Raw genomic sequence first — 144179 nt, forward strand, 5'->3', positions numbered from 1 at the left:
ACATCCACCCTTAGAGTCTACTAATCGAAGTGGGAAATCTTCCGAAACTGGTGCAAGTCAGTATCCGTATCCTCGACCAGTACCTCTGTAACTCAAATAGCTGACTTCCTCATATCTGAGGAAAGAGCGATCTCTTTCAGCTCCCACTTTCAAGGGTTACAGAAGCATGTTGGCATCAGTCTTCCGTCACAGAGGCTTAGATCTTTTTAACAATAAAGATCTACAGGACCTCCTTAAGTCTTTTGAGACCATGAAGGAGCGTCGTTTGGTTACACCTGGTTGGAATTTAGACGTGGTTATAAGATTCCTTATGTTAGACAGGTTCGAACCACTTCAATCAGCCTCCCTGAAAGATCTCACCTTTAAGACTCTTTTCCTGATATGCTTAACCACAGCTAAAAGAGTCAGTGAGATTCATGCCTTCAGCAAGAACATCGGATTTTCATCCGAAACGGCTACATGTTCTACATCTTGGTTTTCTAGCCAAACACGAGCTGCCTTCTCGGCCTTGACCAATATCGTTCGATATTCCAAACTTATCGTATGGTTGGAAATGAACTAGAAAGAGTATTATGTCCTGTAAGAGCTCTTAAGTTCTATTTTAAAAACCTTTACGAGGCCCGTCTGAAGCTTTATGGTGTTCAGTTAAGAATTCATCTTTGCCTATGTCAGAGAATTCTTTATCTTATTATTTTCAGACTGTTAATACGAGAAGCTCATTCCCTTCTGAATGAGGAAGACCAAGCTTGGCTGAAGGTAAGGACACACGAAGTTAGAGCTGTCACAACTTCCGTGACCTTTAAACAAAATAGATCTCTGCAAAATATATTCGACGCAACCTTTTGGAAAAGCTAATCAGTGTTCGCGTCTTTTATCTTAAGAATGTCCAGTCTCTTTACGAGAACTGCTACACTCTGGGACCATTCGTAGCAACGAGTGCAGTAGTGGTGGGGGCTCCACCACTACAATTCCCTAATTCCAGAACCTTGTTAATCTTTCTCTTGAAATATTTTTAGGTTGTCCGGAAGGCTAAGAAGCCTTCCGCATCCTGGTTGATTTGGCGGGTGGTCAAATTCTTTCTTGAGAAGCGCCTAGATTAGAGGTTGTGATGAGGTCCTTTAGTATGGGTTGCACCCCTTCATACTTCAGCACCTAGGAGTCGCTCAGCATCCTAAGAGGATCGCTAGGCTCAGTAAGGAAGACGTACTTAAAAAGGCAGAGTAATGGTTCAAGTCGACTTCCTTACCAGGTACTTATTTATTTTATGTTTGTTATTTTGAATAACTGCTAAAATGAGATACGGGATACTTAGCTTCTAATGTTAACATGTATGCTGGTCTCCACCCACCACCCTGGGTGTGAATCAGCTACATGATCATCGGGTAAGATTAATATTGAAAAATGTTATTTTCCTTAGTAAAATAAATTTTTTAATATACTTACCCGATGATCATGAATTTAAGGACCCTCCCTTCCTCCCCATAGAGAACCAGTGGACCGAGGAGAAAATTGAGTTCTTGTTGACAAGAAGTACTTGAGTACCTGCTCACAGATGGCGCTGTTGTGTACACCCCCACCTGTATAGCGATCGCTGGCGTATCCCGACCTTAGATTTCTGTCGGGCAACAGAGTTGACAGCTACATGATCATCGGGTAAGTATATTCAAAAATTTATTTTACTAAGGAAAATAACATTTCTCTAGTAAATACTAATGGTGAGATATTCGTGTAGCCAGTTATTTTGTTTACTCAAATTTGTTAAATAGGATGTATAGAGGTGTTTAGACTCGGAAAATGTTCTTCAGTTCTAGTGCAATGTATTTGTGTGTATAATGTACTGTGAAAAATAGCTGTCAATTGGATGGTATCATTATATAGTTATTTTTCCTTATCTCAGATATATGGACAGTAATATAATAGGAGACTAGTCCCTTTTGTACCCTAACTGCACTAATTTTTCATCCTTTTACTATACCTCCATTCCCACTTCCTTTCTTCCATCTTGCTTTCCAGCCTCTTACAGATTTTATTTCATATTGCAATGTGGAATTTCCCCTCAGTTGCACCTGGGTACTGAATGCCCTACCCAACCCCAGTGCCTGGCCATGTGACCAGAATTCATAAGTCCAATCCAAATACTGTATTATAGTGTACTGCTTTTTGATTTCTTTTTTCTCATGATGTGCTGTATCCTGAGTTTTACCAGAAATTCTTTTTATCCATATTTGCTACTTGGACTGAAAATAATTGTAAGTATTCCGGAAATTTTGAGTATTTCAGTCACAAATTGCATTTATTGTTGTCATTTATTTTTTAATATTTTATCTTTAACAATTTAAAAAAATCTTATACATATTACTTTGTGACAATTTCTTTAGTACCAATAGTTTCAGAAATTAAGGTGAGCTTATTCAATTGATTTTTGTCAATTTGTATAATCAATTAATTCTTCGGTGACTTGAAATTGATAGAGGTAACATGCTACACATGAATCCTAAATAAAATGTGAGCTTTAATTACAAGAAAAATGTTTAGGTGCTAATTTGTTGTGAATTATTTTAAAAGTAAAGAATTTTAATTAGGAATATTGAGTCATATTGTTTTTTAAAAAAATTTTTATGCTTAATTCTTGTATTTTTATTCATAGTGATTATAAGGTACAGTAGCTAAGGGGGCTGTATATACTTTTTGAGTTTGCAGTAAGAAATTATAATTTTTCATGGGTATTATTTCACACGAGTTATACCACATGTGAATATCATCACTGTAATTTTACAACTTGTGTATTTCTTCTGCAGGGATATTGCATGGTCCTTTGTTTAGTTGAATGTCCAGACATTATCAAATATTGTTGTTGATGACTTTTATATGTAATTAAATTGTTGTTAGGCTAGTTAGAACTCTTTTGTGGGTAGAAGGTTTTACATGTTTATTTTCATAAAAATATGAAATAGTTTATTGAATCATATTCAGTTTTAATGATTTTTTTTTATCAATTTATCAAAATAAAGGTTTTAAATTGTAATTCACTTTTATCAATGACTGAACAATATGCATGCCTTGTTACCTGCCTGTCTATTTGTTGTGTTAAGGTTAGTATTTCTAATCACATAATGTTTTTAGAAAGATTGTTGTTTGTGTGAAAAACATTTCATCTTATGAACTGTATGTTGGTTGGCCTTTACTTTGTAAAAAGATACCTTAAGGTTTTGTTTATTTTTATTTCACAACATATTACTGAACTTAATACAACAAATGTTTATGGCAGATTCCTGGTGGAGGCACAGTGGCCAAGGTTGAAGTTTGGAGGTCCTGTGGTGTTCAGATTTGATATTGGTACCATGAAAAGGTGTCAGATGAGAAGCTTTGGTTTGTCCCATAGTTTCAATTTTTTTGTGTGTTACAAGATTGCATAAGCAGTTTTGCTCTCAGGATTTTCTAGTTTTGATCACATCTTGAGTAGAGAGAATTGCAGTGTATTATGAAGATTTCACTACTTAATATTGTTTTGTATTGTTATCTTTTTTAGAACTTATAATTTTCCTTACCCTTTGATTTTCAATGTTTTGAAAATCTGTCGGTATGATGTGCAATTCTCTCTTGTTTCTTGACTGGTTCACTTGTTTGGTTACTTTGGTTTTTTTCAACATTAACACATTTTATTATTGTATGAATTGAGAGTATCTAGTATCATTCAGCTGTTTTGTGTTGCTTTACTCCATTACTGGTCCTTTACCACTTTCTTGATTCCAACCTTTACTTACATTTTAAGATACTGGATTCTATGAATGTTCCTTTGTTGTTCAAGTAGAATAGTTAGCGTTCTTTCTCCTATTTTCAATTTTGTATCCTATTTAAGACTAACATTGAAAATATATTCAAGTAGGTGTATGTGGTTAGATCAGTAACTTACACTGTACATACAATAGTAGGGTGAACATGTAATATTAGTTCAGAGGCTTGACAAAAATACTTATATTTGTATAGTAACTTGATTGATGTATCATCTTTAGGGAAGATGATTTCTTATTCATGTTTTTAAATAGCTTGCACTATTTTAAGCCGAGTACAGTGTTATTTCTTATCAGCGGCTTAGAGCATTTTTTTTTTCAAGCCTACTCTATAATCTTCAGATTTAAAAACAGTCCCCTTCTCACTGTAATTCTTTGATTATGCAAAAGGAGATAATGTTTGTTTGCACACAAATACGATCAGTCATCAGAAGTGCAGCTGCATCTTGCCCTTTTTGCAGGAATCTTTCTTTGGAAAGAGTTTTAGCATTAAAGTTCAGTGGCTCTCCAAGTGTGTAATCTATAAACATTTTCTTACAGAAACGTAGTTTGCTTTTTGAGATTAATAGTCTTTAGATGGTTTAGTAGTTGCCATAGAATTGGTCAAATATAAGTTAGCTTGTTTTATAAATGGGTAAATTTTAATTCAAGGATTAAAGTTTTCTTTTTGAAAACATGGTATTGGTTGAATTTAATATAAGTGTGTTAGGAAAGCAATTTGGTAAACCAAGTTATTAGTAGCACAATCTTGAGAATCAAGTTACGACAAATTATTTTGAGATGGTTTGTTACCAAAGCACTAAGGTAAGATGTAAGCATTAGGGTCTTAAATAGATTTGCCATTTTAGGGGTACAGTGGCCTTTCTCTTTCCTTCACTGGCCCACCTCCATCAGTGTGTGGTAATCGACAATTTGAAAGAGCACGTGTTCCATGGTGGGGGTGAATAGTTATTTTGATCCTCATCTCATGTTCACATATATGCCCACCCTCCTCCACATTGACTAGTGATGTAAAAAGGCTGTGCACTAGTTTCGACTTTGAGATTGAAAGGTAAAGGATTGGATGTTCTACACAGGCTAAAGTTATTGCCAATAGCTGCTAGATTTTCACAATACTAGACGAGAGGCCTAAGCCTATTGACGGAGAGAAAATGGGAATTTAGTTTAAACGGGTAAATGTCTATATAAGCGAGCTTTCAGAGATAGACAAGGAAATATCAGGCGAGTATGAAGATTACATTTTATTCAAATTAATTTTTTACTCTTAAGGGTTTATTTATGTTAACTTTGTCAGAGTGCTTTGCTTACCATCTCTTGTTTTAGTGCTCTCTCCATCACTTTTGGTCCTTGAACTGGAAAGCGTTAGAGTTCATCAGAATTCTTCTCTTTTGTAATTTTCCCGGAGCATCTTTACAACATAGAAGTGACGCCAGTTTTCTTCCCCACTTTTAGATGAAACTCGAGAATCTGTCATTCCTATCTTTTGAGAAGGACTGTTAGCAGGTTTTCAGTGGCTGGTGACCTGTGGTCTGTACTTGCTAAAGCTCATAGTACTAATTTATCAGTGATTTGAAAGGATAGGAAGGTTCTTGGTGATTGGTCTGACCCTGCTCTTGTGCTTCTACTGTATGCCCTCATTTTGCTGTCATCAATAAACATTATGCACCGAAGGCATTGCTTAAAAATCTTTATAGCGTCTTTATATCTCCGTTGCTATACTACTTTCGTTCTGTTCAACCTCATAACTTACTTTCTAATGTATGTGGAGGGATTTTCCCCAGTTACACATGGACGGTGTATGGTTTCCCTGGTCTTAGTGTTGGGCCTAAAGAGTTGCATCAGAGTAGAGCCCTTTTCCTTTGTCCTGCACCCTTCTTGGCTGTTGAAAGCTCAACTTGTATTCAAGTCTGATTAACGTAAGAAAGTTATACAACCTGACACCAGTCAGATCTAAATCCAATGATATATTCTCTTCATTCTTTATGTAACAAGGTGGAGAGGACTGATGTAGAGTACTCTTCTTCTGCATATGGTGATAATGGTGCCTATTTCATGTTTTCCAAAAAGGAAAAGATTATTTTCTCAGAACTTTCCTCTAGGTAATTTTGACACTGAACTAAACTCGGCCACATCTGTATTCCATGCCACGATGAACTCTCCCCTGCTCATTTTCATGATCAGCATTCAACATTTATAGGTGTTAAAATATCCTTTCAGCCTGTATACCTTAGGGAAGTGGCGCAGGTTTACAACCTCACTTGATCCTCAAACTTTGGAACAGTTCTAGTCAATTCTTTGACTTTATTTCCACCATGGAGTGAATCTTCATTATAAAAGCAATAAAGCTGTTTATATTCTTGTAGAAAGAAGTTATGAATTTCAAAGTAATTTGTGTTTTTTATAGATTTAAAAATGTGCGACAAGTGGTTTTACCTCATATCCTACGACAACCACCTCCCAAACTGTATTACCAAAGAAAAATCTTAAAAGTTAGTGTAAGGCAGAAGGGTAATGCCTGCCACTCTCCTACCTGTCACTATTTCACTTTTTTTTATATCAATTTTGAAAGTGACATGTCAAATTTTACTTTTTCTAATCTTGCAAACTTATGGGAGGGCTAACTTTGTCATCATTGTTTCAATTTGTGTACATTTTAAACGTTACACAGTGAACTTGTGGTTGCCTTCTCATTTATGTACAAAGCAATATTTTCATTTCCAGTTTATTATTGTTTTACTTATTTCTCTGATAATTACCACTGCTTTTCATTTGAAGCAAGTTGGTCTTTTTGAGTCTGATACCTGTTCTTTTAGTTAGTTTTCATGTCTTAACTTTTGTTGAGATTCAAGGAGTAATTTTTTTATTTTCGTGATTTTTTCTGATTTATCAAATACTTCATCTCAACCTTTGTCTTTAAAATTTTATTTAACTTTAGAGAAATTTAGCAATAGATTTTAGGAATAAACACTTTCTATTTTTGTTAAGAAATAACATACATTGACCTATGTTCATGTATGTGCACAATTATCAGAGTAGTTTTCTACTTAGCCTGATTGTTTGTTGATTGCAGTATTGGGAATGTTTCCTGAAGTTGCTGTAGGTAGGCAAAAGACGTACCGTATTGGTGGCAGTTCAGAATCTGCATATCTATATGAATAAATATTGTATGAAGTTAGTTACAGTTTTTTATTAGTTGAATCTGACTTAATGAGGGTATTTTTGTCCTTGTTCCAAATGTCATTGCTATAATAAGATTTTTAAAGTTTTTGATGGTTATTTAAGGAATCTTATTTATTAGTACTTGTATTTCAGTTTCCACAATCAGTGTAAAATAATTCTGTTGCTGAAAATATTTCTTTATTTTATTTCCAGGCAACGGACTGTTAGTGGTTCATCACCTGTTCAGAACTTCATATTTCCGGGAGTGGCAGCATCTCCACCGAAATTCATGTCCTTAGAAGAAGTGATGAAAGCAGCTAAGGGAGTCAGCAACATGGTTTTAGCACATGAAATAGCTGTTGACAAGAACTTCAAACTTGAAAAGTTTGATCCTCCAGATGATAGCATTGAGAAACAAGTAAGTTATATGTTCTATTTACTAGAAAGGGTATAGCTTTTCTCTTATCATCATCTGATATACACAGTAATATTTGTATTAATAAATTGTAGAAAATGTGAAAGTTGCTGTAAAAAGTAAGGGAAAAGATAGAATAGATGGACTATGCCACTGCTTGATGTACAGTAAATGTCATTCCAGTCATTCACTACTTGTTAGCTTTGGAGGTGCCAGTCAAGATAAATCACAGCAGTAGTTATTGATTTTCATTGTGATACAATACTAGGTGTTCTGTACTAATTAATAAATTTACTTTTACTATTTTGACATAGGTTCGAGATGTCATGCATGCAGCATTTTGGGATCAGCTGACTGAACAGTTAGCTGAGGAGCCACCATGTTATGACCAAGCTTTTGTACTTCTTCAAGAAGTTCGTGATAATTTAATAGAAATAACATTACCTCACCACACTAAACTGCGACAGGAAATTACGGACAGTCTTGATATAGATCTTATAAAGCAACAAACAGAACATGGTGTTCTTAACTTTAGTCAGTAAGTTTATTTTTATTTTGTTTGTTGTAATTGCACTTCAACATACACTGGCACTTCATTTTTACAACCATAATGCTCTGTACATTTGGTAAATGTGGATTGTTGCAATATATTGTATTCAATATTATTTTTAAATTTCAGCTAATATTAGCATTGGTTATTACATATCTATATACAGTATTCATATTTATTTCAATGAAACTTCCATGGAGTAAATTTGGTGTTCACTATTGTGGTGAATAACTCGGCCACTTTAAAAAAAATTGTAAAGATCCATACAATATGCTTTTTCCCACCAATGGATGCCTTGGGGGATGGTTTGTTATTGTAGAGTTTGTTCCCTCATCAGCTGCCACAATTTTGTTTCCTCACTTCCCTGTAGTTCATTTAAGTTCCCACCCACCATTCCACTCAGAGGGATTGTAACTTATCCTTACAATATATAAACTGTACCTAAAACAGGTGAATGAGGGCTCAAAATGGCAGTCAGGTGGAGGAATCTATTGCTCACAATAATAAACCATTCTCCTCTGTATGTATTGGGAGGAAAGAGGGTGGTATATGCATCTTTACAGAGTTATATTATTGTTTTTAGTGTGTGGTTTTTTTTTTATGTGCCCAAGCTGCTCATAGAGACTGTGACTAGCGAATAAACGTTTGGTAAGTGCTAAAATTAACAATCTTGTTTTAAAAACCAAGGGATTTTTTTTTTTTATAGAACAAAAATCTTGGAACATATATTGTACAATATTTTGATTTTTCAGGTATTCTCAGTATGTGCTTTCAATTATGTCTCGTCTATGTGCACCAGTCAGAGATGAGACCATTCAAAACTTGATGAGGGAAACGGAAGTAGTACCTTTGTTTCGCGGGGTAATGGAAGTGCTGGATCTCATGCGTCTTGACATGGCAAACTTCACCATTCAACAAATCCGACCACACATTATTGCTCAGGTAAGGTTTACAGAATGTTTTAAAAGAAATCTGATGTGGTTTTAGAAGTAGATAATTTAAACATTTTAATAGAAATAGCACTTATAAGGAATCTGATGTGGTTTTAGAAGTAGATAATTTAAACATTTTAATAGAAATTGCGCTTATACTGTAGTGACCGTCGGATTTTACTGTATGCAAAATACATATAGTTTGTTTCAACGAACAGATTCAGTTGATGTTTCTATGCATAGCTTTAAATACTACTATCATGGAAATAGCTAGGGATTAAAATCACATCACAGTCTGGCGATTGATTGATTGTATTACAGTATGTTTCAAACCTTGACAATATACGACTTAAGTGAAAAAAATATACCAATGCTAAATTACGTTACGCACACTTTACAAATAGTTAAAACCTAAGAATACATCCAGTACTGAGATTATGCTGTAAATTATTCCTCTAGTATGGTTTGGCTTAACCACAAACAATGTCTTCATGAAATTAATGCTGAACTTGGAGCCAGTATGACTAACATGAAAAGAAGTCTTAAGTTATTTTCTGAAGAAGAAACCAAAGTACTGCACATACATTCATGAAGATGAAGGTATTTTGCATGATGACCAGCTTATTTTTAAGGTCTGCATAATTTTTACCAGGTACTGTACAGCAACTGGAACTCTTGACAGTTTCTGATATTAAAAAATATATAAGTACAGTAGGGTCCCGAATTATGCGAGAATTTGGTCGATCAATGACCTCGTATAAATGGAAAATCGTATATTTCGAAACACACAACAAACAGAAATAATTCCATTGGGGCCATGGCAACCAGCAACTTCCCTATTCAAGCCTGTTTACTTCCCATTTCCAATACTTTCGATGTACTATACTATATTTTTTTATAATATGAAATTGTTCTTGTGGATAAGTCAAACATTTAATATACTTTAAAGTTCTAATAACTTGAAAAAGGTTAAAATTACAACCAGGATGGGTGTAAACACCGTATATTTCCCGTTATAACACGACCCAAAATACAGACAAATTTTAATAATTGTCATATCTATTATATAAAACAGCTGGTGAATAGAAAACCATCACTCTATAGACTAGCTTTTGTTGAATCATTGAAAATTCAGAATTATCAAAATAAAGTCGCTTTTATATCATGCGTTTCCTAAACACGCCAAAAAGCACAATAAAAAACGACAACCAATGTTTTGTTTACGTTTATCTGTGATCATAACGAAGAAACAGACGCATTTACACATCTGTGTATAGGTTAGTTTTTGCATCGACAGCAATCTTACCAAGTATTGATTATATGTTGATTTTGTTATTACCAATGTTCTACTTAATTTTTCTTAGAACTTCCAAATAAATTAAATGAATGCCATTTATATAATGTTTTTCTTTATGACGCCGCCTGAAACGGAAACCTTCCATTCGTTTACTGTACGCTCCATCTTCGATCATAATAAACAAACGAAGGCATTAAACACGCATGATCAAAGTGATAAATAATGATATTAAAAGCTTTTTTTAAATATGTTATTACAAATATTATTTACCGTATCTATATAAATTCCTACATACGTAGCAAAGCAGGAAAACTTTTTTTTTTCTTTTTGCGTGTAATCAACAATAACAAACTGCCGCTAATGACAGAATGATAATTTACGATAATTCTAAACTGTTACGAAAGATAATTGTCCATTTCATATCCAAAATACTTTTCCTAACTTCAGTTATAAGTCAACTTGTACCCACCTCAATTATGGAACCATCAGAAAAAAAGTAAAGGAAGAAAGTACTAGGCCGGGTTTTAAAGTCATCGAACAATAAGTTACCGCTATAACGTTCAATGTGACAGAGATAGTGCAAGTTTGGAGAAAGTAAGGAAAATTTAATCATGATGGATTTTTAATATAATTAATACTTTGTGAAGCCACAAAGATTTCATTTGTTAGAGAGATAGAGGTAAAAAATGAGAGGTAGCGAAAGGTAGCCTAGAAAGAGAGAGAGAGAGTTTTAATAGTACTAAACAAAAATATGATAGATTAAAACACATTGGTGCTTATGTAATATTAACTAACTGTATAGATGGTTTGAATAAGTTAAGAAATGGTATAAGAAATACTTTGTTACTGTATTCGTACGCTCCCAAGAGCGGCAACTAGACATCAGCTGATCTGATCACAGCCAGAAGTGAAACAAAAAGAAGTCGGCAATACTCTATTTTTAAAACACTCCCGAAATTAAAAAACAAATGCACATGTTTTCTTATAGCGCAATTAACTATTTAATGAGTAGGCCTACCAGTTTTCTAGAATGAAATGATGTTTCCTAAAAAAAATGTGGTTTGCTGATGAAATCGGATACCGTATTTTAAGCTATGATTGAAATGGTATACACGGTATAATTTTTTCGTTTCGTATTTAATAGACACTTTAAGAAACCCGATTTTGGTTTCTTCATCTATTTGTAAGTATTGTATAACACGAGAGAGAGAGAGAATCAGCTGTTGTAATCGAATGCCGTGTTTTTGTTTTGTGTACCTCCTGAAGCGAGGAATTGACTGCCACAACTAACAATAGTCATGTTAATCTCATTCTTAAACTCAGGTTGCCATATGTGAACTAAGGTTTTATTTCTTACACAGAGAGAGAGAGAGAGAGAGAGAGAGAGAGAGGGGGGGGATTTTTGGCATAAAATATCTCTCTCTCTCTCTCTCTCTCTCTCTCGAGAGAGAGAGAGAGAGAGAGAGAGAGAGAGAGATTTTTATAATTATACCGTGTACTCTACAAAACCAATCTTTGCAAATCGAATGTATACTGTTTAAAATATGACAAAATATTGCCGACTCGTTACTGAAGTTTAGGCTAGTCACTGCCGATAAACGAACCCAGTCTACTCGTGAAAACCTTGAACGCCCGAAGGGAAAAATAAAGCTTTAATATATACTGTACTAAACAAAAATAATGCTTTAATATACCATCATTAACACTACCATTAACATTATCGAAAGGTTGGAGAAAGATAAAGATTGCTGAGAACGTAACCACAATTTTGTTTACAGTTTGCAAGATGGACTCGCAAAGTTAACAGTTGATTTCATTGTTGATGTGGAATTTTATCCTTAAATATGCTATTTATTATGAAATTATGTTAATAAGATGTAATGTTAATATTGTTTTGTAACATTAATTATAAATCACCGTATTTACAATAGATTTGATACATTTTGTAGTGCTTGACTAGCAGACTTTGAACAGCTTCGCAGATACAGAAAATTTATTTTTGAAAAATAGAGGTCGCATAAAAGGGGATTCGTATAATTCGAACACGCATAATTCGGGACCGTACTGTAATTGATTGATGTATAATATGCTTTGTAATTGTTTAATTTGGAACTGTCTTAGAGCAAATAAAAACATTGTAAAGAGTTGGACAGTGGAAATTTATAGGTATGGAATATGGAAATTAAGTAAGTTTTCATTTTGGGTAGTAGACTTCTAATATTATGGTAAGCCATAAGTATGTAAGAAATGCTCAGGTAACACTGGTTGGTAGGCTCTCAGTAGCAATGATGATTATGAAAAATGCAGTAGCTACTTCTGAAAATGCTTGAAAATAATGTGGGTTTTAGTCTAGGATTAGGATTTTGAGAAATCCTTGTCCTCATGTATTTTCTTAGCACCTTTTAAAAGCACAAATGAACTAGATCTTTGCCATGGTTTTGAGTTTTGGTAAAGTCCTATTTTTTTTCCATTTCACTTTGTGCAAAAAGGCTACAAGTGTTGCTTACATAATATAATTAGTGGTTAGTTGTAAAATACTGCCTTTATTTTAAAAATTTTATGTAGTAAAGCATTAACCTACTCCTTGGTTAAAAGGAGAATATGGTCACAGCAAAATTGTTTATCAAGTAGTCTAGAAAGGTCTCGTTCATTAGCAGACAACTCAAATCCTAAAGGAGTCCAGTTTAAGGGAATGTTTGTATTGATATTTTTTTTTTTTTTTTTCATTTTGTACATCATGAAATTTTTACTTTTATTTTTACTTTTCAGAGTGTAACCTATGAAAAGAAAAAGTTTGCAGAGTTTCTGAAAACCCAGAATGATGGGTTAGAATTAACACGTGAATGGCTTGTGAGCCATGTCAAGCCCGAAGATATAGCTGTTGCAGATGATTTGTCTATGAGAAATGTAGTTAGTCTTGTTATCAACAGAGCATATTTGGAGCTCCTTTCATGGCCAGATGAAAGAGTACTTCCAGAGGTAAGGTTTATATTTTTTCTCTATAAAATTGGTCCTTTTTATTAAATATGAATTGAGTAAACACTTGAAAGAAAATGTATTGGTTCCTTTGATTGAGGGAGGATTAGAAGACGAAGGGAATCAAAAGCCATCTTTGACTATGGAGTGTACATATCTGATGAAATTGGAGAAACCTTCTGCCTACAGAGTTTTGTTGGGAAGGGCCCTCTTTAGTTGCACAAAATTTTTTTGTCTTATTTTCAAGTTATTACCCAGATCACCCTAGTACCCATGAGATAAAGTGTGATTTCTGTTTATTTGTACCTTACATTTATAAACTTCCTCGAAAATAGTGACTAAAGGTAAAATAAGCTGTACAATGTGTGAATTTACAAAATTCAAGTTTCAAGTAGAGTGCAATCCCCAGAGTCTGAGTTTGATTAGCTATCTCTCTCTGAATGTCCTCCAGCTCACCGAGGTCACATACTATTTTTTAACCTGATATTTTAGGTAATTTCAATATTAAATTTGTTTTTATTTGACACTCGCCATATTGGGAAGTATTCCCCAGTATCACTTGAATGGTGCTTTGTTGTTAATTCTAAATGTTCTTTCCATCATTTCTTGGTCCCATGTTGGATTAATTTTCATTTATGTTCTTTGGTTTACCCTCAAAACCTTTTTTAATTCAGCAGCCCTCCAGTTTCCAGTTATCTCTTGAGCATGTTACTCGTCAGTCTTTTTAAACTGAAGCGCACATAATAATTATGAATCATTAAAAATTATCAAAAGGTTTGTCGCTGTAATCATTTTTTTATATATTCTACTATGATTAATGAAACTAATTTCTTTGATTTTAGACAGTTGTTTTGGATGGCAGCAGATTACTTGAACTTAGGGACCGCCTGAGTCAAGTTTGTGTACTAGGAGCTGTTTTGCTGGTGACGTTTTCATCTGTTGGACCAATTGTAACTCAGCCTGAGGCCTTCAAGTTGAAATTGAAAAGAAACCTATGCATTATTCTTGATCCAGCCTTATCAGAAAAGTAAGTCCATTACAAGTTTTTTTTAGTAGTGTCATTTACATTTCACTTATGAGAAGGAAATTACAACACGTTACATTTTTCTACTCAACATACGGGCTTAGTTCCACTATTGCACCTCAACTGATACAATGTAGGCATTACCGAGTGTCTTTGCAGCATCCTTTATCCTTTAACTACACCTTTTTTTTTTTTTAGCCTTCAACTTTACCCATTCCTGCTTCCTTCTGTTTTGCCATTCAAATTCTCAATTTCTAATTAATGGTGTCTCCAGCCCATAGCTAAGCCATATAACCAAATTCATGAATCTAAACAGACTGAGGAAGTGTACAAAGCATTAAATTCAAGAACTTTTTCCATATTAGTAAATAACTTGATCCTAGCAAAGAGCGTAGGTTCAAGTTTTATACTAGGAACCTACCAATTATACAATGTAGCTCCTCTTGTATTTTCTAATCTTAGTTTAAGATTAGAATATCAGTATGTGCTAACATTCATCATTATCAAGCTTCTCTTTATTGAGAGCTGATTTGTAATTGGGGAATTTATAGTTTATCATTACTGTACTCCAAAATGAAATAGGTGGACCCTTGGCCTTGAAGGAAAAAGTGCTTTATGCCTGGTGATACAGACAGTGATGTCTGTATACATTATCATTATTATAAGCTAAGCTTCAAATATAAACCATATGGAGGTTAAACTTGTATAACTCATATATCCTACAAAACAGAATAACACATGGTCATATATCACACACAGTGCACACTCAAGAAATGTTACTAAAAAAAACTCCCTCTCCCCTCCCTAATACTAGCCCATCCTTTCTTCAGTCAACCAACAAAGTCTTTGGGATTCTAGCTTCTATTTCTGATTGTGTAATAGCTAGTCTTTTTTTTTTTATGCTACAATAGTGTGATCGCACCACTCTCTCTAGCCAATGGTGACGTTCCTTACCTGAGGCATTACTCAAACCCCCCGACACCCCCAGCATAGAGACGTAGGGATCCTAACATCTCACTCCACAACCAACCGAAATACTTGTGATTCTAGTCGTTATTCACGGTTACATAAGGTCTAGTTTAATATATTTCTATGTTGGCATACGTGTTCTTCAATTCTCCGCCTCCGACTCCCACCCATAACGCAAGCGAAACGTTTTACCAGCAAGTTGTTAACACCCGATGAGATTTTTTTTTTTTTTTTTTTCTCAACTATCATCATCTTCATGTTATATATATTTCCTATCAGTATTGTTCATTGTTTTCAAGAATAAAAGTTAGACTACTGTCATTATTTCCAATTATTGCCATTCTTCCAAGTCCGTGAAATAACCAAAACAAGAATGATCCAGTTCAGTGACAGTCACATGCAAGGTGGAATGACAGACAAACAAAGAAACCTTTTATTTAATGAAGTAAATTCATATCTCTCTCTCTCTCTCTCTCTCTCTCTCTCTCTCTCTCTCTCTCTCTCTCTCTCTCTCTCTCTCTCTCTCTCTCTCTCTCAGGTGACATTTTTTGTTTGAAGTCAGGCCTTCACTGAAACTTTATGCATTTTCAAAAATTATGTTCATTGCAATTTACAAATTTTTTGTGGGTTACAGAGAAACAATGGACGTCATGGACAACATTGCTGAACAGGTTGTCAAAGAAGTAGATGACCATCTTAAAGAGAACGAAAAAACCACCTCTTCCTGTGGCAGCCAGAAATGCATTAAAAGTTCAGGTCCTGGAAATTAAAAATATGGACCATCGTATCAGATCTCTCATTAGTAAGTATCATGGTACAGTAGTTTTCTCTAATAATGAAACTATTTCTTAACTGTGTTAATCAATAGTTATAACAGTTTTGGACTATTGTAGTAGAAGTATATTTGGCAGGCTTATAACCTTGCTGCTTTGTTTCTTTGGCAAAAGTTTTATTCAACTGTCCGAATTGCTATACCGGTAATTTTTTACAGGTAAGCGGGCAATGGAGTTCGTGAGCCTTATCATGAATTCTACAACTGCTCGTCCCGTTCAAATGCCACCTGGTCTTTCAGCTTTACAAGAGGAGTTAGCACATATCTGTGGAACTCTGATTAGATTGGTGACACATAATCGTTCTGTATTTGGAGAGTATTATGCTGACATCATATCAAATCACATAAAACGATCAAAAGAAGTCAGTAAAGAAGACAGCAGTGATAAAAGTGAAGCTAGTGCAAGTGTTTAGTACTGTACTATACAAGTAAGACGTGAAATCCTGTGAATGGTTTGGCTTGTCGTGATAGTTTTGAGGTGTATCAAGAGGTTGTCAATTTAGAAGTTAAACTTGTTTATTGGCAAAAGGGTATTTTGAACAGTGAAAAATTTTTTATAGGAATTTTTTTCTCTATGTTGAATTGTAAAATAGGATGTGTAAGAATGCATTATTATCAGATTTAAAATGTAGTAAGACATTTTTCTATTGGAATTTTAGACCCCCAAAATAACATTTGTATTGATTTAAAAGGCCTTCACATTCATGACACATGGGATCACCCCATTGTAGTAGCATTGATCATAATGGTCAGGTTATACAAAAAAGCAGAATCTCTGTTATAAGTAGGATATACAAGTGTCAAAAACTTGCGTTTTTGTTGCGAATAAGAAAAATAGGGTACAAATTTTAGTGATCAGTTTATTTCTACAAGAATTGTTATAAGAATAAACTTTTGTAAGTGTTAACATTTTATCTTAAAAGATAGGGTATGCAGGTAAAATTGGGAGTCAAGTGTTTAAATCCTTCAATGTGTATTGTAGTGTATATATATACATATACAGTACGTGTGTATGTATACAGTATCTTTTTTATACTTGGTTTTGTTTCCTAAATCCCCTCAAAAAACCTTTGTCCCAAGTCTTTATTCTATCTAAATTGTGTAAACTGAGGAATGCTTATCTGATAAGTTCTTTTAAGCTGTAAAATCATTCCAGTTTTACATTAATTAATGGAATATATTTTTCCACGGAAGTAAAGTTTTAGTCTGTTGGTTAGAGCTTACTAGGATTGTGATTGTGGAAGCTCTGTGTGGTGTACCAGTGTATTAGATATAAAACTCTTGAATAGTATTTTTATATGTAATTTTCAAGTGCTTCTGACAGTGCTTTTAAAATTTTTTTGGCTAGCTGTGCAATATTTTTGAACAGTCAAGGCAGCTTGATTTATAAGGTAGCACGAACTAAAGAAAAAGCACGATACTAATCTGTCTTTCATTTACAGTAATTGCCACATGTAAATAAGATAATTGTAATTGTATGTTTTAATACCAGATTTTGAAATGTGCATCTTCAATTACATGTGATGCAATCATATGTATATGGGTATTCTCTTTAGTTTCATGAACTATCAAATGTTCAAGCTTTGAAATACTTGAAAATTATCATTTCAAATGTCAGTGAGTCGCATCAAGATCTTGAGATAAATCATGGTTTTTTTTTATTCATGGCAATAGTTTAAAACCATTTTTAATAAAGACCATTCTTAATGTATATTATACTGTATTGTCGATTCTTTACTAATATGCTGTTTAAAAAAATAGTACATTTTGGGTAAGAAAAGCATTAATGCAAATATAAAGTTATAGGAAGAAAATTGAAGTTCATGAATGGTTAATATTATAGCCAAAATAAAACAATATTTTATTGCATTTGTTCAACAGTAAATTTGCATTTAAAGAAATATTTTACAACTGCCTCTCCTTAATGTGATCTGCATAGCATTAGAAAAACCGAGCTAGTTCATTTCTGAGTTTGTGTGGTTCATTTTTTAAAAATTGTTTTTCAAAAACAGTAATGTACTTCTTCACTAAAATATCTTACATTAATTCTTTAATCCCCTTCAAAGAATTGACTTGTGATTTTAAAAATAGATTTACATCCTAGAGTAATACTTATAGAGTGGCCAAAAAGGAGAGAAATGAACTAAATTTTTTTTCTATGAAAAATGGGATTTTTGGTGGAGACAATTTATTTTAATTTCTCCATATCCATCGAGGCAAGAATTAAATTCTGAGGAATATTAGAGGTTAATTAATACTTTTGAGTTTCTCGGCTGGATGAGTTTTTGTGGTTCTAAATACTGTTAGCAAATGCGCTTCAAATGCATAACTATAAAATCCAATCTCTATGAGGTTTCTCTTAATTTTTTGTATATAAACATGTCAGTTAGTGTGAGGTTTTATTACATTTTGTTATAGTTTTGTTTTGTATCTTGTAATTGTATTTTTAATTATGCTACTAGGCTTCCTGGTTCAAAAGCTTAATTTAAATGGCATTGTTAGTTTTATTACTAACGTAGGATAACCTGGCAGTGAATAACTTAAATGTAAAATCAACAGCATAATATAGCTGTAATGATTGAAATACCAAAAAAATATTGTAACCAAAAAAATATTGTAATACAATTTATCATCACTAGTAATATACTGTAGAAAAACTTGTACAGAACAATATATATACAGAATATGAAACATAAATAAAGTCATAAAGTGAATATATTTAAATACCTCCATTAAATTTACACAATGAAGATTGGATCGTGTAGTATTAAATGTACTTGAAAAAGTGTTAAGAAAAGGAGTGGCCACAGTATGACAGAAACAAATTGTAAGACTACTGGTGAATAAAAATATGCCATTAGTTTCAGTAACGCTGTATATATGGTTAGTGTCAAGACAAAGGGCCATGAAATTGTAGAAGGAAGTGAAGATAAAGGGCCAGGTAATTGTGGAAAGAAGTACCTGCATTTCATTTCACGTTAATTCTTTTACTTCAGAAGCCTGTAAAAATTCAACCTGAATCATCTCGCTATAGCTTTTTCGTGTGTGTCACGCACGTCTGTTCTAACAAGCTACCTTTCCGGGGCAACCGGGGGCAAGAGGCTGGGACCCACACAGGTATCATCCACCTCTCCTAAAGAAAAGGTGTTGCAGGGAGTCCTATCTCTGTGACTATGGCTGCAGTCTTCGACCCCTTCCTCTGGTGAGAGGTATAGCCGTAGGATAAAGAGGAATAGCGTGCATGATTTTAACCCTTCCTAGCTCTCGCTTTTGGCTCTGCAAGCATAGCAGTCTAGGTCAGTGCAAATGTCAACAACGACACTCTCACAGAGGAAGAAACCACATGGGTTGCTCTGCCAGAAGTCACTACACTAGAGCACACCATCACAGAGGAAGGATAAGGCACACTCACAGGGCCCCACAATCCATCAACAGAAGGGTCTGGGTCTTAGCCATAAAGGTTGGGACAAACTTGAATGTCACCTCCTTCCAGCCCCTTGTGTGAGAAACCTCGTAGGATAGTTTGTGTATATCGCTCACCCTTTTGGCTGAGGCGAGAGCCAGAAGGAACATGGTCTTCAGTGTTAGGTCTCTATCCAGGACATTCTTGAGTGGCTCGAAAGGGGGTCCCTTCAGGAGCTCCAACACCCTGGACAGGTCCCACTCTGGAGGCTTCAGGGACTGTGGGGGACAGGCCTACTGAAAGATCCTGATGAGGATTACCTTGATGCTTCAACCCCTCGAGGGTAAATACTTTGCCTAACACTGCTCGGTATCCCTTCACCGCTGGGATTGAAAGGCCTACATCCAACCTGAGGTGCAGCAGGAAGTCCACCATCTGCGGGATGGATGCTTTGAGGGGCCTGATGTCTTTCTTCTGGTCCCACTTCCCAAACGAGGCCCATTTCACTTGGTAAATGGCTGTCGACGACGCTTTCAGATAGCCCGTCATCTGCGATGCTGCCCTACGGGAGAAGCCATCCCGACACGAGACACTGGATAACCACTCGTGAAGGGAGAGGTTTTCCAGCCCATCGTAAAATCTTTTGAAGTGGGGCTGCCTCAGGAGGTCTTCCCTGAGAGGAAGAGGCCATGGTTCTTCGCTCGCTAGTTCCAGCAGGTTCGGCCACCAGGGTGAGCTTTGCTCGTTTTGCTTCCATCAACCTGTTCAAGACCTGACACAGCAGGATGAAGGGGGGTGAAGGCGTAGGCGTCCAGGCTGTCCCAGGGGTGCTGGAAGGCATCCTCCATGACTGCTGTCGGGTCTGGCACCGGAGAGCAGAACGCAGGGAGCTTGGCGTCAAGTGTTACTGCAAATAGATCTAGGGAGGGGGAGCCCCACATTTTTATCAGGTGACTTGCCATGTCCGAGTGCAGGGACCACTCTGTGCTTAGGATCTGGCCTCTTCTACTTGGGCCATTCGCCACCACATTCCTTTTCCCTGGGATGAACCTCTCTGTCACCTCCGACCCTCTCTCAGAGGCCCATCCCAGGATCTCAGAGATCAGACTGCACAGTGCCCGAGACTTGAGGCCCCCCCCCGTTTCTTAATGTATGCAACCACTGTAGCATTGTTGCACATGAGGGCTACCACCCTCCCTCCCTTGTATTAAACCTTCCAGTGACTGGAGTGCTCTCTGGACCACCCGAAATTCCAGCTCGATATAGAGCCTGCTCCCCATCATTCCTTGGAAGCGTCCTTGAATAAGAGCAGCTCCGGAGGAGGGTCTTGCAGTGAGACGCCTTTCTGGTTGATGCCCTAGTCTGTCCACCACAGGAATGCCTCCCTGTTTGACTGAGATGGGGAGAACCTGTTGGTTGAGCCCTCCTTGTACTTTCCATTGGACTGGCGGATCTTGAGGCTGCCATGCGGTACCAGCTTTTCCAGGGACACTAGGTGTCCCACTAGTCTGCCAATCTACGAAGGGTTTTGCATCGCCCCTCAGGATCAGTGCAGCGACCTCGTCTAAGCGGTCAAGACATTCCTTGGCGGGTAATGCCCTGGCTTCCACAGTGCACATTTCCATCCTCAGGTACACCATTCTCGTTGATGGGGACATCTGAGTTTTCTCCCAATTGAAGAAGACTCCCAGCTCCTCGCAGAATGACAGGAGCTCGTCCCTCTGTTTCATCAAGACTTCCCTTGAAAAGGAAAGAGCAACGAGTCATCCAGGTACTGCAGGAGTCTGATGCCCCTCTTGTGAGCCCACAGGGAGACCAGGGCAAAGACTCTGGTGAAGACCAGCGGTGCTGTAGACAACCCGAAGCAGAGGGTCTGGAACTGGAGGACGTCGTTCCCCCACTTGACTTAGAGGAACTTCCTGCTGGCTGGATGTACCGGGATCTGGAAATAGGCATTCTTCAGGTCTAAGGACAGCTTGTAATCCCTTTCTCTGATGGCTGCCAGGACAGTCCGGGGTGTCTCCATTCTGAAGGGTGTCTTGTATATGAAGGCATGGAGGGAGGAGAGGTCTAACACTGGCTGCCCGTGGCCTTCTCCAATAAGAAGAGGCAACTGAAAAATCCTAGCGTCTCCCCGTCCGCCTTCTGCATAGCCCCCTTTCGCAGCATCTCCTTCACCTCCTCTTCCAGTGCTCTCCTCCGTAGCTGGAAGGGGATATGGAAGCCTTCCCTCGGGACTTGAACCGTCCAAGGGTCGGCCCCGTGTTTTGCCCCATTCCGCCACTTCTGTGAGAGGCAACCCCCAACTCGTGGAATCTGAAGGGATGGGGAGCCTCTCTTCCTATCTCCTCCTGGAGATACGGCCTTGGCGGGGGGGTCTGCAGCTGATGGTGCAGGAGGCGGTGACAGCAGATAAGGCGAGGGTCGTCAGGTTTCCTGGTGGTAGCCCTGTGAAGAACAGCATCTTGGTTAGCCCTGTGCCACTTCTCAAGGGTATCAGTAACTAGGTCCTCTGGGAAGAGGGACTCTCCCGACACTGGAGAGTTCCAGGGAAGACAGGCTTCCCTATTTGGAATCTTCTTGGGGAGCCCGGTCAGGATGGAATTTCTTCTGCACAGGATCCAGTTCACCCACTGGGTGAGGGCCTGGGCAGAGAAGCTGACTGCCTTGCCTCCAGACCGCAACAACTCCCGCAGCTGGTCCCTCTCGATGTCTGTCTTGATGGGGCAGCTGGTGAAAGGCAAGACAGCCCCTGTCCAGATGTCCAACCAGGAGGCTACGTGCGAGACCGACCACGCCACAGCCTCCTGACCGGAGAATGAGAGCCCCCTGATAACAGCTTGTCCTCTGCAACACCTTGGCCAACTCCGCAAGGTTATCCTCCACTGGCAGGTGCCCCGACAAGATGCCCTCCATGGCATAGAGCCACTTATGGCAAACCTTCGGGGTAGGAAGAAGCTTAAGGGAGCTGTGGGCTCCGAGTTCTTTGGGCCCGAAATCACTTCGTAAAGGTTTGCGATGGCCCTAGAGACTGGTCTCGACCAGGGAAGAGAGAGGGGCGGTTTGCCTTCCTGCGGGGTACCCAGGAACATATCCACCTCACTGTCACCTTGCACAGTGGGCAGAGGGGCGGGCATGTGAAGACCAATCTGACTCCTCACCAGGCGCTTGTTTCTACCCAAAGGCAACCTGCTCCTGCAGGCGTGTCTCGAGGAGGATCTACAGCAACTCCTGTGACTGGTCCTGGCCCGATGGCTCTTGAAGAGTGAGACTATCTCTACAGACGGTAGCCTGGACCTATGCCTCTTCCAGCAACAGTCCTCCGTCCTGTCCTGACGAGGAGGAGAGAGGTCTCTCGACCTCTGGGCTGGAATCACTTCGGTAACGGGCCTCCCTACTCTTGACGACAACCCTGGCTGGCAAAGCACAGACCAGAACGACTGAGGAAACCTGAAGGGGATGACAGGGGTGCCCGTTCAGGAGTCTGGCTGCCAGTTTGGGGAACTGGAGAAACACACTTGAAACAACAACGGTGGAGGAGTGGCTACTCTACCCAAGTGGCCCGTCAAGGCAGACGAGGCGGTTGGAGGCCACGTGGTCTAGTGAGGCCGCCCGCCAAGTGGCCTGGGCACCAACATGTCCTGTCGAGGCAGCTGGGAGTCTTGCATGGTCCAGCGTGGCCACCCTCAAGACATCCTGGGCGCCCACATGGCTCGTTGAGGCAGCCAAGGCGGCTGCAAAAGTTAAATGGTCCAGCGCGGCCGCCAGCAAGACGGCCTGGGCATCCACGTGTCCCTTCGAGGCAGACGAGGCGGCTGGTAGGCCCACGAGGGCGAAGGAGAACCTTTAAGGCACAAAAGTTCTCAAACCACATCCAAATTCTAGTGCACAGACGACTTTTAGAAGGCCGAAGGCTGCGAGGTCGAAGTAGTTCCTCCTGTTCCGTTGGGCGAACCAGTGTTAATAGGAGGAACGAAAAGGCTCCTCGCCTATGATGCCCTTCACGAAGACCAAAACCCCTAATTCCCTTCGAAAAAAAAACAGTCTTTCTTGGACTTCCTCCTCTGCTTTTTTTTATACCAAAGTCCATTGCCAGTCATGCCACACAACGCATTCTGGACAGGTGTCCTCATGAACATACACTCGACCCCGACGTGAAGTGCACAACGAGTGAGGATCTATCTCCGTGTGTGAGAGAAAAGCCCCACATCACTTACCTCAAACATCTGGACAATGTTTCCCGTGCTCGGGCTACATGCTGAAAGGAAACCAAGTGACACAATCACAAACACTGAGAAGGAAACGCAGAGCGAAACACAAAGGAAACACTAGTTAGATACAGGGTAAAAAAAAAACGCACAACCTTTCAAGAAGTTGACCAGATTCGTACTGGCAATTACACCCGGCCTTGACCCGGGCTGGGTGGTTGTAGGGATTATGGGTACTGCCAGATGTATATGGTATTGGGGGGAGAACTGGGGAGGCTTAACGGAAAATTCTAGTCGGTAGGGGGCTAACGCCCCAGATCTCCTAAGGAAGTTCCGACTAGGTATATCGCAACGGGATAAATATTGTTTTCCTTTGTCAAAACCCCTTTATTCCATCACATCTGTCATTTCTAAAACTACAATACAGTGGTATCTCTACATACGAATTTAATCCGTTCCACAACCGACTACGGGTGTAGAAAATGTTCGACTTCTTCTTCGTACTAAAACGAACCCACTGGATTACACTCCACGACAGACACTCCGGACACGTGTCCGACGGAGAGCACACACTATCCCTACACGCTGAGAAAGGAGAGCGTCGGGATGGTATCACGCCGCGACCAGAGAACTTACTGAGGATCGAGACCCAAGCTAACACGCGACCTGGCTCGGGGCTAGCCTCAGGGCACGTATCCTTCCGCCTGAGGTAGTCCTCACAGAAAACGGAAGTAGGGTAAACTACACAAAACTCTGGTCGGTTGAGAGGAGATTCCAGGTACCTCCTAAGAAAGTAGTTCGAGGTAAGTCTCCGTGTTGGAACAAAGAATAATTATCAAGAAATAATAAATAAGAAACAGGTTTTTAGCGTCACTTTACCTTAGAAAGTCCAGCGCAGGTGTCAGTCTTGCTACGCAGAGAGGAGACGGACGGGTGGCGAGGAGGTAGAGAGGGTGACTACGATAAACGTACACTACCGTAACTTAATCTAACTTACACTAAGTGAACTTTAACCTAACTTTGCTTATTTATTTTTTTTTATTTTTATATTTTTTTTTTTACATTTTCTTTTTTTCTTTTTGATGATTAATTTTAATCACTTTCACTCTCTACACTTAAAATTGATTGAATTTTTTTATTTTCACTCTGCCGTTTTCTTTGAACCACTTCCTTCCTCTTCATCACGAGTTCGCTTCGTAGTTTTTTTTTAAGAAGCTATCGATAGAAAGTTGCTTGGTACGGCTTTTCAGAATGTTTCGAAAATGAGTTAGACAAACATCATCGAAATGCGCAACTACATGACAAACCTGCAGTTTTTTTGGATGGTATTTGTCGATTTAGTCGACCACGTCTTAATATTTTCCTAACATCTCTTTTATTTGTGCCGAACCTAACACATTTTCTACCTCCTCGATCCCTTCCTCGTCATCACTCGTGCTCAGACATAGCATGGAGTTCCTTGAGCTCCTATGTAGTAAGTTCGTCGTGATGTTCGGCGACGAGTTCCGTGATGTCATCTGCGTCGACCTCCAGACCCATGGACTTGCCAAGGGAGACGATTTCCTCTACGTCTTCTGCTGCACCCACCACGGGATCAGGTTCGGGGTCAAAACCCTCGAAATCTCGGGGAGAAACTGCATCAGGCCACAGCTTCTTCCAGGCAGAATTAAGGGTTCGTCGAGTTAATCCCACCCAAGCCAGATCTATGATCTTCAAGCAGTGCACGATGTTAAAGTGGCTTTTCCAAAATTCACGCAAAGTTAAGTTTGTGCTTTGCGTGACATTAAAGCACTGCTTGAATAGGTGCTTGGTGTAGAGCTTCTTGAAGTTCGAGATGACTTGCTGGTCCATGGGCTGGAGGATAGAGGTGGTATTCGGTGGAAGATACAGCACCTTTATGAACTTGAATTCTTCGAAGATATCATCTTCAAGTCCGGGGGGGGGGGTGAGCAGGTGCATTGTTAAGGCATAGCAGGCACTTGAAAGGCAATTTCTGCTCATGAAGATACTTCTTCACAAAAGGACCAAAAACTTGGTTAACCCATTGGACAAAGAACTGCCTAGTGACCCAGGACTTAGAGTTGGATCGCCAGAAAACATGAAGCTGGTCCTTATCTACATTCTGTGCCTTAAAGGCCCTAGGGTTCTCCGAATGGTAAACCAGTAAGGGCTTGACTTTAAAGTCCCCGCTAGCGTTGGCACATAGGGCAAGAGTCAACCAATCCTTCATTGGCTTATGCCCAGGCAATTTCTTCTCTTCGGCGGTGATGTAAGTTCGACTGGGCATCTTCTTCCAAAACAGCCCGGTTTCATCACAATTGAACACCTGCTGCTCTACGTAGCCGCCTTCCTGCAGGGTCCTTTCAAAGCTCTTCACAAAGTCAGCTGCAGCCTTTGTGTCCGCACTAGCAGCCTCTCCAAGGCGAACAACTGAATGAATCCCGGACCGTTTCTTAAATTTATCAAACCAGCCACGAGATGCCTTGAAATCGTCTGAGGAAGGTTTGGTTGAACTCTCCCCAGCATCAACCCCCGAGCTCGCCTCCTTCGTGTCAGTGAAGATGGCGTGCGCCTTCTCGCAGATGATAGTTTCGGCGATGGTGTAGCCAACAATCTCTCTGTCCTTGATCAAGATTAGCAGAAGTCGTTCCATCTCTTCTATGACAGGGCTACGACGTTTTGAAATGATGGTGATCCCCTTAGAAGGTTTCACTGCTTTAATGGCTTCTTTCTGTTTCAAGATTGTCGAGATCATCGACATATTTCGACTACATTCTTTTGCAAGTTCTCACCTCTGCTTTTCAATAATTTCTTGCTTTACTTCTAAAGAAAGCATTTCCTTCTTCCTTTTCTCACCACTACCACTTGCGAAACTAAGCCTTTTAGGACCCATGGTTTACGTAAAAAACCGTAAAAGGATGTACGTAAAAAATCACGATTATAATACAGTTAATAGCAGAACGCACAGGGCACAACCACACGAAGCCGACGAGAATAGAGGAATGACCCAAGAACGCTAATTGAGGGTCCCCGAGGTCAAAGTGCTGCCTTCTATCGGCAGAAATAAAAAATACATCCGGCGCTATGAGTACCATCTACGCGTACGGGTATTGTTTACTTCGGGTGTCGAAAAAAAATTCGGGTGTAAAGTAGGAACGTGTTCGAATTGTACTTCGCGTGTCGAAAAATTCGGATACAACCGGTACGACGAAAATTGCTTACTTCGTGTGTCGAAATAAAATTCGGGTGTAGAATCGAAAAATTGCTCGAATTTTACTTCGGATGTAGATACGTTCGTGTGTAGAGGTTCCACTGTATACCCAGTCTCGCTATCATCAAACCAAAATTTGTATTTCTCCACATCAGTACTAATTAATGGCTTTTTTCAAAAGTAGAGTTCTTTACAGATTATCTGCTTAACACAATAGACAAACACTATTAGTAAAAGAGAATATTTGAAGTAAATGTCAGAAAGTAATCAACAAACATGTAGCCTAAAGACCTGGAAATTAAACAAATAAGGAAATTTTGTTATTCGAACTATTTTATTTTTTTAATTACAACACTTTAGGAACTGTAATTTATTATCTATTACATACAATTAAATTTAACCATTAAAAACAAACTATTTCAGGTAGCCTGATGAGAAGGAAATGAAGAACAACTAGTAAAAATTGGCAGAGAGCACACATTCATAATTTCAATTCATGATGGTGGGAAGAAAAGACCTTCAAGAAATGCTCAACACATCTAATATCTTTTAATATGTCACATTTTGGCAGCGCCAAATGCTGGGGTCCGGGGGTTACCATTTGGTACTGTGCTATGAGGGGAAAACTGTAGTGGTACTGTGATGTAAAAGATACGTGGATTATTAAGGCAAGATGGAAGACAGGAAGGGGTAAAAGAAAACTAAAAGTGGGGCATAGCTAAGGGCTGAATGGGAGATACAAACACTCGAGTAATGCATACACTACCACAGGAGATGCAATGACCAAGAAATCTTGAAAAATGGCATAGATGAAGACACATCAAGTGGGATTCATGCAAAAAAAAAATAGACAAATGACAGAATAATGGAGAAACCAATTCCATGATCTGCACAAGTGGGAAATGCAGACTATAGCATACTAGTGATTTTGATATGTAGTTTTAATAAAATAAGCCATATCGTGACTCTCGAAGGTCTTGGACATGAATTGTTCTTTAGTGAAGAGAAAAAACGAACAATTTAGGGTGGTGGTTTTTTTTTTTCTTTTCTTTTTACATAGTTTAATGGGGTCAGGGAGTACCATTACAATATTCTCACAGTGCGGACCCAAAGCACAGAGTATCTACAGTATTTAGAAAACAAAGCTAATTTGAAGCAAGGTAAAGTTGAAGAGACTGGATGAAAAGTAGCGATCAGATTGTAGGCCAGAGGATCCCTGTAAAGAATCTATTGTAACATCTAAAGTAAATCTAGCTCCACTTATTTTCAGTTGGTACCCCAACTTTTGATGACCAAAAAACCATTCTGTAAGATTTTTTTTTTTTATTTCTTGCCACAAATTTCTGTCTAATACGAGATCTAAAGTCATGGTTTCATGAAACATGAAGGGTTTTAAAGTTTCACAATAAATCTAAAGTATGATCATCATACTGGGAATGTTACAGTTCACAAAAATGACAAGCGACAAACTTATCAAATAAAATTCTGCACAAAATTAGCACTGACCTAAGAGATGGCTACAAACCAAATTACTGAACTATAAAGTATCTAAGATTATTTATATCTACTCCAAGTCTTCTTAGTATCTTTATAATTTTTCTATTTATGACAAAAAGTGTTCCCTTTCGTCAATAATAGAACTTTTAGTGTACTGTACCCTCTTAAATTATATTAACTGTACACACATCTGAATGATCATGATACAGTTACTTCAGAACAAAAATTATTGGATAACATGCAGAACATTACTTATGACAGTTTGAGCTTTATGCAGTAATAACAATTATAATTATACAATACAGTAGCTACAGAACTAAGAATATCTAAAGTCCTACAAAAGTTTTATGGAAATTGGCCATTTTACTTTCAACAATGCAGTAATTACATTCATCATCCAAATATAATGAAGGTTGAATATCCATAATTATACAATGGAAATTTATCAGCACCAATGAAATACTAAAAACATCTAGACTTGAAATATTCCAAATCTGATTACTGACATAATATTCACATTTACTATCATTTAATAGTAACTAGAAATAAAATGAGAGTTAATAACAAAACTGAAATCTACAACTGCTCAAAATCAAAACTTGGAAGAGAAACTTCAAAATAGACAACATCCAACCAGCACCCAATCTCAATCAACCTAATTCTAACTTCTATATTTGATCCTGGACTGACAAAGAGCCAGCACTTTGGTATATGGTAATAAGAGAGGACAGTCTGATCTTATATATCTAATATAACATCAAGGCCATTTGTAGGACAGGAGCCACAACCCACTAATGCATAAATTCGTAGATTACATGTAGTCTAACATAGATACTTAGAGAGCTGTACATGAATTGACAGCATACCAGCGCGAGAGAGCCAAATCAAGGATAACAGCCTTACAATGCTTTGCATGGCATGGAGTTACCTTGATGGTGTACAGATCGCACGGGACTTGGATGATATACCGTATAGTAAAGAAATTACTTGAAACCAACATAAAAAGAAGCAGGTAGGCAGTTTAACCATGACAACTGCTACTTATGAACAAAGAAGCACAACTAATGGTCTCAAATTACAGAAATTAAGCACACATAAAATAAAGTGATTACAAGTTGGATAATGTTCTTTCCATTTACATATTGATTGAACAAGTGTTACTGAAAAAATTTAGATTAAAATGAAAACATCTCTGATTTACAAGTACTTACCGATATACAAAAAATATATATAGAACTTTGAAAGAAACTGAAGATTGGCGTTTAAAATTAAGACTAGACTTAACATTCTGGAAGGCAGTTTCGTACAAATACTTTTTGTAGAATGTTATATCTAAAAGTATTAATTGTGGGATATATGTTAGTATCTCGCATATTTTTACTTTGGAAACGAGCTTAATAAGTTTTATATGTCAATATATTGGGACCAATTTGTAATGAGCACTAAAAAAATAAATTGTAAAAGGAAAGAAATATTAAACAAGAACATTTTACTAAATGATATTCATACAAATATATTTTTAATAACTCTGTAATACCTTCACTGTCCAATAAAATTACACCCCCTAATTTGGGAAAGTACTGTTTTCTGATGTGACAGTTAAACTGATATGCAAACGACTCTTTCAAAAGGAATCTTTCTGGTGTGATCCTTAAAATATGGAGTTTGTGCTTCTCTGATCAATAACCTTTACTTGTGATATCTAGGTCTAGTGCCTGTACTGAACTCTGACAACTTTATGAGATAAATTCAAGTACACCATTTACAGATATCACCTGACAATTCTTTAGTGCACACATCATAGTTCTCAAAAGAATCTTATTAAGCTTGAGCTTCTTGTAAGAGAAATGTCACTAGCTTCCATCCAAAGGTGAAATGAACCTCAGATTGCCTGTAATCACCCTATGGAAGAAAACATTCAGCAATTTATGGGATGGATCAAACTTTTGCCACACTTGATGTAAACAATGGCAAATTTCAGATCTTAGGTAATCAAACTACAATACCTTACTTACCTTAGATGTAAATGAACAAAGTTATGCTGATGCAAACTCTATATAAGAATAAAACAATGCTAGATTAGAACTTCTCTCCAAGTATCCTCATTTAGGAACACCAACAGATTTATGAAAAAAGCAAGACTAGAAAAAAATATCAGTACTTTCGCTCAAGTAAAGATCATTTGAATTTTAACTGTTGCTACGTAACTGAAGTGAGACGTTGAGTTCTTGGAAAGCCAGACTGAGTTATAGCCCACAGTTCAAGCGCTGCTGTTACAATAACATCAGCCTCTTCTTTACGAATCTGACACATTAAACTTCTTATACCTTCAACACTATATACAGAGGCAATAGAACGTCTAAGGTGCACCAGTAAAGCTACGGTAACAAAAGACAAAATTCTAAAAGCTTTAGCAATGACTTTATCCAATATTTTTTCTATTGCTGACTCGGGAAAAATATCACAAAAAAGACAAAAACAGTGATCAAACAACAAAGAACTTGAAAATAATCCAGCCTTTAACAGATGAAGATGATATACATCATGTTCTTTTCGCAGTACACCAATGGCCTCTTGAACAGCATCTACAATCGAAGCTTGATTTTTCAAAATTAAAGCCCAAAGTGCAGAACATACATGATATATTTCTACTGGATTATCAAAGAAGCTAGATACTTTCCTGGCAATTGAAATAAAGTGCTGATTTTCCTTGGACATGAGTTGCTGTCTTGGATTGTAAAGCAGTTTAGCCTCACTCATCAACCACATTAGAACATGATGTTCAGGGTATGGGGTTTCAGGATGAGTCTTGGTGCCTGTATTGACCTTCCTGGAATCTGCCACAATGTATGTCTCATGACCATTCATGCCATCAATCCCTAAACTAATGTTAGTAAGCCTAAGGGCTTTGAGTGCACACCAAAGTTCTTCAAAGGTATAAGCCTGCTGTTGGGTGACATAATCTTGGGATTCTGCATATCGTGGTGTAATTCCTAACATTAACTTCCATACTAAGTTCTTATATGCAACAGGAACAATAGAACGACGCGCAAAATTGGAAAATTCTTTTCCATTTAAAGGAGTTTCTCTTAACAAGGCCTCAATAGCTCGTTTCTCCTCAACTTCAAGTAATCCGACCTTCCCATAAAATTGGCTCCTGAAATTTTTTTCATCTCCCATCTTCAAGAACCTAAATAAGTTTTAATAAACAAGATATGCAGTAATTAGTGAAGAAAAATCACCAAACTATACTTGGCACCAATCTGGAGTGGAATTATGCCCCAACATTCATTTACAATTCCTGCCTTCCTCTTCTAATGTAATTTCACCTTTTACTTTACTCAAGTCATCAAGCTGACCGCAGAGAACCTTCAATTGTGCCTGGATAGTAGACATGACTTCAAGCTGTTGCTTTTGGACATCAACCAAATCCTTTGAAACTTGGTTCAATTCAGCCCGAAGATTCTTAACGTTACGTAGGAGGTCAGATGGAACCTGTGGAAAAATGGTAACTTTAAAGAAATTTATATTTTTCCTAATGATACAAACCTTGAGCTATTTATTAGGGAATATACTTTCAATAAGCTGAAAGACTAGCCATAAGACTTGTAGTGAGGTGTAACTACCACACCGTAGTTAGCTGGGGGTAGGGGGCAGTACTAGCTAATCCGCTCACACACACACGCCTGCGTTGTCCCCTTACTTTTGATTGCAGGGTATAGATGACGGCAGGCTAGAATTGTATAAAGAGCTTAAGGTTTCTATTGTTAAGAAAAATACAAATGACTTAAAATTTGTCATTTGTTCCGTCACTAAATACAAACCCTTTAGCTCTTTATTAGGGAAGATTCACCCCTAAGGTGGGTGAATGTCCAAATGAACTGGCTGGTTTTTGACACAGCATTTCCTGCCGTGCTATGCACGCCTAAAAAGGAAACCCCGACACCTCACTAAAATCTGTGCAATAGTACACTTTAGAGGCTTGAGCAATGGCTGTGAGTGTGTCATACTACCAATGTGACTCGTCTAAGCAAGTATTTTCAGAAGTCTAAAGATTCTTTGAACCAACCATAGACATTATCCATATTATTATTATTATTACTATCCAAGCTACAACCCTAGTTGGAAAAGCAAGATGCTATAAGCCCAGGGGCTCCAACATGGAAAAATAGCTCAGTGAGGAAAGGAAATTAGGAAATAAATAAATGAAGAGAACAAATTAACAATAAATCATTCTAAAATAAGTAACAACGTCAAAACAGACATGTCATATATAAACTATTAACAACATCAAAAACAAATATGTCATAAATAAACTATAAAAAGACTCATGTCCGCCTGATCAACAAAAAAGCACTTGTTCCAACTTTGAACTTTTGAAGTTCTATTGATTCAACCACCCGATTGGTCACAGCTGGAATAAAACTTCTAGAGTACTGCGTAGTATTGAGCCTCATGATGGAGAAGGCCTGGCTATTAGAATTAACTGCCTGCCTAGTATTACGAACAGGATAGAATTGTCCAGGGAGATCTGAATGTAAAGGATGGTCACAGTTATGAAAAATCTTATGCAACATGCATAATGAACTAATTGAAAGACGGTGCCCGAGATTAATATCTAGATCAGGAATAAGAAATTTAATAGACCGTAGGTTTCTGTCCAACAAATTAAGATGAGAATCAGCAGCTGAAGACCAGACAGGAGAACAATACTCAAAACAAGGTAGAATGAAAGAATTAAAGCACTTCTTCAGAATAGATTGATCACCGAAAATCTTGAAAGACTTTCTCAATAAGCCTATTTTTTGTGTAATTGAAGAAGACACAGACCTTATATGTTTCTCAAAAGTAAATTTACTGTTGAGAATCACACCTAAAATTTTGAAAGAGTCATACATATTTAAAGAAACATTATCAATACTGAGATCCAGATGTTGAGGAGCCACCGTCCTTGACCTACTTACAATCATACTTTGAGTTTTGTTAGGATTCAACTTCATACCCCATAATTTGCACCATGCACTAATTCTAGCTAAATCTCTATTAAGGGATTCACCAACCCTAGATCTACATTCAGGGAATGGAATTGATGCAAAGAGAGTAGCATCATCTGCATATGCAACAAGCTTGTTTTCTAGGCTAATCCACGGGTCATGTGTACAGTGAACCCTCTTTTATCGCGGTAGATAGGTTCCAGACCCGGCCGCGATAGGTGAAAATCCGCGAAGTAGTGACACCATATTTACCTATTTATTTCAACATGTATATTCAGACTTTTAAAACCTTCCCTTGTACGTAGTACTGTTAACAAACTACCCTTTAATGTACAGAACACTTAATGCGTGTACTAACGTACCCTAAACTAAAACAGGCACAAATATTAAAGGCGACTTTATATCATGCGTTTCCTAAACACGCCAAAAAGCACGATAAAAAAATGGCAACCAATGTTTTGTTTACGTTTATCTCTCATTATTATGAAGAAACAAACGCATTTACACATTTGTGTATAGGTTAGTTTTTGCATCGATTATATTGATTATTCAGTACAGTATGTTGATTTGGTTATTACTAATGTTTTACTTAATTTTTCTTAGGACTTCCAAATGAAATGTTTTTCTTTATGACGCCGCCTGAAACGACGGCGTCATAAAGTACGCTCAGTAAACAAACTAAGGAATTTAACGCGCATGATGAAAGTGATAAATAATGATATTACAGTAAAAGCTTTTATAAAATATGTTATTACAAATATTATTTACCGTATCTATATAAAATCATACATACGTAGCAAAGCAGGAAAACAATCTACGAGAGAGAGAGAGAGAGAGAGAGAGAGAGAGAGAGAGAGAGAGAGAGAGTTGTTTTACATACGTAAATGTAAATTTAAAAAAAAAAAAATAGCCCCATTTCATATAAAATAGATTACAAATATTTTACTTTATCATATTACAGTAGTCTGTAAAATACTGTAAAGTTCAGTACAGTATGTTGTTGTTATAGTCTTGGCGATGAAATTCTCACGAAACAAAAACATGCTATTTGATTACAACAGCTGATTCATTCTCTCTCTCTCTCTCTCTCTCTCTCTCTCTCTCTCTCTCTCTCTCTCTCTCTCTCTCTCTCTCTCTCTTCGTGTTATACAATACTTACATTTAGATGAAGAAACTAAAATTAGTTTTCTTAGTGTCAATTAAATACGAAACAAAAAAATTAGGCCGAGTCTACATCCATTTCAATCATAGCTAAAAATACGACATCCGATTTCATCAGCAAACCACTATTTTTGGGGAAATATCATTTTATTCTAGAAAATTGCCACTCTTTAAATAGTTAATTGCACATTAAGAAAGCGTGTTCTTTTTTTTTTAAATTTCAGGTGTGTTTTAAAAATCGAGTATTGTTGACTTCTTTTTGTTTTACTTTTGGCTGTGATTAGATCAGCTGTCATCTAGCTGCCGCTCGAGTGTGTACGAATACACTAACAAAGTATCGTTTATACCATTTCTTAACTTATTCAAACCGTCTACAGTATACAGTTGATATTACATAAGCACCAATGTGTTATAACCTATCAAATTTTTTTGTTTATTACATTTAAACCCCCCTCTATCTCTCTCTCTCTCTACCTCTCTCTCTCTCTCTACCTATCTCTCTCTCTCTCTCTCTCTACCTCTCTCTACCTCTACCTCTCTCTCTCTACCTCTCTCTCTCTACCTCTCTCTCTCTACCTCTACCTCTCTCTCTCTCTGTGGGCTACTTTTCACTACCTCTCATTCCTTACCTCTCTCTATCTCTCTAACAAATGATAACTTTGTTGCTCCTCAAAGTTTCATTTATATTGAAAATCAATCATGATTCAATTTTCCTTACTTTCTCCAATCTCGCACCATCGGTCACATCGCTGTATTTTTTATATTTCCGGAAAATCCGCGATATATGTATATACATGGGTTATGAAAAAAATCCGCGAAGTGGTGAATCCGCGATGGTCGAACCGCGAAGTAGCGAGGGTTCACTGTATATAGTATGAAAAGTAATGGGCCAAGAACACTACCCTGTGGAACACCAGATATCACATTCCTATAATCACTATGGTGCCCATCAACAACAACTCTTTGAGATCTATTACTTAAAAAATCAATAATAATGCTAAGAAATGACCCACCCACTTCCAACTGTTTCAGTTTGAAAAGGGAATGGGAATGCAACAAGTATATACTTCTATATTTCTATACTGCACCAGGTTACACAGAGCAAATGGTTATTACCTGCAAACATTGGAGGCCAGGTTGCAGAGTACCATAGGTGCTGTTCCCCAAGAAAGGGGAAGATTAAAGATAGAAAGAGCCAGTCATTCTTATCATTCACCCCAAACTTAATCCTGGGTAACCTCTGCCCTCCACCGTCTGCTACTTGTCCACCAAGGAGGTTGAGGCATTTAAACCACTTGTGCAGCCACCACAGGACCAATGGAGAATGTTTCCATGTTCCTGTGAGTCATGTCTTGCAGGTAGTGAGCAATGAAAGTCATTTGATACTTCTACACACCTGCTTGAAGGACCTGCACCACAAAGTAGTTCTTCTTGAATGCCCCTAGAGTCGTGAGCTCTAGGTCTCCTTGTCTGCGCAGAAGGATTAAGATTCAGGGCCCGGTCTATGACATTACGAATCCACGCTGAGACAGTGTTCTTGGTGTTCCTTCTCTTGACCATCCCCATGGTGACAAAGAGTGCTCTCACTCGGGGTGAGCCCCACCAGTTTTTTTGAAGTAACACCTCACTGGACAGAGTAGCAGTTGATATGGGTCATCAGTTACATTATGAAGACACTCAATCCAAAAGGGCCCGAATCTAGAATCCGCTACTCCTGGATTTTGAGTCTTGGCAATAAACTCAGGGATGAAGCTCAACATTACCTCTCCCCATCCCCTTGAATGGGAGATGTCGTAGGAAAGATTATGAAATTCACTTACTCTCTTGGCCGAGGCCAAAGCGAGAAGGAAAACCATCTACAGGATCAGGTGAAGATCTGATGCCTGGTGTAATGGACACAAACCACATTCCATGGAGGTGGTCTAACTTTCGACTGAGGACAGGTAAGCTCAAGACATCGTATAAGGAGAGACAATTCCAATGATGAGAAAATATTAACTCCCTTCAACCTAAGGGCAAGTCTCAAGGCTGAACGATAGCCTTTCACTGCCGAAAATTAGTTTTTCCTTCCAAAGGTACTCAAGGAACTCCAGTACTGCTGGAACAGCGGCATCAAGAAGAGAGATACCCCTCCCACGACACCAACCACAGAAGACTGTCCACTTAGCCTGGTATATAGCGGCTGAAGATTTCCGAAGGTATTCGGACATCTTTTCGCAATCTATTGCAAAAAACCTCTCTGTGTGAAATACTAAATAACCTCCAGGCGTGAAAATGAAGGGACTCTGCGGCTTTGTGGCAAATGTTCACGTGTGGTTGTTTGAGTAGATGGTGACGTGGAGGGAGTTCTCTCACAACATCTGTTAGCAGCTGAAGGAGGTCCAGGAACCATTCCATATGATGCCATAGTGGAGCTATGAGGATCACAGCATGTTGGTGGATGATCTTGCCTTATTGAGCCCCCTTCTCATCAGGCAAAATGGGGGAAACGGCGTAGACGTCGACATTGTCCCACAGTTGTTGGAATGCATTTTCCAAGAGAGCCTGGGGATCCGGTACTGGGGAACAGTACAGCGGGAGCTTGTTCAGTACCATTGCAAACAAATCCACCATCGGAAAACCCCACAAAGTCGGGACTTTTTTGGTTACTAGATAATTCAAAGACCACTTGGAGTCTACCATCTGGGTTGCTCTTTTCAGGTTGTTCGCGAGCACATCCTTTTGCCCGGAATGAAGAGAGCTAATAGGGACACCGAGTCATCTTCTGCCCATCTTAGCATCTTCACTGCTAGATGGCAAAGGTGCTTGTTTACATAAGCCCCTACCATGGTGTTGTCACTAATCAACACCACAGAGTGACCTGCTGGGAACTGATGAAACTGTTGCAGGGCTAAAAAGGCTGCCCTTATTTCTAGAAGGTTTATGCGCTGAGATCTTTCAGACTCAGAGCAGAGGGCGGAGGCCAAGTGATACAACAGACGTGACCCCCCAACCTTCTTTTGATGCATCTGAAAAGAGCATCAATTTCGGATGAGGGTGGGAAGGTCAACTCCTCTGCAGAGGTTTTTGTCTGTAATTCACTATATCAGGTCCACCTTCTGCTTGGATCACATGGGGGCCAAAGAATCCAGTGAGTCCTCGTGTTGAACCAAACTGGACTTCAGCCGCCACTGTAGGGATCATATCCACAGCCAGCCATTGCGTACCAGACGTTCCAGGGATGATAGGAGCCCACTGGTGTACCGGGAGAGCGTCTCGTTGTAGAAAGAGACTGACTACCTTCTTCAGCCTCTGGATCCTGTCATCAGATGTGAAGGCTTTCAGCAGGCTGATGTCTATGATCATACCCAGGTATACCAGTCTCTCTGATAGAAGCAGGGAGGGCTTCTTATGATTTATCACAATCCCCAGATTCCGATAAAACTAGAGAAGTCTGTCTCGGTACTGAAGTTGGGTCACCACCAAGTCTGCTAGGATCAGCCATTCTTCCAAGTATCTCAACACACAATTGCCAATCCTGTGGGATCAGGTTGACACTAGGGAAAAAAAAAAAACCTTGTGAAAACCTGAGGTGCTGTCTACAGGCCGAAGCACAGCACCTTAAACTGGTATCGCCGGTTGTCGAAGATGATCCTTAAATACTTCCTTGATGATGGATAGACTGAGATCTGGAAGTATGTATCCTTTAGGTCCAGCTTACACATGAAGTCCTGTGATCTTACTGCCTGTCTGACTGTATCTGCCATCTCCATTCTGAACAGGGTCTGCTGCACAAACTTGTTTGGGAAAGAAAGGTTGATGACAGGTCTCCAGCCTGCCAACACCTTCTTTGCACGAAAGAGTAGACTTTAAAAACCTGGAGAGCGCCCTTCCCGGCCCGTAAGACCAACTCCTTCACGGATCCCTTCGTGTAGGAGCTCGATGGAACTGGACGTTGGGTCAATTGAGGAAGAGATTACGTGAATGGGACGAGATTACGTGAATGGGACAAGATACCCCGACCAAATCACAGAAATGGTCCATGGCTCGGCCCCGTTGTGCCGCACCTCTGCCACCGTCGTTGCAAGCATCCCCCCTAGAAGGAACGGCCTCAACCACTACCTCTTCCTCCTTTGGCATTTCTACTTCCCTTTGGCTATTCTCAGACAGGAAAGGGCTTCTTTGAAGATGACTTGGTAGCACCTGAACTGTTGCTGTTCCTCTGTGGTTTGGATGGTGGAGATTTCCAAGATGGCAAAGCTGTTCCGTATGAACTTGAGGTCATGAGTACTGATTTGTCTTCCTCCAGCGGTCTGCTGCCCTTTTGACGTCTTCTGCATTGAACAGCGATGGTCCCTCCATAGTCGAGTTCTGTAGTCTCGTCACTTCTGTCCCAGGAACTTGCCTGTGGAACCTTTCCATTATCACATCCTGTCGCCTCAGGATCATATGTGCCCACAAGTTGATCACTTGGTGGGCAAGGAAATTGACGGTCATGGTAACCAATAATAGAAGGGTTGACATGAATTTCCTGGTCTGCTCCTATGACCAATACTCTATCTTAATGTGGTGGCCCACAGAACCTAGCCACAAAGTAATCTGCATGGCAAACTTCGCGACCTTCTCCATGTTTATGCCATCGTTGTCTGAGAAGGTGATTGAAGCCCTGCAAGCTTCTAACAAGAGACACCTTTCATCAGTGATTCTATAGCCACGTCCAAAGGCAAGGTTGAAAGTTTCTCCTACATCACTTCATAATACCTCCTCTGTTGGATGAATGGGGAGGTAAGAGCTTCAATTAGTCGCTGGGTCGAAGAGAATTTGAACCTCTGGCGATCTGGGAGAAGGCCTTCTTCCTGTTACCCTTCAACCCCCTAGACCAGGGCAATGCTGCACTGATCTTGGTGGGTCTCTGACTGCCATGCACATGGTCCAGCACGGTATCCTTCCTTTCTGGTGCAACTCTTGAAGAGACGTCAAGGCCATTGATGGTTCTCATGCAGGCCAAAACCTGTCAGAATGCGCAGCTGGTTTCTTTCCTCTCCGCCTCTGAAAATCTTGGACTGGCCAATCTGGGAAGAGCGTTATCCTGTTTGTCGTCGTAATGATCGTCCTCCACCCATGAACTCTTACCCATAACAGCTCGGGGTGGGTCGTAATCATTGCTATGATGGCCAGAGGAGACCCTTTATGTCGTGGGGATCTCTTTCAATGTTGTCGTAGTTGAAGCCGTAGAGCTCGTCACTTTCTCCTGAGCCTGAGTAGCCATGCATGAGGAGTGGTTCTTCAGCAACGTCTTGGAATCTTTACTCTCCCTAGAAGCGGGAAGAAACTCTGCTAGTAAGGAAGGTCTTGCATTCTCCCTGTGCCTGAAAGAGTCAGACATCTCCTTGGGTGTAGGGTCGAATGAGGCTGCTCTGCCACTGTCAATGAGGCGGGATGACTGGTTGAGGCGATCTTGATAGGAGCCAGACAATAACTCTCTCGAACCCCACTTTGTATGGGGGTGAAGGGTATTGCCTGGAGGAGAGATAAGCTGTCTCTGTCTTCTCTTCTTCAACGGCATCACTGGATTCATCTCCAGCCTGAAGAAATCCTGCTGCCACGTCTCTGAACCTCTCGGAGGGTTACGTACCTTTGATCTTATTGGTGAAACCACCATCAGGACTTGAACTGAGCTCCTAAGCCTCAGGTCAGAGGGTGGAGATGAGACCTTCTAGGAACCAGATGTCTCTAGCGGGATCCAAGGGGTGTTGGTTGGCACCACTGCTACTTGGCGTTTACCTGCAGGAGGCTGAGCTGAGCAAATAGCTACCAGACTGACAGTTTTCACTAAGGCATCAAACCAGGGCATGTCCTTTTTGAAGGCCAGGATAGCGGAGGGAGGCTCGCTAGGAGGATCACGAACTTGAGACTGCCTATGAGTAGTCCGTGTTTGAGGCATCAGCCGAGGAGCAATACCGCTTACCTGCTTGTATGTGCACTGGCATACAGTACTATCACATTCTGTCTTGGTAGAGCGGGTAGGAGATCGTAAACGATCTGCCTTGGAGAGTGGAGGTCTTGGAGGTCACTTGTTGAGATTGCAGTCTGCTGCATACCTGTGTGTTGCTGGGTGTCATGAAGGAACTTGCTCGCGGGGAGGAGCACTGCTACGAACCACTGCGTCGCTGCTCGTAGCTGAATGACCACGGTTGATAACCCAATTTTCTGTTTTCTTATATATATCCTTTAGTTCCTCTTGATTTACCATTCTGTCCCACCACTGAAAACTTTTCCTTATATAACTGAACTGACCAATTAGTACTGGATTGGAACTGCATAGATTTTAGAAACGTGAGCTGTAGAGATGTCGCTATCACGAGTGGAAGGGCGATCATGAGCTGATGGAAGATCACGCAGGAGTAGAAGGTCATGTGTTGAACTGACAAGGAGGGCTGGAGTGTCGATACGAGCTGGAGAGGTCACAGGCCGCCTAGACATCTGCTAGAACTCGTTGACGAGCTGGAAAAGGTTGCGCGCTGGAGCTGAATGACAAGCTGGAGCCCATTCGCTAGCTGGAGCCTAGTCATGTGAAGTAAACTGGTTGGTCTGGAAGTCCCTCCTGTTGGCACTGCAAGATGGGGGTGGTGAGCGCTAGTCAATGATGACAAGGTACCTCTAGTCACACACAACACGCTCTCATAAAGGTGAAACTGCAACATTGCTCGTCAAGACTCCCTCTTCTTCTTCTTCTTATTATTATTATTATTATTATTATTATTACTAGCCAAGCTACAACCCTAGTTGGAAAAGCAAGATGCTATAAGCCCAAGGGCTCCAACAGGGAAAAATAGCTCAGTGAGGAAAGGAAATAAGGAAATAAATAAATGATGAGAATAAATTAAAAATATATCATTCTAAAAACAGTAACAGCGTCAAAATAGATATGTCCTATATAAACTATTAACGTCAAAAACAGATATGTCATATATAAACTATAAAAAGACTCATGTCAGCCTGGTCAGCATAAAAACATTTGCTCCAACTTTGAACTTCTGAAGTTCTATTGATTCAACTACCCGCTTAGGAAGATCATTCCACAACTTGGTAAGAGCTGGAATAAAACTTCTAAAATACTGTGTAATATTGATCCTTATGATGGAGAAGGCCTGGCTATTAGAATTAACTGCCTGCCTAGTATTACGAACAGGATAGAATTGTCTAGGGAGATCTGAATGTAAAGGATGGTCACAGTTATGAAAAATCTTATGCAACATGCAAAATGAACTAATTGAACGACGGTGCCAAAGATTAATATCTAGATCAGGAATAAGAAATTTAATACAGGTATACCATAAGTTTCAGTCCAACAAATGAAGATGAGAATCAGCAGCTGAACACCAGACAGGAGAACAATACTCAAAACAAGGTAGAATGAAAGAATTAAAACACTTCTTCAGAATAGATTGATCACTGAAAATCTTGTAAGACTCTCTCAATAAGCCAATTTTTCGTGCAATTGAAGAAGACACAGACCTAATGTGTTTCTCAAAAGTAAATTTGCTGTTGAGAATCACACCTAAAATTTTAAGTCATACAAATTTAAAGAAACATTATCAATCCCGAGATCCGGATGTTGAGGAGCCACCGTCCTTGACCTACTTACAATCATACTTTGAGTTTTTTAGGATTCAACTTCATACCCCATAATTTGCACCATGCACCAATTTTAGGTAAATCTCTATTAAGGGATTCACCAACTCCAGATCTACATTCAGGGGATGGAATTGATGCAGAGTAGCATCATCTGCATATGCAACAAGCTTGTTTTCTAGGCCAAACCACATGGCATGTGTATATAATATGAAATGTAATGGGCCAAGAACACTACCCTGTGGAACATCGGATATCACATTCCTATACTCACTATGGTGCCCATCAACAACAACTCTTTGAGATCTATTACTTAAAAAATCAATAATAATGCTAAGAAACGACCCACCCACTCCCAACTGTTTCAGTTTGAAAACAAGGGTCTCATGACTAACACGTTCAAAGGCAGCACTAAAATCAAGGCCAATCATACGAACTTCCCGACCACAATCAAGGGATTTCTGTACAGCATTGGAGATTGTAAGAAGGGCATCACATGCTCCAAGGCCTTTACTAAAATCAGATTGCAAACTAGGGAATAGATGATTACCTTCAGCAAACCTATTAAGACGTTTTGCCAGAAGACGTTCAAAAACTTTAGATAATATGGGAGTTATGGAAATTGGGCGGTAATCAGAGGGATTTGAGCTACCACAAACACATTTACATAGAGGAGTGACATTGCCAATTCTCCAACAAGTGCTAAAAGCTCCTCCTCTTGCTAACATGCGCAAAATACAGATAACTTTGGAGCTAAGAAATCTGCTGTCTTTATAAAAAAACAAAGGAAAAATACCATTTGGGTCTACACCACCATAAGCATCAAGGTCCATCAACTGAGCTTTAATCTCACGAGATCGAAAAGCTAAACTAGTTAGTTTAGCCTCAGGAAAACAGGAATGAGAAAGTTCAAGTTTTTCATTACTCTGTTTACTGTCAAAAACATCAGCCAAAAGGATTGCCTTTTCCTTTGGACAGTGAGTGACTGAGCCATCTGGTTTAAGTAAAGGAGGAACTGTTGCATCTACACCAAAGAGTGCAGATTTAAGGGTAGACCACCATTTATGTTCCTGAGTTGTACCAGACAGGGTTTCTTTTATGGTTAAATTGTACTCCTTTTCAGTTGAGGCATAAACACTGAGCAAAAGCTCGAAGCTGAGTATAGTTGTTCCACGTTAAATCTGATCTGTTACTCTTCCAAAGATGACAGGCCTCCTGCTTCGCCAAATAAGCACGTCTACAATCATCATTGAACCACGGTTTGTCCTTCACTCGGTACCTTAGCACACGAGAAGGGATACGCCTATCAATTCTGTTGACTAGATTCTCATTCAAAGGGACAACAGGATCTACACTACTATATAATTGTGACCAATTAAAGCACAAAAGATCATGCAAAATCCCATTCCAGTCTGCTTGAGATTTCATATAAATTTTACAAGAATATGATATATCAGGGACAGGCTGCTCAGTCTTCACTACTAATGAAAGTAAGGCATGATCAGATGTCCTGACTGGAGAACCAACCTTACTAGTTATAACGCCAGGGGAGTCAGTGTATACGAGGTCCAAGCAATTACCAGACCTGTGAGTAGCTTCCTTTATGATTTGCTCACAGCCTGATTTAGAGGCAAAGTCTAAAGCTCTTAAGCCATGGCGATCGGTAGGAAAGATAGAACTTAACCACTCCCTATGGTGAGCATTAAAATCACCAACAAAGACAAAAGAAGCCTCTCTATCATCTTCTTGTATCTTAGCCATAATGGTAAGAAGACAATCGCAGATAGACTCATCCATGTCTGGATTCCAGTAGATCGAACACAAATAAAAGTTAAGTGTGAAGAGAGCTCCTTGGAGATCTCAAGGTGGGAACTGGACGATGAACAAGTCGCACTCACTGGAGGCAAGCAACTTCCTCACGATCAGACAAGCCACGCACCGAGGGGCTAAAGAAAAGCATGGTTGAAGCCAGACACCTTCTCGTAGTCACGCACAGCAGAGATAACGCCAGGAAGGACTTAACCCGCTAATCACAAAAGGTGTCCCTCGAAGGAGACAGGAACATACTTTGGACTTTGCCCCACCCCCCATTCCACCAGCTGAGCGAACTTAGATCAAGGGGGAGCTCCATCGTTGGCCTGCTGAGCTGGAACAGCTTCAGGAAATCTACTCTGGGAAGTTGGTGAAGAAGCGAGGGAGACTGCAATGGGCATGGACACTAGAGACTCCTCAGGTAGGAAACTTTTTTAGGAGGATCAAGGTCAAATTCCGAGGAAGCCGGTGTGCGCTTCCTCTCGGCTCCCAACTGCAGCAACTACAACAGACCTTCCTTTGATGGAGGACCAGCAGTACCCAAGGAAGGCCAAAACTGAAAAAAGATCATCAACAGAAAGAGACTCCCCTGCAGAGAAAGGAAGCGCCGCTTCACTTGAGAAGTGGCGGTGTCCTTCAAACCTAAGGGCTGTCCTAGAGTTAAAGGGCCACCGCTCCTGTTTGATCGATCCCTGGGGACCACCGATCGAGAAGGAGCTTCGGGCAGAGATTGAGGAGTGGAAGAAGAAAGTCAAGGTTTCTTTGACTTTGAGGATGACCCTGAAGGAGAAGAATCTCTCTTAGACTTCTTCCACCTCCTACTAAATCTCTCCCACTGGAAAGATGACCACTCCCTATATTCCTGACAGGTGTAGTCCTGAGTACAACGTCGTCCTCGTCAGGTTGGGCACAGTGAATGAGGATCCGTTTTTACTGGGGACATGAAGGTACAGCCCTTGCGCCACATGATCGCGGACAATTACGCATGATGACCTAGAAGAATACCACTCCCGACCTGGAAAGAAAACATACATATACCAAGGCACTTCCCCCAATATTGGGGGGTGGCCGACATCAAACAAATGAAACAGAAAAGGGGACCTCTCCTCTCTACATTCTCCCAGCCTGACAAGGGACTCAACCGAGTTTGGCTGGTACTGGTAGGGGTGCCACAGCCCATCCTCCCCCGTTATCCACCACAGATGAAGCTTCATAACGCTGAATCCCCTACTGCTCCTACCTCCGCGGTCTTCCAAGGCACCGGAGGAAGCAGCAGAGCCTACCGGAACTGCGTAACAATCGCTCGCCATTCATTCCTATTTCTAGCACGCTCTCTTGCCTCTCTCACATCTATCCTCTTATCACCCAGAGCTTGCTTCAATCTATCCATCCACCTAAACCTTGGCCTTCCTCTTGTACTTCTCCCATCAACTCTAGCATACATCACCTTCTTCAGCAGACAGCCATTTTCCATTCTCTCAACATGGCCAAACCACCTCAACACATTCATATCCACTCTAGCTGCTAACTCATTTCTTACACCCGTTCTCACCCTCACTACTTCGTTCCTAACCCTATCTACTCGAGATACACCAGCCATACTCCTTAGACATTTCATCTCAAACACATTCAATTTCTGTCTCTCCGTCACTTTCATTCCCCACAACTCCGATCCAAACATCACAGTTGGTACAATCACTTTCTCATATAGAACTCTCTTTACATTCATGCCCAACCCTCTATTTTTTACTACTCCATTAACTGCCCCCAACAGTTTGTATCCTTCATTCACTCTCTGATGTACATCTGCTTCCACTCCACCATTTACTGCAACAACAGACCCAAAGTACTTAGAACTGATCCACCTCCTCAAGTAACTCTCCATTCAACATGACATTCAACCTCGCACCACCCTCCCTTCTCGTACATCTCATAACCTTACTCTCACCCACATTAACTCTCAACTTCCTTCTCTCACACACCCTTCCAAATTCTGTCACTAATCAGCCAAGCAAACAACAACTGATTTACCTCCCATTCATGGTCATTCTCGTCTACCAGTTTCAATCCTCGTCCAAGCACTCGAGCATTCACCTCTCTCACCATTCCATCAACATACAAGTTAAACAACCACAGCGACATCACACATCCCTGTCTCAGCCCCACTCTCATTGGAAACCAATCGCTCACTTCATTTTCCATCCTAACACATGCTTTACTACCTTTGTAGACAATTTTCACTGCTTGTAACAACCTGGAAAGAAAAAGTAAAAAAAAAACTATTATTCTTATGACCAGTCAGTATAGGCGGTGGAGAGAGACAGCATCCACTCTCAACTGAGCAAAAACCAAGTGACGAGACAACACAAATGGGTGTGTAAGCAGGGTAGTCGGTACTACCCTCTCATCGTCGCCATGTACTCTTATCCGAATATCAGTCTTCAGTTCCAATAGAACGTTGAATAGAGGAGAGGGTCATAATAAGTTAATTATTGTTAGGGGGGTGATCCTTCTTATGGCTTGCAAGACCAATATGTGCCGTGAATAATCGAGGGCATTGATCACACTGAATCGTGAGAGGTGGTTGTGGTTGATTTGCTCTTTCTGCTCATTTCTGTCGTTTAGCTTACAGGTTAACTCTTCAATTCTCTTTAAAGAGGTCCGTGCCCACTTTAACTTTGCTGCTCCACTCATTCCTGTTACTTGCTGAAGCTTCGAAGGTGTTGGGATCTATGTTAGTTTCCTTTAGTTGGTCTTCAAATCGAAGCATAGGGCGGCTTCTAGGGTGACTGCCTGTATTTAACTCACTGAAGAGTATTTTCTTTGGTAGTCTTGTGTCCTCCATGTGCATCACATGGCCAGACCATCTAAAGTGGTGTTTCATGATCATGGCTTCGATGCTGGTGAGGTTGGCCTTTTCAAAGACTGCTGTATTGGACGCACAGTCATTCCATTTGATTTTCATTATTGCTCTCAGTTTTTTCTGGTGGAATTGTTCCAGTTTTTTGAGGTTCCTACTATAAAGGATCCAAGTCTCACATACATATAACAGGGTAGATACTATAATGGCATTATATACCATCACCTTTGTATGGGTGGTTAGGTCTTTGTCCATGAACACCCGGGTGAATAGTCTCCCACATGCAGTGTGGCCAGCTTGTAACCTGTTTTCAATCTCGGAGGAGGTGCTCTGGGTGGATAGGATGCTTCCCAGGTATGGGAAGTGTTCATCGCATTCAATGGTGGTTCTATCCATGGTGATGTTAGTCACTGGTGGATGTTCCCCTGGTCTTTGTTGGGTCAATATCTTAGTTTTGGCCTTGCTAACTGTTAGGCTAAAACATGTGTAGGCAGCGTGGAAATTATCCACTGATTCTTGGAATTCTGCTTGGATGTGGACTACGGCAGCATTGTCATCTGCATACTGTAGTCCCGTCACATTGGTGGTGTTGGTGTTGCGCTGGGATTTGAGTCTGGCCAGTTTGAAAATTCCTCCATCTAATCTGTATTTTATCATAACCCCTGGGTTGTTGTGGAGTACTTCATATAACATGGCAGCTAAGTATAAAGAGAAAAGAGTCGGTGCCAATACACATCCTTGTTTTAGTCCACAAGTGATTGGGAGAGGGCTGACAGGTTGCTTTGGTGAATTACTTTAGCTCTCATCTCATCATGTAGGACTTTGATCATGTCAACAAAAGGCTCAGGGATTCCAAAGCAATTGAGGAAAGACCACATGGGTATTTTTGGTAAGCTGTCATCTGCTTTTTCGAGGTCGTGAAAAATTAGGAGTATGAGATTTTGCTGTTCTTTTGATTTTTCCTGTAGTTGGCGAGCACAGAAAATGCAGAAACCAAACTGGGATTCTGACAGGATTGTTTCTACTACATTTTGTAACCTATTTAGACCTTCCCTGCAATTGATAGCAAAGATATCCCTCTATAATTCCCACATGCTCTTCTAACTACTTCTTGAAGATGGTAAAAAGGAGCGCGTCTTTCCAATCATTGGGGGGGCCTGTTTTTCCTCCTATATTTTTAGTATGAGGGAGTGAAGACGCGTCTTCAGGACTAAATCGCCGTGGGGTAGTTACAACTCGCTAGAAGTCTTATGGCTAATCTTCCAGCTTCACCGAAAGTATATTCCCTAATAAAGAGCGAAAGAGTTCGTATTTAGTGACGGAACAAATATTAAGAAAAAATTATTACTTAGGATTTCATTCTGTCCCTTAATACATAATGTACAAATAAATCAGAAGATCTACAACTGTGAAAATGAAATGACATTTACACGCAAAAATTACATAAATTACAATATTGTGTTTGTTAACAAAGTCAATTTATAAATTAATAAGTAATCATTTCATGAAAGATGAAAAATGATATTTTAATTATAAAATAAATTTTTGAATATACTTACCCGGTGAATATATAATAGCTGAGCCTCCGGCGGCTCGACAGAAAAACACAAAAACTCGCGAGCGATCGCTATGAAGGTTGCGGGTGTGCCCACTAGCGCCAACTATCGGCCAGATACCGCATATACATGTAAACAGACCCAATTCTTCTCATCCCGCTGGGTCTCTATCGGGGAGGAAGGGGGGCCTTTAATTTATATATTCACCGGGTAAGTATATTCAAAAATTTATTTTATAATTAAAATATCATTTTTAAATATTTAACTTAGCCGGTGAATATATAATAGCTGATTCACACCCATGGTGGTGGGTAGAGACCAGAGTTAATTAAGTTTACAGCGTATATGCTTAGAGTTTTTGACAGTTATATCATAACAAAACCCAAATATATATAGGTACCTGGTAAGGAAGTTGACTTAGACGATTACTCTGCCTTATTAGTCTGTCTTCCTCACGAAGCCCAGCGATCCTCTTAGGATGCTGAAAGACTCCCACGAGCTGAAGTATCAAGGGCTGCAACCCATACAACAGGACCTCATCAAACCCCTAATCTGGGCGCTCTCAAGAAATGACATTTGACCACCCGCCAAATCAAAAAAGGATGCGAAAGGCTTCTTAGCCTTCCGTACAACCCAATTAAAAAAAACATTTCAAGAGCAGATTAAAAGGATATTGGAATTAAGGGAATGTAGTGGTAGAACCCTTACCCACTACTGCATTCGCTGTAACGAATGGACCCAGTGTGTAGCAGTCCTCGTAAAGAGTCTGGACATCTTTTAAGTAAAATGACGCGAATACCGACTTGCTTCTCCAAACGGTCGCGTCCAAAATACTTTGCAGAGATTTATTTTGCTTAAAGGCCACGGAAGTTGCTATAGCTCTTACTTCGTGCGTCTTAACCTTAAGCAAGCATCGGTCTTTTTCATTCAAGTGAGAATGAGCCTCTCGTATTAAAAATCTGATAAAATATGATAAAGCATTCTTTGACATAGGCAATGATGGTTTCTTAACTGAGCACCATAATGCCTCAGATCCACCTCGTAAGGACTTAGTACGAGCTAAGTAGAACTTAAGAGCTCTAACTGGACACAGCACTCTTTCAAGTTCGTTGCCTACGATCTCTGACAGGCAAGGTATATCAAAAGACTTAGGCCAAGGACGAGAAGGCAGTTCATTTTTGGCCAGGAAACCAAGTTGAAGTGAACATGTGGCTTTTTCTGTAGAAAAGCCGATGTTCTTACTGAAGGCATGAATTTCACTGACCCTTTTAGCCAAAGCCAAGCACACTAGGAAAAGCGTCTTGAGGGTGAGATCCTTCAGGGAGGCTGAATGTAATGGCTCGAACCTGTCTGACATGAGGAACCTTAGGACCACGTCTAAGTTCCATCCAGGAGTTGCCAAACGACGTTCCTTAGAGGTCTCGAAAGACTTAAGGAGATCTTGGAGATCTTTATTGTTGGAAAGATCTAAGCCTCTATGACGAAAGACCGAAGCCAACATGCTCCTGTAGCCCTTAATCGTGGGAGCTGAGAGGGAGCGAACATTTCTCAGATGTAAAAGAAAATCTCCGATTTGGGCTACAGAGGTACTGGAAGAGGACATAGATGCTGGCTTGCACCAGTCTCGAAAGACTTCCCACTTCGACTGGTATACTCTGATGGTAGCTCTCCTAGCTCTCACAATCGCACTGGCTGCCTCCTTCGAAAAGCCTCGAGCTCTTGAGAGTCTCTTGATAGTCTGAAGGCAGTCAGACGAAGCGCGGGGAGGCTTTGATGAACATTCTTTACGTGGGGCTGACGTAAGAGATCTACCCTTAGAGGAAGACTTCTTGGAATGTCTACCAGCCATTGAAGTACCTCGGTGAACCACTCTCTCGCGGGCCAGAGGGTAGCAACCAACGTCAACCTTGTCCCTTCGTGAGAGGTGAACTTCTGCAGTACCTTGTTGACTATCTTGAATGGTGGGAATGCATATAAGTCCAGATGAGACCAATCCAGTAGAAACGCGTCTATGTGGATTGCTTCTGTATCTAGGACTGGTGAGCAATAGATTGGTAACCTTTTGGTCAACGAGGTGGCAAAGAGGTCTATGGTGGGTTGACCCCAAGTAGCCCAAAGACTCTTGCCCACGTCCTTGTGGAGGGTCCATTCCGTGGGTATCACCTGACCCCTCCGACTGAGACAGTCTGCCAAGACGTTCAAGTCCCCCTGGATGAATCTCGTCAACAGGGAGATGCCTCGATTTCTTGACCATATGAGAAGGTCCCTTGCGATTCTCGTACAGCGTGAGGGAGTGTGTGCCTCCTTGCTTGGAGATGTACGCCAAAGCTGTGGTGTTGTCTGAGTTGACCTCTACCACTTAGTTTCGAAGAAAGCTTTCGAATTTCATCAAGGCCAAGTGGACTGCTAATAGCTCCTTGCCGTTGATGTGCATGCTCTTCTGACTTGAGGTCCACAGACCCGAGCATTCCCGACCGTCCAGGGTCGCACCCCAACCCAAATCCGACGCGTCTGAGAACAACACATGGTTTGGGTTCTTGATTGCTAGGGATAGTCCCTCTCTCAGACTGATATTGTTGTCCCACCATTTCAGGCATGCCTTTACTGGTTCGGAGACTGGGAATGATACCGTCTCTAACGTCTTGTCCTTGTTCCAGTGAGAGGCTAGATGGAACTGGAGAGGCCGAAGGTGTAGTCTCCCTAGCGAGACAAACTGCTCCAGGGATGAGAGAGTCCCTACGAGACTGTTCCAACTCCTGACTGAACAAACATTCTCTTTTCAGCATTAGTTGGACTTTGAGCAGGGCTTGTTCTATTCGGGTGGCAGACGGAAAAGCCCGAAAAAAACTGGACTGCGAATCTCCATCCCCAAATATAGAATAATCTGGGATGGGATCAGTTAGGACTTTTCTAGGTTGACCAAAAGTCCCAACTCCCTGGCCAGACTCAACGTCCAATGTAGATCCTGCAGACAGCGAAGACTGGACGATGCTCTGAGAAGCCAGTCGTCCAAGTACAGGGAGGCTCGGATTCCCGATAGATGGAGGAATTTTGCCACATTCCTCATGAGCCTCGTAAACACGAGAGGAGCAGGACTGAGGCCAAAGGACAGGGCTCGAAACTGGTACCCCACATTCCTGTAAACAAACCTCAGAAACAGTTGGGAATCCGGGTGTATAGGAATGTGGAAGTATGCATCCTGAAGGTCGAGAGAGACCATCCAGTCGCCTTCCATTAATGCTGTCAAGACAGCCTGGTAGACTTCATCGTGAAGTTTGTCTTGACAATGAACACATTGAGCGCACTTGCCTCTTACGTACTCCTGCAGTGAACGTGGCTGCCAGATCATTGGAGCCATCCCTGATAGACTTGTTCCTGCAGAGAACGTGGCTGTCAGATTATTGGAGCCATCCCTGATAGCCTTGTTTATGCATGACATAATTGTACAGCAAAACTTCAAACGCTCAAAAAAAAACTCCTAACAGGAGATGGTCTAGCTCTGAAGCCGACCATAAAATCTTGGAGCGTCTCATGGCCAGGTGCCAGGGAGAGTCTATGAGGTTTGAGAAGTCCATCTGGGCAGAGGCAGGAACTCCCAAGCCGAGAACTTCTCTCGTGTCATATCAGACTCTCGCTCTATAAGCCAGCTTAAAAGTAGGGAAAGCAAAGGCTGTCTCCCCCAAACTCCTCCTGGTGATTAACCAGTCGCCTAGCAAACGTAAAGCTCTCTTAGAAGAGCGAGAGAGCACTAGCTTAGAAAACAACGGCTTCGAAGTAGCTAGGCCTAGTGTAAACTCTGACGTTTAGGCGAACGAAGAGCAGCAGTTACAAAAAGATCCGGACAAAGATCCTTAAAAATCAGCATGATTTACTTAAAGTCCATAGAGGGCTGAGCAGCTTTAGGCTCCTCTCCGTCTGACAGAGTCCTCAAGGGAATATCAGTAGGAGGGGGATCAGCAACTTCCTCATCTGAAGGAACCTTGTCCGACAATTGCCGAGTCTCAAGCAAGGGAGAGACCTGCCGTGGTGGCAATGCTTGACAAGCAGAGTCCACACGCAAAGGAGCAACAGTAGCAGTCAAGGACGCTATGTCATGTAACTGCTTAAAGGACTGACCAGCAACAACAACAGGTGCGGGAGGACGCTCGACGTCAACTCAAGACTGCCTTGACTGCCTAGACTGAGCAGTCAAAACAACTCTTGACTGCGGTGCTTGACGCTCAACGTCAAAACAAGTCAGCTATGCTGGTTGGCAAACGCTCTGAACGTCAACAAGAGCAAGCGGCAGCAGCTGAACGTCCACAAGCGGCTGAGAGTCAACACGGGACTGCATCGAGTGAGGCTCTACAAAACATGATTGACGTGACTTTGTAAGGTCAATGTCAACAGGACGAGCAAAGGCTCGTTTGGGCGGCTGACGGCCAGGATCTCGATCAGCTAAGCGGCGAGGATCATCGCGAACCTGCTCAGCAGAATAGTCCTCCATAAGAGAGGCAAGCTTATTCTGCATGTCTTGCAGTACAACCCATTTAGGATCAACGGGAATGGGTGCGGTAAGAGACGAGGGTAACGTCTGTGACTGCAAAACCTTGCCTACAATAAGACTCTCGGAGCCTGTGTTACTCTTTTGTTTAGGCGGCGAGCAGTCTTCCGATGACTGCATAGGGTCAGAGCTGTCCCAATGGCTACAACCAGGACGCTGGACCTGTCCTGAAGGGACTGACTTTCGCTTTAAGGGCCTCGAAACCTTGCTCCACGGTTTCTTACGCGAAAAGCCTTCGGATGACGAGGAGAAAATCGTCTCGCTCGTCTTATGGTAGGGGCGGTCTTGATGAGACACGCCTGAAACCATAGAGGGAACGTCTGTTCGCTGATCAAGGCCTCTCGAACCCATAAGTCGTACGACATTACTTCTCCCTGCAGGGCTTGGGAGCTTGCAAGAGGTCTCGGACTAGGCGAACGACAGGCACGAACAGACGAACCCTCGGTCGCAACACTGATAACACTTTGCGCAATTATCACTTTATCACTACGATTTTCTGTTTTGCACTTACTTCACTGAAATCGAATTTTTCAACAATTCACATTAGGCATGAATAAAACTGATTTCTACATGAAGCACGCAATTCTACCCTACATCAAAAGGTTATAATTGCGAAATAAGTCGTATAATGTAAGCACATTAATACAAGCAAAAAACAGTAAACATATATTAAGATAAAAAGATCAGTGACTGGGGAGGAGACTAAACACTAGTTCATTCAAAACTACGTTTTCAATCTCTCACCGTACAGTGCCTTGGGACGAGAATAAAAACTAAAAACGTTTTATCCTTTCTCCCCGTACAGAGACTTGGGACGAGAGTAAAAAAACTGACTCGAGAACAACGTTACTCGCTTGGGACGAGAATAAAGATCGGAACGTTCTCTCTTCCTCTCTCTCTCTCTCTTTTGATTTCACACCGAAGAGAAAAGCCCACTCACCTTTCGTCAATAAACAGGTTATTTGACCAAAGGAAAAAACTGAAAGGACTAAGAAATTGAAAATTAACAAGTTCCTTTAAATTAGAATTTAAAACATTTAAGTTTGAAAGAAGAATGAACAAAACGTCAGAATCGATTTACTCTTTCTGCAAAGTGAAACCGTGATTCTCTCTCTCTCTATCGTAACGATAGAGCGCAAACTGCGTAGCATAAATAAACCAAACGTTACTTCATCTTTGAAACATTACGAAGACTATTCAAAGAAAATCTTTCATAAAATATCTACTAAAAAATATTTATTTAATAAGTTTTAAATCATTTGCTCTGTAAAAGTTATTTACGATTGAAAGGGCTCAACGTTGTTTAACTTCGGTTTCCAAGTTAGGACCGCCTACTCTCGGATTAGGGGAGGAATAGGTAAGGTCGCATATAAACAAATCATTAAAATTTATCTTAGATGTTTATTATAAATGGAAAGCTAATCGAAGAGGCCTAATAAAGGCGGTTGAGATATAAAATATTTAGAGGAAAATCTATAATTAACAACAACAATTTATAACGTGATAAGATAATTGCTAAAAGCCTAAAACACACTTCCGTACTAAGGGAAGGGTCGGCCATTTTTAAAAGTCAAAGAAAGTCCAAAAAAACAATCCAAAGTCATCAACAATTAAATCTATCCAAAAAAGAGTTCAAGATTTAAGTTGAAGATAAAACACCTGCACTGCGAAAGCTCAAACCAAAAGGAAGTACTTCACCAAGACTGTTGAAAAATGATATTTTAATTATAAAATAAATTTTTGAATATACTTACCCGGTGAATATATAGCTGCAACTCTGTTGCTCGACAGACAAAAAACTGTACAAAAAAACTCGCCAGCGATCGCTATACAGGTTGCGGGTGTGCCCATCAGCGCCAGCTGTCGGCCAGATACCAAGCTCCATGTAAACAAAGACTCAATTTTCTCCTCGTCCCACTGCGTCTCTATTGGGGAGGAAGGGAGGGTCATTTAATTTATATATTCACCGGGTAAGTATATTCAAAAATTTATTTTATAATTAAAATATCATTTTTAAATATTTAACTTAGCCGGTGAATATATAGCTGATTCACACCCAGGATGGTGGGTAGAGACCAGTAAAATATGTTTACAATTTATGAGCTAAGAGTTTTTATTTCATTTTGGAAGTTATCAAAATAACAAAAACAAAATAAATAGGTACCTGGTAAGGAAGTCGACTTGTACGATTACTCTGCCTTATAAGTACGTCTTCCTTACGGAGCCTCGCGATCCTCTTAGGATGGTGATAGACCCCTAGGAGCTGAAGTATCAAGGGCTGCAACCCATACAACAGGACCTCATCAAAACCCCTAATCTGGGCGCTCTCAAGAAATGACTTTGACCACCCGCCAAATCAACCAGGATGCGAAAGGCTTCTTAGCCTTCCGGACAACCCATAAAAAACAACATTAAAAACATTTCAAGAGACAGATTAAAAGGATATGGAATTAGGGAATTGTAGTGGTTGAGCCCTCACCCACTACTGCACTCGCTGCTACGAATGGTCCCAGTGTGTAGCAGTTCTCGTAAAGAGACTGGACATCCTTTAGATAAAAAGACGCGAACACTGACTTGCTTCTCCAATAGGTTGCGTCCATTATACTTCGCAGAGATCTATTTTGCTTAAAGGCCAAGGAAGTTGCTACAGCTCTAACTTCGTGCGTCTTCACCTTAAGCAAAGCTTGGTCTTCCTCACTCAGATGTGAATGAGCTTCTCGTATTAACAATCTGATAAAGTATGATAAAGCATTCTTTGACATAGGCAAAGATGGTTTCTTAACTGAACACCATAAAGCTTCAGATTGGCCTCGTAAAGGTTTGGTACGCTTTAAATAGAACTTAAGAGCTCTAACAGGGCATAAGACTCTTTCTAGTTCATTGCCTACGATCTCCGATAAGCTGGGAATATCGAAAGATTTAGGCCAAGGCCGAGAAGGCAGCTCATTTTTGGCTAGAAAACCAAGTTGCAGCGAACAGGTGGCTTTTTCTGACGAAAATCCGATGTTCTTGCTGAAGGCATGAATCTCACTGACTCTTTTAGCCGAGGCTAAGCATACCAGGAAAAGAGTCTTTAGAGTGAGATCTTTCAGGGAGGCTGATTGTAACGGCTCAAACCTGTCTGACATGAGGAATCTTAGCACCACGTCTAAATTCCATCCAGGGGTAGCCAAACGACGCTCCTTGGTGGTCTCAAAAGACTTAAGGAGGTCTTGAAGATCTTTATTGTTGGAAAGATCTAAGCCTCTATGCCGGAAGACTGATGCCAACATGCTTCTGTAGCCCTTGATAGTGGGAGCTGAAAGGGATCGTCCTTTTCTCAGGTATAAGAGAAAATCAGCTATTTGAGCTACAGAGGTACTGGTCGAGGATACAGAAACTGACTTGCACCAGTCTCGGAAGACTTCCCACTTCGACTGGTAGACTCTAATGGTGGACGCTCTCCTTGCTCTAGCAATCGCACTGGCTGCCTCCTTCGAAAAGCCTCTAGCTCTCGAGAGTCTTTCGATAGTCTGAAGGCAGTCAGACGAAGAGCGAGGAGGCTTTGGTGTACCTTCTTTACGTGAGGCTGACGTAGAAGGTCCACCCTTAGAGGAAGACTTCTGGGAACGTCTACTAGCCATCGAAGTACCTCGGTGAACCATTCTCTCGCGGGCCAGAGGGGAGCAACTAACGTCAACCTTGTCCTTTCGTGAGAGGCGAACTTCTGCAGTACCTTGTTGACAATCTTGAACGGTGGGAATGCGTAGAGATCCAGATGTGACCAATCTAGGAGGAAGGCATCTATATGTATTGCTGCTGGGTCCGGGACTGGGGAGCAATAGATTGGAAGCCTCTTGGTCAGCGAGGTTGCAAAGAGATCTATGGTTGGTTGGCCCCAAGTGGCCCAAAGTCTCTTGCACACATCCTTGTGGAGGGTCCATTCTGTTGGAATTACTTGCCCTTTCCGACTGAGACAATCTGCTATGACATTCAAGTTGCCTTGGATGAACCTCGTTACTAGGGAGATGTCTTGACCTTTTGACCAGATGAGCAGGTCCCTTGCGATCTCGTACAACGTCAGTGAGTGGGTACCTCCTTGTTTGGAGATGTACGCCAAGGCCGTGGTGTTGTCCGAGTTTACTTCCACCACTTTGCCTCGAAGGAGATACTCGAAGCTTTTCAAGGCCAGATGAACTGCCAACAGCTTCTTGCAGTTGATATGCATGCTCCTCTGACTCGAGTTCCACAGACCTGAGCATTCCCGACCGTCCAGTGTCGCGCCCCAGCCCAAGTCCGATGCGTCCGAGAAGAGAACGTGGTGGGGAGTCTGAACAGCCAGGGGAAGACCCTCTCTTAGGTTGATATTGTCCTTCCACCAAGTCAGACAAGACTTTATCTTTCCGGAAATCGGGATCGAGACCACTTCTAGCGTCTTGTCCTTTTTCCAGTGAAAAGCCAGATGGTATTGAAGGGGACGGAGGTGTAGTCTTCCTAGTGATACAAACTGTTCCAGGAATGACAGCGTCCCCACCAGACTCATCCACAGCCTGACTGAGCAGCGTTCCTTCTTCAGCATCTTCTGGATGGATAGCAGGGCTTGATCTACTCTGGGGGCTGATCGTCTTGTTGCTCAGCAACGTCCTCATCAGATAGTTCCTCATCCGAAAACTGATGAGGAAACGGCAACGGAGTGGGCAACGTCTGGCTCGCTGAGTCCGGTCGCACTGGTGCATGCGTGACGGAGCCGGACGCAACGTCATGGAACTGCTGCACAGTCTGTGAACTGTCAACAACCATGGGTGCGCGAGGAAGCATAGCGTCAACCCGAGACTGTCTAGACCGTCTGGGTTGTGCAGTCAACACCCTACCGGGTTGCTGAGGTTGACGCACTGCGTCAAAACAAGTCACCTCTGCTGGTTGTTGAACGTCCTGAACGTCAACAACCACCTCCGAGCGTCGCTTAACGTCAACGTGCGGCTGGCAACCCACACTGGGTCACATTGGTGGAGGAACCACCTCAACTGGTAGACGCGAGAAGGTTACCTCAGCGTCAACAGGACGCACAACCGACCGGTTGGAAGGTTGTTGGCCAGAAGGTTCGGCAGCAACCTTCTCCGCATTAAAGTCCTCTATCAAGGACGCAAGCTTGGACTGCATGTCTTGCAGCAAAGCCCATTTAGGGTCTACGGGAGCAGGTGCGGCAACAGACGGGGTTAGCGACTGAGGCGGTACCGCTTTCCATCCCTGAAAGCCTTGTTTATGCACGACATAATTGTACAGCAAAACTTCAAAGGCTCGAAAACAGCTGTGAAGTTGACCTATAAAAAAACTTGGAGCGTCTCCTGGCCAGGCGCCAGGGAGAGTCTACGAGATTTGAGAAGTCTATCTGGGCAGAGGCATGAACTCCCAAGCCGAGAACTTCTCTCGTGTCATATCAGACTCTCGCTCTATAAGCCAGTTTAAAAGAAGGGAAAGCAAAGGCTGTCTCCCCCAAACTCCTCCTGGTGATAAACCAGTCGCCTAGCAAACGTAAAGCTCTCTAGGAGAGCGAGAGAGCACTAGCTTATAAACAACGGCTTCGAAGTAGCTAGGCCTAGTGTAAGCTCTGACGTTTAGGCGAACGAGGAGCAGCAGTTACAAAAAGATCCGGACAAAGATCCTTAAAAAAAATCATCATGATTGAATTAAAGTCCATAGAGGGCTAAGCAGCTTTAGGCTCCTCTCCGTCTGACAGAGTCCTCAAGGGAATATCAGTAGGAGGGGGAACAGCAACTTCCTCATCTACAGGAACCTTGTCCGATAAAAGCTGAGTCTCAAGCAAGGGAGAGACCTACCGTGGTGGCAATGCTTTACAAGCAGAGTCCACACGCACTGGTGCATTAGTAGCGGACCAGGACGCAACGTCATGTAACTGCTTGACAGTCTGTGAACTGTCAACAACTGAACTGTCAACAACAACAGGTGAGTGAGGACGCACAGCATCCACTCGAGACTGCTTTGACTGCCTAGACTGAGCAGTCAAAACAACTCTAGAATGCGGAGGTTGACGCACAGCGTCAAAACAAGTCAACTCCGATTGTTAGCGAACGTCCTGAACGTCAACAGGAGCATCAGCAAGTGGCCTAACGTCCAAATGTGGCTGAAAATCCACACGAGACCGCATCGAGTGTGGTTCTAAACAACCTGACTGACGTGACTTAGCTACGCCAACGTCAACAGGAAGCACAAAGGAACGTTAGGTTGGCTGAAAGCCAGGATATCGATGAGATAAACGGCTAGACTCAACGGACTAATCGGCAGAATAGTCTTCCATAAGGGAGGCAAGCATATTCTGCATGTCTTGCCGTACAACCCATTAAGGATCAACGGAAATGGTTGTGGTAAGAGACGAGGGTAACGTCTGTGACCGCAACACTTTGCCAACAAAAAAAGACTCTCGGAGTCTGTGTTACGCTTTTGTTAGGCGGCGAGCAGTTTTCCGATGACTGCATAGGGTCAGAGCTGTCCTAATGGTTGCAACCAGGACGCTGGACCTGTCCTGAAAGGACTGACTTTCGCTTAAGGGCTTCGAAACCTTGTTACAGGTTTCTTATGCGAAAAGCCTTCGGATGACGAGGAGAAAAAACGTCTCTCTCGCCTTATGGTAGGGGAGATCTTGGTAAGATACACCCGATACCATAGAGGGAAACGTCTGTTCGTTGATCAAGGCCTCTCGAACCCATAAGTCGTTCGACATTACTTCTCCCCTGGGTTTGGGAGCTTGCAAGAGGTCCCGGACTAGGTGAACGACAGGCACGAACAGACGAACCCTCGGACGCAACACTGTAACACTTTGCACAATATCACTTTATCACTTCGATTTTCTGTTTTGCACTTATTTCACTGAAATCGAAACTTTTACTGATTTCTACCTGAAGCATGCAATTCTACCCTCATCAAAAGGTAGTAATTGCGAAATCAGTCGTATAATGCAAGCTCATTAATACCAGCAAAAAACAGAAAACATATTTTAAGATAAAAAATTCAGTGGCTGGGGAAGAGACTAAACACTAGTTCATTCAAAACTACGTTTTCAATCTCTCACCGCACATAGCCTGGGGACGAGAATAAAAAACTAAAAACGTTTTATCCTTTCTCCCCGTACAGAGACTAGGGACGAGAGTAACTCAAGAACAACGTTACCCGCTTGAACGGAACGTTTTCTCTCCTCTCTCTCCCTCCGTCTCTATCTCTCTCTCTCTTTCTCTCTTGATTTCGCACCTAAGAGAAGAGCCCAATTACATTTCGTCAAAAATACAGGTTATTTGACCAAAGGAAAAAACTGAAAGGTTTTTCAATTAAAAAGTTCCTTTAAAATAGAATTTAAAACATTTAAGCTTTGAAAGAAGAATGAACAAAACGTCAGAATCGATTTACTCTTTCTGCAAAGTGAAACCGTGATACTCTCTCTCTCTATCGTAATGATAGAGCGCAAACTGCGAAGTATAAATAAACTAAACGTTAGTTCATCTTTGAAAACAGTACGAAGACTATTCAAAGAAAATCTTTCATAAAATATTTCATTTAAAAAGTTTTAAATCCTTAGCTCTTTAAAAGCTATTTACGATTTAAAGGGCTCAACGTTGATTAACTTCGGTTTCCAAGTTAGGACCGCCTACTCTCAGGAAAGGTCGCATATAAACAAAACATTAAAATTTATTTTTTATGTTTATTATAAAATGGAAAATTAATCGAAGAGGAAAATCTATAATTAATTTATAACGTGATAAGATAATTACTAAAAGCCTAAACACACTTCCGTCTAAGGGAAGGGTCGGCCATTTAAAAGTCAAAGAAAGTCCATACTCTCTTTGTCACCAAAAATTAAATCTATCCAAAACGAGTTCAAGATTTAAGATGAAGATAAAACACCTGCACTGCGAAAGCTCAAACCAGAATATAGTACTTCACCAAAGATGATGGGAAAAACTCCAGGTTTCAACAGCGAGTAAAGTACGTCTTGTCGACACGTCGACAGAGAGAAAGTTGAGTCTTTGTTTACACGGAGCTTGGTATCTGGCCGACAGCTGGCGCAGATGGGCACACCCGCAACCTGTATAGCGATCCCTGGCGAGTTTTTTTGTACAGTTTTTTGTCTGTCGAGCAACAGAGTTGCAGCTATATATTCACCGGCTAAGTTAAATATTTAAAAACTCCAGGTTAACAGCGAGTAATGGTACGTCTTGTCGATCAGACCGACAGAGAAGAATTGAGTCTGTTTACATGTATATGCGGTATCTGGCCGATAGTTGGCGCTAGTGGGCACACCCGCAACCTTCATAGCGATCGCTCGCGAGTTTTTGGGTTTTTCTGTCGAGCCGCCGGAGGCTCAGCTATTATATATTCACCGGCTAAGTTAAATATTTAAAAATTTGTATTTTTCCTAACTAAACAAATCTGAAGCTCTTTATATAGGAGTATTATTATTTCAGCGCTAGATGAAAACCATCCGTTAAAGCTTTTGTGGGGTGTAACTATCCTCTGCTATTTAGCACTGGGGGATAGCAAGGGTAGACCCACCATCCCGCTCACACCAGTACCAGTAAAAAACTGTTACTTTGCAATTGCACTAAGACTTCTGGGGAAGGTGATGGTAGGACCAGTATGTGTAAAGAGCTTCAGGTTTGTATAGTTAAGAAAATACAAATTATTTCAAATTTGTCACTTGTTCTAGCACTATATACAAACATGATGCTCTTTACATAGAGCTCACCCCACGGTGGGTGAAAGTCCTAAAACCAACTGTCCCGAGAAGTCCTTCTGTGCTACACACCAGCTGTTCAGAGAGCATCCTGACACCTTGTGATTCTTTCAAGATGATGGCCTGGGCAATCGGTGCTAGCATTTAATTTAGTTATGTGACTTGACCAGGTAAGCGTAAAATAGTAGCTAAGCTCCTCACTTAACCTAGACATGGCCCGACTCCACCTCGCTTGGAGGACAGGGACATAACAAATATATGCACATATATCAGGTTGCAAAAAGGGCATGGTCCCCACCGGCAGTTAGAGAGGAGGTCAGCTTGCAGAGTTCCTCTGATGCTGAGCCCCAGGAGAGGGAAAAATGAAATAGGAAGTGGCCAGTCACTCACACATTCATTCAAGACTTATTCACAGGTAACATCAGCCCTAAACCAACTGCTACTTGTCCTACAAGGGAGCTGAGCTGTTAATTGACCACGGTGTTAATTGACCACGTTTTGTGCAGCCACCACAGAACCTATGGTAAACATGTCTAGGCTCCTGTGGGTTATGTCTAACAGGTAGTAGGCAGTGAATATTGTTTGCCATTTCCACACGCCAGTTTGTAAAAACTACGTCACAAAAAAATTATGTTTAAATGCCAGGTATAGGCTGACACCCCTGAAATCATGGGCACAGAGACGGCAGCTAGAATGAGAGCAGTGTGATTGAATGGCTCTCCAGGAAGATATCGAGTTTGTAATCTTCCTCTTGTTTACCCCTGTGCTTACAAAGAGCCTCCTGATTTGTGGACTGTCTCTCTCGATTCTTTTCAAGTATTTCCTCAGCACTCTCACCAGGCAGAGTAACAGCTGACCAGGATTATCTGTTACCAACTGGAGACTCAATTCCAAAGGGCCTGAATCTAGTATTCACTACAGCTGGATATTCAGGATTTGCTACAGCTGGATTTTAAGTCTTGGCTATAAACTCGAGGGAGCTTGGCCTTGCATAGTGCGTAGTGCTGCATTGTGCCCTAAAGACACGACGATGAGGGAGAGTATCACAGGCAATCACCTCCCATCATCATTGTCCAGCTCCAAAAAGCTGTGCTCTGATGAACTAGAGCAGGGCATGGAAGAATCAATCTCTCTTTGGTGGAAACCCCAAGGGGAGACCACTCAGGAGAAGGCCGTCTCTCCAGCGGGCGGGAGGGACGATCAACCCCTTATGCTTAATGACAAATCTTGCAGGCGAGGACCTTGCCAAACAGAAGCTGGTGAAGGGGAACTTGCCTTGTAGGGGAAGAATTCCCAACACCTGGTGGAGGACAAGTCTCCCTCGTAATGGAAGGTTGTCCAACACCTGGAGGTGGACCTCTGGACTGCTCACTTCGTCTCCCTTCTGGCTCAGCAAATTCAGCCAAAAGATCAACTCCACGAACTGCCCTTGGAACGCAGCCGAAGCTAATCCTTGGGTTCACCCCGAAGGGATCCCGACAAGTCACTCCAAGGAGCTCTTGTCAGCAACTGCTCAATCCAGCCCGCCAAAGAGGAGTAAACGTCATGGCGAGCAAAAGATGAGGTCAAGACAGCTGAGCACACGCAAGACTCTTTCGGTCCTCTACCTACAGTCTCAAGGGGGAAGATCGGAATTAACCCCTGGTGACGACGTCCGATACCCTTGTGCGACCAACCACTAGACCTCCAGCAACCCCACTCCCCTTGCACGTGGAACCTATGAGCCCCAAGGAAGGCCACAATAGACAAACTGCTTTGTCAGAGAGAGACTCCCCTATGGTGGCAACCAGTGCTGCTTCGCTAGGGGATGGCCCCCAACATGTAAGGTTGTTTCGGAGTCACATGATCACCAGTTGCACTTGTCCGACTCCCAGGAAAAGTCAAATGAGGAGAGTCATCATGGAGAGGTCAAGTCGACGAAGATCGATGGAAAGCTATCTTACCCTTCAAGGCTGACCTCGAAGGAGAAGGATCCCTCTTTGTCTCCTTCTTCCGTCGCCTACTAAACCTCGACCACTAGGAGACTCCCGCGTGCAAGAGTGACCCCAAACGTAAGACAGAGACCGCGAAGATCCGTCTCCTCAGTGGATATGAAAGTGCTGCAACAGCGCCATTCATTACCAGGACAAACCAGCAGAAGTTAAGATCCCATGGGCAGTCACACCTAAAACGAAAAAGAATGAAAAGGAAACCCTTTTGCTCTTAGGCCAGTTAATTTGAATTTTGTTTTCAGCGGAGGAGCAAGACAATGTCTGTATTCCACTGAGCCAAAATAAAAAGTGACGGTTATTTACTAGAGCTGGTGTGAGCAAGGTGGTAAATCTACCCACACTGACCCCCTCCGCTAACTAGCAGAGGGTAGTTACAAATCATAAAAGCTTTAGTGTCTGGTTTTCAGCTAGCACCAAATAATACTCCTATGTTTCAATAAATAAAGTGTTTTTCATAAAATCCAAACCATAAAGCTTTTTTTTTCATACAATCCATCATTTGTTGGATGTTCACTACAATGTAAAGAGCAAAAGGTTTGTATATAGTGCCCAAACAAATGTTGTCTAACATTAGAACTTAACATTATAAGCAAGAATAAATAGCATACAACTCCTAAATTATTAGCTATTATTCTATATTCATGTAGTGTGCATTAGTAAAGTACACAGAAAAGATAACTTCAAGCTTAGACACTTCTGACCTTCACACAGCACATCCATTGCTGAAAACTGTCTAGCTATGGGTGACTCATCATTAGTATGTCATCACCAAGAAAACGAAACTACTGCTGGAGACAATACTAATTGTGCATCAACTTGTGCATAATTGCCATCTCCTATTTCCAAGTGAGAACCAATTTCCACGTTCACCTACACGAGGAGAAGGTATTGGAGGTCTTGGAGAACATGCAGGACATCCCCAAAATTACTTTATTGGGGTTAATGAGCTGTACAGTGTCTAAGGGATAGTATCCGAGCATTAATTTAGATCTGTGCACCATCAAGGTCAACATCCTACCACCAAGCAACAACCTAAAGCAAATAACACATGTTTGTATAGATAAGAAGAAAAACTAACAAATCTGACACTCACCTCGTAGGAGATAGCTCTACTGTAGAGGATGGGAAAATCTACCCGCTCCCACCCCACCAAATATAAAACATTCCAATACAATCATGTATGTGAGAATACTGTCAAAAATAGGTTTAAGGAACTGCTGTGTTATGGTTGAATTACAGTAGTATGCTAATTCCACCAATAACTATCTTTAACAAAGTTATAATTGATATGCAGTTTTAAAGAAGATTAATAAATGCAGTCACAATTAAATATAATTATATTCATCATTAACCTACAGAGACAACCTCTCATGAGGTTTTGCTAGCTTAGATGTAGGTAGAGATGCCTGAAAGTTAGCCTCCTTTTGTAATCCATAACTGAATGTAATAATTGGAACTCCATGATTCATTAAATGAGGTTACTTAAAATGGCATCAGCAATCAACAGTACTCCTGTATCATTACTACCATTATTAACTAAGAGACATGCTGGGGACAGTTAATGTATAACAGCATGTATATGAATGATAGGAAACACAGCACCTACTATATGGAAGGCCTGACCCCAAGACCTCAGAAGAGGAAGACATGCATGAGCATTAACAAAACCAATAAGAGCCAGTGACCCACCAAACAAAGGCAAACAACCACACTATTACTTGAATGATGGTACTGTACTCAACTTAACTGGGAGCAGCAATGCTTCTCCTTCAACATAGTCGAGGATTTCACCACCGATAGGCCCTCAGCATCAAATCAAGAATGGTTCATCAAAAATATCAAGGCACCATTCCACCACTCTCTCTCTTAAGCAGGAGGAACAGGAGCAGCAGCAGCAGGGAGGGAAGATTTCTGTGACCTAGCCACAGCTAACAAACACAAAAGCTTCTCCATTGAAAGGGTGCTAGTAATACCCAGGGGAGCCCAAGCATTACCTAGGTCCAGATCCTTGCTAGGGTCATAAACAGTTAAGTCAGCGGGAAAGCTTTGTGCGATTGGGAAGGGGGACTTTATAAGGGAAGGGCTGTGGTCTTTTTCCTCTTCCCTCCTCAGACTGACACCCACTTGGAGGCAGAAGAGGAAGAGCATACAGTAGCCTTCGAACCTAAAGGGAGAAAGGAGCATAAGAGCTTCTTGAGCATTAGTCTGAGTGTAACTAAAACAGATTCCGAAGAATCGTTCTTTGATTTCTTTGCGAACTCAACCTATTAAAGTGGAGGCCCCTCCCTACACTCAGGACATAGGGATTCATGCTAAAAGAAATGTTCCCTAAAGTAGCTACAAAGTTCATGTGGGTCAGCTTCTGGCTTACTCATGTACCAACCACAGCCCATTCCAAGCTTGCTTTGACAGCCTCATGTCTAATCACAAAGCAAACATAATCGAACAGCAAACACACAATCTGGAAGAAAAAACAGCGGTAACCAATTTCAGCTAAGTGCCAGAAGTACAAGTGTACTCTATGGCGTAAAAGTCAAAGTGAAGGCGAGTGCTACCTGTCGGTCCCGCCACCTGTGTTTACCTGGTTAAAAGCTTAATAACCGGTTCCAGTTACGCTGAAGTCATACTCCTATTAAAGTTCAAAGGCTTGTATGTATTACGCATAGGAACAAATCTTAGAAGATTCAAACAAACAAAATTTCTTATGATACTAACAATAGAACATTTTCCTTCCTCAGCAGCCATAGAGTACACTTGTACTTCTGGCACTTAGCTGAAATAGTAGCTAAGCTCCTCACTTAACCTAGACATGGCCCGACTCCACCTCGCTTGGAGGACAGGGACATAACAAATATATGCACATATATCAGGTTGCAAAAAGGGCATGGTCCCCACCGGCAGTTAGAGAGGAGGTCAGCTTGCAGAGTTCCTCTGATGCTGAGCCCCAGGAGAGGGAAAAATGAAATAGGAAGTGGCCAGTCACTCACACATTCATTCAAGACTTATTCACAGGTAACATCAGCCCTAAACCAACTGCTACTTGTCCTACAAGGGAGCTGAGCTGTTAATTGACCACGGTGTTAATTGACCACGTTTTGTGCAGCCACCACAGAACCTATGGTAAACATGTCTAGGCTCCTGTGGGTTATGTCTAACAGGTAGTAGGCAGTGAATATTGTTTGCCATTTCCACACGCCAGTTTGTAAAAACTACGTCACAAAAAAATTATGTTTAAATGCCAGGTATAGGCTGACACCCCTGAAATCATGGGCACAGAGACGGCAGCTAGAATGAGAGCAGTGTGATTGAATGGCTCTCCAGGAAGATATCGAGTTTGTAATCTTCCTCTTGTTTACCCCTGTGCTTACAAAGAGCCTCCTGATTTGTGGACTGTCTCTCTCGATTCTTTTCAAGTATTTCCTCAGCACTCTCACCAGGCAGAGTAACAGCTGACCAGGATTATCTGTTACCAACTGGAGACTCTCAATTCCAAAGGGCCTGAATCTAGTATTCACTACAGCTGGATATTCAGGATTTGCTACAGCTGGATTTTAAGTCTTGGCTATAAACTCGAGGGAGCTTGGCCTTGCATAGTGCGTAGTGCTGCATTGTGCCCTAAAGACACGACGATGAGGGAGAGTATCACAGGCAATCACCTCCCATCATCATTGTCCAGCTCCAAAAAGCTGTGCTCTGATGAACTAGAGCAGGGCATGGAAGAATCAATCTCTCTTTGGTGGAAACCCCAAGGGGAGACCACTCAGGAGAAGGCCGTCTCTCCAGCGGGCGGGAGGGACGATCAACCCCTTATGCTTAATGACAAATCTTGCAGGCGAGGACCTTGCCAAACAGAAGCTGGTGAAGGGGAACTTGCCTTGTAGGGGAAGAATTCCCAACACCTGGTGGAGGACAAGTCTCCCTCGTAATGGAAGGTTGTCCAACACCTGGAGGTGGACCTCTGGACTGCTCACTTCGTCTCCCTTCTGGCTCAGCAAATTCAGCCAAAAGATCAACTCCACGAACTGCCCTTGGAACGCAGCCGAAGCTAATCCTTGGGTTCACCCCGAAGGGATCCCGACAAGTCACTCCAAGGAGCTCTTGTCAGCAACTGCTCAATCCAGCCCGCCAAAGAAGAGTAAACGTCATGGCGAGCAAAAGATGAGGTCAAGACAGCTGAGCACACGCAAGACTCTTTCGGTCCTCTACCTACAGTCTCAAGGGGGAAGATCGGAATTAACCCCTGGTGACGACGTCCGATACCCTTGTGCGACCAACCACTAGACCTCCAGCAACCCCACTCCCCTTGCACGTGGAACCTATGAGCCCCAAGGAAGGCCACAATAGACAAACTGCTTTGTCAGAGAGAGACTCCCCTATGGTGGCAACCAGTGTTGTTTCGCTAGGGGATGGCCCCCAACACGTAAGGTTGTTTCGGAGTCACATGATCACCAGTTGCACTTGTCCGACTCCCAGGAAAAGTCAAATGAGGAGAGTCATCATGGAGAGGTCAAGTCGACGAAGATCGATGGAAAGCTATCTTACCCTTCAAGGCTGACCTCGAAGGAGAAGGATCCCTCTTTGTCTCCTTCTTCCGTCGCCTACTAAACCTCGACCACTAGGAGACTCCCGCGTGCAAGAGTGACCCCAAACGTAAGACATAGACCGCGAAGATCCGTCTCCTCAGTGGATATGAAAGTGCTGCAACAGCGCCATTCATTACCAGGACAAACCAGCAGAAGTTAAGATCCCATGGGCAGTCACACCTAAAACGAAAAAGAATGAAAAGGAAACCCTTTTGCTCTTAGGCCAGTTAAATTGAATTTTGTTTTCAGCGGAGGAGCAAGACAATGTCTGTATTCCACTGTGCCAAAATAAAAAGTGACGGTTATTTACTAGAGCTGGTGTGAGCAAGGTGGTAAGTCTACCCACACTGACCCCCTCCGCTAACTAGCAGAGGGTAGTTACAAATCATAAAAGCTTTAGTGTCTGGTTTTCAGCTAGCACCAAATAATACTCCTATGTTTCAATAAATAAAGTGTTTTTCATAAAATCCAAACCATAAAGCTTTTTTTTTCATACAATCCATCATTTGTTGGATGTTCACTACAATGTAAAGAGCAAAAGGTTTGTATATAGTGCCCAAACAAATGTTGTCTAACATTAGAACTTAACATTATAAGCAAGAATAAATAGCATACAACTCCTAAATTATTAGCTATTATTCTATATTCATGTAGTGTGCATTAGTACAGTACACAGAAAAGATAACTTCAAGCTTAGACACTTCTGAACTTCACACAGCACATCCATTGCTGAAAACTGTCTAGCTATGGGTGACTCATCATTAGTATGTCATCACCAAGAAAACGAAACTACAGCCGGAGACAATACTAATTGTGCATCAACTTGTGCATAATTGCCATCTCCTATTTCCAAGTGAGAACCAATTTCCACGTTCACCTACACGAGGAGAAGGTATTGGAGGTCTTGGAGAACATGCAGGACATCCCCAAAATTACTTTATTGGGGTTAATGAGCTGTACAGTGTCTAAGGGATAGTATCCGAGCATTAATTTAGATCTGTGCACCATCAAGGTCAACATCCTACCACCAAGCAACAACCTAAAGCAAATAACACATGTTTGTATAGATAAGAAGAAAAAATGTTATTTTCATTAGTAAAATAAATTTTTGAATATACTTACCCGATAATCATGTAGCTGTCAACTCCGTTGCCCGACAGAATTCTACGGGAGGGATACGCCAGCTATCACTATACTAGAAGGGGGTGTACTCACAAGCGCCACCTGTGGCCAGGTACTACAGTACTTGTTGTTGACGCCACCTCACTTTTTCCTCGGTCCACTGGTTCTCTATGGGGAGGAAGGGTGGGTCAATTAAATCATGATTATCGGGTAAGTATATTCAAAAATTTATTTTACAAATGAAAATAACATTTTTCAATATTAAACTTACCCGATAATCATGTAGCTGATTCACACCCAGGGGGGTGGGTGAAAAACCAGTGTACAAGACTAAAGGATAGCTAAGTATCCCGTATTTCATATAATCAGTTATCCACAATAACAATGAAATAATAAGTACCTGGTAAGGAAGTCGACTTGAACTGTTACTCTGCCTTTAATAGGATCGTCTTCCTTACTGAGCGCAGCGTTCCTCTTGGAAGGCTGAATCAACTCAAAGGTGCTAAAGTATACAGGGCTGCAACCCATACTAAAGGACCTCATCACAACCTTTAACCTCGGCGCTTCTCAAGAAAGAATTGACCACCCGCCAAATCAACAAGGATGTGGAAGGCTTCTTAGCCGACCGTACAACCCATAAAAAGTATTCAAGAGAAAGGTTAAAAGGTTATGGGATTATGGGAATGTAGTGGCTGAGCCCTCGCCTACTACTGCATTCGTTGCTACGAATGGTCCCAGGGTGTAGCAGTACTCGTAAAGAGACTGGACATCTTTGAGATAGAATGATGCGAACACTGACTTGCTTCTCCAATAGGTTGCATCCATAACACTCTGCAGAGAATGGCTCTGTTTGAAGGCCACTGAAGTAGCCACAGCTCCCACTTCATGTGTCCTTACCTTCAGCAAAGCAAGGTCTTCTTCCTTCAGATGAGAATGTGTTTCTCTAATCAGAAGCCTGAATAGTAAGAAACTGAGTTCTTAGAACTTAGAAAAGAAGGTTTCTTGATAGCACACTATAAGGCTTCTGATTGTCCTTGTAAAGGTTAAGACCTTTTAGATAGTACCTAAGAGCTCTAACTGGGCAAAGTACTCTCTTCAGTTCATTCCCCACCAAGTTGGACAGGCTTGGGATCTCGAACGACTTAGGCCAAGGACGTGAAGGAAGCTCGTTTAGCAACAACCGAGCTGCAAGGAACATGTAGCCGTTTCAGATGTGAAAACAATGATCCTGCTGAAGGCGTGGATCTCACTTACTCTTTTAGCTGTTGTCAGGCACACGAGGAAAAGAGTTTTTAATGTGAGGTCCTAAAAAGAGGCTGATTGGAGAGGTTCAAATCTTGATGACATAAGGAACCTTAGGACCACGTCTAGATTCCAGCCTGGAGTGGACAACCGACGTTCCTTTGAGGTCTCAAAAGACCTAGGGAGGTCCTGTAGATCTTTGTTGGTGGAAAGATCCAAGCCTCTGTGGCGGAAAACCGCTGCCAACATACTTCTGTAACCCTTGATCGTAGGAGCTGAAAGGGATCTTACTTTCCTTAGATATAACAGGAAGTCAGCAATCTGGGTTACAGTGGTACTGGTTGAGGAAACTGCATTGGTCTTGTACCAGCTACGGAAGACTTCCCCTTGAGACTGATAGATTCTGAGAGTGGATGTTCTCCTTGTTTTGGCAATCGCTCTGGCTGCCTCCTTCGAAAAGCCCCTAGCTCTTGAGAGTCTTTCGAAAGTCTGAAGGCAGTCAGACAAAGAGCGTGGAGGATTGGGTGTACCTTCTTTACGTGAGGTAGACCTAGAAGGTTCACTCCTAGAGGAAGAGTCCTGGGAATGTCGACCAGCCATTGCAGTACCTCTAAGAACCATTCTCTCGCGGGCCAGAGCGGAGCCAACCAACGTCAGCCGTGTCCCTTTGTGAGAGGAGAACTTCTGAAGTACCCTGTTGACAATCTTGAACGGCGGGAATGCATACAGGTCGAGATGGAACCAATCCAGCAGAAAAGCATCCACGTGAACTGCTGCTGGGTCTGGAATCGGAGAACAATACAACAGGAGTCTCTAGGTTATCGAGGTAGCGAACAGATCTATGGTTGGCTGACCCCACAGGGCCCAAAGTCTGCTGCAAACATTCTTGAGAAGGGTCCACTCTGTGGGGATGACCTGACCCTTCCGGCTGAGGTGATCTGCCATGACATTCATACCGCCCTGAATGAACCTCGTTACCAGTTAGCTTTCGATCTTTAGACCAGATGAGTAGGTCCCTTGCGATCTAGAACAACTTCCACGAAAGAGTCCCTCCCTGCTTGAAGATGTAAGCCAGGGCTGTGGTGTTGTCAGAGTCCACCTCCACCACTTTGTTAAGCTGGAGGGACTTGAAGTTTATCAAGGCCAGAATAACCGCCAACAACTCCTTGCAATTGATGTGAAGTGTCCTTTGCTCCTGATTCCATGTTCCCGAGCATTCTTGTCCGTCCAAAGTCGCACCCCAGCCCGTGTCTGATGCGTCCGAGAGGAGACGGCGGTCGTGTTTCTGAACAGCCAAAGGTAGACTTCCTTGAGAAGAAAGCTGTTCTTACACCACGCGAGAGAAGACCTCCTCTCTTCGGAAACAGGAACTGAGACCGTCTCTAGCGTCATGTCCTTTATCCAGTGAGCAGCTAGATGATACTGAAGGGGGGGGAGGAGGAGTCTCCCTAACACGATGAACAGGGCCAGCGATGAAAGTGTCCCTGTTAGACTCATCCACTACCTGACTGAGCATCGGTTCCTTCTCAGCATGCTCTGGATGCATTCTAGGGCTTGGAAGATCCTTGGGGCCGACGGAGAAGCCCGAAAAGCTCGACTCTGAAGATCCATACCCAAGGAGACAATGGTCTGGGATGGGACGAGCTGAGACTCCTCAAAATTGACCAGGAGGCCCAGTTCCTTGGTCAGATCCATAGTCCATTTGAAAATCTCCAGACAGCGACGACTTGTGGGAGCTCTTAAAAGCCAGTCGTCTGACGGAGCCGGACACAAGATCATGGTACTGCTGCACAGTCTGTGAACTGTCAACCATGGGCAAGCGAGGAAGTACAGTGACAACCCGAATCTGTCTAGACTGTCTGGGTCGTACAGACAACTCCTTATCGGGTTGCTGAGGTTGCCGCACTGCGTCACAACAAGTCACTTCTGCTGGTTGTTGAACGTCTTCCCCGTGACACATTGACTCCGTAAACAAAAAATCCTCTAACAAGGACTAAGCTTGGACTGCATGTCTTGCAACACAGCTCAAGGTCTATGGGAGCAGGTGTGGTAACAGACGGGATTAGCGACTGAAGTGGAACCATTACCTTCCCTGGAAGCATGTTATGCTTAAATAAAAGTCCATAGGAAGCTACGCAGCTAAAGGCTCCCTCCAAATGACAGAGTCCTCAAGGGAATATCAGAAGGAGGGAGAAAAGAACTTTCTCATCTACAGGGACCATATCCTAGAAAAGCTAAGTTCTCTCAGTGAGGGTTTCACTGGTGCAAAAGCAGCAGACTAGAAGGCAACGTTATGAAACTGCTTGACAGTCTAGTGAGTTGGCAACAACCAAAGATGTGTGACTGAGAAGCATGCGGTAAGGTATGCAGAGCATGTTGTATGCAGAGTATGCTGTATGCAGAGCATGCTGTATGTAGAGCATGTTGTATGCAGAGCATGCTGAATGCAGAGCATGCTGTATGCAGAGCATGTTGTATGCAGAGCATGCTGAATGCAGAGCATGCTGTATGCAGAGCATGCTGTATGTAGAGCATGTTGTATGCAGAGCATGCTGAATGCAGAGCATGCTGTATGCAGAGCATGTTGTATGCAGAGCATGCTGTAAGCAGAGCATGCTGTATGTAGAGTATGCTGTAAGGTAAGCAGAGCGTGTGCATGGCGTTTAACATTTCTCAGAAATTCCATGACCAGTGCTAGAGTGCTTTATGCATGCTTGCATGGGGTTTTAATATCAACATAATATTTACCTTACATTCATAACTCATGATTCATATTTTTGCCATATTTTGCGATATTGTTAAAAATATATTGCAAGGAATACAAATATATTTTTATAAGTAATACAAATAACCTCCATTATCATAATGTTTGACAATGGAGGTAAGGTAAGCTGAACAGCAGAGTCAGAACGAGCTGGAACAACAATAGTTGTGGTTTCCTCTTCAAGACTCTGTTGAGGGAACACCTGAGGCTCAGTCTGCAAAGGCTGATCAGCAGAAGGTAGGCGCATGGGTGGAGGAGGCTGACTCCTGGCATGAGTGGCTGAACTCAAGGGTTGAGCTTGCTGAGTGGTTGGCGGATGCGCAGTAGCAAGTTCCTGAGGAACGAGTTGAGGTTCCTGCGGTGTGAGCTGAGAGCGAAAAGGTAGTGGCTGCGCAGAACGCAGTAAAAGTCTCGCAAGTTGAGGCTCCTGAGGCGCAAGGCTAAGGTGTTGAGGTGCTTGCCTTGAGGAGGGTTGAGCTCGCTGCAGCGAGAGCTGAGGAGACTGACTCATGGATGGGAGAGGTTGTTGTACCTCAAGCGAGTGTTGCCTCACTGGTGGAACAGCAAGTGGAAGCGGAGGAAGAGAGGTATAAGCCTCCTGTTCCCATTGCTGAGGTTGCCTTAAGGAAGGCGGAGGGAGCTGCACACCACTGGGATCAGTAAACTCATAACGTGGCACAACATCGTACGCCTGGCAGGCGGTACTGCGGTCAGGCGGAGCGAGCGCAGGCGGAGCGAGCGCAGGCGGAGGCGCAACCTTCTCAGCCCGACACTCACGCATCAAGACCGAAAGTTGTGACTGCATGGACTGCAGTAGAGTCAACTTGGGGTCGGCAGACACTAAGGTCTGCTGAGGTAAAGCCTTAACAGCAGAGATCTGTTGCGGCAGAACCTTACTCCTCTTAGGCGGAGTGCATTCAACTGATGACTGCGGGGAGTCAGAGCTAACCCAATGACTGCATCCGGGTTGTTGAACTCTAACTTCGTACGTCTGGCATAGGTCTGGACTTTACGTTTAAGAGGTCTTGAGACCTGAGACCAGCGTTTTATCCCCTAAATTTTTTCTGCAGACGAGCAAAATAAGGGCTCAATCGTCTGCGGGTGGGAGTGACGGTCTCGGTAAGACACGCCCGCAACCACCGAGGATACTTCTGTGCGCCGATCAAGGCCTGCTGAACCCTTTTGCCCTTCGACATTGCTTCTCCCCTGGGCTTGGGAGCTTGCAAGAGGTCCCGGACTGGGAGGACGACTGGCGCGCACAGAAGTACCCTCACGCACAACACTGACACACTTTGCGCTAATCACTTATCACTTTGATTTTCTGTTTGCACTTATTTCACTGAACTCGAAACTTTAAGTGGTTTGTACCTGAAACACACAATTCTATCCTTTCTCAAAAGTTAGTAATTGCGAAAACAGAATTACAATGTAACAGAAAAATCTAATGAAAGATAAATAATTCAGTGGCTGGAAAGAGACTAAACACTAGATCACTCTAGAAACGTTTACCTTCTTCCCCTAAAGAGACTAGGGAGAAGAGCAAAAAACGATAACAACGTTACTCGCTTGAATGAAACGTTTATCCTCCTCTTTCTCCCTCCGTCTCTATATCTCTCTCTCTCTCTCTCTCTTGACTTAGAACCTGAGAGAAGAGCCCAATCATATATATCGTTAAAACATATTATTGTTAAAGGAAAAAACTGAAATATTTCCCAAAATGAAAAGTTCCTTTATTAGGATTAAAACCATTAAGTTAAGAAAGAATGAACAAAACGCTAGACACGGTTACTCTTACTGCAACGTGAAACCGTGAAAATTCTTTCTCTATCGTAACGATAGAGCGCAAGTTGAACGTTCTGAACGTCAACAACTGCAGAGACAAAACAAAACGTTAGTTCAACTTTGAAAACAGTACGAGACTATCAAAGAAATTCTTTCAAAGACATTAAAATAGCATAATATGTTAACAGGTAAAACCGAAATGACGGGCTCAAAGTTAATTAACTTCGGTACCAAGAAAAGACCGCCTACTATTAGGAAGGTCGAATATAAACAAATATAAAAATTAATTTTAATAAGTTTATAATAAAAGGAAGTTAATCGAAGAGGCCTATAAGAGGCGGAGAGATATAAAATAAATCTATAACTTTTGTTAAGCAAAATTAAGAAAGAGAGTCTATACTCTCTTAGACACCAACACTTCCGTCTAAGGGAAGGGTCGGCCATTTAAAGGTGAAAGAGAGTTAATACTCTCTTCGTCACCATAATTAATCAAATTAATTCCAAAAGCTAACTAAGCTAATATAGAAGTTTCCAGTATAGCGAATAGCTGCAAATTTTAGAGAAATACTTCACCAAACCGTGAACAATACTCCAAAATCATAAGCGTATCCAAGAACGTCTTGCCGGAAGCACGACAGAGGAAAAAGTGAGGTGGCGTCAACAACAAGTACTGTAGTACCTGGCCACAGGTGGCGCTTGTGAGTACACCCCCTTCTAGTATAGTGATAGCTGGCGTATCCCTCCCGTAGAATTCTGTCGGGCAACGGAGTTGACAGCTACATGATTATCGGGTAAGTTTAATATTGAAAACTAACAAATCTGACACTCACCTCGTAGGAGATAGCTCTACTGTAGAGGATGGGAAAATCTACCCGCTCCCACCCCACCAAATATAAAACATTCCAATACAATCATGTATGTGAGAATACTGTCAAAAATAGGTTTAAGGAACTGCTGTGTTATGGTTGAATTACAGTAGTATGCTAATTCCACCAATAACTATCTTTAACAAAGTTATAATTGATATGCAGTTTTAAAGAAGATTAATAAATGCAGTCACAATTAAATATAATTATATTCATCATTAACCTACAGAGACAACCTCTCATGAGGTTTTGCTAGCTTAGATGTAGGTAGAGATGCCTGAAAGTTAGCCTCCTTTTGTAATCCATAACTGAATGTAATAATTGGAACTCCATGATTCATTAAATGAGGTTACTTAAAATGGCATCAGCAATCAACAGTACTCCTGTATCATTACTACCATTATTAACTAAGAGACATGCTGGGGACAGTTAATGTATAACAGCATGTATATGAATGATAGGAAACACAGCACCTACTATATGGAAGGCCTGACCCCAAGACCTCAGAAGAGGAAGACATGCATGAGCATTAACAAAACCAATAAGAGCCAGTGACCCACCAAACAAAGGCAAACAACCACACTATTACTTGAATGATGGTACTGTACTCAACTTAACTGGGAGCAGCAATGCTTCTCCTTCAACATAGTCGAGGATTTCACCACCGATAGGCCCTCAGCATCAAATCAAGAATGGTTCATCAAAAATATCAAGGCACCATTCCACCACTCTCTCTCTTAAGCAGGAGGAACAGGAGCAGCAGCAGCAGGGAGGGAAGATTTCTGTGACCTAGCCACAGCTAACAAACACAAAAGCTTCTCCATTGAAAGGGTGCTAGTAATACCCAGGGGAGCCCAAGCATTACCTAGGTCCAGATCCTTGCTAGGGTCATAAACAGTTAAGTCAGCGGGAAAGCTTTGTGCGATTGGGAAGGGGGACTTTATAAGGGAAGGGCTGTGGTCTTTTTCCTCTTCCCTCCTCAGACTGACACCCACTTGGAGGCAGAAGAGGAAGAGCATACAGTAGCCTTCGAATCTAAAGGGAGAAAGGAGCATAAGAGCTTCTTGAGCATTAGTCTGAGTGTAACTAAAACAGATTCCGAAGAATCGTTCTTTGATTTCTTTGCGAACTCAACCTATTAAAGTGGAGGCCCCTCCCTACACTCAGGACATAGGGATTCATGCTAAAAGAAATGTTCCCTAAAGTAGCTACAAAGTTCATGTGGGTCAGCTTCTGGCTTACTCATGTACCAACCACAGCCCATTCCAAGCTTGCTTTGACAGCCTCATGTCTAATCACAAAGCAAACATAATCGAACAGCAAACACACAATTTGGAAGAAAAAACAGCGGTAACCAATTTCAGCTAAGTGCCAGAAGTACAAGTGTACTCTATGGCGTAAAAGTCAAAGTGAAGGCGAGTGCTACCTGTCGGTCCCGCCACCTGTGTTTACCTGGTTAAAAGCTTAATAACCGGTTCCAGTTACGCTGAAGTCATACTCCTATTAAAGTTCAAAGGCTTGTATGTATTATGCATAGGAACAAATCTTAGAAGATTCAAACAAACAAAATTTCTTATGATACTAACAATAGAACATTTTCCTTCCTCAGCAGCCAAAGCACTGTATTCTTGGTCAATCTTGTATGAAAGTGCTGTCAGTTCACTTTCTGCCTTGCTGAACTGCAAAAATAAGATTGGAATTTTAAAGATATACAAAGCTAACAGTAATAAGTAACCTTTCAATATCTGTTGACTTTACAAGGCTGAAACAAATATGCAAAATAACAAATTAAAAATTTCTACATAATTCATAGCTCTTGAATGTGAAAAAAGATGTGCATCATCTATTCAATAAAAAGATTACTAGTAATTTTTTAAAGCCAGCACAGTTTATAATTTCACCAGATAAATCAAAGCTACACTGTTATTACCATTTTTACTCAGTTGACATAAATGACAAATTCGAAGATAATTTGTATTTTTCCTAACCATACAAACCTTAGCTATTTACAAAGGGTATTACTTTTAGCGTAGCTGAAATGGCGAGCCATTAGAATTTAACGAGGGTGTATTACCCCCGCGCTAGTTAGCGGGGGGGGGTAGGGGAGTGGTAGCTAGCTACCCCTCCTCCCCCTCACACACAGGTGAATACTCACTTTCACTTAGAGGTAGGACTTGTCTTGGGGGACAGGGCTGGCGGGCAAATATGTGTAAATAGCTAAGGTTTGTATGGTTAGGAAAAATACAAATTATCTTCGAATTTGTCATTTGTTCCGTAACCGAAATACAAACCACGCTATTTACAAAGGGTGACTTATCCCTTAGGAAGGGTGGAAAGTCCCCAGCCATACTGGCTTTGGCTTTACCCGGGGACTCAGAATCCGAGTGAGTCGCACTCGAGAAAAGGAGTCCCTGCACCTCACAAGTTCCTTGCACCGCAAGGAACCATGTGGCCTACGTAAGCTTGTGTGTGAAGGAAGAAGTGTGACCCGTCTTAGGCAGTTGACCTGGAGTTCCAGAAGGAACTCTGGGTTAAGACGTTCCCAATACCACCTCGTCAGGGTATGGGGGACGCGACAGTATTGACTCAATACTCGGAACACAAGGAAGCATGGTTTACCTGCAGAGGTTCGAGGTCAGCTATGCAGAGACCAGGATGCTGCTTCCCCGTAGAGGGGATGATGAAGAAAGAAGTAAGGGCCAGACATACTTCTTTCGTTCATGCAGACTAAAACCTGATAACAATGCCCTCAACCTTCTGCTACCTGTCCAAAAAGGAGCCTGAGGTTAGACCAGCTGTTGTGTAGCCACCACAGAGCGATAGAAAACGTATCGAGACTCCTGTGGGTCACGCCCTGCAGGAAGCGGGCTGCGAAGGTCATCAGACGCTTCCAGACTCCAGCTTGTAGCACCTGCGTCACAGAGTAGTATTACTCGAAGGCGAGGGACGTTGCGATGTATCCAACATCGTGCTGTAGGGCGACGTGACGGGGGAGGGTCTGAAGACAGGTCGAGATGAATGTCCTTGAGTCCGGGCTGAAGAGGTATACTGGTGACTCTCCCCCCATGTCCTCCTTGTGTTCCCAAATCGGCTGCAACTGAGGCCAAACTGCAGCTGTTCCCAGCGCTAACCTCTCGATTCCTGTACTGGCAAGAAAGAGAAGGTCTTGGGACATCAGACACAGAATGGAGACTCAAAATCTTGAATGAATCGGACCGAAGGGTCGGGACCCTCAGATTCTGAGTCTAGCCAACAACTCAGGAGCGAGCCTGAATGTTGCCTTCCCCTCTTCCTTAGAAAGGGGGGGAGTAGTAAGAGACCAAGAAGATTGCTCACACACTGGCCGTGGCCAGAGTGAGCAGAAGACCCAGGGCGGAATACAATCCGAGGCCTGTCGTAAAAGGGTCTTGAGAAGATCTCTTAAAGGACTAAAAGTCCGAGCCATGCTCCAAGTTGGAGGTCTTCCTCCGACTAGGGCAGGGACGATCGTAGCTTCGCATGAGCGAGGATAGATCCAGCGGGCAGGAAAAAGTTATTCCTTTAAGCCTGAAGGTCAGGGAAAGGCTGAGCGACAGGCTTCATTGCCAAGAGCGGAAAGGAGTTTCCTCCCGCCGAAAGGCAATAAGACCGTTATTGCTGGAGAAGAGGCCTCACGGGAAGAAGTATATCTCCCACGGCACCAACCACCTTAGACTCTTCACTTTGCCTGGGAGACCCCTGTGGATGACTATCGCAGATGACGCGACCTCCGTACCGCGACTGTAGCGGGTTGTCTCTTCTAGAGGAGGAAGCGCAGTGTCTCCAGGCATGAAGCCGAAGCGACGCCCCGGTTCGGGAGAGATGTCGCAGTGTGGTTGCTTGAGTAGTCTGCGCCGTGGGAGAAGCTCTCCCGGGAGTTCCGTCAGGGGAAGCAGAGGGTCCAGAAACCGTTCTGCACATAGTCCCAGTGGAGCTCTCCCATTGAAAGGTTGACAGACAACCTGGTTTTGTTGAGACCCATTGTCCGCAGACAAAAAGGAGGGAAGACGCAGGCGTCGAAGTTGTCCCACCATCACCGGAATGCATCTTGCCAGAGTCTCGGGGTCTGAGACTGGGGGGAAAACTAGCGGAAGCTTGAGGTTCCAAGCTGTCGCGATCAGGTCCCCCAGACCAGCACTTGCTGGTTACCCAAGGTCAAAGACCCCTAGGTACACTCTCTCTATGAGGCTCTGCTCGGATAGTCTGAGAGAAACATTCCCCTGCCTGGAATGAGAGAGCCGATGGTGGAATTGAGAGAATCTCAATCATCCCGATATCTCTACTGCAAGATGTGAAGGTGTGAAAATGCGTCCCCTGCTGGTTAGCATGAAGTCGACACGCAACGGGGCGACTTGGCAGGAGCGGTAGGATCTGAAGAGGGGCCAGACTAAGGCCCTTAAGCCTGCCTGAATGATGGAGAGGTATCCTTCAGGTCTTGACCATAGGCCTGGACCGGAACATGCCCCCCCCCCCCTTTCCTTTGACGAGTCCGAGAACCGCATCAAGAATGTGGGGAAAGGACGAGAATATCCACTACCATCAAGAGGCTCCATAGGTCAACACCCATTGCAGGTTTAATAGTTCCGCTGGTCCCATAGGGCCAGGGAGTCCGGTTAAACATTGCCTGAAGCCACCGGAACTTGGATCGCCCCACATGGAACTTATCCTGAGGCGACCGTTCGGACTATAAACGGGTCAATGAGGAAAGAAGAACTAGGAAACGTTCCAAGGTAGGGCTGAAAACTCTGCTTGACTGAGAACAGGTACTGCGACTCTCCTCAGTCTTGCCACGGTGAACCGAAAGGAAGGCTCGGAGGATGTGGTAACAGAATCTGGCGTCCCCAGGTGGTCACCCATCCAAGTACCGACGTTGCTTAACCTCGCTGGACGGACGAGAAGCGGGGTTTCCAACGTGGTAAGGCGGTTGACTCAATATCATGGCCAGATACTCCAGATGTTGAGGCAGAGGAAGAGAAGGCTCCAAGCAAAATACCATGAGCCCACACTCATGGTCAGCATTCGGAAGCTTTTCCCGGCGCTGAATCAGGTCGAAACCCGAGCCTACCGGAGTTGACCAGCCCTCCAAACAGCAGAGGAGGCGGAAGTCTGCACCTGAGCGGCCAAGAGGAAGGCAGGGAGAGTTCTCTGGGGAAACAAACCTGCTATGCCACGGCGGGATAGCCACACTGCATCATAAGCAGGAATACTTGCAGTTTAGGCTGAATTCGACGAGCACCCTGGAAGATGGATGGAATGGAAACTGAAAGTACCCGTCCTTCCGATCCAGGGTTAAAGGAGTCCTGTCGCCTCGTTACCAGTCTGATCGATTCTGCTGGTCTACGCTGGCCGAAGTTTGTTCGACAAACTTGATCAGGGCTGAGAGGTCGACTATGGACGTCCCCTCTCAGATCCTTCCTTACAAGAAAGGATCGACTGAGGGGGCCGGGGGTGAAGCCGTCGATGATCCTAAGGAAGACCTTCGCCTAAGGTATGGATCATTCTGCCCAACTGGGCAACTCTGCTGATGCTATGGCATAGAGGTTCAGAGACACTGAATTCGCTGACAGAGACGGCAGGCGCGATATCCTTGGCTACTCACAGAGATTGTGCGGGAATGGGCATCGGGAAGCTGTCATTCGGATGAGTAACCTTAAGCATCCTCCCAGCGAAAAAACCTGCAATCCTAGAGTTCGTGAACTCCTTTTAGGACTATGCCCCCCCGGGGGAGTCTCCCGTGCCATCTGTTCCTGACAGGAGGAAACTGCAATTGGACACCTTGTCCCAGTTGTCGTAGCCGATAACTTAGGCCGACGTGGTTGAAAGAAAAGGGAGCTGGAGCCCTGCAGAGTCTGGAAGAAAGCGCCTTGGAGGAGTGAAACCGGAAGTCGATTTACTCCGCACAGCAGATGTTTAAGTCTCTGTCCTTGGGCAAAGACAAAACTCTTCTCAAGGATGGAAGGGTGTCTGAGGTCGTTGACCTCCACAGATGAGACACCCGAAGGAAGCCTTCAGTCAGTGCGTCCAGATGGTACAACATCGAGCTTGTCCGCAAGTAGATACTTAACGACGAAAGGCCAAGGTGCCTGAGCTCGAGAGGAGGAAAGTACCCTTGATCTTCCTGTAGCTTCCTTGAACCAAACCTCGGGCCGTAACCGAGGAGGGAAAGAACCTGGTAAGCTCCCAGAGGAAGAGGTAAGCAGTCACCCCTTGTCCGATGGAGAAATCTTCAACGGAAAGCCCCCCCGCCAAAAATCCTTCCAGGGCGGGAGAAGGAGAGAGTACTCGTGCAGGAGAGGGGACCCTCGAGACCGACCTCTTGGGAACCAACTTCGCCCTGGGGGAAGTCACCACGAAGCCCACTCCTCTCTTTCTCTTCAGCGTAGGAGAGACAGCCGCTGGTTTGTTACCCTGGCCGGTGAGTGCTGGTTTCATAAACCTCATTAACGCCCGTGCCAGCGGATCAAACCATGTCTGCTGCTCCAAGGACACAGAGTCCGAAATCCTCGCTAAGGTGAAAGGGATCGGGCGATCCTTTGGAGAGGACACGACGGTTCCTGCCTGAAAAGAAGGTGGGAAGAATGCTGTACTGACCTGTCTTCGTCCTGCACTACCAACCTGTGCTTGGATGGAGGTGATCCCGAGTGCCGCCTAGGAGCACGCGTCCCTGCTGCTACCACCGGCTGTGGAATTCGCCGCGAACTATGGTCGCGCGAGGGCGAACGGTCGCGCAAAGGCGAATGGTCGCGCGGGCGCACAGGCGAGTGGTCGCGCGGGCGCACAGGCGAGTGGTCGCGCGGGCGCGCAGGCGAGCGGTCGTGAGGGCGCGCAGGCGAGCGGTCGCGAGGGCGCGCAGGCGAGCGATCGCGCGGGCGCGCAGGCGAGCGATCGCGCGGGCGAGCGATCGCGCGGGCGAGCGATCGCGCGGGCGCGCAGGCGAGCGATCGCGCGGGCGCGCAGGCGAATGGGCGTGACGGCGAGGGATCGTGCTGCCGCGTAGGTGAAGAAGATCGCTGGCGGTAAGCGATGGCGAGCAGCATGTGTAGGTGAATGATCGCGTGATAGGGTGCGATGGTGATCAGCATCCGCAAGAGGGCGATCGTTCAGGGTTGTGCGATGAGGAGCAGCATGCGAAGCGGGCGATCGTTCAGGGTTGTGCGATGGCGAGCAGCATGCGCAGGTGAATGATCGCGTGAAAGGGTGCGATGGTGATCAGCATCCGCAAGAGGGCGATCGTTCAGGGTTGTGCGATGAGGAGCAGCATGCGAAGCGGGCAATCGTTCAGGGTTGTGCGATGGCGAGCAGCATGCGCAGGTGAATGATCGCGTGAAAGGGTGCGATGGTGATCAGCATCCGCAAGAGGGCGATCGTTCAGGGTTGTGCGATGAGGAGCAGCATGCGAAGCGGGCAATCGTTCAGGGTTGTGCGATGGCGAGCAGTATGCGCAGGTGAATGATCGCGTGAAAGGGTGCGATGGTGATCAGCATCCGCAAGAGGGCGATCGTTCAGGGTTGTGCGATGAGGAGCAGCATGCGAAGCGGGCAATCGTTCAGGGTTGTGCGATGGCGATCAGCATCCGCAGTTGAGGGTCGCGCGATGGCGATCAGCATCCGCAGTTGAGGGTCGCGCGATGGCGATCAGCATCCGCAGTTGAGGGTCGCGCGATGGCGATCAGCATCCGCAGTTGAGGGTCGCGCGATGGCGATCAGCATCCGCAGTTGAGGGTCGCGCGATGGCGATCAGCATCTGCAGTTGAGGGTCGCGCGATGGCGATCAGCATCCGCAGTTGAGCTAGTAGCTGGCGAACCATGTTCCTTCAGAAGTGTTGGAGAACGTTGGCGTGCCAGCTGTAACACACGTGGGCGATCCGGAGATCGCTGGCGAGCTGATGATCGCTGACGAGCTGACGATCGCTGGCGAGCTGATGATCGCTGACGAGCTGATGATCGCTGACGAGCTGATGATCGCTGACGAGCTGATGATCGCTGACGAGCAGAAGGCTACGCGTGGAAGCCCGCGCAAAGAAGAAGAGTCCTTGACCCCGACCTGAACCTAAGTTCTAGATCGCGAGGGCGAACGTGGGCGCACAGGGCACGTAACAGGAACTGCAGGGAAGATCATCTTGAAAGCGCTGACGAACAGGAGAGCGCTGACGAACAGAAGGGCGCGCAGGGAAACCCTGACACGCAAGGGAAGAACCCCCGTGGGGGCAACCCTTTGCCCCGAAGGGATCGTTGTCCGCCGGGAGACTGATGTCCGTCGGAAGACCGCTGTCCGTCGGGAAGACCGTTGTCCGTCGGGAAGACCGTTGTCCGTCGGGAAGACCGTTGCCCGTCGGAAGACGAGATTAGACTGCTGTCCATCTGCACCAAGACGGAAGATCGAGAAAAAGAAGTTGTAGGCTGCAAACGGAGATTCAAAAAGGCGCCTCAAGCACCCTTATAGGGAGATGAGAGGCCCTTACGACGAGGCGGACGGAGGGCCTTACGGCGAGGGAGGCCAACAGCAACAGCAACAGAAGAAACCTCCGAAGAGGAGTCTCTATGAGTGTACTCTCTCGCGAACGAAAGAGAAACACTTCGTGGAAGAGACTGGTCAGCCAGTGACCTAAAAGGGGCAATCCTCCGAAGAGGAGATCCTGCAGTTGCCCAGCCCCTTGAGCGAAACTGCAGGTGCGACCGCTCAGCACCAAGAGCATAGTCGCACGAAAAAAAGGCAAGAGAAGAACCCCCCAAAAGAGGAAAAGCTCAAGCCTGGACAGGAAAAAACTTCCCTCGGAAGGAAAGTTATCCGCCCAAGGAGGCAAGCCTCCTGACTGTTCTAAAATGAACTGGAGAGCTGTCCGTCGACACGGGAGTACTACCAGTAGAAGGAGACACGCCCCTGACGACAATACAAGGGGGAGGCAGCAACAGCCGAATCCCCAGGACTCAACCAGACAGCTCACACCGTTGCTATATTACAGAAACGAACTAGATCGGTAACTGTAAAAAATAAAACAAATAATATTAGTACACATTCATTCCCCCGGGAAGGCTCCGAAGAGGAATCCCGAGGAAAAGGAACAAGAATTACACAATAGGCACGTGCCCTCACAACCACTTACACTCGCGGAAGGAGAGCTGTAACCAAAACAGAATTATAACAATTATAATTATGTAACTATGTAATTATGTAATTTAAAAATGAATGAACACTAAAGAAAAAAACGAAAACCCCGAAAGGAATCGTTCTACAAGCTGAAAAATTAACAACTACAATTAGATTCATAAACTAATTGAGACAAAATGTACGGCGTAGCAACCCCACCCACACGGGAAGGAAGCTACAAGGGCGTAGTAAAACATAGTAAAAGGGTGAACGACCTCAAGAGAGAGAGAGAGAGAAAGACCGAAGTCAAACTCGATCGCAACCCATAAAATTAGGCCGTGGTGGCCTAACTGCCGAGGCCTCCACGTAGATATCGTACACTACACACACACATCTGAAAAGGAAACTTACTTATTTCTATACTCAAATATATATACAAACATGAAAACATGTTTACATATATATTGAGTAAAAGAAAAGTAAGCGATTAAGTAAAGACAAAACAGACAATGGCTGCCAAGCGAGGACCAAGACAGAGACGTCTGTCACAGTCCGAGCCAAAAGTGAAAGTGAGTATTCACCTGTGTGTGAGGGGGAGGAGGGGTAGCTAGCTACCACTCCCCTACCCCCCCCCGCTAACTAGCGCGGGGGTAATACACCCTCGTTAAATTCTAATGGCTCGCCATTTCAGCTACGCTAAAAGTAATACCCTTTGTAAATAGCGTGGTTTGTATTTCGGTTACGGAACAAATCTAAATTAATGTAGAACTCAGTAATTTTAAAGAAAATTTCATTTATTATCAAACCAAGTTTGCAAGTGGGGATAAACAGTAAAATAAAAAACTTTAAATTTATAAGCCCTTTTATAAATATTTTGAAGGAAGAATATTTCAGAGGATATAGAATTAAATTATTTAAGCAAAATCATGAAATTACCAAGGAATGTGGCATGGTATGCTTAGGAAAAAAGTTACATTAATAAAAAACAGGAAAGTAGTCATTGGTATTCAATAACTTGACTTTTCTTTTAAATATAAAAAAAAAATAGAAGGAAATCAAATGCAGTGCAATTCAAAAAATACAAAAGGCAAGTTATTTAAGCAAAAGTATCACGGTATGTCAAAAAGCAATCCTCCAACAAAAATCATACCTTCCACTCTAAGCAAAAGCACCACTGGAACCAACCACCATCTCAGAATAGAAGAATTAAAAGTTATGCCTGCCAAAAATAACCAAAATGGTAAATAAATACAAGAAATTTTATGTGAATAATGTTCTGATTTTGCATGTGGTATTTGGTAATAAAGGAGACTTTATTTTTGTATGCTCTGTCCCTCTGTAGTGAACGCTGTGCTGTTTTAATCATTATACAATACTGTCAAGTGATCGTCTTATATTAAAAAGCCAGGTAACATTTCAAAGTCTTGATAACTAAATGTTTCACAGCATAAAAATCCGTAATTTTAAAAGTGGCTTTTTCATCAACAAAATATCTTCACTTCAGGTTCGCTAGGTCCTCCTAGATGATGTACTGTAGGTTACAATAATAGAATGTGACAAATTTAAAGTAAACAGTTTTTATCCTAACGATACAAACTTAAGCTCTCTATTAGGGATTATACTTTCGGCAAAGCTGGAAGACTAGCCATAAGACTTTCAACGAGGTGTAACTACCATATCGCTAGTTAGCAGTGGGGTAAGGGCTAGTACTAGCTAACCCCCTCACACACATACACCTGTGTTGTCTCGTTACTTTTGATTGCAGGCAGAACTTGCTGGGGGTTATGTTGGTGGGTCAAATTTGTATAGAGAACTCAAGGTTTGGATCATTGGGAAAAATACAAGTTACTTTAAATTTTTAATTTTTTCCGGCACTAAATACAACCCTTTTGCTCTCTATTAAGGAAGACTCACCCCTAAGGTGGGTGGAAGTCCTAACCAACTGGCTGACTTTTGATCCGGGGTCTCCCCCTTCGTGCTACGCACGCATATGGTGGGAAAACCCTGACAAATCACTAAAATTCTGTGCACTATCACGCTTTAGTGCCCTGAGCATTCTATTATGATTGTGTGATGCTAGCAATGTGGCTAGTCTTGGTAAGAATTCTTAGAAATGTAGGAATCTTTGAACCAACCATAGACGTTACCCAATCCAGGGGATATAGGGCCACAAAAAGTATATAACTTTATACCAAGTCACATAACAGACGAGGCCACCTTGCATAGTACCATAGGTGCAGTTCCCCAAGAGAGGGGAAGATGAAGAAAGAAAGAACCAGTCATTCTTATCTTTCATCCCATATTTAATCATGGGTAACCTATGCCTCCACCATCTGTAACTTATCCATCAAGGAGCCTGAGGTGTTTAAACCACTTGTTGCGCAGCTGAAAAAGAAGACCTAGAGGAGGAAGTGTCGTGGAAGCTAGCAGGTGGGTAATTACGCGACGAAGGGTGATCGCGTTCAGGAAGCTGGGATCGTGAAGAATCACAAGGAACGTAGTGCAGGGTCAGTGTGGAGTCACATGCTAAGGAGCGCTCAGGAGCTGAAAACTGGTCACGTTCATCGAAGACGACAGCAGGCTGCCTAAATGTGCGCTGAAAGCTGATGACGTGGAGGAGACTACTCGCTCGCTGACGCATGGTGGCACGCTGGGGCCTGGTCATGCACTGAAGCACTTCAGGATCTGGATGAAGGAGATCTCTCTGGATCGCAGCAGACGTTCTAGACATCCTTCTGTCGGCGCTGCAAGATGAGGGTGGCGAGCGCTAGTGGGTAGCAAGGCATGCACTGTGTTCTGACAGAGACGGCACAATGGACTGAACTACCTTGGGTAAACGACGAGAACTCCTGGACTCCAAAGAAAGAATAAGGCGAGCAAAATCAGCTGGCAAGCCACGCTCTGAGGGGCTAGAGAAAGGCAATGCCGGTCGCCTTCTCAAAATCCCCACATGGCGGAGACCACTCTGTGGAGGTGACTCACATGAGGGACAGGAACATGCCTCAGACTTTGGCCCCCTCCCAGGCTGAGCAAACTCAAAACAAGGGTAAACACAGTCGTCGGCAGCTAGAACTGTGGCGAGCGAAATTGAAGAAGTCAGGACTGGAAAGACTGCGCCGGACACAGAAGCAAGGAACTGCTTCAGTACAAAACCCTCGGAGCTCATTGGGGGAAGATCAACGTCCCACTCTGAGGAAGCCAGTGTATGCTTCCTCTCTGCTCCTAAATACAGAAACTCAAGCAAACTTTCCTTTGAACTTAAGGGTTGTCCCAGGATTAAAGGGTCAACACTCCTACTCGTTCGATCCCCTGGGGACACCGAGCTTCAGGAAGAGATCGAAGGGTGGAAGAAGAAGGTCAAGGTTTCTTCGACTTCGAGGATGGCCAAGAAGAAGATTCCCTCATCCACTTCTTCTTGAGCCACCAGCTAAACCTCTCACACTCGAAGGATAACCACTCTCTACACACTCCTCACAGGTGTCGTCCTGGTTACATGGTCGTCCTGAGCAGGCTGGGCACAGCGAATGGGGGTTGATCTCGACCACAGACATGAAGGCACCCCATTTGTGTCCTTCAGGTCCAGGACAAGTCCGCAAGATGACCAAAAGAAGAAACACTCACAAATTGAAAAGAGAAAAAGAGAAAAAAGATAAATTTATAATGGCCAGTCAGTATGAGCGGAGGAGAGAGACAAATGTCCATTCTCAACCGAGCCAAAAGCAAAAGTGGCGAGACAACACAGGTGTGTGAGCGGTAGCCACTACTCTCCCTGCTATCTAGGGGGGGGGGGTAGTTACTGTACACCATGCTTAAGTTTTATGGCTAGTCTTCCAATTTCTCCGAAAGTATATTCCCTAACAAAGAGGGAAAGGGTTTGTATTCAGTGACAGAACAATCTGAATTTACAAATTTTAGCTACATAATCAGGCTCTGGGACTTGTCAGAATTATTTTTTTGCTAATATAATCATTGCTTAATGGTTGAACTAATTAAAACTAACCAAATCTTTGTGCTGAAGTCTCAGGACGTTGTCAAACTTCAATCATGCTCTTCTTTACTTCTCAGATGGCTACTGCTATTACATGAGAAAATCTATCTCCCCAGAGGGGTATTCAATTTAATTCATTTAGGTAATTTATAGTAATTTAATCATTTTTTGTAATTTATTATATTCATAACGACCTCCACTCACTATACTGTATGTCTGTGGCATGTGTTTAATGACTGGAGAAAAATAAATTTACTGACGTATTTAAGACAAGTAGAAACAAAATATTTTATCTATATTAAGTGATATGCCACAAGTCCTATTAGCATAAGAGGGTCGAACCACCAAATTAATGAGGACCCAGCCCCATAAGTTAATTTAAGTTAGAATGCACCCCATGTTTTCCCTCTTTCTATGTTTGCACCCATCAGGAAACCCCGTGGAGGTGGTTTTCCATGATACACGCAGGACCTTCATATTTTTCCAACGGAAACAAATGACTGTTTTGCACCAACAATAATGCTGTAGTTAGAAATGCATAAACATGACAAATTCGGAGATAATTTGTATTTTTCCTAACCATACAAACCTTAGCTATTTACATAGGGTTTACTTTCGGCGTAGCTGAAATGACGAGCCATTAGATTTTAACGAGGGTTAAACTAACCCCCCCCCCCCCCCCGTGCTAGTTAGCACGGGGATAGGGGAGGGGTAGCTAGCTACCCCTCCCCCCCCCCACACACCAGTGAGCTGCCTCACTTCACTTAGAGGTAGGACTTGTCTTGGGGGACAAGGCTGGCGGGCAAATATGTGTAAATAGCTAAGCTTTGTATGGTTAGGAAAAATACAAATTATCTCCGAATTTGTCATTTGTTCCGTAACTGAAATACAAGCCACGCTATTTAAATAGGGTGACTTACCCTTAGGCAGGGTGGAAAGTCCCCAGCCTTACTGGCTTTGGCTTACCCGGGGACTCAGAATCCGAGTGAGCAGTACTTTGAGAAAAAGTACCCGCGCCTCGCAAGTTTCTTGCTACGCAAGAAACGTGCGGCCTACATAAGTTGTATGTGGAGAAATGAAGTGTGACTCGTCCTAGGAAGTTGACCTGAAGTCCTTTATATGGAATTCTAGGCTAGGACATCCCAATACCACCTTGTCAGGGTATGGGGGATGCGACAGTATTACTGTATACTTAATACTAGGAACACAAGGAAGCATGGTTTACCTGCAGATGTTTGAGGTCAGCTATGCAGAGACCCAGGATGCTGTATTCCCCAAGAGAGGGGAGGATGAAGAAAGAAGTAAGGGCCAGACATACTCTTTCATTCACGCAGACTAAAACCAGGTAACAGTGCCCTCAACCTTCTGCTACTTGTCCATTAAGGAGCCTGAGGTTAGACCAGCTGTTGTGCAGCCACCACAGGGCCGATAGAAAAAGTATCGAGGCTCCTGTGGGTCACGTCCTGCAGGTAGTGGGCTGTGAAGGTCGTTTGACGCTTCCAGACCCCAGCTTGTAGCACCTGCATCACAGGGAAGTTTCTCTTGAAGGCCAGGGACGTGGCGATGCCCCTGACATCATGTGCCCTAGGGCGACGTGACGGAGGAGGGTCTGGATTCAAGGCATGATGAATGGTCCGTCGAATCCAGGATGAGATGGTATTCTTGGTGACCCTCCTCTTCGTCCTTCCCGTGCTCACAAACAGCTTGCACGCGGGGACGGACTGCAGCTGTTCTCTTCAGATAACGTCTCAGACTTCTTACTGGGCAGAGTAGCAGATGATTTGGGTCATCTGTTACAGAACGGAGAGTCATAACCCTGAAGGAGTCGAACCGTGGGTCCGGCACTCCAGGGTTCTGAGTCTTGGCAACAAACTCAGGGACGAACCTGAACGTTACCTCCCCCCATCCCCTTGAATGGGCGATGTCGTATGAGAGACCATGAAGTTCACTGACCTGCTTGGCCGAAGCCAGAGCGAGCAGGAATACCGTCTTCCAAGTCAGGTGTTGGTCAGAGGCTTGGCGTAATGGTTCGAACGGGGGTATCTTCAGAGCCCTGAGGACCCGAACCACGTTCCAAGGAGGAGGTTTCACTTCCGAATGAAGGCAGGTAAGCTCGTAGCTTCGTATGAGTAAGGAAAGTTCCAGCGAGGAGGATATGTCTATTCCTTTCAGCCTGAAGGCAAGCCTTAAGGCTGAGCGATAGCCTTTCACCGCCGAGACCGAAAGGCGCATTTCCTCCCGCAAATAAACGAGGAACTCCGCTATTGCTGGAATAGAGACATCGAGGGGAGAGATACCCCTCCCACGACACCAACCACAGAAGACTCTCCACTTCGCCTGGTAGACCCCTGCGGATGACTTTCGCTGGTGTCGAGACATCCTTTCCGCAACTTGTTGCGAAAAGCCACTCTCAGTGAGGAGACGCTGGACGGTCTCTAGGCGTGAAGCCGAAGCGATGCTACGGCTTGTGGTAGATGTTGCAGTGTGGTTGTTTGAGTAGCTCGTGTTGTGGGGGAAGCTCTCTCAGGAGTTCCGTCAGGAAATGCAGAAGGTCCGGGAACCACTCTGCATGATGCCGCAGCGGAGCTATCAGTCATCGACATGTTGACCGATAGTCAGGTCTTGTTGAACCCCTTCTCAACAGATAGAACGGTGGGAAGACGAAGACGTCGATGTTGTCCCATCGTTGTAGGAAGGCATCTTGTCAGAGTGCCTTGGGGTCTGGGACTGGGTAGTAGTACAGCGGCAGCTTGAAATTCAAGGCTGTCGCAAACAGGTCCACAAGGTCAGGACTTGTTGGCTACCAGGGGCGGCCGAAGACCACTCGGTACTCTCTATTTGTGAGGCTCTGCTCAGACTGTCAGAGAACACATTCCTTTGCCCGGAATAAAGCGAGCTGAGAGGGTATTGAGAGGACTTCGGTTCATCTCAGTATCTCTACTGCAAGAGGAGGAAGCTGTTATGAAAAGGTACCACCCTGCTTGTTGAAAAAAGCCACTACCGTGGAGTTGTAGTTCACGGAGTGACTCGCCAGGGTCTGTTGGAAGTGTTGAAGGGCCAGAATACGGCCTTCATTCTTAGCAGATTGATGTGGAGGTACCCTTCTGGTTCTGACCATAGGCCTGATTCAGAATGTGCCCCCCCCCCCTTCTTTTGACGAGTCCGAGAACAGCATCAAATGCAGGGGAAGGACGAAAAGATCCATTCCCTTGCAAAGGTTTCCGTAGGTCAACTACCACTGCAGGTCCATTCGTTCCGCAGGTCCCAAAGGGACCAGAATGTCCAGGGAATCGTTGTCTTGATTCCACCGGGACTTGGGCTGCCAATGCAGGGATCTCATCCTGAGATGGCCGTTCGGAACTAGCCTGGTCAAGGAGGAATGGTGACCTAGGAGGCGTAACCAAGATTGGGCTGGAAGCTCTCCCCGTCTGAGGAAAGGTTCTGCCACTCTCCTCAGCCTTGCTATCCCGTCATCTGATGGGAAGGCTTGGAGATTGGAGTCTAATATCATGCCTAGATATCCCAGTTGTTGAGATGGAAGCAGAGAAGACTTCTCGAGAATTACCATGATCCCTAGATCTTGGCAAAGTCCCAGAAGCTTGCCTCGGTGTCGAAGAAGGGTCGATTCCGAGACTGCCTGGGTTAGCCAGTCATCCAGAAAGTGAAGGAGACGGATGCCGCTCCTGTGTGGCCATGAAGAGATCAGGGTGAACATTCCGGTGAACACCTGCGGTGCTGTGGAGAGATCGAAACACAGCACCTTGAACTGGTATATCTTGTTGTCTAGGCTGAATTTCAAGTACTTCCTGGAAGACGGATGGATTGGGATCTGGAAGTACCCGTCCTTCAGATCCAGTGTGCACATGAAGTCTTGTGGTCTCACTACAAGCCTGATCGACTCTGCTGTTCCACGCTGAATGAAGTTTGTTCGATAAACTTGTTTAAGGCTGAGAGGTCGATGACAGGTCTCCAGCCTTCAGACGCTTTCTTACAAGAAAGAGTCGACTGAAGAAGCCGGGGGGGGGGGAGCCGTCGATGACCTTTTGGAGAGCATCCTTCTAAAGCATGGTCTCGACTTCTGCCCAAAGGGCTGGCCCCTTTGCCAATCCCATGGCATAGGAGCTCAGCGACACTGGATTCGCTGTCAGTGGAGGTAGAGATGTTAAGAACGGAAGGCGATATCCTTGGCTGATCACGGAGATCGTGCAGGAATCGGCCCCGAGTTGCTGCCACCTGAACGTGCAACCTTAGGTATCTCCCACTGGGGACCATGCAGGGGGGTTTCCAATCCTAGCGTTTGCAGCCTCGGCCACTCCCTCTAGGATTATTGCCTCCCCAGGAGGACTTTCCGCCCTTCTTGTCTCTGACAGGAGGGGGCTGCTGTTTAGACACCTTGTCTTAGCTGCCGGGGCCAGTTCCAATGTCCTAGGCTGACGAAGCTGTTGTTGTTGAGGCGCTGGAGGCTTGTAGGGTCTGGATGTAAGCGCCTTTGGAGGAGCGAATCGTGATTCGACTTTCTCCACCTCTCAGCTGTCCGTTCCCCATCCTTGGGCTCAAAAGAAGGTCTTTCCAAGGATGGAAGAGTGTCTGAGCTTGCCGACATCCATGGTTGGGACTTCCGAGAGGAACCTCTCGGTCACTGCATATCAATGCTTCGACATCGAGTTTGCCCACAAGTTCGAAACTTGGTGAGCCGGGAAACGATGGTGCTCGTGCCTGAGAGGAGGAAAGTTTCCATGACCTTCCTGGAGCTCTCCTTGGACAAATTCTCGGATCGCAACAGGATGCCCAGAGATCCAAGCTAGACGACCAGCCACGAAGTGGCCTGCATGGCACACTTTGCGGCTTTCTCCTGAATTAAGATCTCCGAAGTAGAGAATGTCACCTGCCGGGCGGAGAATTTCTCGAGAGAAAAATTCCCTGGTAAGCCCCTTCCACGGAATGGTGGCGAGGAAGGGCTAAACCAGGTTCCCCCTTGATCTCCAAGTACCTCCTCTGCTGACGGCTGACAGACGCAGTGTCAGCGCCTCCCGCTGGAGGGAATGGGATCAGACGATCCTGAGGAGTAGAGGTGATGGGGCCTGCCTGAAAAGGAGGAGAAGAATGTTGCCCAGACCTCTCTGAAGCTTCTTCCTGCTCCTGCACGTGCGCTGCTTTGCGTCTACAGGTGAGAGATCGTGCCGACAATGATCTGGAAGTACGCGCTCCAGAAGACTCGCCAGGTTGCCCGTGGTGCGAGACCCGACGGGAATCGCGGACGAAATCGCGCTGGCGCTCACGCGATGGAAAACCGTTGGTTCGCGCACGGGCGAACATGGGTGCGCATGTGCGCAGGCGGGCGCGGTCGTAAGGGGGAGCGCAGGCGGCCGGGAAACCGATGGGGCGTAAGCGAGCAATGGCGCGTTTTGGCGAGCAATGGCTCGTAGGCGGGCGAAGGCGCGTTGGCGAGCGATGGCGCGTTGGCTAGCGGTGGCGCGTAGCAACCGATCGCGTACAGGAGAGTTAACGCGTGGGCGCGTAGGAAACCTACGACTATTGAAGCGTTGGCGTGTTGAAAACGCTTGCGCGCAGACGAAGAATCGCACAGGCGCTTAGGAGATCGCTGGCGCGCAAGGAGAGCCCAGGGGTGCCTGTGAGCACCCATGCGCTAGCTTAGGTGTCTCCTGGGCGGCACGGTGTGAAGTGGAAGTGTGCTGGCACGCTGGAACCGCGAGTGGGCGCGCTTGGCGCGAAACTCCAGAAAGGCGCTGTGAGTCCAGAAGAACCTGTGAGCACCTGTGTGCTAGCGTAGGAACTTCTTTAATTGCGCGCGACGAGGCAGGAACCAGGAGATCGTAGGCGCGTAGTTGCGTGGCCAGAAGATATCAGTGAGGGTGCAGAACCAGAGAGATCGTCGGCGAGGAGGCGAAGGAATAAACTCCTTGCCTGCGCCCAGATCCGAGGATCGTGGGCGCGTGGGCAAACGTTGGCGCGTATTGCGCACATCAGGAAAGGGGGCGCAGATGTGCGCTGGCGAGCAGGTGAATGTGGAGTTCAGCGAAGAAATAATCTCCCTGCTTGTGCCCAGATCCGGAGATCGTGGGCGCGAGGGTGAACGTTGGTGCGCATTGCGCACATCAGAAAAGGGCGATCAGATGTGCGCCACCGAGCAGGCGATCGTGGGTGTTCAGGAGACCGTTGGTGCACAAGGAGCGTAGCCGCACAGAAGGTCCCAGAAGTGTTGGTGATCAGGAGATCTACGGCGAGACTTAGCTACAGGAGATCGCTAAAGTGTTGATCCAGCAGAAGACTGGGCCACAGCAGGAGAGTATTTGTGAACTACTGTACTGCGCGCGAGCGCGCAGGAGAACAAGGTTGCACAGGTAAAAACCTGGCACTAAGGGACTTACTCACATTGTGAGATAAGACCTTTGCCCCGAAAGGACCGGTGTCCGTCAGAAAACGGGGTGGAGTGGCGCTCACTGCGCATCTGCGTCCAGGAACGGAGATGGAAGACAAGAAGGTCTGGCAGGTGTCGGAGATCGCGAACGACCTGCCGAAAGGTCTAGCAAAGCAGCTGTAACAGTCTGTTCTCATCGAGGAGGATCCTCTGCGGCTGAAGATGAAGACGACCACAAACAGGAGCACCATTATCAGTCCTCCGAAGAGGAGTCTCTGTTAGTGAACTTCCCCGAGGGGAAGAGACACTCGAAGGAGAGACCGTTGGACTCAGCTGCCCCCTCGAAAGATGTTCGGAGGGGGGAACTGAGCCTTCAGCAACATCAGCAACAACAGCAGGGGACAGGGGAGTCCTCCGAAGAGGAGTCTCTATGAGTGTCCTTCTCGCGAACGAGAGAGGAGAACACTTCGTAGAAGAGACCAGAAGAACTGATGAAGGCACCCTTAGGGCCGTTGGATCAGCAAGCTGACCATAAAGGGAAACCCTCCGAAGAGGAGCTCCTGAAGCTGCCCAGCCCCTCGAGCGTAGCTGCAAGTGCGACCGTTAAGCACCAAGAGCATAATCGCACGAATTCCATGGTCCAGCCTTGCAACCACTCAGCCCCTGGAGCATGGTTACAAAAGCGGTTGCTCAGCACCAAGAGCATAACCGCCCGAGGACCAGGAAAAATCCAACCAGGAATTATTAAGGTAAGAGAAGTTGGCCCCCGGAAGGGAACCTCCCTCAGAAGGGAAGTTACCCACCCATGGAGGCGAACCTCCTGAGCGTTCTAAATGAACTAAGGAGCTGACAGTTGTCACGGGAGAACTTCTAGGAGAAGGGAACACGCCCATGACGAAGTCGTAGAGGAGGCGGCAAATGCAGACTCCCCAGGCCCAAACGGGACAGCTCTGCTTCGTTGGCACATTAGGCAAACGAAAAAACTAGACAGTTAACTGTGAAAATAAAATAATTAGTTAACATTTATTCCCCCGGGGGAACTCCAAAGAGGAACCCCGAGGGAAAAGAACATAAGAATTACGCACCAGGAAGGCGCCCTCCTCCCCCACTGACACTCACAGGAAGGGGGGGAAGGCGGAGAACTGTAACAAAAAATGATATTTTAATTATAAAATAAATTTTTGAATATACTTACCCGGTGAATATATAATAGCTGCAACTCTGCGGCTCGACAGAAAACACACTCAAAAAACTCGCGAGCGATCGCTATGAAGGTTGCGGGTGTGCCCACCAGCGCCAACTGTCGGCCAGATACCACTCTTGCATGTAAACAAACCCTTCAATTCTTCTCGTCCCGCTGCGTCTCTATTGGGGAGGAAGGGAGGGTCATTTAATTTATATATTCACCGGGTAAGTATATTCAAAAATTTATTTTATAATCAAAATATCATTTTTAAATATTTAACTTAGCCGGTGAATATATAATAGCTGATTCACACCCAAGGCGGTGGGTAGAGACCAGAGTTAATTAAGTTTACAGCGTATAAGCTAAGAGTTTTTTCATTTTGACAGTTATCAATATAACAAAACCAAAATATATAGGTACCTGGTAAGGAAGTTGACTTAGACGATTACTCTGCCTTGTAAGTCTGTCTTCCTCACGGAGCCCAGCGATCCTCTTAGGATGCTGACAGACTCCCAGGAGCTGAAGTATCAAGGGCTGCAACCCATACAACAGGACCTCATCAAACCCCTAATCTGGGCGCTCTCAAGATATGACTTTGACCACCCCCAAATCAACCAGGATGCGAAAGGCTTCTTAGCCTTCCGAACAACCCATAAAACAATATTAAAAAACATTTCAAGAGACAGATTAAAAGGATATTGGAATTAGGGAAATGTAGTGGTTGAACCCTCACCCACTACTGCACTCGCTGCTACGAATGGACCCAGTGTGTAGCAGTCCTCGTAAAGAGTCTGGACATCTTTCAAGTAAAATGACGCGAACACTGACTTGCTTCTCCAAAAGGTCGCGTCCATGATACTTTGCAGAGATCTATTTTGCTTGAAGGCCACGGAAGTTGCTATAGCTCTAATCTCGTGCGTCTTAACCTTAAGCAAAGATCGGTCTTCCTCACTCAAGTGGGAATGGGCTTCTCGTATTAAAAATCTGATAAAATATGACAAAGCATTCTTTGACATAGGTGAGGATGGTTTCTTAAACGAACACCATAATGATTCAGATTTACCTCGTAAAGGCTTAGTACGAGCTAAATAGAACTTAAGAGCTCTAACGGGACATAATACTCTCTCTAGTTCGTTGCCTACGATCTCTGATAAGCTAGGAATATCAAAAGACTTAGGCCAAGGACGAGAAGGCAGTTCATTCTTGGCCAGGAAACCAAGTTGAAGAGAACAAGAGGCTTTTTCTGTCGAAAAACCGATGTTCTTGCTGAAGGCATGAAGCTCACTGACTCTTTTAGCCGAGGCCAAGCACACCAGGAAAAGAGTCTTAAGAGTGAGATCCTTCAGGGAGGCTGAATGTAAAGGCTCAAACCTGTCTGACATGAGGAACCTTAGGACCACGTAAGTTCCATCCAGGAGTAGCCAAACGACGTTCCTTAGAGGTCTCAAAAGACTTAAGGAGATCTTGTAGATCTTTATTGTTGGAAAGATCTAAGCCTCTATGCCGGAAGACCGAAGCCAACATGCTCCTGTAGCCCTTGATCGTGGGAGCTGAAAGGGAGCGAACTCTTCTCAGGTATAAGAGAAAATCAGCAATTTGGGCTACAGAGGTACTGGACGAGGATACAGATACTGACTTGCACCAGTCTCAGAAGATTTCCCACTTCGATTGGTAAACTCTAATGGTAGAAGCTCTCCTCGCTCTTGCAATCGCACTGGCTGCCTCCTTCGAAAAGCCTCTAGCTCTAGAGAGTCTTTCGATAGTCTGAAGGCAGTCAGACGAAGAGCGTGGAGGCCTTGGTGTACCTTCTTTACGTGGGGCTGACGTAACAGGTCTACTCTTAGAGGAAGACTTCTTGGAAAGTCTACCAGCCATCGAAGTACCTCGGTGAACCATTCTCTCGCGGGCCAGAGGGGAGCAACTAACGTCAACCTTGTCCCTTCGTGAGAGGCGAATTTCTGCAGTACCTTGTTGACAATCTTGAATGGTGGGAATGCATATAGGTCTAGGTGAGACCAATCTAGGAGAAAGGCGTCTATATGTATTGCTGCTGGGTCTGGGACTGGAGAGCAATAGATTGGAAGCCTCTTGGTCATCGAGGTTGCAAAGAGGTCTATGGTGGGTTGACCCCAAGTCGCCCAAAGCCTCTTGCATACGTCTTTGTGGAGGGTCCATTCTGTAGGAATTACCTGACCCCTCCGACTGAGGCAATCTGCTAGAACGTTCAAGTCGCCCTGGATAAACCTCGTTACCAGGGAGATGCCTCGATCTCTTGACCAAATGAGCAGGTCTCTTGCGATCTCGTACAGTGTCAGGGAGTGGGTGCCTCCTTGCTTGGAAATGTAAGCCAAGGCTGTGGTATTGTCCGAGTTGATCTCCACCACTCTGTCTCGAAGGAGACTCTCGAAGCTCATCAAGGCCAGGTGGACTGCCAAAACCTCCTTGCCGTTGATGTGCATGCTCCTCTGACTTGAGGTCCACAGACCTGAACATTCCCGACCGTCCAGTGTCGCACCCCAACCCAAATCCGATGCGTCTGAGAATAGAACGTGGTTTGGTTTCTGAACTGCTAGAGGAAGTCCCTCTCTTAGACTGATATTGTCTTTCCACCAATTCAGGCAAGCCTTTACTGTTTCGGAAATCGGGATTGAGACCGCCTCTAGCGTCTTGTCCTTTTTCCAGTGAAAAGCTAGATGGAATTGTAGAGGTCGGAGGTGTAGCCTTCCTAGCGAGACAAACTGCTCCAGGGATGATAGAGTTCCTACTAGACTCATCCAATTCCTGACTGAGCAACGTTCTCTCTTCAACATCCTTTGGATTACGAGCAGGGCTTGATCTATTCGGGGGGCAGACGGAAAAGCCCGAAAAACTGGACTGCGAATCTCCATCCCTAAAGACAGTATAGTTTGGGATGGAATCAGCTGTGACTTTTCCATGTTGACCAAAAGTCCCAATTCCTTGGTCAGATCCAATGTCCAATTGAGATCCTTCAGACAGCGATGACTGGACGAGGCTCTGAGAAGCCAGTCGTCCAAGTAAAGGGAGGCTCGGATTCCCGATAAATGGAGGAATTTTGCCACATTCCTCATAAGCCTCGTAAACACGAGAGGAGCAGGACTTAGGCCAAAGCACAGGGCCCGAAACTGGTACACCACATTGTCGAACACAAACCTCAGAAAAGGTTGGGAATCTGAGTGAATGGGGATGTGGAAGTATGCGTCTCTTAGGTCGAGAGAGACCATCCAGTCTCCCTTTCTGACCGCTGCTAAGACTGATTTCGTGGTCTCCATGGTGAACTTTGTCTTCGTGACAAAGACGTTCAGAGCACTGACGTCTAGCACCGGTCTCCAGCCTCCTGTCTTCTTCGGTACTAGGAAGAGACGGTTGTAAAACCCCGGTGATTGAAGGTCCGAGACTTTGACCACCGCTCCCCTTCTAGTTTCAGGGCTTGTCTCTTTGCTTCCTCTCGGTAATTGGGAGAGAGATCGATGGGGGAAGTCGCTAGAGGAGGTTTGTGTACAAATGGAATTTTGTACCCCTCTCTGAGCAACCTCACAGACTGTTGATCTGCGCCTCTCTTCTCCCAGGCTCGCCAGAAGTTCTTGAGTCTGGCACCTACTGCTGTCTGAAGCTGCGGGCAGTCAGACTCTGCCACGTGAGGACTTGGCTCCTTTCCTCTTTCCTCTCTTTCCTTCGGCACGAGTACCTCCCCTGCTGGGGGCTCTGCCACGAAAGGGCGGAATAAACCTGGACGCTGGAGTGTCTATCCTAGGTCTGGCAGAAAAGGAAGTCGAAGGAGTCCCTTTGCGAGCAGAGGACGCTACCAAGTCATGGGTGTCCTTCTGCACGAGTGACAAAGCTATGTCCTTAACCAAAACTTCAGGGAACAAAAACTTCGATAAAGGGGCAAAGAGTAGCTCAGATCGTTGACAAGGAGTCACTCCTGCCGACAGAAAAGAGCAAAGAGACTCTCGCTTCTTAAGGACTCCTGAAGTAAACGAGGAGGAGAGCTCATTGGATCCATCGCGGACGGCTTTATCCATGCAGGACATAATGAGTAAGGAGACATCTCTATCAGCCGATGAGATTTTCCTACTCAAGGCTCCCAAACACCAGTCAAGGAAGTTGAAAACTTCAAAAGCTCTAAAAATGCCTTTAAGTAGATGGTCAAGGTCTGAGGATGACCAACTAATCTTCGAGCGTCTCATGGCCAGGCGGCGGGGAGAGTCTACAAGGCTTGAGAAGTCGCCCTGGGCATAGGCAGGGACTCCCAAGCCGAGAACTTCTCCCGTGGCATACCAGACGCTCGATCTAGACGAGAGTTTAGATGGGGGGAAGGCAAAGGCCGTCTTCCCTAAACTCCTCTTGGTTTCCAACCAATCGCCTAACAGCCGTAAAGCTCTCTTGGACGAGCGAGAGAGTACAAGTTTTGTAAAGGCTGGCATGTCAGCAGGTACGCCTAAAACAAACTAAGACGGCGGCGAACAAGGAGCCACAGAGACAAAGTGTTCGGGAAACAACTCTTTAAAAATGAGCATGACTTTCTTAAAGTCCATAGATGGCGGAACTGCTCTAGGTTCATCAATATCTGAAGGATGATCCTCAGGCTGAGGGTCAGCAACGTCCTCATCCGAAAGTTCCTCATCTGACAACCGATGAGAAACAAGCAAAGGGGTTGGCAATGCTTGACACGCAGCGTCCACCCGCACTGGTGCATAAGTGGCGGACCAGGACGCAGCGTCCTGTAACTGTTTGACAGTCTGAGAACTGTCAACAACAACAGGTGCGTGAGGACGCACAGCGTCCACCCGAGACTGCTTAGACCGCCTAGTCTGCGCAGTCAAAACAACTCTAGGTTGCGGAAGTTAACGCTCAGCGTCAAAACAAGTCAACTCCGATGGTTGGCGAACGTCCTGAACGTCACCAGGCGCATCAGCAAGTTGCCTAACGTCCAAATGCGGCTGAAAATCCACACGAGATCGCATCGAGTGTGGTACTACCCCAACCGCTTGACGTGACTTGGCTACACCAGCGTCAACAGGACGCACAACAGAACGTTTGGGTGGCTCAACGGAAACCTTATCGGCATTGTAGTCTTCCATAAGGGACGCAAGCTTAGACTGCATGTCCTGCAGTATAACCCATTTTGGGTCCACGGGAATGGGTGCGGTAACCGACGGGGTTAGCGTCTGAGACGGCACAACTTTGCCTTGCTTAAGCGGCGAGCAGTCATCCGATGACTGCAACGGGTCCGAACTGTCCCAATGACTACATCCAGGACGTTGGACCTGTCCTGAAGGGACCGACTTCCGTTTAAGAGGCCTAGAAACCTTGCTCCACGGTTTCTTGCGTGAAAAGCCTTCGGAAGACGAGGTAAAAATGGGCTCTCTCGTCTTATGGTAGGGGCGATCTTGGTGAGATACGCCTGATACCATAGAGGGAACGTCTGTTCGCTGATCAAGGCCTCTCGAACCCATAAGTCGTACGACATTACTTCTCCCCTGGGCTTGGGAGCTTGCAAGAGGTCCCGGACTAGGTGAACGACAGGCACGAACAGACGAACCCTCGGTCGCAACACTGTTCACAACACTTTGCGCACTAATCACTTTCCCACTTTCCGCCGTGGCACTATGACACTTAAGTTCCTTCACGTCAGCCATGAGTTGATTACGATCAGTTGCTAACGCTTCAATTCTCTCCCCCAAGGCATGAATAGCACGTAACATGTCTTGCATAGACGGTTCCTGAGTGCTAGAAGGGGGGTTAGGAACAACCACTACAGGGGAAGGATTAGGTTCAGGGGCATGTGGAGAGGAAAAATCTACAGACCTAGATGAACTTCTCCTTACCCTATCTCTCTCTAGTCTACGTGCATATTTATCGTATTCGAGCCAATCGAATTCCGAAAGGCCCACGCATTCCTCACACCGATCTCCCAATTGACAGGTTTTACCCCGACAATTGGAACAAACAGTATGTGGGTCGAGAGAAGCCTTTGGAAGACGCCTATTACAGTCCCTAGCATTACACTTTCGAAATCTAGGTACTTGAGAAGGGTCAGCCATTTTGAATTAGTCAAAGAAAATTCCAAAAACAATCCAAGTCATCAACAAATAATCCGATTCAATAAAGAGTTCAAGAGTTTATGTTGAGGAAAAACACCTGCACTGCGAAAGCTCAAACCAAAATAAAGTACTTCACCAAATATGATGAGAAAACTCCAGGTTCTACAGCGAGTATTGATACGTCTTGTCGTCAACGTCGACAGAGAAGAATTGAAGGGTTTGTTTACATGCAAGAGTGGTATCTGGCCGACAGTTGGCGCTGGTGGGCACACCCGCAACCTTCATAGCGATCGCTCGCGAGTTTTTTGAGTGTGTTTTCTGTCGAGCCGCAGAGTTGCAGCTATTATATATTCACCGGCTAAGTTAAATATTTAAAACAGAATTATAACAATTATAATTATGTAATTCATCTAAGAATGTTCACTAATAGTAAGAACGAATGAATCCCGAAGGGAAGCATTCTACACAGAAGCTGATATGTTAACAAATACAATTAGATTTGATTAAAAATAATTGAGACAAAATAAACGGAGTAGCAACTCAACCCGCAACGGGAAGGAAGCTACCGTAATACGTAGTAGTAATAAAAGGGTGAACGACCTCAAGTGAAAGAGAGAGAGAACGTAGTCAAACTAAACTCCCATGTTCCCTAGGCTGATAGACCAAGTTCCTCGTAGGGAAGGAGAAACAGATTAATAAATAAAGTCCAGCGATGACGATTCCCCACAGCGCCCGCCAAAGGGAAGACCGAAGGACCAAGGGAGAGATCGCGACCCATGAAATGTCACCGTGGGGGCCTGGAACCACACGGAGATGTTGTCGTACAATTGAGTGGACTTCCTACACACACACACAGCACAAACACTGAAAAGGAAACATATTTTATTCCTATACTCAAATATATACATAAACATAAGAATGTTTACATATATATTAAGTATATGAAAAGTAAGTAATTAAGTAAAGACAAAACATTAATGGCTGCCATGCGAGGACGGGACAGAGACGTCTGCCCACTGTCCAAGCCAAAAGCGAAGAGAAGCAGTTCACCGGTGTGTGCGGGGGGAGGGGTAGCTAGCTATCCCTCCCCTACCCCCTCGCTAGCTAACGAGAGGATAGTTAACCCTTGTTAAAAATCTAATGGCTCGTCATTTCAGTTACGCCGAAAGTAATACCCCCTATGTAAATAGCATGGTTTGTATTTCGGTTACGGAACAAATATAAGTTTCATGCATTTAGCGTTAAAATAATTTCATATAATTACCTTGCGTGGCATACAACCCATGCTTTTGAGATGGTCACAAATATTCCAACCACACAGTTTTCGTCATATTTTACCTAGCGACTCGAAAATTCGCTGTGTGTAACTACAGTATTGTACACTTATACAAAGATCTATCAAAAGTTTGAAGTGCAAGAATCATAAAGTAATGCCCATGCATCACAAGTTATCCAAACATTTCCTGCTACTGTACCTTTATTTCAAAGTTTTCTTATTCTCCCTCCTAAATATCAAGGTTTCCAAATCAAAGCTCCTCCCACTTTTCTTGGAGGGAGTTAATGTGAAGCATTAATTATTTAATTTCTAGAAGCCCCATTTGTCAAAATCCTCAATAATCACTAAGTTAAATAGTTGACATTTTATCCTATACACAATTAAGGGAGCCTTTATAGTACACTGGAACAAACCGGGTGAAAAATTTCAAAAGTTATGCCTGAAAAAGAAAAAAAAAATTTTAAAGGGAAACAATCACAAGACCACCACCTAACTTAAAGTTCCCCACCTAACCTAACTTAAGAGCAGTAACTTTACTTACTTACCTAACGGGGGCTACGGCTCCCTGTGACCCGCCTTATACTGCCTCATTTTTTAGCTTACCCTATGACTAAGTCTCAACTATGTATTTGCTTCCCAATCGGCTTTACTCCTGGGAAGGTAACACTAAATCGTAATATTTCGTAAAACTAGCTTCATGTTATTTCAGACCAAAATAAGGTATTATTACAAATTCGGATATCTATTACTTTTTACTCATATATTTTTTAGATGATTCGTGCAGAAGTTACTTAAATTTTCCGCAAATTAAGGGTTAAGGAAATATTTGCCGATAAATATATTTCCTGATTGTTATCCCAAGGATGTATTTGCATTGCCATGTTAGTTTTTCTCCCGATGGAATTTTGTTTCTGTCAATGCATTGTAGGTAAAAATGCCTGATCGTCCTTTGTTTTTGGTTAGGAATTATGGGTACGGTAAAAATGCTGAAACCTGAATGGTTACAGTACTTTGTTTCATGACAATCCTATTACTGTAACTGCTATTTTGGAATTAACACCTTCTAAAAATAGTGTGTATCAGTTGATTGCTATAAATTCCATTATGCATACGTGCGTTAGTTGTTGCTTCTCAAATTTTGTTGTTATTGGACATTTTCACGGACATTATAATGGAAATCTAGAACTACAGTAGTGAATAGGTTTCTGCGTGAACATTCAGTGCTACTAATAAGTGTTAAGTGTTCAAAGTAAGTGCCGTGGTAGTACTATTAAGCCAAAATACTAGCCCACGGGGCTAAAGTGCGTAACGAAACAGTCGTCTTGCATAACATAGGAGCAATGAGATAATGTTTAATCGCAAGAGAAGCGAGCATATGGAAAAACAAAAATAATTGAATCATTAGCTCAATTAATTAATGAGGTATTTGTAATATGATGCAGACTGATACGCACAACTCGACTCCATAAAAAATGGTACAGAAAATCACATTTTCTATGCGTCCGGATGTCTGGCAAATAAAAGCTCCAGTATTTTGAGTGTTTGATTACTATCACTTAATTTTGATTACAGTAACTGTTTGTTTTATAACGATTATTGGTGTGTTTATCTTATACAGGTTTCTCCCACCAAAAAAAACCTCAATTTCCCATTGTGGAACCTGATTATTGTAGTTGTTTAGGGGGCCCTGTATCTCTAAATCTGATAATTTGCAATAAAAATAAAGGTCAAATTAATTAAAAACACACTAATTATGCCAGAATGTATATACTATATATTTTTATATAGGATACACACATTTGGCTGTAACTGTAATTTTCTCCAAAATTAATAAATTCCCAGTTCAATTATAAAATTGTGCCATATTAGTTAGGACATTGAAACTAGCATAATTTAATAGATGTTTTCAAATGCACTATTTTGAATCTCACATACTAATGGCAGAAACTTCAATTACTGAAGTTACAATTTTAATAAAAAAATAAAATACCTGTTTTGCTCCTTTTATCATCTTAGAACATAATATCACAGGAGTCTAACTTCAACCAGTAGTGCTCAAATAAAATAAAGGGCCAGTTTTATATTCTAAACTTCTTTGCTATTTATTTTCACAATTGGAATATAGCTCTTACTTTATTGATCATGTTAATAAGAAAAGGTTAGGGTAGAAACATGTGTCTGAATATTTAGTCTGTTCATTGGAAAAAGAAGGCAAGTCCGTGTTCGAACAGATGCTGGAGCGCGAAGTCGTCCCTTTCATAAGTGAGAACGTATTATTATTATTATCATTACTAGCTAAGCTACAAACTTAGTTTGAAAAGCAATATGCTATAAGCCCAAGGGCTCCAACAGGGAAAAGTAGCCCAGTGAGGAAAGGAAACAAGGAAAAATAAAATATTTTAAGAACAGCAACAGCACCAAAATATTTCCTATATAAACTATAAAAACTTTAACAAAATAAGAGCAAGAGAAATAGGACTGTATAGTGTGCCCGAGTGTACCCTAAATCAAGAGAACTCTGACCCAAGACAGTGGAAGACCATGGTACAGAGGCTACGGCACTACCCAAGACTAGAGAACAATGGTTTGGTTTTGGAGTGTCCTTCTCCTAGAAGAGCTGCTCACCATAGCTAAAGAGTCGTTTCTGAACTTACCCAAAAGAAAGTAGCACCTTGAAGTTTGTATAATTGAAAATTAACGCTAAAATACTCGCCCATGGATATAACATGCGTAGCAAAATATAGTTTGCTTGCCAGATCATAGGAGATGAGATAATGTTTAATCGCAACCAAAGCAAGCATACAGCAAAGGAAAAACCAATAAATGAGCTCAATTAACAAAGGAAGTGTTTGTAATATTGTGAATACTGTTACGAACGACTCCATAGAAAATGAGATAAAATCCCGGTTTTTATGCATCCAGAAGTCCTAACAAACAAAAGCTCCAGTGTTTTGAGTGTTTCATTACAGTGAACCCTCGTTTATCGCGGTAGATAGGTTCCAGGCGCGGCCGCGATAGGTGAAAATCCGCGAAGTAGTGACACCATATTTACCTATTTATTCAACATGTATATTCAGACTATTAAAACCTTCCCTTGTACGTAGTACTGTTAACAAACTACCCTTTAATGTACAGAACACTTAATGCATGTACTACAGTACCCTAAACTAAAACAGGCACAAATATTAAAGGCAATTTTATATCATGCGTTTCCTAAACACGCTAAAAAGCACGTTAAAAAATGGCAACCAATATTTTGTTTACATTTATCTCTGATCATAATGAAGAAACAAACTGGAGGTAGAGCTTTGCTTATTACCCAGACATATTTCCCATACTATTCCCTTAGAGCTACATCACATCTTCCTACTTTAGATATATATATATATATATATATATATATATATATATATATATATATATATATATATATATATATATATATATATATATATATATATATATATATATATATATATATTTATATGTATACACATATACATACCTACATATATACATCCATACATATATACATAAAAACATGCATACATATATATGTATATATGTTACTGTATATATATGGGTTATGGAAAAAATCCGCGAAGTGGTGAATCCGCGATGGTCGAACCGCGAAGTAGCGAGGGTTCACTGTATTGTTACTCGATTTTGATTAAGATAACTGTTTTTTTATTAAAATGACTAGTTTTTTTACGATGACTGACGCAAACCAATTTTTAAAAAGGTAATCTAAATATCAATGGAATTAGAAAAGTACAATATAGATTAAGGTGTTTTGAACCTAACCGCTGATGATACCTAGCGCAAAGCCATAGTTTTTTAGTTATAGTAGAGGACACACCATAAATGAAAAACCATGGATTTCCGCCCAAAATTATTATAAAAAATGTTCAAAACACCAAAAAAAATAATTAAAAACCATTTTTGGAGCCTTCGTATATCAGCGGCCAGTTCCTCCAGCGAGCATAAAATATGGACACCAACTAACCTAAACTTCCCCCACCCCCCCTTAACCTAACCTACAAGCCGTGTCCTTACCTACTTACCTAACAGTGGGACTAAAGCCCCCTGTGAGCCCCCTTACACTGCTGCATTCTTAGTCAACCGCCATTATACATACAGGTGGCCACTATCATACATACAACCCCCATTCTTATTTACTACAAACCATTTATTACACCAATCTGTTTGGGGTGCAGATATCTACTGTATGGATATCTACGGATACGACCTTGAATATACACACCTTAGGATAATCATTCCGGGGGTTTGAACCCTGTGATACCTGACGGTAATTCTCTTGTAATATCACTCGCAGAAATATTATACAGTAGGAAGTTGCCGGAGGAAACTTCCATCAGGACGCCATGGCTATCTCACCCAAAAATAGATTTTTATTACGTCAAAATCAGTTTTATTACACCATTCTACAATTTTACCCAACCCATACAGAAAATAGATTTGAGAAGTAATTACAAAGATAACACCTGCCCCCAATTGGGATGTCTTAGCCTGCCACTCCTGACAGTAAGCTACGCTATGGAAATTTCGAAATTAGGGGTCGGAGCGTTTGTATATCAGCGGCCGGTTCCTCCCGCGTTGATTAAAAATGGACCTCAACTGACCTAAAGTTTCCCCCCAACCTAACCTACAAGCCATGTCCTTACCTACTTGCCTAATGGGGGGGGGGCGCTAACGTCTCTCTGCGACCCCTCTTAGATTGCCATAGTCTAAGTTAGTCATAATACAGGTGGGCCGCTATCATACATACACCCCTAGAGTCTACACAAGGAATACTTGAAAAAAAATAACTGTTTCTATGAGCTATGAAATAATGTCGTAAACTATGGTCTACAAGTATGGCAATGGTCCTACTTTAGCCTAACCAGTAAGCTGGTCCCAACCCCCACAACCGCCCCTTCTACTTACACGTAGCTCGAGCTTGTGGGCAGCGGATTCCAGTTCCATTTTTATGCCTAAAAAGGAAAACTTCGAGCCGTATTGTTCTAACGTGCTTAGTTACAGGCTTCTCACTGTTAATCACCTTATATTTTTCTCAATTCTTCAGGAGGTTTGTGATGATTCGGGAACTTAAAGGAGTAACGACCAATCAGTCCATCCCAGTATTGCTGTTGGGTAGTTGTCCCTGTAACGGCCACCCTGATGGGGTTTTATTCAACTAAACATAATGTTAAAAATATGTTTGGCAATAACTAATATAGACCTACAAAATAAAATAAAGGAGAAGAACAAGCCCGATGATTTAAAAGAAAAAACAAAAACAGAAAAAAACAATACTTACAAAATAAAATAAAGAACAAGCACAAAAATGTGAAAACACAAAAAAAAAAGATGAAAATAAACAATAAATTAAAGAAAACAGTTAAGATTTAAGACCAATAGCCCTTATAAATGTATCATATAAAATGTTTATGATCTTTGGAAAGTGTTATAATAGTGATCTGAAAACTATTAAGCCTGAATACAAATGCTAGCGAATAACTGAAAAGATACAGAGCAAAATATAAACTGGAAAAAAATTATTTTCACACATCAAGGCCCGCCTGAACATACTCTTAGTGTCTGATGTAGGGCGAGAAATAAACCCCTAAAAGTAAAAGTATTATGAAAGATTTGGAAATGAAAGAAACACAAGCCGGGTTTACAAAAGAGGAAAGAGGAGAAGAGCACATGTTAATTTTACAATAGTGTGTTGACTAGATTTATAAAAGGAAAGAAAATTTAAATGTTATTAGCTGCCAAAAATGTTAATATGGATAACATATCGAGAAAATGTGGCCTTACCAGGAATACTGTATGGAACGGGAGTGATAAATATCACAGAACATTAAATAAAAAGGCTACAACAAACAGAAAAAGGAGTAGGCAGAAATTTTTACGGTACCGCCACGAGCAAAAGTAGCTTACTCCTCAGAAAGAGATAGAAATGTCGGAAATGAAGACTATAAAAACTATAAAACCTTCAGGAAAATGGGAAGAGAAAAGATCAAGGTCAAGATTAGAGAAGTAGATGATAAAAATCGGAAGACGAGATAAGCGAAAACAGTAGTTTAGAAATATATGTAAAAGAAAAAAAGTCAAGTAAGATAAGAAATGTTTTATGATAACAAACCACTCACTTATTTTGTACAGAGCTATAACCAACTGTTTAAGATTAAATGATAGAAAATACATGAATGAGGAAGAGTAGCGAGTAGTCGTGCCGAGCAGAGGTAGAAGACCTCGCCCATTTTTCTTTTTTCTTTTTTTACTCTTGTCAAGGCCTCGGCGAAGAGAGAAGGAAAAGAATGCATCAACCATATAAAGAGGGAAAGAAGAAAATTAATTAAAAAAAAAATATTTGATTAAAAGTAGAGTGGATAGATGAAGCTAAGAATATAGATACCAAGCGTGGACAAAAATGAAAAAAATCAAAGAAATATGTCAAAAGAAAACTACGGTGCCGACTAAGAAGGAAATCCCTCCGTCAAATATTTACCCGATTCTAAAACACACAACTTATTGGGAGTTAATAGCAGAAACCGGAATATGGCCAGTTAAAAATAGAATAAATTATAAAAAGGTGACCCTTTCTCATAACAACAGATGATAAGCGATTAGTCATGGAGATAATGGAAACCAAATATGGGAATGCTGGAGAAAAAAAAAAAACTATCATAGAAATATGCAAATATGGTATTAAAATTGAAGATAAAAGAAGGCATAAAAAGCAAAGTAAAGTGGTAAAGGAAAAACAATGGAAGACAGTAGAAATGACCAAACTGTGGTATGTAAATAGTAATCAGACAGTAAAGATACACAAAAGAACTTAACACTAAGGAAGCAGTAATAGTTATGAAGACAAAGTTGAATATGACATAGTTAAAAGAAAATGATAGAAACATGAATAAAAAGTATAGGCTTTGGGTGTTGTGTAGGGAGGCAAATGTGGCAACTGAGGATACCTTTAGCTATAATGAATTAAGAAAAACTAGAAGCAATGGCACAGTATACCATGAAAAGAAATGTTACCTGATATAGTAGACAGGCCACGGAAGTTAGAAATAAAAGTATGTAAGGTGTGCTGCTTGTGTAGGAGGTAATAAATGGTAATGTAGGTAGTAGAATGGCCAGGGCACCAGCCACCCGTTGTGATACGACCACTAGAGTTATGGCATCTTTTGACTGGTCAGACAGTACTATATTGGATCCTTCTCTCTGGTTACGATTCATCTTATCTTTGCCTACACATACACCGAATAGTCTGGCCTATTCTTTATATACTCTCCTCTGTCCTCGTACACATGACAACACTAAAATTATCAAACAATAATTCTTCTTTACCCAAACATAGCATTTATTAGAAAATATTTAACAGGGGGCAGTACAAAAATTTTAGTGATGAGTCACGTAATATCAAGGCTTGGTTATTGCAATTCTCTGTACTATAAATTGCCCAATACACTTCTAAGAAAGCTTCAAAATGTGCAAAACCGGGTGGCTAGACTGATAAAAGGCATTAAATTTCGGGAGAGAATAACTCCTGCACTGATCGATCTACATTGGTTACCTGTTAAGGCTAGAATTGAATTTAAGATTTATTTGTTAACTCACAAGGCACTCACAAGTGATAAGCCTAAATATCTTCGTGATTACCTGGTCCCCTACCCTCAAGCTACTAGCGCTGCTGTAAGAGTTAGACATGCTGATGACCCATATAGACTATTTGAAATTAGTGTGAATCATGCAATAGGAGGAAGAACTTTTTGTTGTGCTGCACCGAGACTCTTCAACGACCTTCCACTTGATGTCAAGAATAGCAAAAATGTGGCAGCTTTCAAGAAAACCCTGAAGACTTGTCTCTTTGGAAAGTGTTATAATAGTGATCAGAAAACTATTAAGCCTGGATACAAATGCTAGCGAATAACTGAAAAGATACAGAGTAAAATATAAACGGGAAAGAAATTATTTTCACACATCAAGACCCGCCTGAACAGACTCTTGATGTCTGATGGAGGGCGAGAAATAAACCCTTAAAAGTAAAAGTAAGTAAGGGTAGAAGAGGCTCTTTAACTGTAGTAAGCAGCTCTTCTAGGAGAAGGACACTCCAAAATCAAACCATTGTTCTCTAGTCTTGGGTAGTGTCTTGGCCTCTGTACCATGATCTTCCACTGTCTTGAGTTAGAGTACTCTTGCTTAAGGGTACACTCGAGTACATTACTCTATCTAATTTCTCTTCTTGTTTTTGTTAAAGTTTTTATAGTTTATATCAGAGATTTTTATTTGAATGTTATTATTCTTCTTAAAATACTTCATTTTTCCCTTTTGGAGCCCCTGGGCTTATAGTATCCTGCTTTTCCAACTAGGGTTGTAGCTGAGCAAGTAATGATATATTATTTGAAAATGAATTTTCTTCTAGTGGTGTGCCCACAACAATTAGTCACTGACGGGTTAGTCTGACGCTGTTTAGCGTGTTGTGGAGAGAGCAACGAGGAGCACAACTACTGTCAACCAGGTCCTTATTAACTTCCTAGGTTGTTTGGCTATAATTTGAATACGTTTCCCCGAATAGATTTTTATGAATATCTAAACTTTTGAAATCTGCTTAGCCTCTGATTCAAACAAAAACATATTTTGATTTGGCAGTGCCATGATTATAACCTATAACCCGGCTCTTGGTTATAGGGCACAAACTAATGTTCTAGTAGATATATATATTGAATTATGCTGGTTAATTTTTTTACGAATTCTTTGGTAATGTAAACCAGAAGCCTTTGTATATTTGGGGTGTATGTAGGATAGTGGCCACCTGTGTATATTATTGTGGCTAAATCAGAATACGGCAGTGTAAGGGGGGGTCGCAGGGGGCGTTCCCCACCCCCCTGTTAGGTATGTTAGTAAGGACACGGCTTGTAGGTTAAGTTAGCTGGGAAAGTTTAGGTTCATTTTTTAATCAATGCATTAGGAATTGGCCGCTGATATACAAAGGCTCCGTATATTTGTATAGCGACAATTTATTTGTCTAACAGTACGGGAAACGACTCAAACAGAAATTTACAGCTCTTTTGGTAGTTTGCATACTGGGGGACGCACCGTAAATTTTTATATTTTCGGTTATGTTGGAAAATATTGAGTAGAAGTTGGGGGTGAATGTTGTACGTTGTGACAGACATTAAATTTCACCCTATTAAATTTCTTATTACTCTTCAAATGGACTGTCTTCATGAGGAAAATGTTTATCTTTGTGTGAATTATGATATACACTTGTTAAGGATACGATTCCTAGCTTAGGTTAGGTTGGGAACCTTAGGTTAAGGGGTGTTCTTGTGTTTGTTTCTCTTTTAGAAAGTTTTTTTTTTTCAGTTAACTTTTGAAATTTTACATCAGACAAAGATAGACAGCATTTTTCCCATTTAAGTTTATTCCTGTCCCAACCAACTACATGCACCCCTAGTAGGGTAATGTTAGTAGGTTAGATTAGGATAAGTTAGATTAGGTAGATATGCTGTCACTTATTTTCTCAAGTTATTTTTTGAAATGTGACCCCACTTCCTACTAATATTTAAGTCCCCCCCTCCATTCCATTGTTGAAATGCCAGTTTTACTATGGTTATTTTTGAAATGCCAATAAAATTTCCGAATACATAAAATTTTCAGAATTTTTTAAGCTATAACTCTCTTCCACTGTAATTTGTATAATTGTTGCATCAACATTAGAACTTTTTTAAGTACTATAATGTTTTTCCCACAAATTAATATCTAGAGATAGTGAACAAACAATTCCTTTAAACTTCCTGCTACATTCTCATCACATAAGTGCCATGTTTACTGTGAGAATAAGAGGAGGTTTTGCTTCTGCCATGGATTCCTTTGCTCGCAGACAAAGATTATTTAATTTCTTTCTGTTCTGGCAGGCGGTACATTTTTGTGCTTCGTATGCCATCCTCGTGAGTCACTATTGAAATATCATAATTACCTATGGAGTACAGTAGCTTATATCACGTCCCCCAAATGGTCTTTACTGTTCCATGGGTTGCTTTGCTTACAAATAAACATCTCATTGCTTCTCTGTTCTGATGTGGGTCATTATTTCGGTGATATGTTTTACTAGAGTATTGAGAACCAATCATTGGCTGAGAGAAAAACGTCCTTAAGCACGTAATGAAACAAAGGCCTATTCAGGAATATTTACCTAAGCAATTCATAGATCTTGCCCTCATGTTTGCTGCAAATTTGGCACTTCAAGGGCAAGAATGTGGCGGGGAAGATAAAGGAATAATTTTTACAGTATACCTTAATATTAATTTGCAGAAAAATGCTATAAAGTTGTTGGAATTGTAACACGGCAGCATCTTTCACTAAGCCGTAGCTTCGCTTCGGCTTCACACCTGGAGACTATCCAGCATCTCCTCGCAGAGAGAGGATTTTTGCAACAAGTTGCGGAAAGGATGTCTGGACACCTGCGAAAGTCATCTGCAGGAGTCTACCAGGCGAAGTGGAGAGTTTTCTGTGGTTGGTGTCGTGGAAGGGGTATCTCTCCACTCGATGCCACTATTCCAGCAATAGCAGAGTTCTTCGTGTATTTGCGAGAAGAAATGTGCCTTTCAGTCTCGGCAGTGAAAGGCTATCGCTCAGCCTTAAGTCTTGCCTTCAGGCTCAAAGGAGTGGACATTTCTTCTTGGCTAGAACTTTCCTTACTCATACGTAGTTATGAACTTACCTGCCCTCAGTCGGAAGTGAGACCTCCTCCATGGAACGTAGTTCGAGTCCTCAGGTCTCTTAAGAGACCTCCTTATGAACCATTATGCCAGACTTCAGATCGCCACCTGACTTGGAAGACGGTGTTCCTACTAGCTTTGGCGTCAGCCAAGCGAGTTAGTGAACTTCATGGTCTCTCGTATGACATCGCCCATTCAAGGGGATGGGGGGAGGTAACGTTCAGCTTCGTCCCTGAGTTTATTGTTAAGACTCAGAATCCGGGAGTGCTGGACCCTCGCTTCGACTCCTTCCGGATTTCGAGTCTTTGCTCCGTAACAGATGACCCAGACCATCTCCTACTGTGCCCAGTAAGGAGTCTGAGGCTATACCTGAAGAGAACAGCTGCAGTTCGTCCCCAAGTGCAAGCTTTGTTTGTCAGCTCTGGGAGAACGAAGAGGAGGGTTACCAAGAACACCATCTCAGCATGGATTCGCAAGGCCATCCATCTGTCCCTGAATCTTGACCCTCCTCCATCACGTTGCCCTAGAACTCATGATGTCAGGGGAGTAGCTACCTCCCTGGCCTTCAAGAAAAACTTCTCAGTGACGCAGGTTCTGCAAGCAGCGGTGTGGGAGCATCAAACGACCTTCAAAGCCCACTACCTGCAAGACGTGACCCACAGGAGGCTCGATACGTTCTCTTTTGGCCCTGTGGTGGCTGCACAACAGCTGGTTTAAACCTCAGGCTCCTTAATGGACAAGTAGCAGAGGGTTGAGGGCATTGTTACCCGGTTTTAGTCTGCATGAATGAAAAGGTATGCCTGGCCCTTATTCTTTTCTTCATCCTCCCCTCTCTTGGGGAAAGCAGCATCCTGGGTTCTCTGCACAGCTGATCTCAAACCTCTGCAGGTAAACCATGTTCCCTTGTGTTCCTAGTATTAAGTTAATACTGTCGCGTCCCCATACCCTGACGAGGTGGTATTTGGAGAGTCTTAGCCTTAAGTTTTCATCTAAAGAACTTCAGGTCAACTTCCTAGGACGAGTCGCACATATTCCTTCACACACATCTTACGTAGGCCGCAGCCCTTGCTTAGCAAGGTGCGAGCGAGGTGCAGGGACTCTTTATTGTTGAGTGCTGACACACTCAGATAATGAGTCCCCGTGCAAAGCCAAAAGCCAGTATGGCTGGGACTTGTTCCACCCTTCCTAAGGGTTAAGTCACCCACTTTAAATAGTGTGGTTTGTATTCCAATTATGGAACAAAAGACAAATTTGTAGATAATTTGTATTTTTCCTACCTATACAAACCTTAGCTATTTAATCAAACTTGGCCGCCAGCCCTGTCCCCCATGAAGTCCTACCTCTAAGCAAAAGTGGAGCTACAACACAGGTGTGTGAGGGGGGAGGGTAGCTAGCTACCCTCCCTACCCCCCACTAACTAGCGGTGGGGTAATAATCCCTCGTTAAAATTTTATGGCTCGCCCTTTCAGCTACGCGAAAGTAATTACCCACTTTTAATAGCTAAGGTTTGTATAGTTAGGAAAAATACAAATTGTCTACGAATTTGTCATTTTTCACTTTGATCAAAATCTGTTATGTAATAATTTTCCATATCTTGTAAAAAACTTTTAATTATCAAATATAGAATGCTTAGACTGTACAGTTCTTTGCCTGTAAGATAATATTTGATTTAAAGTTTTTTCCTTACTTTTCAGAAACTGTTCATAGCTACATAGCCCTGTACATAAGAGTATGCTAAAAGAATCAGAGAAAAGATGATGCACTCAGAAGCTGTTTCTTCATTGTTCTCAAATTGGCCAACTACTTTAGTAAGTGTAGTTTTGTGAACAGATTTATAGAATTTGGCATCACTGTGTTAGAATGATTTAATTTTATGAATAGAACTAACCTGGCAGTTATATATATATAGCTGAGTCTCTGACTGCGGCAGAATTAAATCGAAAATCGCGGCAACCGCCTTGTGGTGGTTGTGTGGTTAGATGGTTAACAACCCTTACAGGGTGGTACTTGGAATCATTCCCATTTTCTGTTCCTCAGATTATCTCTGCCGGCCGGATCGACAGCATCGTTGGTCCGCCTTTCAGAGTTTTTCGGATCGCTTTCCCTTCATCGCCTTTTTGGACTTCGTTTTTGGTGAAGTACACTGTGTTGGGATTTGGCAATCGTGTTGTTTTTGTTTATTGTCTTTTTTCCTTTATTATCATGAGTGAGAAAATTCATTATCGTGTTTGTGCGAATGATATTTGCAAGGTGAGGTTGCCGAAACTTTCGGTTGACCCTCACACTATCTGTATGGGTTGCAGGGGGTTTGAATGTGCTTTAGATAATAAGTGCAAGGAATTCGAGGTTTTAAGTGATAATGATTGGTTAGCTATGCAGCGCTATGTGCGCAAACTTGAGATTGATAGAGTTAGAAGAGCTAAATCAAAGTCAAAGTCTGCTAGTGAGCCTAGCTTAGATTTATCTATTGACCCTTTGCTTGTAACCCCTTTGGAAGGTATTCCTTCCCCAAATGTAGTGACTCCTGCCCCTTCTACAGGACCTGTGCCTACGGATGACCCTGGGTATGCTAAATTAGCTGCTGAATTGGAGGCCATTTAAGCACAGTTGGAGGCCTTTAAAGGTAAGGGTGTAGGTGAAATTAGTGCTTGTGAAAGTGCAGTGGAGGTGGCGACTGATCGAATCTGTCATACCCCTAGGTCTAGACCTCTACCAAGCTCCCAGGACCAAGGGAGAAGGTACGTCGAAAGCCGAAAGGGGGTGAGAGGTGCTTATCCTCGGTCAGTCGTCGCCTCAGACAGTCCTGTTGCGATCTCCCAGGCTGCTCTTGACCGCCGTAGGAAAGGCGTGTCGGATACGTTTGTGTCTTCGCCTGATCGTTCTCCCAGACGTAACAGGCGTTACGAATCAAGACTAATGAAGAGAGGGTGGAACCAGGACGGGCAGTCTCACTCTCCCTCTCCCGGTTCGAGTAGCAGAGACCCTGTTCCTTCGGAAGACGATTTCGATGTTCCTGTTAAAAGGGTGAAACAGAGAGTCCTTAGCCCAGTTAATCCTGCTAGACTCCCTGCTTCTTCTGCCAGCGCTCCTAGTCAAGCCGTACGACAACTGCCGTCTTCGGCACCGCGAGAGCCAGCGGAGGTTGCTAAAGCTTTCATGGTTGTTATGCAGGAACAACTTTCATCGTTAGTTAAAGCTTTCAGACACCCTTCTCAGTCCGTCAGACGTAAGGACGTCTCTTTGCCTGTTAAGAGATCTTCTTCTAAGAGAGATTTTAGTATCTCTCCCAAGAAACCTCTGCGCACTTCGTCGGCCGTACGACAACGTACACCCTCTTCATCGGCACGCTGCCAGGAATTTCCTTCCCCCCTCTCCCGCCGCCAGGACGATACTGCCTCTCGTTCTCGGCGCTGTGACGATTCCGTTTCCCTTTCGAAACGCCTGGACGTTACTTCCTCGTTTCTTAGGAAACAGGATGAATGCAGTCTGCATTTTTCAATATTAATCTTACCCGATAATCATGTAGCTGTCAACTCTGTTGCCCGACAGAAATCTACGGTCGGGATACGCCAGCGATCGCTATTCAGGTGGGGGTGTACACAACAGCGCCATCTGTGGTCAGGTACTCTAGTACTTCTTGTCAACACCACCTCAATTTTTCCTCTGTCGTGCCTCCGGCTAGACCTACATGGATACGCTGTTGATTCTGGAGTTATTGCTCACGATTTGGTGATGTATTTGCTCTAGAGTTTAGCCTTCGCTATTCAGGAAGCTATATCATTAGCTTAGCAAGTTTTTGGAATTAATTTGATTTAATTTTTTATTTAATTTTGGTACGAAGAGAGTATGAACTCTCTTTCACTTTTAAATGGCCGACCCTTCCCTTAGACGGAAGTGTTGGTGTCGAAGAGAGTATAGACTCTCTTAATTTTGCTTAACAAAGTTATAGATTTATTTTATATCTCTCCGCCTTTTATAGGCCTCTTTGATTAACTTCCTTTTATTATAAACTTATTAAAATTAATTTTTATATTTGTTTATATTCGACCTTTCCTAATAGTAGGCGGTCTTTTCTTGGAACCGAAGTTAATTAACATTGAGCCCGTCATTTCGTTTTTACCTGTTAACATATTATGCTATTTTAATGTTTTTGAAAGAATTTCTTTGATAGTCTTGTACTGTTTTCAAAGTTGAACTAACGTTTTGTTTTGTCTCTGCAGTTGTTGACGTTCAGAACGTTCAACTTGCGCTCTATCGTTACGATAGAGAGAGAGTCTATCACGGTGTCACGTTGCAGTAAGAGTAAACCGATTCTAGCGTTTTGTTCATTCTTTCTTAGCTTAAATGGTTTTAATTCTAATAAAGGAACTTTTTATTTGGGAAACCTTTCAGTTTTTTTCCTTTAACAATAATATGTTTTAACGATATATATAATTGGGCTCTTCTCTCAGGTGCTAAGTCAAGAGAGAGAGAGAGAGAGAGATAGAGACGGAGGGAGAGAGAGGAGGATAAACGTTTCGTTCAAGCGGGTAACGTTGTTATCGTTTTTGCTCTTCTCCCTAGTCTCTTTAGGGGAAGAAGGTAAACGTTTCTAGAGTTTTCTTCTTGTTCTCAGGCTTTATGCCGTGAGAGATTTTAAACGTAGTTTATTTGATCTAGTGTTTAGTCTCTTTTCCAGCCACTGAATTATTTATCTTTCATTATGTTTTTCTGTTACATTGTAATACTGTTTTCGCAATTACTAACTTTTAATGAAGGATAGAATTGCGTGTTTCAGGTACAAACCACTTAAAGTTTCGATTTCAGTGAAATAAGTGCAAACAGAAAATCAAAAGTGATAAAGTGATAAGCGCATAGTGTTACAGTGTTGCGTTCGAGGGTTCGTCTGTTCGTGCCAGTTGTTCGCCTAGTCTGGGACCTCTTACAAGCTCCCAAGCCCAGGGGAGAAGTAATGTCGAAGGACTTATGGGTTCAGCAGGCCTTGATCGACGAACAGACGTTTCCCTCCGTGGTTTCGGGTGTAACCAACTCACGTAGCCGACGTGATCACCCCACCCACACAAAGACGAGAGAGCCCATTTATTCCTCGTCTGCGGAAGAGGTTTCTCGCAGAAACCATAGACCAAATCTTGCAAGTCGGTCCCTTCCGCGCAAGTCCAACTCCTAGGTGGTGCCATTAGCACTGGGTCAGTTCGGACTTGCTGCAGTACGACAACTGCACACCTCCCAGAGAGGCAAGGTGGTATCGCAACAGACAGTAACTCCGTCTGTTGCCGCACCAGCTGTTTTAGACCCTCAGTTTCAACGGACAGTAGCTCCGTTTGTTGTTGTCTTTCTTAAACTCTAGTGGTCTATGCTGCTGACAATGCAGTCTCAGCTTGCGGTGTTGATGCAGGAGTTTCAGGCAGAGAAGGTTAACACACCTCCTCCTGCGAGCGCTCCTCCACCTCTACGCAGTCCAGCCTGCCAGACGTATGATGTTGAGGTTCCTCAAACTACCTCCATGCGTGAGCTGCCGCATTGGGAGTTGCCAGATACCAGCTCTGTGCAGCAACCTCCACTTTCATTGAGGCAGGAGCCTCTTGCCACGCGGCAACCTCCTCAACACTTGAGGCAGGAGCCTTATGCTTTGCAGCAACCTCCTCTACCCTTGAGGTAGGAGCCTCTTGCGTTGCGACTACCTCCTCCATCCTCGAGGCAGCAACCTCTTGCGGTGCGACAACCTCCACCATCCTCGAGGCAGCAACCTCAACTCCACCTCTGCGCAGTCCACCCTGCCAGACGTATGATGTTGAGGTTCCTCAACCTACCTCCACGCGTGAGCTGCCGCATTGGGAGTTGCCAGATACCAGCGCTATGCAGCAACCTCTTGCGTTGCGGCAACCTCCACCATCCTTGAGGCAGCAACCTCAACTCTTGCGCAGTGGCGATTCTAGGACTCTGAAAGTGGGGGGGCCACTTCAGGGCCAATATAAATTTTGGGGGGGCATTTATTGTTGGTGGCTAGGTGGCACTCTGAAGACAATATTATGTCATTAATGAAATAACAAATGACAATAATAACACCTCATTACTTTCATAACTTGCATTTGTAAAACATATACATGTATGCCTACACAAACATTATGATAATGGAGGTTATTCGTATTACTTAAAAAAAATATATATGTATTTCTTGCAATATATTTTTAACAAAATCGCAAAAATATGGCAAAAATATCTTCAAAACAAAAATGAATCATGAGTTATGAATGTAATGTAAATATTATGTTGATATTAAAACCCCATGCAAGCATGCATGAAGTAATGCAGTGTTGCCAACAGGGCAAGTTTCCCTTTCCTGAGGTGAAGTACCTCAACGCATGCGGCATAAGCCTCATCCCTTGCAGCTTGAGCCTCATCCCATGCAGCATGAGTCTCATACCATGCAGCATGAGCCTCATCCCATGCAGCATGAGCCTCATCCCATGCAGCATAAGCCGCACGCCATGCAACATGCTCTGCTTTCCTTACAGCATGCTCTACATACAGCATGCTCTACATACAGCATGCTCTGCATACAGCATGCTCTGCATACCTTACCGCATGCTTCTCAGTCACACATCTTTGGTTGTTGCCAACTCACTAGACTGTCAAGCAGTTTCATAACGTTGCCTTCTAGTCTGCTGCTTTTGCACCAGTGAAACCCTCACTGAGAGAACTTAGCTTTTCTCGGATATGGTTCCTGTAGATGAGAAAGTGCTATTCTCCCTCCTTCTGATTTTCCCTTGAGGACTCTGTCATTTGGAGAGGAGCCTTTAGCTGCTTAGCCTCCTATGGACTTTTATTTAAGCATAGCATGCTTCCAGGGAGGGTAATGGTTCCACTTCAGTCGCTAACCCCGTCTGTTACCACACCTGCTCCCATAGACCTTGAGCTGTGTTGCAAGACATGCAGTCCAAGCTTAGTCCTTGTTAGAGGATTTTTTGTTTACGGAGTCAGTGTGTCACTGGGAAGACGTTCAACAACCAGCAGAAGTGACTTGTTGTGACGCAGTGCGGCAACCTCAGCAACCCGATAAGGAGTTGTCTGTACGACCCAGACAGTCTAGACAGCTTCGGGTTGTCACTGTACTTCCTCGCTTCCCCATGGTTGACAGTTCACAGACTGTGCAGCAGTACCATGATCTTGTGTCCGGCTCCGTCAGACGACTAGCTTTTAAGAGCTCCCACAAGTCGTCGCTGTCTGGAGATTCTCAGATGGACTATGGATCTGACCAAGGAACTGGGCCTCCTGGTCAATTTTGAGGAGTCCCAGCTCGTCCCATCCCAGACCATTGTCTACCTGGGTATGGATCTTCAGAGTCGAGCTTTTCGGGCTTTTCCGTCGGCCCCAAAGATATACTAAGCCCTAGATTGCATCCAGAGCATGCTGAGAAGGAACCGATGCTCAGTCAGGTAGTGGATGAGTCTAACAGGGACACTTTCATCGCTGGCCCTGTTCATCGAGTTAGGGAGACCCCACCTCCCCCCCTTCAGTATCATCTAGCGGCTCACTGGATAAAGGACATGACGCTAGAGACGATCTCAGTTCCTGTTTCCGAAGAGAGGAGGTCTACTCTCACGTGGTGAAAGAACAGCTTTCTTCTCAAGGAAGTCTACCTTTGGCTGTTCAGAAACCCGACCGCCGTCTCTTCTCTGACGCATCAGACACGGGCTGGGGTGCGACTTTGGACGGACAGGAATGCTCGGGAACATGGAATCAGAAGCTAAGGACACTTCACATCTATTGCAAGGAGCTGTTGGCGGTTCATCTGGCCTTGATAAACTTCAAGTCCCTCCAGCTTAACAAGGTGGTGGAGGTGGACTCTGACAACACCACAGCCTTGGCTTACATCTCCAAGCAGGGAGGGACTCATTCGTGGAAGTTGTTCTAGATCGCAAGGGACCTCCTCATCTGGTTAAAAGATCGAAAGCTCACGCTGGTAACGAGGTTCATTCAGGGCGATATGAATGTCATGGCAGATCGCCTTAGCCGGAAGGGTCAGGTCATCCTCACAGAGTGGACCCTTCACAAGAATGTTGGCAGCAGACTTTGGGCCCTGTGGGGTCAGCCAACCATAGATCTGTTCGCTACCTCGATAACCTAGAGGCTCCCGTTGTATTGTTCTCCGATTCCAGACCCAGCAGCAGTTCACGTGGATGCTTTTCTGCTGGATTGGTCCCATCTCGACCTGTATGCATTCCCGCCGTTCAAGATTGTCAACAGGGTACTTCAGAAGTTCGCCTCTCGCAAAGGGACACGGCTGACGTTGGTTGGCTCCGCTCTGGCCCGCGAGAGAATGGTTCATAGAGGTACTGCAATGGCTGGTCGACATTCCCAGGACTCTTCCTCTGGGAGTGGACCTTCTACGTCTACCTCACGTAAAGAAGGTACATCCAAACCTCCACGATCTTCGTCTGACTGCCTTCAGACTTTCGAAAGACTCTCAAGAGCTAGGGGCTTTTCGAAGGAGGCAGCCAGAGCGATTGCCAGAGCAAGGAGGACATCCACTCTCAGAGTCTATCAGTCTAAAGGGGAAGTCTTCCGAAGCTGGTACAAGGCCAATGCAGTTTCCTCATCCAGTACCACTGTAACCCAGATTGCTGACTTCCTGTTACATCTAAGGAACGTAAGATCCCTTTCAGCTCCTACGATTAAGGGTTACAGAAGTATGTTGGCAGCGGTTTTCCGCCACAGAGGCTTGGATCTTTCCACCAACAAAGATCTACAGGACCCCCTTAGGTCTTTTAAGACCTCAAAGGAACGTCGTTTGTCCACTCCAGGCTGGAATCTAGACGTGGTCCTAAGGTTCCTTATGTCATCAAGATTTGAACCTCTCCAATCAGCCTCTTTTAAGGACCTCACATTAAAAACTCTTTTCCTCGTGTGCTTGACAACAGCTAAAAGAGTAAGTGAGATCCACGCCTTCAGCAGGAACATAGTTTTCACATCTGAAACGGCTACATGTTCCTTGCAGCTCGGTTTTTTGCTAAAACGAGCTTCCTTCACGTCCTTGGCCTAAGTCGTTCGAGATCCCAAGCCTGTCCAACTTGGTGGGGGACGAACTGGAGAGAGTACTTTGCCCAGTTAGAGCTCTTAGGTACTATCTAAAAAGGTCATAACCTTTACGAGGACAATCAGAAGCCTTATGGTGTGCTATCAAGAAGCCTTCTCTTCCAAGGTCTAAGAACTCAGTTTCTTACCTATTCAGGCTCCTGATTAGGGAAGCACATTCTCATCTGAAGGAAGAAGACCTTGCTTTGCTGAAGGTAAGGACACATGAAGTGAGAGCTGTGGCTACTTCAGTGGCCCTCAAACAGAACCGTTCTCTGCAGAGTGTTATGGATGCAACCTATTGGAGAAGCAAGTCAGTGTTCGCATCATTCTATCTCAAAGATGTCCAGTCTCTTTACGAGAACTGCTACACCCTGGGACCATTCGTAGCAACGAATGCAGTAGTAGGCGGGGGCTCAGCCACTACATTCCCATAATCCCATAACCTTTTTAACCTTTCTCTTGAATACTTTTTATGGGTTGTACGGTCGGCTAAGAAGCCTTCCACATCCTTGTTGATTTGGCGGGTGGTCAATTCTTTCTTGAGAAGCGCCGAGGTTAAAGGTTGTGATGAGGTCCTTTAGTATGGGTTGCAGCCCTTTATACTTCAGCACCTAAGAGTCGTTCAGCATCCTAAGAGGACCGCTACGCTCAGTAAGGAAGACGTACTTAATAAAGGCAGAGTAATGGTTCAAGTCGTCTTCCTTACCAGGTACTTATTTATTTTATGTTATTTTTGAATAACTAATAAAATAAAATACGGGATACTTAGCTTCTTGATTAACATGTACACTGGTTTTCACCCACCACCCTGGGTGTGAATCAGCTACATGATTATCGGGTAAGATTAATATTGAAAAATGTTATTTTCATTAGTAAAATAAATTTTTGAATATACTTACCCGATAATCATGATTTAATTGACCCACCCTTCCTCCCCATAGAGAACCAGTGGACCGAGGAAAAAATTGAGGTGGTGTTGACAAGAAGTACTAGAGTACCTGACCACAGATGGCGCTGTTGTGTACACCCCCACCTGAATAGCGATCGCTGGCGTATCCCGACCGTAGATTTCTGTCGGGCAACAGAGTTGACAGCTACATGATTATCGGGTAAGTATATTCAAAAATTTATTTTACTAATGAAAATAACATTTTCAAGGCGACGGCAGCCTGCATCTTCAGGACGCTTCCGTTTCTCGTCATCGTGACGATAGTGCCTCTCGTCATTGTGACGATACCGCTTCTCGTCATCGTGACGATACCGCCTCTCGCCGACTGGATGTTAGCGGCGCTCGGCGCCAGGATTCAAACAGCTCTCGCTGCCAGACTGCTGGCAGCCCAACTCTTCGGGATGTTATCCTTGAGCAGGACCTCGAAGATATTTCGGAAGAGGAAGAAAAACCTGCAGACTCTTCTAGCGATTACAAGGTTCTTTCTCGCTCTCTTTTGCAACTTTATGGGGAGGAATTTCAACCTTCGGTCCCTCGTTCTCCTCAGTCTTAATTTACCAGGAAGAAACCTACTAACTCTTCGGCCTTCATCAAATGAAACTTTCAATTTCGGCCAGGAAAGCTCTTGCTAAAGTGGATGATTGGATGAAGGAACGGAGACAAGCTGTCAAGACCACCTTTTCTTTTCCACCGTCCCGGCTCGCTTCCAAGGCCGGTATGTGGTATGAGACAGGGGAACCTTTGGGGTTAGGAGTGCCTTCCTCCTCCCAAGGTGACTTCTCGGCTCTTGTGGACTCGGCAAGAAGGCATGCTTTAAACTCTGCCAAGGTGATGTGGTCCATGTCGGAGCATGATCACTTCGTCAAGGGAATTTTCAGGGATTTCGAGGTTTTCAGCTTCCTGGACTGGTCTCTCGGGACTCTGGCCAGGAAGTCTGAACTCCTGGAGGACACGAAGGACCTGACGAGTATCATGTCCTGCATGGACAAAGCTCTAAGGGATAGAGCTAATGAATTGGCTTCCCTTTTCTCAGCGGGGGTCTTGAAGAAGAGGGCCCTTTTGTGCTCCTTCACCTCTAGATCTGTGACTGTTGCCCAGAAGTCGGAGCTACTTTACGCCCCTTTTTCACGTCATCTTTTTCCTGAAGCTCTGGTCAGAGATATCTCCCTTTCTCTGGCTCAGAAGGTTACTCAGGACCTTTTGTCTCGGTCAGCTAGAAAGACCTTACCTGTTGCTCCTGCTCCTCTGAAGAAGGAGGAGAAGTAGTTTCAACAGCCCTTTCGGGGCAGGATCTCCTCGAGAGCGGATTTTAGGGGGAGAAGACAAGAGTCAGGGCCAAGGACCAGCAGGGGTGCGTTTAGGCCCCGGTCCAAAAAATGAGATGGAAGTCCTCCAGACACCAGTAGGGGCAAGACTGTCTCCTTTTTGGCAGTCTTGGAAAAGGAGAGGGGCAGACACCTGGTCCCTCTCAGTCGTCAAGGAAGGTTACAAGATCCCCTTTTTAAAGAAACCACCTCTCTCAGACTCTCTCCTGGCCTTAGTGGCTCAGTACACCGACGCGGGGAAACGAGAGGCTCTTCTGGAGCTAGTCGACCAGATGTTGGTCAAGGGAGCAATAGAGTCAGTTCAAGACCTCGCCTCCCCAGGCTTTTACAATCGCTTGTTTCTGGTTCCCAAGAACTCGGGTGGATGGAGACCAGTCCTAGATGTCAGCTCTCTGAACGCCTTTGTGGAGAAAACAAAGTTCTCCATGGAGACGACTCAGTCAGTGCTGGCTGCAGTTCGTCCAGGAGACTGGATGGTTTCTCTCGACCTGCAGGGCGCTTATTTTCACGTCCCCATTCATCCGTCTTCAAGGAGATATCTGAGGTTTGTGTTCCAGGGCAAGTGCTTCCAGTTCAGGGCACTTTGCTTCGGTCTCAGCACAGCTCCCCAAGTTTTCACCAGACTTATGGCGAATGTGGCAGGCTGGTTACACCAGGAGGGGATAAGGGTCTCCTTCTATTTAGACGACTGGCTGATCCGGTCACAGTCGAAAGAGAAATGTCTGGAGGACCTAATGAAAACTTATACGATCACTCAGGACCTGGGACTCATCGTCAGCTGGGGGAAGTCTCAGACCGAGCCGAATCAGAGTATTCTCTATTTGGGGATAGTTCTGAATTCAGTTCTTTTTCAGGCTTCTCCCTCCCAGGAGAGGCAGACCAGGTGCCTGGACAAAGTCAAAGACTTTTTGAGGAAGCAGGAATGCTCAGCGAAGGAGTGGATGAGTCTGCTGGGAACTCTTTCCTCCCTGGAGCAGTTTGTCCCTTTGGGGAGACTGCACCTAAGGCCTCTGCAACACTTCCTCGCAAAGGTTTGGAACAGAAAGATCCAGGAGGACACTTTTTCTTTTCCCATTCCAACAGAGATCAAGGATCTTTTAATGTGGTGGCTGGACCCAGCTCTGTTGGGAAAAGGGATCTCCTTGTTCAAGAAGAACCCCGACCTAGTGTTATTCTCAGACGCGTCCGAGTCAGGCTGGGGAGCAACACTAGGGAACAAAGAGGTCTCAGGTATTTGGGAAGGGAGTCAGGTCAGTTGGCATATCAACAGGAAGGAATTGATGGCCATTTTGTTAGGGCTCAAGGCCTTCAAAACCTCGGTGTCGGGAAAGACTGTGGAGATCAATTCCGACAACACCACAGCTCTCGCGTACATAAGGAAGCAAGGGGGAACTCACTCCCTCTCCCTGTTCTCAACTGCGAGAGAGCTTCTCCTCTGGGCGAACGAGAACGAGACCCAGCTGTTGACAAGGTTTGTTCAAGGGCAGAGAAACATCAGGGCAGACATGCTCAGCAGGAGGGGACAGGTCCTTCCTACAGAGTGGACTCTCAACCCGCATGTCTGTCGGAGCCTCTGGAAGTTGTGGGGCAGACCAGTAATAGACCTTTTTGCCTCCGGTCTAAACAAGAGGATCCCCAACTACTGCTCTCTAGTCCCGGACGAGGAAGCTGTTGCTGTGGACGCCTTCTTGATGGATTGGACGGGGCTGGACATGTATGCCTTTCCCCCGTTCAAGATCATCAATCTGGTTGTCAGGAAGTTCGCTCTCCTCGATTCGGGACGAATGACCCTAGTGGCTCCATTCTGGCCTGCGAGGGAATGGTTCACCGAAGTGGTAGGGTTACTGATGGACTTTCCATGAAGACTCCCGGCAAGTCCAGATCTTCTCAGACAACCCCACTTCGAGAGATTTCACCAAAACCCCCTCGCTCTCAATCTGACTGCCTTCAGACTGTCGAGAAGCTCGTTAGATCTCGAGGCTTTTCGGCTCAAGCGGCGAAAGCTATTGCCAGGGCAAGGAGGATCTCTTCACAAAGAGTCTACCAGTCAAAGTGGGAGACCTTTAGAGCTTGGTGCAGGAGGCGCAAGGTTTCCTCGTCCTCTACCTCTCTGAGCCAGATTGCAGACTTTCTTTTGTACCTCAGGCAGGATGCTAAGCTGGCTGTATCTACCATTAAAGGATACAGGAGCATGCTCTCAACCGTCTTTAGGCATAGAGGCTTAGAGTTATCTCAGAATAAGGACTTGCAGGACCTCATTAGGTCTTTTGAGACAACGAAGCAGGTGCACTTAAGACCCCCTTCTTGGAACCTGGATGTGGTGCTTAAGTTTTTGTGCTCCAGGAAGTTTGAGCCTATCTCGCAAGCTTCTCTGCGAGATGTGACTAAGAAAACCCTCTTCCTTTTGTCTCTAGCGACTGCCAGGAGGATCAGCGAGGTCCAGGCAATTGAGAAGCATGTAGGCTTCACCCTAAATGGAGCGGTTTGTTCCTTGAGGTTCGACTTTCTCGCCAAGAATGAGAACCCTTCGAAACCCTGGCCTAGGACTTTTGAAGTCCCTAACCTCATGAATCTAGTAGGTCAGGAACAGGAAAGCCTCCTCTGCCCGGTTAGGGCTCTCAAGGCTTATTTGGCCCACACTAAGAGCGTGAGGGGTGCTTCCAACTCCTTATGGTGTTCAGTGAAGGATCCTCAAAAACCCCTGTCAAAGAACGCTTTGTCCTTTTTCCTGAGGGAAACTATTAGGGAAGCCCACCTCTTTTGTGAGGAAGAAAACTTCGCCCTGTTAAAAGTACGGGCTCACGAAGTAAGGGCCATTGCTGCTTCGCTGGCATACCGGAAAAATATGTCAGTTAAGCAGATCATGGACGCAACGTTCTGGAGGAGCAACTCTGTCTTCGCTTCTCATTACCTCAGAGAGGTAAGAGTGGACTATGACAAGTGTTATACCTTGGGCCCATACGTAGCTGCGGCTTCTGTATTAGGCAAAGGAGTTACTATCCCCACTCAACCTTAGTTTATGTACTTGTATATGGGTTTGTGTTTTTTTTATGGTTGTCTGAGGTCCTCGGTTCCCTCAGTCCAGATAGATAGTTTATATCTATTTCTGCAAGGTTAGATGGTTAGCTTTAGTAAGGTTGCAGGTTTTTTATATGGGAAGGTAGTTTTCTGAAGTCTAGTCAAGTTGTTGGTCCTACCCCTTTGACAGACTCGATTGAGTTGTTTGCAGCGTAGCAGGTCTACTCCTGGCTGAACACTCCTAAGGGAAAGCGACTCTAGAGAGGCAGTTACCTTTGAAGTCAGCTACCTTAGCAGGTAAGGAATCAAGGTGTTTGTTCTCCTACAACTCTTTTGTTGTTTCCCCAACTATGTTTTTTCTGTCTGTTTCCCTCCTCCAAATGTGTGAATCAGCTACATATATATAACTGCCAGGTAAGTTCTATTCATAAAAATGGAGTTTTTATGATAAAACAAAGTTTTATGAATACTTACCTGGCAGTTATATATATATTTTAAAGCCCACCCACCTCCCCTCAGGAGACAGGTCGGGCAAAGATAATCTGAGGAACAGAAAATGGGAAGGATTCCAAGTACCACCCTGTAAGGGTTGTTAACCATCTAATCTAACCACACAACCACCACAAGGCAGTTGCAGCAATTTTCGATTTAATTCTGCCGCAGTCAGAGACTCAGCAATATATATATATAACTGCCAGGTAAGTATTCATAAAACTTTGTTTTATCATAAAAACTCCATTTTCAAGCTTGATACAGTACTAGTTTTGATAGACATCAATAGGTAGCAATGTATCAATTTAAAACATTTTTGTACCTGTACGTAATACAAACCTTCGACCTTTGATAGTAGTATGACTTCTGCAAAACTAGAATCGGCCCCTTAAGCTTTTAACAAGGTAAACACAGCTGGCTGTCACGTGGCGGGAATTCCTTTTCCCACCTGACTTTGATTTTGGCTACCGTAGAGTACACATACTTTCTGGTGCATTGTTGAAATTTAATATCTGTTCCAATTTTTCTTCCAGATTGTGTTTTTGGATTGCTGTTGTGTTGTTGGATCTATGGTTGGATGCGTGGCTGTGTCCCGGCAAGCCCAGAAAGATCTATGGTTGTATATGAGTAAGCCAGAAGTCAACCCAAATGAAGCATGTAACTGCTGCACGGGATATCTGTTTGCAGGAATCCCGCTGTCCCGAGTGTAGGAAGTGGCCACCGCTGCAGCATGCTGATTTCTCGAAGAACTCAAAGATGGATTTTTGGAGTCGGTTTTGGGTACATCCAAAATGATGTCCAAGAAGATCTCAGGGGCTTTTCTCCCTTTAAGTTTGAAGGCTGCAGTGCACTCTTCCTCATCTTCCTCCAAGGTGGACACTATTAGAGGGAAGAGGAAGAAAGAGTCCACCACCCTTCCCTTTGGAAGTTCTTTGAGTATGACAGGAGTATTATTTTCCTCTAGTGAAGGTAATAATCCCCTGCCTCTCGTCCAAAGCACTCACTCCTTCTGATGTAACTTGATGACCCTCGAAAGAACCTGGACTTGGGTGTGCTGTGGCCCGTCCTTATTATTGATGGCACCCCTTCAAAGGAGAAGCTTATAGAGGTGTTGGCTACGGCTAGGTTGCAGAAGTCTTCCCGCCCTGCTGCTGCGACGGAGAGTGGTGGAGTGGCGCCCCTGGATGTATCCCTTGATGTTGCTGAACCACCGCTTTTTGGTGAGGGCCTATCTGCTAAATCCTCTACCATGGTAAATGAGAAGCATTGTCGCTCACAGTCACTTGCTTCGTCTGTTCCCACACCTTCTTCTTTCCCGGTTGAGGAGCTGTCTGCTGCCAGAAAGAAGAGATCGTCACTGAAGTACAGGTTGATCGATCTGGAGAAGTCTCTTGAGAACTTTCCAGATTCCTCTGCATGGTTTCTTGGGAGGAGTAGCATTGCACCAAAAGCTTCTCCCAGGGAAAGTGCTGAAGTGCAAGGACCAAGGGCCAATGCCCTTGCCTCAAGTCGTAATTTCCACAGGGAGTTGCTATAGGTGCTCCTGTCAGGAGACACTCCCCGGACGCATCAGTACAGTATCTCCATGCGTTGGAACTCCCAAATGAACAAAGAAAGCTGGCCTTAGGAACCGTGATGCTGTTCATGTTGTGGAAGATCTATGAACATCTTCCCCACTCGTGTGTCTAAAGAAGGCTGATCATCGGAAATGCATTTCATCATTGGAAGAGTCAACCCTGAGAGCAGAGGAAGTGTGTAAGGACAGGAAGGCCAATCAAGCATGAACATCGAAGAGTCAGAACAAATGAGTTGTTCCACGATCACTTCCTAAGTCTGGGAAGGGAATGTATTGTCAGTCCCCACATGCACAAATACCTAGTTTGTCACTAGGGACATGTGCTTTATGTGCAGCCTTGTCTTTATGAGGTTTCTCTTTCGAGTATATCCAAAAGTTCATGGAGTTGAGAAAAGTTGCAGGAAGGCAAGGCCTTTGCTGCCGACAATTCCCATGAGCAAGGTCGCCCTGACCATGTTCACTACGCTCTTGCTCACCTAGAGGACGAGCACCATATGTACGATCTTACCTCAACTTAGGAAGTGAGCACAATCACAGACTCGCTGAGGAACACAAACATTTTAAAACAGAGAAGGCTTAGTTCCTCCGGAGAGCAGCGATTGGATTCTTGGTCACATTCCTTAACAAGCACTGGCTCATGTGCATTCACCTGTGAAGGCAAAAACAGAGAAGGGTTCTCACTCCTCATCTTGCAAACATAAAGATGCAAAGCTCAGGGAACATCGTTCTCCAAAGTCAAAGCTTCTTGTTCTTGGGTTTCTCACTCCCATTCTCTGCCACCTCATTGGAAACACTGCAGATTGGCCCACTCTAAACCCTTGAGTGACTTCCCCGGAGACACTTCCCTGGAGACACTTCCCTGGAAAAAGAGCAATCCCTACCGAAAGTCTGGGTCTATTGGAGATTTAGGTTCCATTACAGACACCTTTCTGTGTCCGAGTGCAGAAAGTCTAAGTAGAAGCCTAGCGCTAAGGCATGCCCTTCAACCCGAGATCATTCTTGTTCAAGAGATTCATCTTGAGCACGAGATAGGTCAGTCTCACAGGATTTCTTGAGACACAGGGATTGTTCCTCCAGGGAAGGTTCTCCCTCAAGTACGCAGGATGAAAAGAGACAGGCAATATCTAGGACGAACTCGCGACGTTCCCCGGAACGAAGAGAGTCTTTGATGAGAAGAGGAAGTTCTCATCAGGGCCCTTCCAAGGGGAGGCACTCTGAGCGATCTGATTGCTCATTGTCTTTCTCCCCTTGCCCCACTCCGAGATGAAAAAGATTAGCTTCTCCTCTTTTGTGGGAGGCAAGAGAGAGAAAAGCAGCAAGGCTGTGGAGACTTCTTGGAAGTTCAAAATCCCTACTCCTGGTCTATACTGTATTTGTTTATAGTATAGACCAGGTTTATTCCTTGGTCTAGAGAGGTCTCCATCCAAAGGTAGAGAGGGAGCTCGTACAACCTGGTCAGTTCTGCTCCTCGGGGGAGAGAAATCTCGGACGAAGGAAGGTTCCCCTTCTGATGCTGACCTCCTTCCAGCAGAGTTCTCTCACTCATCAGGGAGTTGAGCAAACTCAGAGAGGCATCCATGGAGCTGATCAAGGGTGGGATGACGGAAATTGATCATTACTTCAGTACCTCTCAAGCCTCCAGGCCTTCCCTTGAGCTCCCGTGATTGGTTTCTGCATGGGATGCACTCGTTCAGGTAAATTTGCTTGTCACAGGACCTAAGAATTCATTTCGATCAGGTAGGTCAACCCAGATCCTGCCTCCACCCATCTTTCGACAGAAGAGGTTTTATATTCTGTTGGAGGCTGTTCCAATGCCTCTTCCTATAGATCCTGTGACAACAGTCCTCATGACAGGCACAACAGCTGAGACTAAAGTAATAGGGCATTTCCTTCTTGGCTGCCAAATTCACAGCTATGGAATTGACAGCATTGCCGAGTTTGCTGGCCATCAACTGGATAGACCACTGGTTGAGAACCTTATCATTCTTCACTTCATCTAGTGATTTGTTGGATCCCAAGGTGAAGAAGAAACTCACTGATCTCATACTCTCGTGGCTAAACCAGTGACTTTCTTAGTTCATCAGTAGGCCACCAGTGGGCAATCAAGGTCCTGAAGAGGAGAAATGCGGTAACATCGCGCTTTTCCAGCCAGGTAGGACAGGAAGTGGCACTCACTTATAAATGCACTAATCCTGGACATCTCGTCACTTCCATTTAGTAGTGGAGAAAGTAGCGTTACGACTCCCTCGTCTACAGGGTAGTGATCTCTAGGGGCGTGACTCTTCAAGATCAACTGCCCTAAGAGTTTCTCACCCCAGCAAAGTGGTGCCAAAGAAGACAACAGCAAAGCTGAGATCAAGATATGAGGCTCCAGGACCCTCTACCTCAAGAAAGGTCAGAGATCAGGCTACCCCCTTTTGCGCACAACCAGGACGTGCAAGGGAGGGAGCAGAGGTAGAAAAGGAGGAAGAGGCCTGTTTTGGTTAGTGAGCTTCTACTCTAGCTGCTGCAAAAGAGTTAATGCCTGTCAAGCTATCGGGCAACGTGGCAGCGATACATCACGGAGAATTGAGTGGTGAAAGTCCTCTGGGACAGACACCGTCTACCATTCATCAACTCACCTCCCCCCATTCGCTCTCCAATTATGTTCCAGTTGTATCGTCTGGAATTGTCAAAAGCCCTTATCCTTGAGAAGAAAGTGAAGGTGACGATGGAGAAAGGTGCACAAGAAGTTGTCCAAGAAGGGTACAGTATCCGGGCTTTTACAGCCATCTCTTTCTCATAGAGAAAGCGAGGGGTGGATGAAGACCGGTCATCGATCTCTCTCCCCTGAATGAGTCTGTACTACAAACTATTCAGGATGGAGACGGTGAGCACAATCTATGCCGTCTATCTGAAGGGCACATATTTTCAAGTACAGTACCGATCCATCCTTTCGGCAGAAAGTACCTCCACTTCATCCTCCAGAAAGTTGGTACTAGTTCAAAGTCCTACACTTTGAACTATCCCCAAGTGTTCTCACAGATTTTCCTAGTGTCAGCATGGGGCCATTCGATTGGGATTCACATTCTGGGGTATCTTGACGACTGGTTGATCCTGTCATCTTCGAGAAGACAGTTGCTCCAGAATCTAGACAAACTATTCCCATTTTGCTGCAATCTAGGGATTGTGACCAACTGGCAGAAATTGAGTCTCACAGCCTAGGTGTGGATGGAGTATTGAGGTATGTTGATAGATATGGCAGCAGTGAGTCTTCTGTTATACGATTGCATCAACAGAATTGGAGAGGTAGCGCAACAGTTCCTGATTGCTCAAGAACAACCAGCAAGAAAGTGGCACCATCTCCTTTTGGGCTGCTGAAAACTTTTAATAGAGCATTACACTCTAAATCCCTCGGCACATCAGAACAAGTTAAGGTACATGTCTGTGAGATCAGAGGAGTTGGTGCTACTTTTGCCTTCAACAAAAATATTTTGGTGGTCCAATTTCTACACTCCAACAAAATAGTCTCTTAGTTGTCCTATTTTCATATGATGGAGTATCAATGTGTTAGACCACATACTGTATACGGCACATTATTTGTGGAGTGCACTCACAGGTCTTTAAACACTCAGGCCTGTGATTGCTACCAGCAAGCATATCAACCCTAGCTCATTTACAGGACCAAAATTATAACGTCTTAAGATAACAGTTGCAACATAATTCTAGGTCGAGAGTGATAGCAAGAGAACCTGGTCCCTTCTGCTCTCTTCTCCCCCTTGGTTATAGGTGTTGGAATATGTAGCTGGACAAACATAGATACTGGTAAGCCCCATTTTTAACTAGTACCTTTTCTATTGATATTAGAAATGTTTATTCTAGGCAAACCCATCAATTTGTTAATGCCTTACCTGACTGACTTACCAGTCTAAGAAGAGAAAGCTTCATTTGCAACAGCCTTGTTGCTTAGGCTATGAACCTGATGGTACTTTGGACCGTGGTTTGTGAGGTGTCTAGGATGCTATTCTCTGCACCTTATCAAATCCGAGATGAGCAATCCGGTGATTTTAGCCATCCAGATTGGTAAAAGGAACTTGCTCCTACTTAGAGATGAGTCTCCTAATTAAAGGATGAAGATTTGTATACGTTTAGGAACAAATCATAATTTTAAAAGTAATTGATATTTATCCTAACTATACAAACCCGAGTCCTGCAACTTAACTTTCTGCCATCACCTTCCATGAAAGTCCCAGATGGAGTCGAAGGGACTGTTCAGTGTACCAGCAAGAGGGATGGCTTTCCCACTACCAACCAGTAATTATCAACTACCAACACCTCGTTATAATTTTTAACTGGCGAGTTTTAGCTGTGTTTTAATCAATTACTTAATTAAAGGACTCGGGTTTGGGAAAAATACAAATTACAAGATTTGTGATATTTAGAGTGTTGTTTTGTTTTAACAAAGTAATGTCATAATCTCTTGCATTGGGATATCTCGATGTGCTTGCTAAGTTGAAGGGTTAGTCTATGTATTATTATTATTATTACTATCCAAGCTACAACCCTAATTGGAAAAGCAAGATACTATAAGCCCAGGGGCTCCAATAGGGAAAAATAGCTCAGTGAGGAAAGTAAATAAGGAAATAAATAACTGAAGAGAACAAATTAACAATAAATCATTCTAAAAAAAGTAATGTCAAAAGAGATATGTCATATATAAACTATTAACAACGTCAAAAACAGATATGTCATATATAAACTATAAAAAGCCTCATGTCCGCCTGGTCAACAAAAAAGCATTTGCTCCAACTTTGAACTTTTGAAGTTCTACTGATTCAACAACCCGATTAGGAAGATAATTCCACAACTTGGTAACAGCTGGAATAAAACTTCTAGAGTAGGTGAGACATTAAATAATAATAATTGAAATGAAAAGATTTGATTAAGGTATCAGCTCAAGGAAAAGATTTCACCCAAATTTTTCTTGAAGGATGAATTAAGAATCAGGTGTGTTGTATACAGTACTTGCATAAAACCGAAATAGGTAGTGGTAATCGCAGTACTTCACTGTAGAGAAGTCAGATTTTAGAGTTCTTGAATATGAATGGGTTTATGTATAATAGTCATTTAATTTTATGGAGTTATTTAATATGAGTGTTTGTATTTATCTTCCATATATGGTTATCAATCATTTTTAAATATTTAACTTAGCCGGTGAATATTTAATAGCTGCAGCTCTGCGGCTCGACAGAAAACACACTCAAAAAACTCGCGAGCGATCGCTATGAAGGTTGCGGGTGTGCCCACCAGCGCCAACTGTCGGCCAGATACCACTCTTGTATGTAAACAAAACCTTCAATTCTTCTCTGTCGACGTTGACGACAAGACGTATTCATACTCGCTGTAGAACCTGGAGTTTTCTTAACATATTTGGTGAAGTACTTCATTTTGGTTTGAGCTTTCGCAGTACAGGTTTTTATCTTCAACTTAAATCTTGAACTCGTTTTTGGGTAGATTTAATTTTTGATGACTTTGGATTGTTTTTTTGGACTTTCCTTGACTTTTAAATGGCCGTCCCTTCCCTCAGTACGGAAGTGTGTTTAGGCTTTTAGCAATTATCTTATCACGTTATAAATTAATTATTGATTTTCCTCTATATATTTTATATCTCAACCGCCTTTATTAGGCCACTTCGATTAGCTTTCCATTTATAATAAACATCAAAATAAATTTTAATGATTTGTTTATATGCGACCTTTCCTGAGAGTAGGCGGTCCTAACTTGGAAACCGAAGTTAAACAACGTTGAGCCCTTTCAATCGTAAATAGCTTTTAAAGAGCTAATGATTTAAAACTTATTAAATGAATATTTTTTAATAGATATTTTATGAAAGATTTTCTTTGAATAGTCTTCGTACTGTTTGAACTAACGTTTAGTTTATTTATGCTACGCAGTTTGCGCTCTATCGTTACGATAGAGAGAGAGAGTATCACGGTTTCACTTTGCAGAAAGAGTAAATCGATTCTGACGTTTTGTTCATTCTTCTTTCAAAGCTTAAATGTTTTAAATTCTATTTTAAAGGAACTTTTTAATTGAAAAACCTTTCAGTTTTTTCCTTTGGTCAAATAACCTGTTTTTTTGACGAAACGTAAGTGGGCTCTTCTCTTAGGTGCGAAATCAAGAGAGAGAGAGAGAGAGAGATAGAGACGGAGGGGGAGAGAGGAGAGAAAACGTTCCGATCTTTATCTCGTCCCAAGCGGGTAACGTTGTTCTCGAGTTACTCTCGTCCCTAGTCTCTGTACGGGGAGAAAGGATAAAACATTTTTAGTTTTTATTCTCGTCCCAAGGCAATGTACGGTGAGAGATTGAAAACGTAGTTTTGAATGAACTAGTGTTTAGTCTCTTCCCCAGCCACTGATTTTTTTATCTTAAAATATGTTTACAGTGAACCCTCGCTACTTCGCGGTTCGACCATCGCGGATTCACCACTTCGCGGATTTTTTTCATAACCCATGTCTATACATATATTGCGGATTTTCCGGAAATATCGAAAATACCGCGATGTGACCGATGGTGCGAGATTGGAGAAAGTAAGGAAAATTGAATCATGATTGATTTTCAATATAAATGAAACTTTGAGGAGCAACAAAGATATCATTTGTTAGAGAGATAGAGAGAGGTAAGGAATGGGAGGTAGTGAAAAGTAGCCCACAGAGAGAGAGAGAGAGAGAGAGAGAGAGAGAGAGAGAGGTAGAGAGAGAGAGAGAGGTAGAGAGAGAGAGAGAGAGGTAGAGAGAGAGAGAGAGAGAGAGAGAGAGAGAGAGAGAGATAGGTAGAGAGAGAGAGAGAGAGAGATAGAGGGGGGTTTAAATGTAATAAACAAAAAAATTTGATAGGTTATAACACATTGGTGCTTATGTAATATCAACTGTATACTGTAGACGGTTTGAATAAGTTAAGAAATGGTATAAATGATACTTTGTTAGTGTATTCGTACACACTCAAGAGCGGCAGCTAGATGACAGCTGATCTAATCACAGCCAAAAGTAAAAAAAAAAAAAAAGTCAACAATACTCGATTTTTAAAACACACCCCGAAATTTAAAAACAAAAGTACACGCTTTCTTAATGTGCAATTAACTATTTAAAGAGTGGCAATTTTCTAGAATAAAATGATATTTCCCAAAAAATAGTGGTTTGCTGATGAAATCGGATGCCCTATTTTTGGCTATGATTGAAATGGATGTAGACTCGGCCTAATTATTTCATTTCGTATTTCATTGACACTAAGAAAACTAATTTTAGTTTCTTCATCTAAATGTAAGTATTGTATAACACGAAAGAGAGAGAGAGAGAGAGAGAGAGAGAGAGAGAGAGAGAGAGAGAGAGAGAGAGAGAGAATGAATCAGCTGTTGTAATCAAATGGCGTGTTTTTGTTTCGTGAGAATTTCATCGCCACGACTTTAACAACAACATACTGTACTGAACTTTACAGTATTATACAGACTACTGTAATATGATAAAGTAAAATATTTGTAATCTATTTTATATGAAATGGGGCTATTTTTGTTTTGTTTAAAATTTACATTTACGTATGTAAAACAACTCTCTCTCTCTCTCTCTCTCTCTCTCTCTCTCTCTCTCTCTCTCTTAGATTGTTTTCCCTGCTTTGCTACGTATGTATGATTTTATATAGATACGGTAAATAATATTTGTAATAACATATTTTATAAAAGCTTTTACTGTAATATCATTATTTATCACTTTCATCATGCGGGTTAAATTCCTTAGTTTGTTTACTGAGCGTACTTTATGACGCCGTCGTTTCAGGTGGCGTCATAAAGAAAAAAATTTCATTTGGAAGTCCTAAGAAAAATTAAGTAAAACATTAGTAATAACCAAATCAACATACTGTACTGAATAATCAATATAATTGATGCAAAAACTAACCTATAAACAGATGTGTAAATGCGTTTGTTTCTTCATTAGGATCAGAGATAAACGTAAACAAAACATTGGTTGCCATTTTTTATCGTGCTTTTTGGCGTGTTTAGGAAACGCATGATATAAAGTCGCCTTTAATATTTGTGCCTGTTTTAGTTTAGGGTACTGTATTACATGCATTAAGTGTTCTGTACATTAAAGGGTAGTTTGTTAACAGTACTACGTACAAGGGAAGGTTTTAAAAGTCTGAATATACATGTTAAATAAATAGGTAAATATGGTGTTACTACTTCGCGGATTTTCACCTATCGCGGCCGCGTCTGGAACCTATCTACCGCGATAAACGAGGGTTCACTGTACTGTTTTTTGCTGGTATTAATGTGCTTGCATTATACGACTGATTTCGCAATTACAACCTTTTGATGAGGGTAGAATTGCGTGCTTCAGGTAGAAATCAGTTTTATTCATACCTAATGTGAATTGTTAAAAAATTCGATTTCAGTGAAATAAGTGCAAAACAGAAAATCGTAGTGATTAAGTGATATTGCGCAAAGTGTTATCAGTGTTGCGACCGAGGGTTCGTCTGTTCGTGCCTGTCGTTCGCCTAGTCCGGGACCTCTTGCAAGCTCCCAAGCCCAGGGGAGAAGTAATGTCGTACGACTTATGGGTTCGAGAGGCCTTGATCAGCGAACAGACGTTCCCTCTATGGTATCGGGTGTATCTTACCAAGATCACCCCTACCATAAGGCGAGAGAGACGATTTTCTCCTCGTCATCCGAAGGCTTTTCGCATAAGAAACCGTGGAACAAGGTTTTGAGGCCCTTTAAGTGAAAGTTAGTCCTTTCAGGACAGGTCCAGCGTCCTGGTTTTAACCATTAGGACAGCTCTGACCCTATGCAGTCATCGGAAGACTGCTCGCCGCGTAACAAAAGCGTAACACAGGCTCCGAGAGTCTTTTTGTAGGCAAGGTTTTGCAGTCACAGACGTTACCCTCGTCTCTTACCGTAACCATTCCCGTTGATCCTGAATGGGTTGTGCGGCAAGACATGCAGAATAAGCTTGCCTCCCTTATGGAAGACTATTCTGCCGATAAGTCCGTTGAGCCTAGCCGTTTATCTCATCGAGATCCTGGCCTTCAGCCACCCTAACGTTCCTTTGTGCGTCCTGTTGACGTTGGCGTAGCCAAGTCACGTCAGTCAGGTTGTTTAGAACCACACTCGATGCGGTCTCGTATGGATTTTCAGCCACATTTGGACGTTAGGCCACTTGCTGATGCTCCTGTTGACGTTCAGGACGTTCGCTAACAATCGGAGTTGACTTGTTTTGACGTTGAGCGTCAACCTCCGCATTCTAGAGTTGTTTTGACTGCTCAGTCTAGGCGGTCAAAGCAGTCTCGAGTGGACGCTGTGCGTCCTCACGCACCTGTTGTTGTTGACAGTTCACAGACTGTCAAGCAGTTACATGACGTTGCGTCCTGGTCTCACGCACCTGTTGTTGTTGACAGTTCACAGACTGTCAAGCAGTTACATGACGTTGCGTCCTGGTCCGCTACTAATGCACCAGTGCGTGTGGACTCTGCTTGTAAAGCATTGCCACCACGGTAGGTCTCTCCCTTGCTTGAGACTCGGCTATTATCGGACAAGGTTCCTTCAGATGAGGAAGTTGCTGTTCCCCCTCCTACTGATATTCCCTTGAGAACTCTGTCAGACGGAGAGGAGCCTAAAGCTGCTTAGCCCTCTATGGACTTTAAATAAATCATGCTGATTTTTAAGGATCTTTGTCCGGATCTTTTTGTAACTGCTGCTCCTCGTTCGCCTGAACGTCAGAGCTTACACTAGGCCTAGCTACTTCGAAGCCGTTGTTTTCTAAGCTAGTGCTCTCTCGCTCTTCTAAGAGAGCTTTACGTTTGCTAGGCGACTGGTTTATCACCAGGAGGAGTTTGGGGGAGACAGCCTTTGCTTTCCCTTCTTTTAAACTGGCTTATAGAGCGAGAGTCTGATATGACACGAGAGAAGTTCTCGGCTTGGGAGTTCCTGCCTCTGCCCAGATAGACTTCTCAAACCTCATAGACTCTCCCTGGCGCCTGGCCATGAGACGCTCCAAGATTTTATAGATCGACTTCACAGCTGTTTTCGAGCCTTTGAAGTTTTGCTGTACAATTATGTCATGCATAAACAAGGCTTTCAGGGATGGCTCCAATGGTCTGACAGCCACGTTCTCTGCAGGAACAAGTCCCTCAGGGATGGCTCCATGATTTGGCAGCCATGTTCACTGCAGGAGTACGTAAGAGGCAAGTGCGCTCAATGTGTTCATTGTCAAGACAAACGTCACGATGAAGTCTACCAGGCTGTCTTGACAGCATTTATGGAAGGCGACTGGATGGTCTCTCTCGACCTTCAGGAGGCATACTTCCACATTCCTATACACCCGGATTCCCAACCGTTTCTGAGGTTTGTTTACAGGAATGTGGGGTACCAGTTTCGAGCCCTGTGCTTTGGCCTCAGTCCTGCGCCTCTTGTATTTACGAGGCTCATGAGAAATGTGGCAAGATCCCTCCATCTATCGGGGATCCGAGCCTCCCTGTACTTGGACGACTGGCTTCTCAGAGCATCGTCCAGTCTTCACTGTCTGCAGGATCTACATTGGACGTTGAGTCTGGCCAGGGAGTTGGGACTTTTGGTCAACCTAAAAGTCCCAACTGATCTCATCCCAGATTATTCTATATTTGGGGATGGAGATTCGCAGTCAAGCCCTGCTCGAAGTCCAACTAATGCTGAAACGAAACGTTTATTCAGTCAGGAGTTGGAACAGTCTCGTAGGGACTCTCTCATCCCTGGAGCAGTTTGTCTCACAAGGGAGACTACACCTTCTGCCTCTCCGGTTCCATCTAGCCTTTCACTGGAACTAGGACAAGACATTAGAGACGGTATCATTCCCAGTCTCCGAACCAGTAAAGGCATGCCTGAAATGGTGGGACAGCAATATCAGTCTGAGAGAGGGACTATCCCTAGCAGTCAAGAACCCAAACCACGTGTTGTCCTCAGACGCGTCGGATTTGGGTTGGGGTGCGACCCTGGACGGTCGGGAATGCTCGGGTCTGTGGACCTCAAGTCAGAAGAGCATGCACATCAACGGCAAGGAGCTATTAGCAGTCCACTTGGCCTTGATGATATTAGAAGGCTTCTTCGAAACTTAGTGGTAGAGGCAACTCAGACAACACCACAACTTTGGCGTACATCTCCAAGCAAGGAGGCACACACTCCTTCACGCTGCTCGAGATCGCAAGGGACCTTCTCTTATGGTCAAGAATTCGAGGCATCTCCCTGTTGACGAGATTCATCCAGGGGGACTTGAACGTCTTGGCAGACTGTCTCAGTCGGAGGGGTCAGGTGATACCCACGGAATGGACCCTCCACAATGACGTGGGCAAGAGTCTTTGGGCTACTTGGGGTCAACCCACCATAGACCTCTTTGCCTCCTCGTTGACCAAAAGGTTACCAATCTATTGCTCTCCAGTCCTAGATACAGAAGCAATCTACATAGACGCGTTTCTACTGGATTGGTTTTTTCTGGACTTATATGCATTCCCACCATTCAAGATAGTCAACAAGGTACTGCAGAAGTTCGCCTCTCATGAAGGGACAAGGTTGACGTTGGTTGCTACCCTCTGGCCCGCGAGAGAGTGGTGCACCGAGGTACTTCAATGGCTGGTAGACTTTCCAAGAAGTCTTCCTCTAACGGTAGATCTGTTACGTCAGCCCCACGTAAAGAATGTCCATCAAAGCCTCCCCGCTCTTCATCTGACTTCCTTCAGACTATCGAAAGACTCTCAAGAGCTAGAGGCTTTTCGAAGGAGGCAGCCAGTGCGATTGCAAGAGCTAGGAGAGCTTCTACCATTAGAGTATACCAGTCGAAGTGGGAAGTCTTTCGAGACTGGTGCAAGTCAGCATCTGTGTCCTCGTCCAGTACCTCTGTAGCCCAAATCGCAGATTTTCTTTTACATCTGAGAAAGGTTCACTCCCTTTCAGCTCCCACGATTAAGGGCTACAGGAGCATGTTGGCTTCGGTCTTTCGACATAGAGGCTTAGATCTTTCCAACAATAAAGATCTCCAAGATCTCCTTAAGTCTTTCGAGACCTCTAAGGAACGTCGTTTGGCAACTCCTGGATGGAACTTAGACGTGGTCCTAAGGTTCCTCATGTCAGACAGGTTTGAGCCATTACATTCAGCCTCCCTGAAGGATCTCACCCTCAAGACACTTTTCCTAGTGTGCTTGGCTTCGGCTAAAAGGGTCAATGAACTTCATGCCTTCAGTAAGAACATCGGCTTTTCTACAGAAAAAAGCCACTTGTTCACTTCAACTTGGTTTCCTGGCCAAAAATGAACTGCCTTCTCGTCCTTGGCCTAAATCTTTTGATATTCCTTGCTTATCAGAGATCGTAGGCAACGAACTGGAAAGAGTATTATGTCCTGTTAGAGCTCTTAAGTTCGATTTAGCTTGTACTAAGTCATTACGAGGGAAATCTGAGGCATTATGGTGCTCAGTTAAGAAACCTTCATTGCCTATGTCAAAGAATGCTTTGTCATATTTTATCAGATTTTTTTAATATGAGAAGCTCATTCTCACTTGAATGAGAAAGACCGATGTTTGCTTAAGGTTAAGACGCACGAAGTTAGAGATATAGCAACCTCCGTGGCCTTCAAGCAAAATAAATCTCTGCAAAGTATTATGGACGTGACTTTGGAGAAGCAAGTCAGTGTTCGCGTCATTTTACTTAAAAGATGTCCAGACTCTTTACGAGGACTGCTACACACTGGGTCCATTCGTTGCAGCGAGTGCAGTAGTGGGTGAGGGTTCTACCACTACACTTCCCTAATTCCAATATCCTTTTAATCTGTCTCTTGAAATGTTTTTAATATTGTTTTATGGGTTGTTCGGAAGGCTAAGAAGCCTTTCACATCCTGGTTGATTTGGCGGGTGGTCAAAGTCATTTCTTGAGAGCGCCCAGATTAGGGGTTTGATGAGGTCCTGTTGTATGGGTTGCAACCCTTGATACTTCAGCTCCTGGGAGTCTTTCAGCATCCTAAGAGGATCGCTGGGCTCCGTGAGGAAGACAGACTTACAAGGCAGAGTAATCGTCTAAGTCAACTTCCTTACCAGGTACCTATATATTTTGGTTTTGTTATATTGATAACTGTCAAAATGAA

The 144179-nt window shown here is 43.5% G+C and overlaps 3 protein-coding genes across 6 annotated transcripts in view; 1 reads left to right on the forward strand and 2 right to left on the reverse strand.

Moving 5' to 3' along the window:
* LOC137652197 (T-complex protein 11-like protein 1) overlaps positions 1-18659 on the forward strand; it is a 37835-nt gene extending 19176 nt beyond the window's left edge. Inside the window, 8 exon segments of the mRNA XM_068385414.1 lie at positions 7164-7368; positions 7680-7903; positions 8668-8857; positions 12914-13123; positions 13963-14147; positions 15748-15823; positions 15825-15915; positions 16105-18659. Of these exon segments, the coding sequence (XP_068241515.1) occupies positions 7164-7368; positions 7680-7903; positions 8668-8857; positions 12914-13123; positions 13963-14147; positions 15748-15823; positions 15825-15915; positions 16105-16358 (1435 nt within the window). The 3' untranslated portion in view covers positions 16359-18659.
* Positions 18660-27078: 8419 nt separating this feature from the next.
* TBC1d7 (TBC1 domain family member 7) lies at positions 27079-109050 on the reverse strand. Of its 4 annotated transcripts, XM_068385416.1 has the most exons (4): positions 108823-109042; positions 86132-86200; positions 77463-77555; positions 27079-31759 (listed from the first exon to the last, which is right to left on the reverse strand). In XM_068385416.1, the coding sequence occupies exon 4, from the start codon at positions 31442-31444 to the stop codon at positions 30464-30466; it is 981 nt and encodes a 326-aa protein (XP_068241517.1). In that variant the 5' UTR covers positions 31445-31759; positions 77463-77555; positions 86132-86200; positions 108823-109042; the 3' UTR covers positions 27079-30463. The 4 variants fall into 4 exon arrangements, with proteins under 4 accessions (XP_068241517.1, XP_068241518.1, XP_068241516.1 ...); XM_068385417.1 differs by lacking the exon at positions 86132-86200 and having other exon boundaries at positions 108938-109050; XM_068385415.1 differs by lacking the exon at positions 86132-86200 and having other exon boundaries at positions 108823-109041.
* On the reverse strand, positions 46487-47398 carry LOC137651459 (uncharacterized). Its single transcript, XM_068384683.1, has one exon. The coding sequence runs from the start codon at positions 47396-47398 to the stop codon at positions 46487-46489; it is 912 nt and encodes a 303-aa protein (XP_068240784.1).
* Positions 109051-144179: the final 35129 nt, after the last annotated feature.

Source organism: Palaemon carinicauda, chromosome 13 (genome assembly GCF_036898095.1).
Source record: "Palaemon carinicauda isolate YSFRI2023 chromosome 13, ASM3689809v2, whole genome shotgun sequence".
Lineage (NCBI taxonomy): Eukaryota > Metazoa > Arthropoda > Malacostraca > Decapoda > Palaemonidae > Palaemon > Palaemon carinicauda.

Excerpts from the sequence above, each read along its gene's own strand:
- TBC1d7 (XM_068385417.1), bottom strand. The coding sequence starts at position 31,444 with ATGGGAGATGAAAAAAATTTCAGGAGCCAATTTTATGGGAAGGTCGGA.
- LOC137651459 (XM_068384683.1), bottom strand. The coding sequence starts at position 47,398 with ATGTTATATGAAGTACTCCACAACAACCCAGGGGTTATGATAAAATAC.